The sequence below is a fragment of the Diadema setosum genome, chromosome 16, assembly GCF_964275005.1.
Source record: "Diadema setosum chromosome 16, eeDiaSeto1, whole genome shotgun sequence".
Classification (NCBI taxonomy): Eukaryota; Metazoa; Echinodermata; class Echinoidea; order Diadematoida; family Diadematidae; genus Diadema; species Diadema setosum.
Window position 1 is genome coordinate 12,358,833 of NC_092700.1, and position 144,179 is coordinate 12,503,011.

General features: G+C 38.2%; 2 protein-coding genes across 2 annotated transcripts; both read right to left on the minus strand.

Annotated features, from left to right (window-relative positions):
* Positions 1 to 1,773: 1,773 nt before the first annotated feature.
* On the minus strand, positions 1,774 to 20,443 carry LOC140239910 (lysine-specific histone demethylase 2-like). Its single transcript, XM_072319726.1, has 16 exons — positions 19,898 to 20,443; positions 17,668 to 17,757; positions 16,972 to 17,200; positions 15,912 to 16,101; positions 14,541 to 14,573; positions 13,909 to 14,093; positions 12,894 to 13,070; positions 11,753 to 11,962; positions 10,901 to 11,072; positions 9,913 to 10,040; positions 9,197 to 9,403; positions 7,849 to 7,965; positions 6,993 to 7,118; positions 6,138 to 6,263; positions 3,699 to 3,851; positions 1,774 to 2,934 (listed from the first exon to the last, which is right to left on the minus strand). Exons 1-16 carry the CDS (start codon positions 20,194 to 20,196, stop codon positions 2,851 to 2,853), a joined length of 2,526 nt encoding a protein of 841 aa, XP_072175827.1. The 5' UTR covers positions 20,197 to 20,443; the 3' UTR covers positions 1,774 to 2,850.
* Positions 20,444 to 41,274: 20,831 nt separating this feature from the next.
* On the minus strand, positions 41,275 to 96,566 carry LOC140239547 (zinc finger protein 704-like). Its single transcript, XM_072319381.1, has 8 exons — positions 95,904 to 96,566; positions 91,066 to 91,187; positions 74,508 to 74,660; positions 73,619 to 73,791; positions 56,062 to 56,162; positions 45,862 to 46,222; positions 43,572 to 43,670; positions 41,275 to 42,592 (listed from the first exon to the last, which is right to left on the minus strand). The coding sequence occupies exons 1-8, from the start codon at positions 96,383 to 96,385 to the stop codon at positions 42,407 to 42,409; spliced, it is 1,677 nt and encodes a 558-aa protein (XP_072175482.1). The 5' UTR covers positions 96,386 to 96,566; the 3' UTR covers positions 41,275 to 42,406.
* Positions 96,567 to 144,179: the final 47,613 nt, after the last annotated feature.

Consider the following 144,179-nt stretch of genomic DNA (forward strand, 5'->3'; position numbering starts at 1 on the left):
ATGGAACTTCCATTTCATTTCATCTCTGGTGTAGCAAGTTGTATAAAAACCATACTTTCTCCACATATACCTGAAGGAGAAAAGCAAACGATAAAACACACAGATGCCAGGATTTGATCATAGAGAACTCTGGTGAAAGCTAGCAATATGGACTGTACAAGAGATATGCTTCTGGCTAATAATGACAGTTTACTCATGCACAGAGACCAACAGTCAAGACGAGTGACTCAGTGAAAAGACAGAAAGAAAAAGAAATCATGAGACATATTACTTCAATATTTCCAAGCTGGCTGCAGCATACAAGTAGCTTTTGACTCATGTTGCCTCACAACTGGTGGTACCTTGTCTTCCACAGTATATACATATCTATTCATTCTTATCACACAGGAAAACTCTGTGGAAGCATGATTTGCAGTCCAAGGTGACGCTTACATTTTACCCTGTACATCATAAACTAACATTTTCACATTCAGTTCAATAGATCTGGATAGGAAATAGTTTGACACGTGTCATGTCTGGTCGATTGGTATCACAATGAAGTTGACTATGTAAGGGCATATCTCACTGCAGGAGAAATCGCTGTGGCTGCCAGGACTGGTAAGTTGCTGCAACTTGTGTGACTCAAAAGACAAAAGACAAAAAAAAAAATGGCATATGCTCTCGCCAAGAAGGCGACTCCATGGCAACATCACAGACATCTGCAAATTAGATGATAAATTTATAATCTATTTGTCCAGAAGTGGTGAAGATGTCGCTGCGATGTCTCGGAGACATCGTCTCAATCACAGAGAGGTCTGCGAGATCTCGCAAATAAATTTAGTCTCTGCAACTTGGCTGCAATCAGGAGACATAGCAAAGACATTGCGGAGACGTCTCCACAACCAGCTGGAGACTGGAAAGAGCCAACGAAAAAAACTGAACATGTTCAATTCTCTTGCGACTCCCCAGAGACTCGGCTGCACTCCAGGAGACGTTGTGGAGACGTCATGGAGACGTCATGGAGATGTCTCCATGACCACTCCATGACCAGGGAGACTCAAGTCGCTACTAGGTCGCCAACTAATCTCCAGCCCAATGAGATACACCCACTTTACATGGCACTCGGGGAGTGGAGTGGGGTGCATATCATGTACAGCGGGTGTCAAAAGACAACAAACTCACTCATCTTCATTGTAGAACAGTTGCACCTTTGGCAAGAGTTATCTAACTCCTGTTATGCATCACCAGAGTAACTGATCATATTACATGTAGCATACCTTGCAAATTATTGACTTTGAGAGCGGTGCATTAATTAATTCATGAATTCCTCTGAATGGTTCTTGTCACCATAAATACTCTAACTCATGATTTGAATCATGCTATTAAGGACAATGAAAGCCTAATATATTCCTAACCTAGTCTTGGTTAGATGAATTACTATATACCAGCTGAATTGCATGAATATGTTTGCATATATCACTGCATGTGTGACTGCACTGCAATATTGAAAGAATGACAAACAAGATATTTCATCAGCATTTACTCTGTTCATATATGATACCTGAAATAAAGACTGTTACTAGATCACACCTTCACAGCCATGAATATTGGTAATCAGACAGCCAAGTATAACATCAACACATTTAAAAAAAAATAATAATAATAAATATATATATTTTTTTTTTAACTGAGTGACTTCATATTTAGGGACCAGATTAGCAGGGTACAAGAGAAGATTTTATTTCAAACTTGTCACCCAAGATCCTACCTTGGTCTGTTAAATGCTGCCCTGAAAGCTTAGTTTTAGAAAACATATGATCTCCATAAAAGCTTTCATCAAATCAGATTTACACTTCTCTACACAAGCACCTGACTGGCGGTGCCAAGACACTGCTGTAAATTCAGTATCGCTTGTTAGTTGAAGATGTAGATATCTGTGCTAACATGGAAGCCTCCCTCCCACACTAGCTTATCACATCTGCAAAAATATCATATACTGGGTTCATCATTCTTAATAACTGTATCCCTCTATGGGTCTGATAAAGTTGATTGTTGCACACACTATCTGATGGCCATTTGATCTTCACTGCCAAGCAAAAGTAAGAAGTGAGTTACAAGTTAGTCACCACATCTGCAATATATCATACATTGGGTTCATTTACTGTTATTCATTCTTGATAATTGCATCCCTCTATGAGTCTGATAAGCTTGACTGTTGCACACAGTATTTGATGGCCATGTGATCTTCAATGCCAAGATAGATAGGTAGTAAGAAGATAGGGTCACTGCTTGTACAATGTCTCCACTCATCTGCCATGCTATATGTCTGAACTATTGATGTATCTATAATTCTCTTACTTTTCCTTCTTTCTCCACCTTAATAGCATGCACTCAAGATGTCCCTCCTGTAATGAAGCCCTAAGTACTTCCACTACTCTGTTCTGATATCCTCTAAATGACAGTGACTTGCCCAAGAACACTTTGTACAACTTGCTTCAGTCTTCGCTGTATTCACAGTCCAGTGCAATCTGAGTCAATTCAGCACATTCTTCCTGATGTCCTCAATATGCAGAGACATTGATAAGATCTCTGTGGCACAAGTCCTGGACTCCTGAACACAAGTTTACTGCTGCTCACCTTGTATCAAATCATCAAGAGAGAAGCTATGTCTGACGCTGTGCCAAACTGTTGCCTGCACTTTTTTTGACACAACGACATATGTGACATGGTGAAAACCTTTATGGCACCCCGACTGGTATGCAGGAATCTCTGATTCTCTCTTACATTTTGATGTCCATCTGAAAGCCACCACATTTGGGTTTACCATCACATCTCTGTCACCATGGTCCTTGCCACCACACATCCATGCCATCATAAAGCAATGATCTTGTTGGCTTCCCTAATCCCGCTGAGGTAGGCCCCTGTGACGGTCTGGGGGAAGTTCCTGTTGGTGGCCTGGCGGGTGACATAAGAATAATCACAGCTCAGAATTGTAGAAAGATTGGAAGAGCATTGGAAGCTGTGCTGAAGAAGTAAACAGATAATACTGAAGTGTTTTTTTGTTTTTGTTTTTGTTTTGTTTTTTTTTTTGTTTTTTTGGGGGGGTCTGCAACACATTAATAAGTTTACTTTCACCATGGCAACATGCCATACTACTTATCCAGTTTACTTCTACATTAAGTGTTTGATATGACTTAAGTTTTATTGATTCCTGACTGTTATAAAATCTGAAATAGTCCAAGCAAGAGGAAATTGTGCACTGTACATTACGTGTAATTTTGATCCAACATCTGTAATTAGAATACCCAGTAATAATATGCATTATGCAGTCACTGTAAAACTAGTGTCACATGTTATAGATACAGTAAACATACATGTATAACCACTACATGTTTGAAACAAAAATATTTTGTCATGGCGTAGAGCTTCCAATTTGCCTCTAAGAAGATTTTAAAAGCAAGTTAATTGACTCTGACATACTGAAAAAAAAAGGGCCACCCCTTATATTATTTCATGACCAACTGCATAACCATATCATAGGAAAGGGAAACCAAATCATAACAAGGGAAATTTAACCCATAGAATGACAGCTAATCTGTAGGAGTTAAAGAAAGTCAAGAGTGACAGTCCAGTAAAGAGCAATGACAATTATAAGAAACAGCAGAAGAAGCCCGCAGAGGTCAGCACTGAACTTTGAATTTGAATGGAACAATACTTACCTCTCCAGCAAAGTAGAGTTTCTCATTGACCGAGTCAGCAATGATGTCATAGGTGTCCCCGCTGGCTCCCGCTGCGATGAAGCTGTAGGACATTCGGGCAAACTCATCCTTGTGCCACTGGGTCACAAAGTAACGGGTGGGTTCCGGGACGGTCTGGCCAGGAAACACCACAAGCAAACAAGAATATTAGAAAGGAACGTCAAATAAGACTCAAGCCCCTAGGCACCTATAGAGAAATACTTCCAACCAGCTGACATCCATACATACAGAATCATGGAAACAAAGTTATGGAACTTTCCAAATTTTTTACAAATTTGTGATATCAGTGGCAACAAAATATGCAAATAAGATGGGTGATGATGTCATCACCTAACAAGTCTCCCATTAACAATCTTAATCAGACTACTTGTTCGACTCAAAATAAAAGAGGGTAATCTTGTAACCTCTACTGTTTAACATCCAATCATTGTTGTGTTGAAATAACCACCAATGATGACCTTTATGGAGTTGCAGTTGCTTAGCAATTCTGCCCAGGAGGATGACATTAACATCTTCCCTAAAAGACATATGAGAGAATTGTAATCTGATATATTAGTATGGGTGATTGTGACTACAATCAATATTCTGTCAAAACTCATGAAACTACACTTCAAAATTGCATTTCATGTCTCATTTGGATGACATTCTATTGCTCTGTTTTGTTTTGTTTTGTTTTGTTTTGTTTTGTTTTGTTTTGTTTTACTTTCATTTATTACCAAAACATTATTAGTACACAGCCAGTGAGTGACAGTTCTACATTTGGAGTGTTTTTAATTTGCTGTCTATCTGTGTCACCTTGGACACAGAGTATAATTACACCTTAAGGACATGATCTAATCTAGGGGTGCTTGGCTGAAGTCTACGACAATCATGGCAGCAATCCAAGACAGGTGGAATCTGTGTGTGCACCCAAAGTCACCTGTTCTGGTTTAGACTAAAACAATTTGAGTCCTTGTGCAATGGTCAAATTTCATTCATTCATTTCACACTGCAAAAGGTCAATATATTGATGGGCGAACAGGATTTCTTACTCTGACCCATCTCAGCTGTCAGTAGATCCTCTTGAGCTTTTCCTACCACAGCAATCAACCATTCCCAAGTCATCATTCTAACAGTCAGGTACATGTAACCATGCATTACAAAACCAACAAGTCTCATGCCCTGATTTTACATAAGGACTCAAAATAGGTGAAATGGGTCAACCTAGTTAATCTCTAGATTTTTATACTTGCTGAAAGAGCAATTCAATATAATTCTTAAGTTTGAGACCATGAAAATGTGTGGGAAATTGTGATTTTTGCCATTTTTCTACAATATGTTCTTGTGGAGTTGTGTGATTACTGTAGGTGTTTTAGTGGCCCCTTTCAATTTCCCCGTACACACACTTCACTTTCCTCTTTAATAGCTTTTGAAAGGATGATGCTACTGAAAATTTTGAAAGTTTTGAAAATTAATGAATGAATGTGCTAAAATGAGTGTAAAAGATTTCAGTTTACTCTGATATCTCTTTATTGTGGTCACTATGGAGTTTTACATCCTGATTTTGTCCTATTCACTACACGCGCACAGTGTGGTGAGGATTAAGCATTTGAATGAACCCTAAATTTAAAAGCCTCTTTTTCTCTGTCAACACCTTTCTGGGGTGTGTACTTTCTATCCATTATCTTGATAGCTTAGGAAACTCCATTTCATTTGTAACAGAGTTATACATCATTTCAAAACTTAAAGTCTGCTCTTTCAGAATCTGTCCTGAATGAAAAATCCATGTCAGGCAACTTTTTGGTGATTATGTGATGCAGGGTCGCATATAATAATTGATGCGATGGGACAAAATACAGTCAACCTCACCTATCAATCGTATCAAAGGAAAGGAGAAAATTCTCCAACTAATGTGAATTTCAACTAACACAACAAAATTACAATTTGTCTTCACCTTAGCCAATCATCAAACTTGTGCGAGGTCAACTTGGACAAGGTAGACTGCAGCTTGCAAATGTTTGCATCTTTAAAGCCAATGTTTACCATTGGGAGCAGTGACTAAAAAATGTTTGAATTATCACATTTGATGCATATGTATAGGTCTGTTGTATTACAAAACACCCTACCACACACACACACAAAAAAAAATGCACTAGAGCCACATATATAAGGAGATATCACTAATTTTCTCAATAAACTGTCACGGTGAAGGTTTATTCTAGAAAGTTTTAAACCAAACTATTGTTTACATTTTGCTTATTTAACAATACTTAACATTGATTATGCTGACTAACATTTTTATATAGGGTATCTTAATCCCTAACTTACATTTAATAACTATTTTAAAGCACTAAAGCTGTGTTTTGTTTTTGTTTTTTCATCTGTAAATGTTAGCGAGGGGTTTTAATCCACTTGACTCACCTCCTTTGGGAAGAGTTTCCTCAGACATTCCACACACTTGTCAACCACCTCCTTCTCTGACATCTCCTTGAATTTCTCCACAGCAGTGCCACTCACTATTGTTGTCAGGATGTGTGAGTCGGACTTCTTGTTCTGAAATATCACCACAGTGTGAAACAAACAATTATAATCACTTCTTCTTCTATTTTCCTGCTTTGCAAACAAAGGCATGCTAAAATATATCACTCTATCTGGAAACCTAATGATAACATAATATTACAGGGACTGCTTACCATTGGAGCAGTGATTTTAAAAAGTTCGAGTTATCCCATTTGATGCGTATGTGTAGGTCAGGTGTATCTCAAAACATCATATAAAATTTTTGCAATAAAGCCTGAAATATAGGGAGATATCGCTATATTTCTTAATAAGTCATAACAGTAGATGGCTTAGTCTAAAAACAATTCCATTATTACTACTGTTTACATTTTGTATATTGAACAAACTTAACATTATTGATGAACATTTTTACATTGGTTGTTTCTACCCCGACTCACATTTTAGAACTATTTTGAAGCACTAAAGCTGCATTTTTGTTACATCTGCAAACAATAAATAATGCCTTTAAGCATGACATTCTATGCAGCCTATTTTCTCATTTGAGGTAAATAAAGGCGGACATGGTTTGAAAGCAACAGCAAAATACAGCATGACCTATAAGAGACGGGAGGGGGGGGATGCCTGCAAGTGCTATATGATATTACTCCTACAATTTGTATATGCCTTCTACAAAGAATGAAAACATAGACAGATGGATGGACAAACAGAAAAACAGTCAGGGAAAAAAGATGAGCATCAAAAAAGTTGATTACTCACTCCACTTGACATGTCATAGAAGACTGAGAAGAATCCCCTCTCCTCCGGGTCCAGGGGAATGTGGCCAAAGTAGTCGTTATCCTGCACCATCCTATCCCAAAACCTCTCAGGGAACTGGAGGGCAACCTATGAATCACAGCACACAATCATACACTGTCACTGGACCATGTGGGTTAGTTGCAATGTTCAAGGATATGGTTCTTGTTTAAACACTTGCCAGATTTTGATCAAATTTTCATGGTCACTCATAACATTTTATTCACTGAGAATGAATTACTGTGAACGCCATTGATTTATCTAGTGAATCTAATTTTTTGCCAATTGGGGCTTCCTGACAATTTTGCTAATGGTAAATTTGCGATCATGGAGCACAGTACTACAGAAAAATAGATGTGTACACATAGGTCACACTGAGTTAATATTTTTGCATGTGTGTAAATTCTCAAATAGTACTCAACTCGCAAAATTCCCCCCCCCCAAAAAAAACAAAAAACACAACTTACAAAATATATGACGTATACAGTAATTGATGGTCCTAATACTCCATCATCTATGCATTATTTCCAACAATGAGTATATCTGTGTTCCATGTTCGATGTGATTAAATATGTAAAAGCCCTTCTTCTACATTGTATTTTTTTTTTAAATGAAAGCCCTCCATAAGGATAGATGCCATCTTCAAAATGGTTACACTAAGTTTGGGGCAAAACGATGGTTGTCACCACCAATGAACTGTTGACATTTTGACAAGTCTATCTAACTCATATTTAAATTTTATTCTGACATCAGTGTCAGTAAACTCAAACATCACGAGCTGTGGCATTTGATGATATGAGAAAATTGCCTGAAACCTCACCTTTTCTGTGATGCCAGCACCAAGGCTGTTTATTGCTTCCCTTTTCTCCTCAGGGAGGGTAGGGGTGAAGTGGATGGTGTCTGCCTGGAGCAGTGCAAGGGGTACAGTGACCAAGACCTGCAGTCAAACATGTGTGAGATAGAAACTGTTGTTATGATCCGAGTACCTACAGTGGACTTGGATAACATTTGGGAAACATTTGTGGATTATGTACAATTACTCCAGGTACAGAGGATGGAAATGTAAAACAACGCTGCAGATCTAAACACTCATTTACACTTAACTGATTTCCTCTCTGAAGATATCATTTCTTTTGTGACTATCAAACTGTGTTGGCTTGCACTAAGTGTCAAACCAGATGCAAATTTGGGACAGCTTCTTTCTCAGCAACAGAACAGAGAGGTTTAGGTAAGTGAGGAAAGAAAGTAAAGTATGTGAATGAAAACAAAGAGGACTTTCTCTTATACTGCAAAGAAACTTTCATACAAGTAATGAAGATCTATGTGTATCTTTCTTTGCCACATAGAATTTGTAGTGACAATGAAAGGTAAATTATGATTATATGGATTATTTGGCTTTATGTGTAGTTGCCTCTCTTTAATACATAACTGGAATATCACTGAAAATTGTATTGTAATGTACATCACAATAAAATGCCAAATGTCCAATAATTTGTAAACATATCATTTCATTGTCAGCTACCCTACGGAACCACTATGTGGGAGCATTGTAGCAGCATGAATAAGGCTTGCTGGCTTGTAAACAAGCGCTCTGAAGATTGAAATCATGCTTGGTACAGACATTCTGCAACAAGATACTTTACCAATTTTGCTTGTCTCAACTTACAGTGTAGGTGTATAATAAAGGGTAAGCGATGATGCAGATATGACAATGACATACCCCTTTGGAAGAACAGTTATCTTTTTGATGAAGCTACAGCCAGTGGAGAAGACTATGAGTTTTTAATTAATAAGACATGAACTGAAACTTAGTGTTCAAAAACAGTGAGCTTTAAACTTTGATTGTAAATTCTCCTGTTACCCCCGTCAAGGTTCCTAGCTTTTCAAGAAAACAAAATTCCCTGATTTTTCCCTGATTAAGTAGCAAATTTCCATGATAACTATTTCAACTCACTTCCAATTTCACATTCAAATTTCATCCAGTTTCATCCATGATGTTGTTTTGATATGCAACAAAATCGTATTACTGACTACTTTCGATTTTGGGGGTCAATCAAAACTCCCTGACGATTGGAAAAAGGTAAAACAATTTTCCCTGATTTCCCTGATGGGCTGGAAACCCTGTCCCTGGACCTCATATCTCGCTGAAAATAGCTCACACCACTGACCTTTTCTGCCTTGAAGTCTTTGCCGTTTTTCGTCTTCACAACGACCTTCTGCCCTGAGTAATCGACTGAGGTCACCACCTGCTTTAGTCTCACATCCAGACCCTTGGACAATTCTGACAAGATGGTTCCATAACCCTCCTTGAGGAATGAGTGGTCCCCAGCAAACTGAGCGAATGCTTCATTTTGGTCCCAGTGTAGGGATGACACCTTGGTGATAGAGATTGAAATTGAAATGTTACAGGTAATATTCAGTCTTACATCATATTCAAGGGTTGATCAGATCTTGCTGGATTTAAGCCTAGGTTTGACATAGCAGAGTGTACTACCCCCTCTGTGGTCTATGTTAGGCAATCAAGGGGTTTACTCTTCAGTATACACTTGTATTAATTAATGTGGGAATTCTCAAAGGAGATCAAAAGAGAAAAACTTACTTCTACCAAAAAAAAAACTGGCACCCAATCTCTAAAAGCCACTGATTTCTGTCACAGCTGCAGTATTCCACGTACATGTACAATGTATACTCCGATATGTCTTTTTGACAAAGATACAACCAAACTTGACAAACATGTTTGAGTCAGTCCTGATTTGTGATTAGGTTTCATGCAAATAATATGATACTGTACTTGATAAAGATTTTTATGTTCTTTATAGGTATATTGCAGGGGTGAATAACAAGAAAGACAGCTCATATCGGGGCTGATATCAGACCTACTTACATTAGAGAGACTGCTGCCACAAGCGTACTCAAGATTGCAGACATGAAATTGAAGTAGTTTGTCTTCCTCCTCTGTGAACGTTAGGTTCGTCTCATCCATGAACGTTTGGTGCATGTCCATGATTTTCTCTGAAAATAAAGTCATATGGGGGTCATAAATGACTCAGCATGGCTCTCCCAATGATTCTACCATCGTTAATACATATTATGGCTTAAATGACATCAATGGGATGCATAATTTTACAGACATTGTGAAACATAGTTACTCTAAAGGACAATCAAACAAAACTGTTCAAGTTGAAGGCACTTATGCCAAAACTGTTTTGACACTATTTCTGAAGTTACATCATGATTTGCATAATACAATGGAGAGACGGGTATGGTAGAAAACTGTGCTCAGATTAGAAATGGTGAACTACACATGCAACACACAAGGCCTTCACTTTCTTTATCAAGTTCCAGCATCATCATGGGGTGGAAACAAATATGGATCTTTTGATGGACAAGTGTCTTGCTAGAACCAAAATCTGTCATTTTTATGAATCGCTAATTTTGTTCTTGTAAGACATGGAAGCTGTTCAGCCTAAAGTTTGGTGCATCATTTCCTGTCCTTGTTATACCAAGTACAGAGTAAACATTTCATTTATCTTCCCATCACATAGAAGGGAACTTTTTTTTCCACTACCGTATTAGTCAATGTTTCAGTCAGAGCTCTATTGTGACTTCTGCACCTAAGAGATAATAATCTCATAAAACTATTACTTTAATTCCTAGGGAAGTATAAATACAAAATCAGACGTACCAAATACACTCAAAGTGTACAAAATAATACATGTGTTAATACATACTGTCAAAACATGTACGTGATTCTAGATAAATGCTGTGCTTTACAGAAGTTTGCACTCTGAGAATCTATAGAGAGGACAACAAGAAAATGAGGAATCCTTCACATTACAAGTTAATACTGTTCCATACTATCCAATACTTACTGCCTAGAGGTACATCTGTTTCTGAGTGTTTGTCTTTCCGCCATTCTGCGATGGCATCCAGCATTGCATTGAAGTGGAACTCTACCCGTTTGTCAGTGTGTGTGTCTGTCACAGCGCCCCCTACTGTCAAGAGGTCGCATCGCTCATGCATCTTCCTCATTTTGAAGCCACCCTGGTGGTGATTATGGAGAGAGATACCAGGCGTACGATTAGTCATTTCTTCTACAACACAGGTTAACTAGAACATTCTGAACGATTGTATAGACAACACTCACTCCTACAATTGCCAGCAGTATATTTCACGTGATATTATTGTTCGATGTAAACAAATATTACTTCAAGGACACATTTTTTTTATATCAAAGTCCAAAGTTCTAGTGATGACTGCAATGATAAGAATACACTGGGAGGAAATATGTAAATGATTCAAATGGTTTTACACACACAAGAAAAAAATTCAAATTCACATCCATACATGACAATAAATCTTGTACAAGCATACTTTCCTTCTGATACATAAAAAAAGCATGGTAGTAACATGTATGCTTTATACGATAAAAACACCTATAAACCAAATGTTTCCTAAAAGCTGATTAAATACATCAAATACAGATGATTTTCTCTTCAATTCTTTCCTTTTCTTTTTGATTCTTGATTTCAACAAATACTGACCTTGAGCAAATATCAAGTAAAAGAGCAAATGCAAAAATACCAGCATTATGAATAAAATGCCACATCTGCCATAACTTCCTGCACTTAAACTAAATCAGAGGTGGTTGAATATTACCATTTACATCCTGGCCAAGTTTACAGGGTAGGGAGCAAGGCAGGCTACACACAACTAGGGCTCACCTGTTCACACATCAGGGCAATAGGGTTGTTGATGCACCCATTCACAATCTGGGCACCTTTACCCACACAGGTGCCCAGTGAGTCGTCATCCCAGACGCGGCCCCCAATCCTGTCCCGAGCCTCCAGGACAGTGACATCACAACCCAGATTAGTCAGGTGTCTGGCTGCAGCCAATCCTGCAGCTCCGGCTCCTATCACCAGCAGCTTTCCCTGTGGGGTGTCAGAGATATACAGTAAAACCAGATATTTTTACATGCATGAAACTTTTGGGAATTGTGTTTGCTTAGTGTATTGAATGCAAGTGGCAATTCACGAAAGTTTTATGCTGCGAAAAAGGCTGTCTGCTCCAATTTGTGAAACGTTCGTGCCGCGAATGTTTCTGGTTTTGCAGCACCTAGACTACATATTTGACAAAACTGTATAGACTGCTGAATCTTAGGCATCTACTGCAAGACTTTCCAAGCTCAAGGGAAACTACATGTTATTTTCTGCACAAAGATGCCAATGACAAAAGTGGAAAACAATAGAAAGTTTATGTCAATTTGGACCAGGTGAAGCTTTGGTGATAACTACAGTGGACTCCTGTTATATCGAAGTCCTCAGGACCGGCAGTTTTCTTTCATTTCACTGAAATTTCTTTATAACTGAGCAAATAAACAATAAAAATACATAGAGTGGAAAATGCTGCGGCCTAAATTTTTACTTCGCTGTAACCGGAATTTTGTTATAACCGAACAAATAAACAATAAAAATAAATAGAGTGGATAATGTTGCAGCCTGAATTTTTTACTTCGCTGTAACTAGAATTTCATTATAACCGTGTTCTTTATAACAGGAGTGCACTATATCTCCTTTAATGCATCATAGCAATTGGTGATCTACTGCCCACCAAATTCTTATGTCAGGCATATGAATTTGTTTTCAAAGTGAAAATCATGTAATTGTCTGTGGTCAAGCTATGAGCAGACTGTAAAATCTGAGTAAGAGATAATCAACATGAAGATGTTATGTATTCTTTCATTCATCCAGTGGTTAATTTCTTTCCCAGCATGCAAAATACAATTCAAAAATGCAGAAACATGAACCACTTTGAATGCTTTAATGTATTACCAGCTCTGAGGGAAAAAGACCATAAACTTGCCTTGATGACATCGCGGCAGATTTGGAGTTCCTTTGGCGGGTCTTTGAGGAGCCCTGTGTTGATAAGTCCCTTCCGTGTCAGGAAGGCTACGATTGGTTCCAGGATTTCTGCACATTTGATGCGGACCAGGCCTCGAACGATGAGTCTTTCTGTGCATTTCTGTGCAGTGAGGAATTGCTGATGTGGGCAACACACACACGCACACAGACAAAAGACGCACACAAAAGATTACTCAACATAGATCAGTTACAGCAGACTCTTCATGTAACAATGTAATTTTTCTAGACCAAGGTAATGGTGCCATGCTAGATTCCACGTATTGAAAAGCCGAGAAGTACAAACTGATAGTTGAATAAATAAAATTAAATAAAAGTCACATATGCAATCACGAAGCAAATTTTTTTCAGCTAATTTGCAAGTTTCCTACACTCTGTGTGTGGATTTGTGTTGACTTGACTTGACTTGACATGACCCTGTTTTTTAGTTTTCAGCTGCAAGTGTCCCAGGTTCTGGGGTAGGAAGCAGGTGGCTATAATGTCTAACATCTGCCCTCCATGTGACCATGTCCCATGGGTCAAAATAAGGGTCTGGCCACACATCTTAATGTTGGTCCTGACACATTCAGACCAGGGCCCTGTTTCATAAAGCTGTTTGTAAAGTTACGCATGACTTTACGAATGACTAGAATATGAAGTGCCAATATGTGTGCCCATTTTTTTTTTCTTACATTTTAACTAAGTATGACTATGTGTCAATATTTCATCTACACTGGGGCAAAAATACACTTTCAACAAAAAAACTTGCGTTAACATGTAAGAGTAATCATTATCATCTGCAAATTTCAATTTTAGATGTTTAAATTAACAAAAATTAGGAAACCCACTTGGCTTGCCATATTTAAGTCGTCCATAAAGTTGTGCGCAACTTTACAAACAACTTTATGAAACGGGGCCGAGGTCTTCCTCAGTCTCCCATGTCCTCTGGAGCTGGGAATCAGCTCACAAATTAGACTCACCTTGCAGTTCTGTGCCCAGAGGGCCAGGACTAGATTCCTGAGGGCAAGGTACATCTGCTGCTCCTTCTCAAACTCAGGGAACTCTTCTACCTCCTCATGCTCCATCACGTCGGGACAGATACAGAGTGCCTTTCCCTGCTCGTCTGGCTGGTAGAATGGCTGGAAATAGGGGCTCACTCCAGCAGCTTTTGGACAAAAAGGTAAAAATTCATCCAGTTGACATTACAAGCTGATAATTACACTGTTTATATTTTCTATATATCAGAGTTCAGTTTCTCACACTCATACTTCTCCATCTCTACTGAGACTGTCCTATAAATCACAGCATTGCATTAAACACTACATAATTCCAACAAGAAGATTTCTTGTGTCTATCTCATTTAATATGGACAATACTGAATACCATGAATTTTGTGCATATCGTCGTATTTCAGCAGTTCCTCACACCACCTTCAAGAGAGAGATAGAGAGAACACGAGACAGGGAAAGAGTATGTGAGAGTATGAAAGAGAAAAAGAGAAGGAGAGCAATGAAATTCTGTCACTTCTTTTCACATATAACTTGAGTGGGCAGATTAAGAATCATTTTGTACACAAATTCACAAGAATATGAAGTAAAAATTTTTTACATACCTACAGAGCTCTCTCCATCAGTCATCCATGTACCTGATAGTCAAGGGCACAATCATTGACACAAATATTAAAGGTCCAGTTCACCTTTGGGAGCAGTGATTTTAAAAATGTTGAAGATATCACATTTGATGCATACGTGTAGGTCAGTTGTATCACAAAAGCCTACAACAGAAAAATTTTGCAATAAAGCCTAAAATATTAGGAGATATCACTATTTTAATAAATCATAACTGTAGACGGTTTAGTCTAGGACCATTTTTATTATAACTGTTGTTCTTATTTTGTGTATTTAACAATACTTATCATTGATTATATGGATTCAAATTTTTACAGTGGTTGTTTTTATCTCTAACTCGCATTTTAGAAGTATTTTGAAGCACAAAAGCTGGGTTTTTGTTTCATCTGCAAATGGTAAATTATGCCTTTAAACACTAATATGTAAGTGTCATGATTTTTTTTTTTTTTTGCTTCTTTCAACTTATTTCATATTCATCAGTGAATAGCATACAGTAAGAAAATATTAATATACAAAAACAAAAACAACTAAGTACAAATTAGGTGAAACATTCACCTGAATGTACAAAACTACCAAGATGTGAAAATAAACTTCATTGTCAATTTACGGTGGTACTGGTGACTACAATCTTGCACAGTTGGGAAAATATGTTGGGGTCTACTAAACAGGTATCTTGTTAAAAGTCAATGACCCTACTACAAAATTGGATGCAAGAAAATATGGAGCACAGATTTCTATTTAGATTAAATAATTGAGTAAGAAAAAAAAAAAAAACGATAACAATACTTATGGTACAACATGTACACGACTTAGAGAATCCACATGATGCAACAGTAAGTCAAACATTAATGACACGTGAACACATAACTGGAAACTGGAAATTAAGTAATGATAATTCAGGTGGTGATGGGTGCAATTTTCTTCAATGTTATAGGGTTTTATCAATGCACAACTAAGAATACAGGATAACAGGAAATTTGTTGGACTCAAAAACATGACACACAAGAAGAATTCAGCATACGAGCTGCTGTCCTGTAGGGTTCCCGAACCAGGTCATAAGACTGACCAGGTGCCAATATGAGGAGTACTTCACAAAATGAACCATGAGTAGCAATGTCAACCAATAAAAACAACCCAAAAAAAAAAAAAATCAATATGTGAACTACTGAAAATAAACTAATTACTATGCATTGGAACTAAAAAGTAATCACAATAAAATAATGCAACAATGATAAGCACACACACAAACAACAAAGAAATAATGATAATTTGCACAAGGAAGTTTGGACAAAGACATTAATTTGAGGTCACAAACTGCTCTTTGGGTCACCAAATTCTCTCAGCCCCACACTCACCATCTTTCCTGGAAGCTACAGGGCAGGATGCACTCAGACCTACACCATCAGGGAAGTATGATGTGAGGAAGGGTGCGGCTGGAGAAAACTTGAGGAGTGGAGGCATGACGAGGAGAGAGAGCCACTCGAGGTCAAAGGTCTGCATCACCCGATGGTCCTGGGTCACACTGCAGTGGTTACCCGCTGACCCCTTAGAGACCAATCAGTCAGAAACACAGATAGAAATGAACAACACTGGCATCACCATGGCAACAAGTTATCACACAATCACTCCCTGATTATTGTGACCAAGCATCCAATAGCAAAAGTAGACAATAGCAACAATGGCATCATCTGGTTATAGAATATCATGTATTGTGTACATTCTGGAATCTTATAATGATAAATCATCACCCACTTATTACAAAGGCTACATTTGTGGAATAAAGAGTGTAAAGAATCACAGACCAAACTGAATTCAAAATTTGCCAGATCATACATCTCACATGGTACATTTTCATCATGATATGATAAATATCATGTGGTATTCATCATCAGCATTCTGCAATTCAACATACGAATCTCACTATGGATTGCACACAATGCTTTCAACAGCAATCACAATATCAACATTACACATCACTTCATATTGCCCTAAGTAATTATTATTGTTCTACTTCTCAAATACTAAACAATGGAAAGTCTTAACATACTGATTTATTTTTTCCACGTGGTCTATGAGGATAACTGTAAAACGAGGAATGTTTGTGTGCATCTTATTTCGCAAATTTCGCGAGAGCCAAGATTCATGAAATTAAAATGCATGCTAAAGTTGTTGTCTACGCTACACATTGAATGTTGGAGGCAACTCGCAAAAAATTCATGCCACAAAGAAGGCTGTCGGCTCCAATTCGCAAAAATTTCATGCCACTAAAATATTGTGTTTTACAGTAAATATAAATGAATGCAGTGGAGAACTATCACCACTTCATGTCATAACAATCATTCATTATCATCACAACATTGCATGACCTTTAACCTCTACCATCACCTTTATTGTGATGTCATAATCACAACCAACCTTCTTGTTGTCACCAGGCTGGTATCCACAGACAAAGTTTTTGCAGACTTCAAAAGTCAGTTCCTGGCCCACTGGCAGTTCTCTCCACTTGTCACAGCCTGGCTGTGTGCACTGCACCCAGTAAGGCAGCACACGATCCGCCATGTAGGACTTGAGACTGGGCTCCGTCTTGCCATTACTCCCCCACACTCGCTTCCAGTTAGCAACCAGCTGGTAGCCCTGCCGATGGCTGTAAAGAACAAAAATACAATCATGACTCCTTCGATTAACCTCCCCTTACTAGTTGACAGCTACATGGAGACTATCAATAATATATCAATGAATGTAGGGTCATAGATCAAGAATACAGCCAAAGTTTTACCTGGAGGGCAAAAGTAGCACCAATTCAATTTGAAGTTAGTTTTCAATCTAACTTGCAGCCTCCATTACAAGATTATCAAACAAACCAACAACAACAAAAATACACTACATGTAATACATTTCCACTGACATATTTCACAGAGAACCATCCCAAATCATTACCTTAAAATATCAAAAACATAATCCAAATCTAAATCCTTCACCATGACCTTTGCTTTGTGTCCAACTCTCAAGACTAGTCCTTGATAGTAGTACTGCATGCCTCATTCCTCACTGTGCTACTGGAGGAGGGATGTACAGTGTACATCATAGCGGACCAAGTCAAATGGAGCTTACCTCCTGTAGAAGTAGTCGAAACACTCATTGCAGTGGTGCTCACCGGCTGATAAATGGTACCAACGAGAAGTATGACCATCTCCAGCACATCTTGAGTGGGAGACGGGGTAGTGAATAGTGAGAGTAAGAGAAGATGGGATGGGAACAGATAGGGGAGATGAGAGAGATTTGGGAGGTTGGGGGAGACATCCAGACAGATAAATGGACAGACAGACAAACAGATATAAAATAAAAGAAAGAAATACAAAGAAAATAGATTATTACTTACACTTTGCATTTTAGTGACATAATGCATTAAGATTCCAGTTTGCATTATATTTGAAAACATCAATACTGGTATCTGGATATTACAGTGAATAATACTCTAAGATTTGGCAGGAAGAGCTACTTGGCAACAGTATCTCAGAGTTAGTTACAATGTTTTAATGTTTGTAGTGCTTGCTGCTGGACAGAATTAAAGATCCAAACAGTTCTTGACAAGTTAGCCCCGTTCAGTTCCATGGTCAATAATGACTGACCATATGGTTACAACGTACACCACTAAGGTTGCATGATACATGTTCATGGTGCCAAAATGCCCTTGTGCTACAGTGTACTTTATTCCACTCCACAGACATCAAAGGTACATGTGCTTGTTCTACTAGGATTGTGCCAAATTGCAACAGAAAATGTTGGCTTTCCAAAGCACTTTCCCCCCGAGTACTGATAACTTCTGGAGCTTTCCTCAATAGCATCATACAGATGACAGTGATGAGGTCACATATAGCACAGCTCTTCAAACGTTGTGGCTCCAATATGACATTGTAGACACCTGTCACCCGACTCTGTTATGGTTGGCATGTGGTGACAAATTCAGCCTTACTTGGCAGCTACTCAAGTTTGAGTAAGGTTTTGATCTGTATACATGTATATGGGACTATCCAGCGGCCACACAAAACCACTTTGGTCTCTACAAGGTCTGTGGTTTACACACACACACACACACATTTTTTTTTTTTTTTTGTATAATATGTATAAATGTATTTGACACACACACATGGTGTTCACAACCTATGTACTGTTCTATGTGTTGTTTTTAAGTGGCTCAGTGTGGTCCTTAAAATCAAATTTTACCTTGTAGTTGATAACATGGCCCTACTAAACATTATAAGGAAAATGTAGTGAGATATATTGCACAGCACATTTCAACAAAACTGCTGAGACTTTAATATTTGAAAGAAGCAAATGATGTAGTCACCTCATGACAATTTGACATTGAGGTACGTCACACTATATAAAATCAAACAGTAATACACAAATAGCCAGAAGTATTCTTCATACATGTATGCAGCACTGAGCCTATAACCGTGCAGGTCTTTTCAAACCTTCCAGTGAGGGCTGCTAGTTTTGCAAATGACACTTGTCATGGACATGTTTATTGAGACATCTCTCCACGAAAATACTATGGTAGACAAAGTGTCCAGTCACAGTTTTTCTGTGAAGTAGTTCAGACAAAATGACAAATGTGTATACTCAGAAATACAGTATAAATGCATGTGCTTTTCACTGAGGACTCTGAACGGGGGTCTCTCTCATCCCTCGCTGAGGTGTTTTTTGTTTTTTTGTTTTTGTTTTTTTAAATGCTTGTTTTCATCTGGCATGTCTTCTGGAGGTCCTCTTGAGGTTCTCCTAGATAGGGGGGCTCTAAACGGTGTACAAGTCCTATTTTGCAACATGACTGAATTGAAATTGATGCTTGTTACAGTACTTGTGACAGATTAAAAATTATGAATAATTCACTGTTTGAAAGGAAACCAACCCTCCATCAGTCTAGAAAAATACAACTACACAAAGCAATAAAAACCCTTTGGCATCCATGCAAACAAAATATAAATTGTAATCATAATGAATTCGCAATTTAGTTTTATCTTTTGTGTCTCATTGTTGCAACAAAATGCTTATTGAAGATAAAAATAATCATAATCAATAATGATGAATTGTTTATAAGTGAAATGATATAATAGCGAAAGATAAAAATGTACTTGTAATAAATGCAATATTTTAAGTCTGCCTTCTTTCACGAGCTCAAAAAACAGACTCAGAGTATATACACAAAGTGCATAGCACCATTACAATTAACAGAAGAGAATAGTATACATTGTACACATAAACAAAAACACACTATAAATCACACCTGTATTAGTTTGGACAATAAATGTAAACTGTTGATATGGTACCTAGAGTGACATACTTAGGGGTTGCCTTGGCAAAGCACTGAGGGATCTTTGCTGGACATCGAGCCTTCTCACAGCTCCTGATTGGCTTCTTAGCATCTTTCTCCCCTTTCTTCCCCTCCCCACTGGTCTCCGGGGAGCGTTTTTGGCTTGGACGTTGGGTGGACCTCGGAGCATTTGGGGTGGACTTTGGCGTACTCTGGGGGGTCACGGCTGCCGTCTTTGGCTGCTTTGGAGGCTTTGGCGGGGGGTCATCTTCATCAGCATACTTCGCTGGTTTGCGCTTGATCCTCGTTGACATCACTGGCCGGCTCATCTAACAGACAATTGGAGAGTATTATTGTCGTAACATTTAATTATTGTGATACAACCATGTTCATTTCTATAATAGCTGACATCTTCCTTGAGTAACATATCCTTTAGCGAGCTATAAAATGCTCACAAAGATTCACACTGAAATGTAAATTCTATACTATGTACATTTATGATCTTTCCAGCCAGATCAACACCAATACTCACTGGGAACTTACCATTTTAAAAATGTACTGTTTTGGTGTGTTGGTGGGAGATACAACAATGTAAACTTAGAAAGATAATATATAAACTGAAAAGTGAACACATTGATAGCTGAGATGATAAGTGTCTTCATTCGTGAAATGTTATGATATACACAAGCAGTTACAGATACTACATAGAGGCTCAATTGTTTAAGGAAGAGTAGGTAAGGTGTTATGTTTAGTTCTACTTGGAAAGTGGTCTAATGTTGTTTATGTAAGTTTGTTGGGCAAGAGGTGGTGGTTAGACTGTGGAATGCATGCTGGTATGGGAATGATGAAGAGAGTAAAGGGAAGACCAGACAGGTAGGGTGATGATTATCTAGAATTATTCCATTCTGTAGTTTGTGGATACTATCCCCCCCCCCCCAAAAAAAAAGGGGGGGGGGGAGAGCTACATGTAATTCCTCTTCAATTAAAGCAAGGGCATTAGTTCAGAGTACTGATTTATAACATATACAGTACATGTACCTCTTACAATGTCTATGCAGAGCATGGCAACATACTGGCAGGCAGAATCTTGTCAATGTTGACAGTCAATAATATTGGCCCAATGAATGTGGGAGATGCAATATAAAAATTCTAATTTTAACATGACACTAATGAGCATTATCTGAATACAGTGGTTAGGTCCTATATTTCCTTTCACATGAGATAAGTACACCTGTAAAGACTACACACAGTTCCATACTGCTCAATACTAACTGTGTGAAATCACTTGTTTTTGTAGGTTTCAATTTGGGCAAGGTTTACCACACTCTAAATGGAGAGGGGTGAATTTGACTCAACTCTAAACCTAAACTTAAACTTAAAGGGATGGTACAGTATTGGTGGAGATGAGAATTGAGCTTTTAACTTTTTGCGAGATACCAAGAAAACACTTATGAAATAGTACAGAGCATACCATTTTAAGAGGAATTCAAAGTTTATTTGATGAAAATTGGGTCTGAAATGACTGAAACATCCAAAAACAAAGTAAAACAAAGTGATCGTAATAAAGTGTGGGTCCCACACTTATTAGAATTGCTCTGTTTTGGATATCTCAGCCATTTCAAAAACAATTTTCATCAAATAAACGTTGAATTCCTCATGGCATTACGTACATGCTCAATTCATATCTCATATTTAAAGAGGTTTCTCATTACAATATCTCACCAAAAAATGTTAGAAACCTGAAATTAGGTCTCGACCAAAACTATACGATCCCTCTACAAAACACCTACAGTACTGACATGAAATACAAATGAGGATGCACCATGAAATTATGTTTTTGTACATTGCATAGCATTTGTTAAAAACTCATTTACTCAAGGCCTGTTAGTGCCTTCTGTACGTACTTACTCAAAATGGGAATGGTTACAGTGAAGTCTAAACTGAAAGTAACCACAATATCCCTGAGAGGAACTGAACACCATGCCAGACTGGTCCTAGATGTCCCTTACAAACATCAACATTAAGAAGCATACTGCTCGTATGATTACCCAGAAAAGGAAACTACATATCCACACGTACCATCACCTGAGTGAATGTACATTGTAGTATCAACAAAATGTGACATGGCATGAAAATAGTGTGTGATTTACACTGGAACTTCATCTGTCAGCATGTAGGGCACAATGCCAGTAGGCCTCTTTCTTTTCTGTTTTTTTTTTCTTCTTCTTCTTCTTCTTTTTTTTTTTTTTTTTTTTTGAGAACATGATCAGAATCTTGCTCTAAATGAAAACTTGGTCTATTGAAAAGAAAAATCTGTCAATGCTGAAGTCAATGACCTATAAATCCCTCATTTGTCCTACGCTACAATACTGCTTGGCTTTTTGTGGCTCCTACCACAAAATCTGACAAGTTGAAATTGGATAGAATTCACCACAGGGCTGCTCCCTTCATTATTAGTGACTACTCCACAGAATCCAGTCTCATGTATAGTACACCTTGTCTGACCTTGAATTGGAAATGCTTCAAGATTACACAGTAGGATTAAATTCTAGCTCACTTTCATACACCTGGTACAAGGGTATCTCCTGGTATAAACCAAGCAATCCACAGGTTGTAGCTCCTGCATCCTAAAAGACAAACAGGGCACTGTTTAATGAAGATTAAAAATTGATTATATAGTTGATTTCAACTGTAAGTCTATGGCAGCCTGTGTGGTAAGGAAATTTAGAATCAATTTTATCTTTTGATAAAACGGGGCACAGGTGCAGTGTAGGACCACACACACACACATGCACAGAGTATACTGAAGTATGTAAGCCATGGAATGCAACAAAGAGTGCTACCGTCACTCACTTCATCAAAGGACTTCACTTGTACAACTGAGTATGCTAGAATGGAATCACCTCAGCACTGATATTAGATTTGCTCCCAACATTACTACAATTGAAACTTAATCAGATAAAGTTTATTGTTAAAGAATTTGTCACAAATGCAAGCTTCAAAATTTAAGTGTATTTAATAGCACTCATCCTTGCCATGTACACAACAAGAAGCAGTACTGGTGATTGCTCTTCAGGACCTGTAGAAGATCACATGGGTGTTAGTACTCTTTCCATCCATGCAGAGTACAGTGAGAATCTGGAAGAGACTCCTCATCACAACAGTATCTACAGCTTTGATTGAAACCTTCCAGGTGGCTGATAACTCTACTATCAGATGCATGCAGCATCCTGTTGAAATTGCACTCCTGCAAATCTGAGGCAGTAGTTCAGCCACTTAAAATACTTTCACTCTTCACAGCACATTCTCTACAATGGTATATTTCCATTGTTGGCTCAAAGTTTACATGCATCCCATCCCAGTGTACATGTAGCTTTCAGAGAAGAAACAAAGTACAAAATGGCATTTATGACAGAGAAAGCCTGAAAGGAAGCAGAAGTCATGAAATACAATTTTAACAGCTAGTGTTTATGTACAATTTGTACATGAACAAATGTACATGTGTACAACTGTATGTACAAATTTTGTACTGTATGTCATGTCCTACAACAAATTTGTATTTTCATTTTGAATGCCTTCCATACATGTACAGCTATAAATTCTTTAAACTACAATGATCCCTTTCTCTTTAACTCAACTACAAGTTGTATCTTCATATGTAATGATGGAGTGCTTAAAGATAATTTTGAAATGAGCATATTGTATTTGTAACATCTCTTTCTAATACTTGAAAAAATTTGGAAACAATATACAATTTGTAGGCCTACAGTTGACTGCTTGAGAAACAAACTCAGGTATACACTGTACCTACAATGTAAGGTTTGTACATTGGGTATTTTGGTCATTTTAATTGTGTATCACGAGAGCTTTTTTGCTGAGCACCAGTCTGACACAACTTTCTGATTAAAAGCCCCTGATAGAAAACTGCTTCATCTAATTATAGGCTTCTGCTTTTTCACAAGAGCTACAATGTATCTTGTCCAAATATCTTATCACCAAAAGTTCGAGATTAGAACTGCGAAGTACATTTTTCAGCCAGAGAGTAGTTGCCGGCTGGAACAGATTGCCTCCTAGCGTTGTTGAAGCTTCCTCGATTAATAATTTCAAAGATTTATTAGATAGACATTGGAGGGGGAAAAAATTCAAAACCTCTGCTCCTCAACGCACATAAAGCAACAAAGTTGAAGATAATTAGGAATGTTGAGACCGGAATACTACAGGACCAGTCCTCTACTTCTGTATCAGATGTGATGTGATGTGATGTGATGTCCATATACTGACTGTAACTATCAACAAAATACAATGATGATGATGCATTGTTAAGCCAATAGATATGAATCTGATCTAACCACAGCTGTCAAGCTGAATGTCAACAGTATGTATGATATAATAGAATCTACTGTACACTGTAGTACTGAGTGACAAATACTTGGATGCTAAGTTGATCTCAAGTCAAACCTGTATTTGTCACTGACAAACTGGCTGGGCCATTCGATTTCACTTCAAGCCTTGCAATAGTTGCATACAGTAAATACAGCCTTGTAGACGCTATGGAAACTTTTGTACTTGTAACATATAAATAAGTAATTTATAGAAGTGTCTACAGCAATAGGCCTAACGGTTAATTGTAATTAAAGAGATAAATAGATTCTAACAAGGTTATTCCTACTATACTAACGCCATCGCCTCCAGGTTAATGTTACAGCAAGTTAGTGCAGTGTAGGATTTGTACGAGACGAGAGGGTTTGTGTTAAAATGTGTCACAAAAGACTTGCATGGATCGCCAAGTAAAGCAGTTCACAATTCCATGCCTCATTTCTTTTCATAATTTCATCGAGTAGAATCTACAAGAGGCGTTGAGACTTACGGAAACGTCACTGCACTGCAAATGCATGAATATTTTACAGAGAACGTTAAATTTATTAAGTTCTACTGTTGTCATAACATAAAAAGTAACATCTGGGACTGTACAAAAGACACCGCGATGAAACAAAGACATTGGCAAACGCTTAATGCACCACTAATGGCACCACGACCAGGGTTAAGAGCTTGACACATTCATCGTGATAAAAATCTAAGGTATTCGATTCTGATTTTATCTCCACACTTTCAAGGATAATATGTTCATCTTTTGATAGCAGTTTCTCTTACCTTGACTGATGATCCTCCTCGGAACCAACGCTAGCTTACGTGATGAACGTACGCGCACGTTACGTACCGAACATACGACTAGTGGCTGTTCTTTCGTGGATGGGATGGCTGTGTACAATGTGTGTACGTGCACTTGTTATGCACTGTGTTTTTATGTGTGAAAGGACCGTAATTATTATTTGCGTGTGCAGCTTTGAGAGCGTCCGTCGATTACGGAGCGATGACCAGCAACCCTGATCAACGTCGGGAACAAGGGAAAGAGCAGCGATGGAGAGGTGGACCACGTGTTGCCTCTGCTACGTGCGCGGCTAGCTGTTTGACGCAATTAAATATGTCTGACAAGTAACTTTGAAATTATTTACGTGTTCGTAGTTGTATAAATCGAATACTGAGTATCACATTTTCCCATGAAAATGAGTTTTAAGCTGGGAGACGTAGCTAGGATGATGCAATATTAACATAAATACATGTAGGCCTACATGTGGTGTAATGAAAAATATATAAATTATGAAACACGTCAGTGAAACTTGAACAAGTGGGTAGCATTTTGACGGAAAGATCGGTCTGTATCTGGTCGTCGGGGATATGTTCCGAGGAGACTGTGTCTGGCTTCACGGATCCCCTCCTGTCTCCGGAGGAGAGTGATATTATAACGTCAAAAATAAAAATAAAATAAAATAAAATAAAATAAAAATAGATAACATGAAAAAGTAAAAGACTCTTCCGGACAGACTAATCTTTCTGTCTAGGTAGCACTCTGCTTCTTTTAATGTACTCTCTACGTTTAAGTCAATTTACATTTGACTTTATTGGCAACAACAAAACGTTTCGTAGTCAGCTTGGAGCAATTTACGATGACATTGTCTACAGGCCTGAATTTAATCAAAACGAAACGAAGCGCCAGCAAAAACATACCGCCAGAGGTAATTCTTTGTAACGATCACGACGATAGTGAGCGATCACATATCGATATTATAACAGAATTCTTGGAGAATGTCATATTTGGCAACGGTCACAAAGTTATAAAAACAAAGATTGAAAACGATCGATCAGTCAGTATATAGATATTTAAGTGACTCTCATGCAATTCTATTTCTCACATACGATTCATTCACGATCACCTGATTTTTTTTTTCAAAATTGATTTACTGCAAGTGTATAAAGAATACCTCACACCACCCGTGGATGTAATCTTCATAGCTGGCAAAAAAAAAAAAAAATAAATAAATAAAAAAATAAAAAAAAATAGAAAAACTCTTATCAAGTGTAACACTATAGACAGCTATTAAAGGGTGTGCACAGTTCTGGTCGAGGTGAGGATTTAGCTTTTAACGTTTTGCAAGAAATTCAGAAACCATTCTATGAAATATCAAAGAGCATGCCATTCTAAGGGGTATCAAAAGTTTACTTGATGAAAATCGGTTTTGAAATGGCTGAGATATCCAACAAACAAGGTGAAACAAAGAGATCCTAATAAAGGCGTGGCCTGTAGGCTTTTATTATTATCATTTTTTTTTTTTGATATCTCGGCCATTTGAACACCAATTTTCATCAAATAAACGTTGAATCCTTCTTAAAATTACATGCTCTTTCATATTTCATAGGAGGTTTCTCATTATCTCGTTGAGGAATGTTCAAAACATGAATCCCTACCTCAACCAGTATTGTACAGCCCCTTTAAAGGGAGATAATCTCGGGTGTTTCGTCAAGAGATCATTTCTGAGGGTGATTCTTACTGATACTTGCTAATTCATCATTGTCATCAGGCATTGTCAGTATCATTCATTATTAAGCCTTATTGTCGTTATCATCACTGTCGTCATCATCAGTTTTCTTACCTTCATTTATTAGCAAAAACTGTTCTGAAGAAAATGCAAAAATCTGCTTTTGAGCAAAGCATCAATACATTCTATAGGAGAGTGAATATAAGAAGAGGAAAATACAAGTATGAGAAATTAGTTACAATATTCTCTGCATTTTTTTTTAAAACCCTCCCGGCTTTTTCAGATGTTTTGCAGATAATATACCAAGGGAACATTTTTAACGATGTACAGTATGAATACCAATTTGATTTGTTCGTTTTTTTATATTCTTTGGATGGAAGTGAATAAACAGTATGGGGGAAATGCTTGATCAGATAGGTGAGGTTTATCATGATTATATTTGAAGAGAAAGCAGTCTCTCCTAAGGGTTCTTGGGTGTTGATGCATTAGTTTGAAACCACAAATTGCTCGTACAGAGCGTCATTAAATCATGTATCGAAACTTGTTAAACACAAAAATTATACAAAAAATAGAAAGACACAAGACAAAGGAGCTATGTTGATCATCATTGGTTGATTGTTGCCAGAGATGTACACGAAACCAGGAAGCTACAGCACCAAACACAGACGAAAATGATACAAGCGAGAGAGAGAGAGAGGGAGAGGGAGAGGGAGGGAGAGGAAGTCACCTGGGCAGGCAGACTACGCAGGCAAGTATCGATGTGCTGCCATCTGCGTCGAAATTTAACCAATGCTACCCTAGCTGCAGATCTCAGTTTCCCCACAGAGATCAATGGTTTCACCAAGTGTAAGGAGCTTCAAACACCAAACAATGTGTTTACTAAAGTTCATATAATCCCAGATTGGTGTCTTCTTAATAACAACGTAGACATCGAAACCCTCGCTTACATCGAAAGTGAAACGCAATATCGAGCCGTTTAATCATTCGTCGTCTTTGTTCACGGGCGTGATGAGTTCAGCGTGAGGCATTTCGTCGCTGTTGAGATTTCTGTTTTGTAGTGCCGTGCGCTTTGATCATTATTTTTTTTTCCCCCTAATTAGGGCCTACCGGTTATTGTGCATGTTGGCGTTTCCGAATAATTCCTTCAGAAATTGATTACGATAATCACATTTATCATGTTTGTTCATAGATAATCTCCAGTGCCTTTGTAAGACATGTTATTCAGGTTTATCTATTATTATGCAATTCTGTTTTCCAGAAGCTAATTCTTTAAGTATGCTGAAGAAGTAATTTTTTTTTCTAACTTGTTAGAGACGCTCTCCAAAAACGAATATTGCGATTATATTAAACATGGAAGCTCTTCTTCTTTGCTAAACAAAGTAAAACTATTCCACGTGATGTGCATACCTTATGTCGCAACCTTGCTGGGGAAAAAAAAACAGACTATAGAGCTAATAGCAAACTGCTTTGATTTTTTTTTAAACATTAGGCCTAGTTGTTAACTAAATAAACTCAACTCAGTTTATAAAAGAAACAAGAGCACCCCGAGAGAGCTTACCTCCGCCAAGCAGCCGTGATTAAAATATTGCCATGAGTCGTAAGCAGATACAGGGACATCTACACAATACATTTGGTGAAAGTGTAAATCTGATCACCCATTGTTGAGTTATGTTATGTTCTTTATGATCCCATGAAATTTGACCTTTGACCTTGACCTCATGTTAACCGTTTTTTTTTTTTTCTTTTACTGTATGATAAACACAGTCTGCAAATTTTGTGAAAATCCGATCCTCCGTTCGTAAGTTCACCTTTCCGGGCAAGCCTTATGAGTGCGACTTGCGATGAACACTTTTTACTACCCGGAGGTCCCTGGAGATAACCCACACCATGACAGTACCTAGCAGGTATCTCACCCGTAGTTACCCGGAGTTGCAAGTCCTATTCACCCGCAGCCAAATTTAGGCCCTGTCACATCATTTTCGGGCAAGCTAGGCGGGCTTGCGTGTGGGGATTTTCCAGCACCCAAGACAATTTTTGCAGGCGGACAAGGATTTGGGCGAGCTCCGCATGCGTCTTACCTGCTGGACTCGGGCTATACTTATGTTTTACTTCCGTGTGACCTGCATGCGTATCAGGCGCATGGGTGGCGAGTGAGGGCTGACAACTCGGTGAAGGAATCCCTCTGAAGGAATGGCAGAAGTAGAAGTCCCACAGAATGTCATTATCTTGGCCGCATACGGGGATTGCGAAGTAAAAGTCTATAGGTTACAGATGCGAAGTTTGTACCTGCGTGGTGCTGCGCTTTAAGGCCGTGTCACACCATTCCGGGCAAGCTACGCGGGCTTGTGGCGAGGAGGTAGTTTCCAGAGCACGTAGAAGATTTTCAGCGGGCGAACAAGAATGTTTGCAATTTTCATTCATGCCTTGTCATACCGTACGGGGGAACTTCTGCGGCTTGACTTGCAGGGAAACAAATTTACTCCCCGGAGCTCTCCGCAGTTGGTCCGCACCTGACAGTATCTAGCGCGTAGTTGCCCGGAGGTGCTCACGCAAGTCCGATTTAACCGCAGCCAAGTTTTGAGCATGACCAAAACTTTTTCCGGGTGAGTCGCGGGAATGCCCGTAGAGGTCCACGCAGAACGCCAGTATAGGAGACCCTTAGCGGCAGTACTTCCCAGGCAATTCCCACGCAGGTACTTCGCAGTCCCGTATGCAGCCAAGATGATGAAATTCTGTGAGATTTCAGCCATTCCATTAGAGGAATTCCTTCACTGAGTTGTCAGCCCCCACGCGACTGGTACAAAGGTCACACAGTATACTCGCAAGTAAAACGCATCCAGCAAGTAAGACACATGCGCTGACTCGCACAAATCCTTTTCCGCCCTCAGGAATGTCCGGTATGCTAGAAAATCCCTACACGTAACCATGGTAACAAGCCCGAGTAGCTTGCCCGGAAAGGTGTGACAGGGCCTAAACACGGTTGCGGGTAAAAAAATATGCGTGCGCACCTCCGGGCGACTACTTTTGAGATACATGCTAGGTACTGTCATGTGCGGATCATCTACGGGGACCTCCGGGTAGTCAAAGGCTGGTGTGACACGGCCTTTACGGGCCTCTACCGGCGTTACTGGACCTCTGCGGGCAATCCCCGCGACTCACCCGGAAAAAGTTTTGGTCATGCTCAAAACTTGGCTGCGGGTAAATCGGACTAGCGTGCGCGCACCTCCGGACAACAGTTTCTACTACGGACAAGATAAGCGTTGGGTACTGTCAGGTGCGGACCAACTGCTGGGAGGTCCGGGTATGTATAGCAAAAATTTTCCCCAGCAAGTTAACCCGCAAGGCGTCCCCAGACACGGTGTGACAAGGCCTTGAGCATGCTCAAAACTCGTTCCGGGTGAGTCGCGGGGTTTGCCCGCAGAGGTACAAGCAGAACACCAGTAGGAGGCCCTTAGCGGCAGCACCTCGCATGCAACTCCCACGCAGGTACTTCGCAGCTGTATCGCAGGTACTTTGCAGTCCCCGTATTTCGCTCGTAGTTGACGGATCGGTTTCAAAGCTCTCAGGCAGGTCACACGGAATACACGTAAGTAGCAGGTAAATAGCACGCTTCTAGCAGTAAGACGCAAGTACGGAACTTGATCCTTGTCGGCCCGCAGAAAATTCTTCCAGCGTGCTGGAAAATCCCTACTCGCAACAAGCCCGCGTAAATTACCCGGAAAAGTGTGAGAGGGCCTTGAGCTTTTTTTATGTTCTTTATGTCCCCTATGACATTTGACCTTTGACCTTGTGATCCAAAACTTTTATCGTTTCTTTCTTACCTCATTATGAATATACTTTGGATGTTAAGTGGAAAATTGTTCATCCGTTCCTAAGTATCTTGTAAACAAACAGACGGACAGACATACGAACCGAAAACATATCCTCCGCCGGCCATATAGGTTTCACCTACTGCTGGCGGAGGTCAGTCTTATATTAATTCATCCAGTTCTGCTTGTAGAAGTGAAAATTGTCACGCATGTAATTTTTCGCACTCGGCCGTTTAAGATGAGTTTTCCGGCCACGTTTTTAATTCTGCGGGATCAAAATATGAAAAGGAATTAAACGATATCAGTCATGACAAGCAAAATATTCGAGTGCTTTCAGTTTCGCGCTAGTTTCATGTCGCGCGAAATACGCAAACATTTCCACTTTACGGAGTACTCGGTCATGTCGGTCATAATATTGTAGCCTCCGCAGGGTTTCCTCTGGTCTACCAGAGAGCCCTACCATTATCATTAGGCATTGCCATATCTACACACGTATACATCTCCGTCAGGTGGGACACAGACAATAATGATAAACAGTGATTATAGTCGGCCCATTTCAGCGGGACATGGATAACAATAATGCCGATAATGACATCAATAATTTGACAAATTATAGCAGTTGACAATGATGAATATCAGAGTAATTGTTCTTAATAGGTAACACACAGAATGAAATCGAGAGTCCTTTATTTAAGTATTCAATTGCCGTCACAACGTAAACCTATAGTCAGCACTACGTATACCTGCGTACATGTAATTTGATAATTTTCAGTTTCGCCACTGGTTCACTTAATCATTTGCCAATACAGCAGATCACACAGAAACGGCGCTACAAAAACAAGGAGAAGTATAATAGTGGAGACAGAAAAGAGGAAAAGGAGAGAAGAGTGAGTGAGACGGGTAAGGAAGGAGGCCAGAAGGGGAAAAAAGAGGAAGAGAACAGTAACGAAATAGGCAGAGACAAGATAAAGAACAAAAAAACAAAATGAAAAGAGGAAGAAAGAGGAGAAAAAGAAAATGGTGGAAAAGAAGCTAAAAGCAAGAAAACAGGAAGATACAAATAGTGGGACATTGATTCAACGCGCAAGACTATTGTCAGTACTGTCAACAGACCACCTTTGTTCATCCATCGGCAAAACCCTTCCATCGTGCTTCTATTTGCACTTCATTCTTGTTTCACTTTTGGTTTATATTTTTTTTTCTTTCCAATATGTACAGCCGCATCATGATTTCTACAGCTCTGGGATCATACCTTCATTTTATAAGTTGGAGTGAATGATGATCATATCAACTTTCATCAGTACTGATGACGAATTGCGTCGAAAGCCTTCTATACAGTAACTACTACAGTAGAATGTATATTTACTTACCCTGATTTTAGTTTTGATGTCAATGAAAATCAAAAAGAAACAGTAATAGTGTAAGCATAGTCTAGTCTCCAGTCCCACTTGTCGAGACAATTCAACGTTTTTTTTTTGTGTGTGTGTGTGTGTGTGTTTTTTTGTTTTTATTGTTTTTTGTTTTTTGTTTTATTTTAATTTAATGAAAAATACACATTCCCTCGACAGAATTGTTACTGACATAGGCCTATGTCAGTGGCAATAGTCTTCCCTCTGGCATGCAGAAGTGATGTAAGTCGAGTGCTCTTTCATTATACTACAAAAGTGAGAATATGTGTTGAATTGTCTTTACAATTACATTTCCTTTATCGTTCTCTACTCTCTAAAAAAATCGAGTGAAAAATATTCACTCTTGAAGAAGTGAATACAAAAAAGAGTGAATTTAGAGTGAAATTGGAGTGAATTTTTAGTGAAAATGTTCATTTTCACTCATTTTGGAGTGACCTCAGGGATCATTCGAAGATTTTGGAGTGATCCCTGAGGTCACTCTAAAACGAGTGAAAATGGACATTATCACTCAAAATTCACTCCAATTTCACTCTAAATTCACTCTTTTTTGTATTCACTCCTTCAAGAGTGAATATTTTCACTCGATTTTTTTAGAGAGTAACAAGCTATATGTGAAGTGTTATTGATGCTTTATAGTCATGTGATTGTTATATTTTTGTGACACAGTGCCCCCAAGAAAAACAGCATACAACTATTGACGAGGTGACCCCGTTTGAATGAGACAACATAAATGAATAGATGAATACATAAAGAAAGAAAGAACATGTAACATCACAGACTATAGTAGTCTTCTCATCCAGTGATGGCTGCACAAAAACTTTATAATTCATAACTTTCGAACAATTGTCCGATTCTCTTCAATCTTTCATTGTCTTCTACAAATTTTGCTGCATTCACTCATGGCAATCCACAAGTATATTCAGGTTTCATTTCCCTTCAATCATGAATGAGTAAGTGTTAAGCAAAATAATTTAGCAGAGGTATATTCCTACACTTATTTAACTAACTTCTGTGTGAAAATGAGTGAGCTGTTGAGCCATGCATGAGTGAGTACACAAATGATCACTTTTTTAAAGTCCCTAAAAGTCGTGGGGAGGGTCTATGAAACATTCTGCTGTTGTTTATTCACCATTATTTAACCCCTTTGGCCATAGTTAGCAGCAGGCTTACACTTGAATAGCATTTCTTCCTCCATCTTTACAGTGTGCTTGCCAAACCACAACATAACGACTCGCTCTTATGATAACTATGTTCACACAATATGTGCTGTAACAAAATGGTAACAATATCATACTGTGTGGGTCTGCACAGATGCCGTTTTCTATGCACATCACATTTTCACTTGGCAGCCGGGGGGGGGGGGGGGGGGGGGGGGGGGGGGTGTAAACCCCATAACTGAACCCCACCCAACCCCCATAGTTCCATCATTGTTCATATTCAACATTCACCAACCAGCAAGCAAAACATACAAAGATGCTAAATACAGCATTTGTTGCTGTTTGTGAATAGCTTGACAATGTATAAGTTTGCATTCATTGATACTTCCCCCCCCCCCCCCTGTCCTTGATAAGGTTGCCAAGTTTCCAGGGATATATTACTTTTTATACCAGGGAGTCATATAGCACTGTTGGTAGTGTTCTGCGTTCATTTTTTTCTATCTGCGAACATCACATGCCTGGTTAGTACCAGGGAGGTGGGACCCACCTCCCTGCTAGTACCACACCGAGTCCCCTCTTTTTAGTCTACTAGTAAAATGTCTATAATTATGTTTGGCTGTCTTTTCTCTCTTGCCTATGTCAATAGTTGCTTTAAAGCAAGGAAATAAGGAGAGATACTCTTTACAAGTTTATCTACACAGGAAGTTATCATAACCAAAAAGTTGCTTTTTTCAGACATGTCAGAGAGGTATACTATGCAGTAATATGATCACAACTTTTAATGGAACTGCACAATTCTTTGGCAACTGGAGTCATTTATTCATATTATGGTGTTTTTAAATTCTGCTGGATCAGTGTTTGTAATGCAGTAAAGATTCATTAATACATGTTTTTGAGCTGGCAATATACCACCATGTCAGTAACTCTTCCTACCGCTCAATAAACTCTAAATATCAAACATCAAGGACAGTAAACTCTACATCAGCCACATCTAAGTAGAAGGCAATAGAATAGGATTACTATAAATTGACCTCAGAATATGTCGTGCAAAATAGTTAGATAAAATTCGCTGGACCCTGTTCCATCCAAGTTTGCATAGTGTATGTCATACTGCTGTAAACTGCCTTCAAAATTGCTACCAAGAGCTAATGAAGTATTTCCCCCAGTGAATAAATGTTTTCTGCTTGAAAAATCTAAGTAGACTTTCATAATGGTGTTGATTTCTTCCATGAGTGTTATCTCTTGCTTCATGCACAGTTTTACGGTCCTATTTACAAGTAGTACCTTCAGAGTAGCCACGTCATCCCCCTTCATCTTTTTATGACTAAAGAGGAATTTGATGAATAAAAATAATAATAATGAATTACCATGTGTTGTGTTCCACCAAAACTGATTCGCATCAGGAACTATTAGATCATATTCATGTTGACGCGGTGACTGTCATCAATTCTGTCTTATGTTCTGCATGATAGGAAACACTTGTGAAGTTGTTTTAATCTTGGAGCTCATATTATTAAAACCATCATGGGCCCTGTTGCAGAAAAGTTGAGATCAAATATAAGTCAAAAAATCTCAAACATCTGTAGTTGAATATTCATTACTGATTGGCTGACGTCTTACTTAAAGGGATGGTACAGTATTGGTGGAGATGAGAATTTGGCTTTTAACTTTTTGCGAGATACGAAGAAAACGTAATATGATATAGTACAGAGCATACCATTTTAAGAGGAATTCAAAGTTTTGATGAAAATCGGGTTTGGAATGATTGAAACATCCAAAAACAAAGTAAAACAAAGTGATAGTAATAAAGTGTGGGTCCCACACTTTATTAGAATCTCTCTTTTTGGGATATCTCAGCCATTTCAAAACCAATTTTCATCAACTAAATGGTAAATTCCTCATAAAATTACATGCTTCTTCATATTTCATAATCTCATTATCTCATCAAAAAATGTTAGAAACCTGAAATTAGGTCTCAACCAAAACTGTACAATCCCTTTAAGTTTGGTTGAATTTTTTTTTTATTAAATGCAACAGGGCCGTGTCTTCAGTGTCAATAAGTCCTTGTCAGTTACCACTTCTAAGCCTACAATCATCACCACATCTTCTCAACAAACCATCTCCATCACATGCCATCACAAGCCACAACAATGTAGCACCACCAGCTTACAACCATTCATGCAACCATTTCTATGATGACACTCCTATCAACTTGTATCATCAAAACAAAATAAAGTATCAATTCTCATCATTCCTGTAACATTACATCAAATAAAATAAAGAGAGTTATCATAAAAATTGTACTTGTTCTGTACTAGTAACAAGGAAGTCATTTGCACGCCAAATAAAGAAACTTCAAATGTAGGTGTGGGTTTTTTTTTTTTTTTCATTTTTATTGACAAGATTATTGACTTCAAAAGTCAGGTTTTACTTTTTACAATGAATATAAACATACAAGTATAGACAATTTCAAAGATACATCTCAACAAATTTCGTACAAGATCTAGTAGAGTGAAAAGGAAAGGTGTTGTACAAAAACTCATTGAGAACACATGTCAACATAAAACCCATGTGATCTTCGTTTCACTCCATACTTTCCATGTCAAATGCAATACCATCTTTACAATAAAGAATGAAGATTTACATTGTGTATAACACTATACATATCTCAGAAGAATTCATCAGTAGAGTACAGCACAGGTCTGAGCCTGAAGTTGCCATGAATACATCCAACACAAACTCCTCTTCGATTTATCATTATTATTTTTTTTTTTTGCACTGTCTCCTAAATTTTCTCACGTTTGAGAAACAACTATATCTGCCTTCCTGTGAATAACTGAAAGCAAATCTTTTCTAGTACACTCTTTTCAGTGTCCATACCTCTTACATTGATGTCAGAGATTGTGGAAGATCTTCACCAAGATGCTTTCACCATCAAGAGAGTCAAACACTACTGGGTGCATATTATGAGGCAGGGATGTGAAGAGTGTTCTGCATCTTAATCCTGTCTTACAGTACTTATACTTGTAAAAGAAAACAGCGTGCATCTACAGCTGGACAAAAGAAGGTGTACTACTTTAACTTACTACAACTTAAAGTGACAATATTCTTCTGTTAACTGTGCATCACTGAACAGATAATGGCATTTGTATAGGTAATTAAAATTCCAATGCAACTCACTCTAGTTTTTGAGATCTTTTATTTAAGCAGAAAAAGAAAAAAAAATGGATCTGCACTGTACACACTGAGAAGGGGACAATATTTTGTGTCACTGCCTGTCACCTTCAAATATACACCAGTCAATATCAAAAGAATCTGCTTTTACTAGTGCATAATATAATAAACCTGACTCTCCACTAAACCACATTCAAATTAAAGACAGAAATGAAAAAGTGCTTGCTTTCCATTGGGGCAGAGTCTTAACAATTCATTGAGCAGAGTGCATAAACATGCAGCTGTGAATACATTTATAGCTAGTGGCAATCAATTCTGCTAGCATGCTTCGAAAGAAAAAAAAAAATGAAAACTCCAGGAGATACTTAATTTGAAAAAAAAAAAATGACCTTAAAAAATGGTTATATAAATGGGATAAAAAATGCTCTTTTAAAAGCCAGCTGGCAGACATATTGGAATGTTCTTATATTTTCAAAACTGAAATGTTTCTGCATTTGACTAAGTCTACGGTAAATAAAAAAAGGAGATGAATGTAATTAAAAGAATTGTTACTTGAAGACAGGATATTAACTATTTGTAGCATACAGGTCAGCCATAGGGGCAGGGGAAAGCCCCTATGCAAACATATCTATATGGGAAACAACAACACATTTAAATCATTATGTTCATCAACAAGAGAGCTTCATGTGTTAAAACACCAAGGTACTCTAAACAAAGGGTTCGCACATCCCTGCTGTGAATTAAACAGCCAAACTATTAGGTGTGAACACAGTGTCCTGTGGAGCTATCCGAGTGATTTACTACACAAGTGATATATCGTCTGTTCATATCAAAACCATCAGGTTAGATACCTCGTTAACATGGAACATTGATTTGAAGGGGACACTGAAGCAATCAAATGTTGTTCAATTAAAAAAAAATGCAATAAAAACAATGCAGTGAAGAAGCAGTAGAGATGAAAACAAACCCTGGTAACTTGTGTCTGGAAAACAAATCCACAGAGAAAAGATACACCTTGCCTTTTTAAGCAATACAAAAGTTTCACTTGGGAAGTAATTGCACCATTAAAGAAGAGCAGTATTGTCATCAAAATGCACGAAAAGTCAATTTCATTAATTATTTACAATACACACAAACACAGAGGCCTGCATGGTCTCTGTGAATAATAGCCTTGTACTTGTGACTAAAAATGTCCTGCACATTTATGAAGGAGAGATGCCCACAAAGAATTGAGGATGAACATATCATACAGTCTCAAACCTATACACAGAATTTCTCAATCTGACAATTTTTCCTAGCATGACTGACATACTTGTGAGTTTAATGGTATCTATGTAAAGAAATAACCAAAAACAATCCCAAGTTGAACTGAGATATGACTTGATGTCACCCTTTAAACCTGTTGAAGACTACTGGTAGTCCCAAGTATACTTGGGCGAGTGTCTATAGGAAATGTGTGTTATAGCAACATGAGCTCATCCTCAACAAGTTAATATGCCTGCTGGACACTACATCAGCTGAACAGAGTCCCTCACATCTGCAGTTGAACACACGCCAACTCCCTGACATTTGCCGGCATAACAACGATGATGACATTTTGAAAACAAGCACCTCGGTTTTTTTGTTTTTGTTCTGTTTTTTTTTTTTCCCCCTTCCTGTGTGGCTGCATACAGCTCATATGCATGTGATGTTTCTTTCACAAGAAGAGGTTTGCCCGATTCGCAGAGGAAATCAGATTTCACGAGCAGGTTGGGCGCAAGCCAACATGCGTCACTATGTGGGAAATGAGGGAGGAGAGGAAAACACTAACCAAGATTTCAGAGTCGACTGAAATCAATTAAGAACTCATGAAATTAGGCACATCCTGGATTGGCCGTTTCTTAGAAGGCAGCAGTTCTCACCTATCTGTTTGTATTGGAGGGGTCCTTCCTTTGTTCAAGCTGGCCTTGGGAGTTTGAGACCAGAAGAATTGAGAGGAATATTAGTTACAGATGACAGAGGCTGAGATCATCATGGCTTCATCAACCTCAAAAACCGCAAAGATTTCTACCCCCTTTTTTCAGCGAGCAGAGAAAGTAGGACTCACTCCAGTGTGTTTGTAAACACAGCTGGTGCAAAACTAAGATATGCTTGAGTAATTACGCACTAACAATGACCTTCAACTTTTGATTACACAAAGTGAAGAGAGAGATAAAGGGGTGCAGAAGTTGAAATGAACAGGAACCCAGGATCTCTACCTCAAACTGACACATTTCTCAGCCTCAATTTTATTTATTTTTGTTGTTCTTGTTCTCCATGGATATCACATGGGTTTAAATGAGAGCCGAAACAGAGAATGAGAATGAGCTGCTTGAGCTAGACTGCAACACACAATGATACAATGATTACAGTGCCAGGTTTATAATTTCATTTCTCATTCAAGTGTATGCCTTAATCTGGTGCAAATAAGTGTACCTTGTCAACCTGCCAGTGGCGAGGTTGGCAATGAACAAAAGCCTTCTTCTCCATTACATCTACACAGCTGCTCTATATAATGTTGCTTTGGGTATCTTCCATTCAACCATAAGCTGGACATGTTTGGCGATGATTAGAGATTAAAACTATTAGGTTTGTTTGGACTGCATGTTGGCACAGTATGCACAACTTAGATACTGCATGAGCTGGGGAAAATCACTATGTACAAGCAAGACTCAACTGCAAAGGTGAATAATATCAATATGAATCTGCACAGAACATTTTCATTGGCTTGAAACTGATATGTGTTCTGAAGTCAAAATGTTGCAAAACGGAAAAAGAAACGACATTCTCAAGATTCTGAGCTGGTTTCATTTCAGCTAGCCAACTTCCAAGGCTTCATTCCCTGTGTTTCATTTCTACTGCAGTTTCAAACCCATTCTGTTACCTGCTCTTTAAATCAACTCGATAAAACTCTCCAAAATCTCCCCCCCCCCCCCCCAAAGGATGGATACTGCAATGCCACACAGTTTCAAGCAGCTATTGGCAAGGTGGTCTTCCTCCAAAATGAGGTCAAGTTACAGGCTTCTGCACTGCTCTTTGGAAAGATCTTGCTTTTTCTAAAAGACACCCATCCACTCTCGACTGACTCACAGGATCAGAAACTTATAATCCAATCATAGAGTACTTAGATCCCCCTGTTCTGTGTATTGCTAAACATGTTCCTTGGGGAACAACAAACATCAGGGGCCCATATGATACAGAGGTGAACAACCATATAAGCTGCAATAATTTCAGTTACCATGGAAACAGCTAGAAAGCACTAGTGGTTGCTGTGATAACTGCAATTATTGCAGTGTAATATAATCACAGACATCGTAATTCAAAATGAGCCTGACAGCAATTGGAACATGTTCCTTCCCCCTGAATGCACCATCCCCCTGTGCGCACCTCATTTTTAGCATGCTGGCCATCTCTTTTCTCGCTTCAAAAACAAGTTTTAGTGATTCAGCACAGCAGCTTTGACAGCTTAGCTGTGGCACACTTCATTAAATATCAAACACCTCGACTGTCAAAAGGGCACATGACCCTTATGTGAGGCCAGCAGCAGCAATACAGGTGTGACATCCTTTGTGCGTAGAGTTTCAGCCACCCATACCTCTATCCCTCGTAACAGCCTGTCACACACACTTCTCACATAAAGTATGCCAAATACTAACACCACATGTCACCCACTGAAGAGCCAGCATTCTAACCACCGACTTGAGAAACATCCACAAATTATGTAATCATCTCCGAGATATCATACTTAAAGAGGCTATCTACAGGCAGTATGTATAACAAAAGATTCACCAACTCCCATACTCCTGACCACACTTTCGACGCTCGATGATGTCTATCGCTTGCATAGGGCGAAAACCACCCTTTATCCACTACAGCTGTAGGTGAGAGAGAGAGAGAGAGAGAGATATGGTACCAGTCTTGCTGATATATCACAATGAAACTTGTCTTCTCTCACCTTGCACAGTAACCTTTACACATCAACCAGCTGAATGTTTCCTGAGGAATGCATTACCTCTCTGCATTCCACATTCCACTTCTTTGTACAACATGTATACTATGTACATGTCTTCTAACATTATGAAAGCCACATTCGTTTTCCAATGAAATGGGTTTCTTTGAGATTTGTTTTTACAATGCTGGCATAAAATATGTCTCCGCTTTGCAGTCTGAGTTCATTGAAAATGACACCGAAAGTTTCAAAAAATTCCTGAGTGTTTTCTTTTAATCTTCTGTGTGCCCCCCAAAAAATGGTTATATGCAATACAAAGTAAAACATTCAAACTAGAAATCAGAAGTCCAAAAAGAAATACCTAGTACAGTCAAGCATTACCACACATCCCTGACAGCCAGTACATACATCATGTCAACACATGTGGTTTCTGCTTCACATATCATTACCGATCATACTGAGATACAATCAGCCAACGATGAGTGATATTCAGTGTAATGTTCACAGACAAAAGTTCATTTTTTTCCCCCTCTCCTCACAATGTTTGTACTCTGACCACTCCCACACATCAGAAACCACACGATTCATATGTGAGCGGCCATCTTTGTTTGAATTCCTCTTATAGAGTCACAGTCTACTGTGCACTCTCTCTGTATCCAAAACATCTGTCCCTTCATGTCCACCAGGCACGTTGAGCTGACCCGGCATTCTCTACTGGGCAGTGTTTCTCCGACACTCGACCGTTTCTGTGCCACATGACACATTGACTCTCCAGCTTCATTTTCTAATGATGGAACAACATGAGACTGCTGATAAGTGGCTAAGTTTAAGGCACTAGCTATGATTGCTAAAATCCATCATATTTTGTGGTAGCAAAGTTCTGGAAAATTGTTTTTAAAAAAATTAATAAATTAAAAAAAAAAAATTGGAAATAGTACATGCTACACATCAAATAGAGTTTACATTATATCCGGTTTCTTTTTTTTTCTCTCTCTCTCTTTTTTTTTTTTTTGCTATCAAGAAAGTTTAACAAATACAACAAGAACACTCGAAACTCGATACTCTTTAGAAAGTACATGATCATACATGAAGGATAAGAAACCAAAATTAGCACAGAAGACTTCTGAAAACAAATTCAAGCTTTTCATTTTCAATGGAACTTGTCTACTAAATCCAATCGTGCGATGTCAACATGTAGAGGAGTAGTAAAGCAAGTGTAATCCTTGAATTGCTTGTGACAAAATGCAAAGCATAGCATATTTTCTGCGGATATGCTTGGAAAAGCAGGATTTTATCAAGATTTGCACGAAGTATTTGCAAAAGTGAGCCAGGATTCAAACAAATGTCACTTTTCCGGCATAGCAAAGAAAAGATGAGTATAACCTTTAATCCAGCTGTACAATTACATGTTCAATCTATTTGAGTAATTTTACATAATAAAAATAGTACTACCTATACACATGCACTGTCTTAAAAAGAAAAAAGAAAAAAAAAGTTAAGTTGTTTCACCAAGCTGAAAATGCATTGCCTTTATGTTGCATTGACTGATGACATTTAGTTCTTTCTACACAGAGAATGAACCAAAATGAAAGAAAGAATAACAAGATGATATAAGGTGTCTCACACAACAGACCTCAATAGGGATTTGCTAGTAGTTGTTACCTTGTGAATTCTATATGCTCTTACGCAGCTTACATTACACAATATACAAACTGGCCAGCATAAAGGTCCAGAAATTTGAGCTTTAGTACAGATATAATATCAAGATCTTTCATTTTCCACCGATATGCAATAAAGCATCATTCTAGCAGTGCTTGACAATTAAAGTATCTAATTCTTTCTCGATCTCAACTGAAACCTTACAAACAAAAAAAAAACTTCCATGTTGCAAGTAAGTCCATGTTTTGCTTCATAACATGACATTTGTATAACATGATGCAAGGTTCAATATATATATACGATTTATATATATATATCTATTTATATTTTTCTTATTTACACGTCATGTGGAAGCAAGAAAACCAGTCAGTGAGCAAGAAGAGTGAAGAAGAGTGTATGAGACACACACACACAGATCTGATGACAGACAACAAACTATCATCTGTTGAAGGCTGTGTATCCATTCTGTGTATGGGAGCGGCGAGTACTTTACGTGAACCTCACACACGCCTTTTTCCACCTACACTGAGTGCACCACATGTCTTTGTTGTCCATTCCGTACACCTTTCTGCACTTCTTGCCTTCAGAGCGGATCTTCGGTTGCCCGGCAGCACCGTGGTGAACCGATTTGTGGTGTGCTGTGCTGTTCTTCTGGCGAATTCCGTTATGTGATGCCTACAATGGTGGAATATAGGCAACAACAAAAAAAGGAGAAGAAAAATTTAACTGTTATTCACAGAAAAGATCTCTCATCAAAATTTCTTCTCCCCCAATAATGCAAATGCACAATCAAGTTTTCATACCACCGTTGTTTTTGAAAGTGGGTTATTTGCTTGAACCCTAGCCACTGGCAAATACGAAGGTGACTTAACTCCCATGACATTCAGGATTTGTTGGCTGAGTTATCTTTCAAAGGATCAGTCCTACAAATGATCTTTCACTTTCCCCTTCTCCTTTGAGGGATAAGTTTGCTTCCACTGACATGTGTCTAAACAAAACTTCTATCATGACTTAGACCTGTAAGGCATCCACAAACTCTACCAGAACAATGTACAGAGGGGCAGAGTCACTCTTGCACTTGCAAAAGCTCAGCTGGTGCTCTGTTAGAATCATGAGCCCATGACTAAAAGTCCATAGTCTAAGCAAAGTCAGACATAGCTACCAGTATCTCTTCTGTACAGCCTCTGAAAAACCAGGGGCAATCACTAGAGTACTACTAGACATGGGGTGCTATGTAGTACACCACAGGGCAATAACAATAACTGCGACATATCCCTGGGTGATGAACTTATAAAATGTTTCCTTGCGAGAGCAAAAGGTCTAACCCATTCAGGACAAGCTGATTGGTTATAACACATTTTTCCCACAGACACCTGCCCTAGGATACAGTGGACTCCCATTATAATGAAGTCCTCGGGACAAGCAGTTTTCTTTCATTATATCTAAATTTCGTTACAACCGAACAAATAAACAATAAAAATACATAGACTTGGTAATGTTGCAGCCTGAATTTTTACTTCGTTGTAACCAGTATTTTGTTATAGCCGTATGCGTTATAACGGGAGTGCACTGTACTTGGGACTGTCTTCAGGTTCACAGAATAGGAGTAAAGTGTAGAGATGACTAGATAGAAGCTGATGGTAGTATGACTCACCTGGGATGTGTGTGTTGAGGTAGACGGAAAGCTGAAAGAGGTGGACACATGAGACCAGGAGTACTGGCTGCTGCTTGGGATAGTCACTGGAGATGCCACCTGGGATAGACAGAAGGATGAATGGATGAAGAGACAGACAGACAGACAGATAGATAGATAGATAGATAGATAGATAGATAGACAGACAGACAGACAGACAGACAGACAGACAGACAGACAGATAGACAGATAGATAGATAGATAAATAGATAGATAGATAGATAGATAGATAGATAGATAGATAGATAGATAGATAGATAGATAGATAGATAGAGATAAATTGATAGACAGGTAGATATACAGGGAAAGAATTGGAATATATGATGGTGGGGAGTGTGAGATAGATGATAGAGAAAGAAAATGACAGCAAGTGGGAGACAAGTAGAGATACAAAGAATTAGGAAGATTAATACACTTCTAAATTCACCACATGCAAGGTATCACATTTCTTACCACATCCTCTTTACTTGTAGCAACCCTACACCTATGCTATGATTGTGTTCAATTGAAGAAAGAAAACCTAAGAGTTGGAGATGACTTGTCTCCTTACCCAGGTTCTGTTGAAATATGCTGCAAACAATCTGTGGCCAAGTCACTATTACAGTTCCTAGAGAGGAAACTCGTTACTGTAATACCACCACCACTTCTACTCTTAAACCTGTCAAACTTTCCACAGCTACGTTTGCAGTTAGAGTACAAATCAGGGTGAACTCATAACTTTGATCTTTCTTTCTTCTTTTTTTTTTTTTACTTTGATCGTTCTCTTGAAAGAAGCTGCACTCCAGCATGTTCGAACATATGTCACTGTTGACTTTTATAGCTTGCCATCAATTGCCAAGTTATGGCAGGCTATAATGCAAGACTAAACAAAGTTTTCAACTCCAAGTTCTGTTGAAGAGGGGCACAGCTGTGGCTTCAAAGCATTTGTTGCTAATTTCTAATTTTACATAAACATGCTTCACTATAATATTCTTTTTTTCTTCTTGTATGCCTACTAAAACATCGTAGTCGTGTTCATTCTAGTCACAAACGATGCAAGCTACATACTGTAAGAATGGATTTACCACTGCCACTTGTACAGAATGGGGTCTAGGATGTGGAGGCTAGACAAAAACTTGGCTCACATAACAAACAGGCTCAAATACTCTGGGATATGCCTCTGCTTCCGTGACAAACTTTCCAGCAGGAAGCCAGAAGCAACCTACTTGGCAGCCTACAATGTTAGTCAGAGACAGAAACTTCTTTGGCATATGATAAGACCAAAGTCTATCCGGTCAAGCATATTCCCAGAAAAAAAGCCCAGAAAAATTTACAAAGATGACTATTCTACATCCCTTACGTAAACTGGCAAATGAGGAAGAAATTGTAGATGACATAAGCACACCCACTTGTTTTGAAATGCAATATATCATAGCACTGGTGTGTTCTATTGGGGGACTGACTTTGATTAGTCACCCTGCTGTGTGTTAGTCACAGATTGTATTTGAACTTTTCTCAAAAAGTAGGACACTTGTACCCTTTAGCTTGCCATCAGCCAAGACCTGCAGATTACTTTCAGCTTATTAGTCGAAGCTATGGTCCAGGTCCTCCACCTGTTAGTGTTAGTTACTTTACTTGAAGTATATGTTCTCCTTGGAACTTACCAAAAGGGGTATAAATGTTTCTGTTTATGCATTACAATAGAGTCATTACAGGACATGATTACTGGAATTTTCAAGTAATGTAGACAGTCGTTAAACCAATCAATTAACCCCCAAGAAACTGTAAAGCTCTAAAAAAGGAAGGGAGAATTATACCACCCTGTTTTTCTCCATGGTAATACTTAATTGACGTATATAAAGCACATTTCTATTACAGATAAATAAAAAAAGCAAAGCAAGATACTGTAATGGTCTCTTTGTCTCCTTGGCAAACCTTACAAGAAAACAAAAAAGAAATAATGACCTTTGCATGTTATGTCTAAATGTAGCTCCATATTATGTTTTGATTTATGTTGCCTGGGCTAGAACGACTTCAGTTATGCTTTGTCTCAATAGGAGGTTCATATTCTGAACATCTTTTTCCCGTTGCTATCAAACACAGCCAGTTGCATCAACAGCCTCATGTGATACGAGATGTGAATGTGACATCTTATTTTTAGTCTCGCATTTCTTGAAGAGATGCGGTAAATCTGATATCCCCCTCTGACCCCTGGTATCTGCCAAACAACAGCGTGAGGGGGCGGGAGGTTCAGATATTTTCAGATAGTTACCATGGTGATTGCCTGGTTTGGCACAGAGCCGACCGTGAGCGGAGACTCCACGCCAGACGTGACGCTGCTGGTGTCGCTGGATCCAGACAGATTCCTACCCCTCGCCCGGCTCTTGTGCGGTGTCGTCGACGAGACAGGTAACGATGAGGAAGTTGGTGGTTCAACCTCCATGTGTCTCTCCCCTGCCAGGCCATCAGGATGGGGGTGGGGCAGGCGACTGTGGTCAAAGTTGAAGTACGTTGGGGGTGGAGATGACGTGAACATGTTGGCCAGAGTGTCTGAGACAGACTCTACAGTCGTGTCGATTTCGGTGTAATAGAATTCCTCCTCATGATCACTGTACTCCTCTCCCTCTTTCTTCCTGGAGTGACATCAAGACAAAATAGTGGAGAAATCATCAACTTTTATGGCTCACATCACTGTCATAAAATGGTGTTTGGCAAAATCACAATAACCTTGCAACACAATGACCTTTCAACATACTGTATATCAAAGCCCGTCCCTGAAGAGCATAAAAACAAAGCTTGAGTTTAATGGGACACCCAAATATCAGATGAAGAAAGAATAATGAACACAGTAATACTTTCCATAATCCTAAATAAAGAGATATTTCAGTCTGCACGGTCTTTTTACGAAGTTGCTGTAAAATGCTGACAGGCTGATGGAACCTGCACGTACCAAGACTTCAGCACAAGATAAGATGCAACAGCTCCTTGGAAAATCCTATGTGATAACACCACACATCTTTGATAAAAATGGTCTGGTTCCACAATATCAATAATGGTAATAATAATAATTAAAGTACTTGTAATATCCTTTGCCACTGTCTCAGTGCTCAGAGGGCATAAGAAATATTTCAATCATGTTAATATCCTTGCAGCTGTGTGTTGTCATTTTAATTTCACCTTCACTGAATGTGTCACGACCCTCATGACAAAGAGTCAATGCAACAGGTTAAATTATTTGAACTGAATGCTGAAATCCGTTGCCTTGGCATTCTGCTGAGCTGATGAGATCACAGAGACTGTAATCTTTTCCGAACCTCAGCATCGCTAGGCAGAGTGATTACCGGTATAACTTTTTTTTTCTCTATCTTGAATTGAAAGCTATCATAATCAGGCTTGCATCTGGCAGATGGTTCCATAACACTCTCACATAAGAACAAGTAATTACACAGTATAATCACCTCCTACACTCTTCAAATTCTGAAAAGCGGCATTGTGCACGTAGGATGTAAATTGACCTCTCATTATGTCGCGGGAGTCCTGCGGTGTTACACACCAGTGAGCGAAGCAGAGATACAAATCCTGAATGCGGTTTTCTGACCCACACGCAGAGATAAAAGGAGACTAGGGAGAAAAATCCCTTTGATGAGATGAATGATAAAAGAGAGCTGATAAATTAGCCTGGGTCAAGGCCATACTTGTTTTGTAGCTGCCTAGGGTTGAGGCACTGCATAGGCCTTTAGGCTGATGTGGAGGGAGGGGGAGGGGAGGCAACATTCACTTTATGGTGTAAGAAAACATTTACAGTCTGAGAAACAGGACAGGAGTGTAGCAGGTTGTGATGAAAACAAACTGCTTGAAGTTCACTCAGTTCTACTCTGTTTTCATAATTGTTATGTCTAGATAGCATGAAGTTGTGATGCAATCCCATTCAACCTATCCATAATACCAGTACTTGAATATCAAGCAGTTGAAATCACAGCAGTATGACCCAAGCCTGTTTGGATTCATTCCGACTACAAAAATTAACAATCCTCTACCTTTCTCATGAAGGGAACAAAAAACAAAGATCAAATTAGATAAAGCAATATCATCTCACGCTAAAGGAGAAAATGCTGTCAGTTTGCATATTTCAATGTTTTCTTTACTTAAATTCTTTGTTTACCAACATCTAGGATATATGAAAGAACCCAGCAGAATCAATCTTCTTTAGCACCAAACCCCATCTACGTGATGCATCAAAATTAATTATAATACAGGACACTGCAAAGTTCATATTTTTGTAAATAATCGTTCAGATTACCATACCTTGATGAGAAGTTAAGAAATGTTCTCTTACTGAGAGAATAAACAGTCCTGTTATGACAAGAAATGCTATGCTATTGACAGAGGGATGTGAGTGACTGAAGAGAGACTCTGAAGTGTAGGTCAATATGGCGTATACATTTCATGCTCCGACAAGCGCTTTAACGAACAAAGTTTACCAGTTAAACCCAACAGTGTAATTGAAGTAAGCAGGAACACATGCAGTCCAAATTGGCCCTCACAACTCTAACATATGGCCACTTCCCCTGGATCTTTCAGTCTCGCTAAACAGAGCAACTACGACAAAAACAACAACAGTCAGGCAGTGTAGAGAGAGAGCCCGGGAGTGAGTTCAACGGCCTGCCTTGTAAACACAACCAGGGAATGCAATTCACCACTACTCCAGCCCCGGGACAACAAATCCCCACAAAGATGGTCTATACGTTCCAGACCCATTTTTCTTGCTCACTTTTTCTCATCACATTTAATATGCTGCTGCTTTCAGGAAGGACTGGACAGTAATCTGAGGGCATGCCACTTAATTTTATAATCATTAACCCAATTAGCAAGAATGACTATACACTATCATTAAAAGCTTTGCAATTCAGTTTGACAAATGGTACTCACTTGGAATAGAGCTCTATTATACCCCTATGCGTCGTACTGTGCGACACTGGCAGTAAGAAGCAAGTATTGGTCTCCTAACAAAGACTAACTACGTACAATTCCAGCAAATACATCTTCTAACTCACTGCTGGGATATTTATAGAGAAACAGTAGAGCAGTAACTTCATCTGCGCTGACCCTATTAACATGTTAGACCCCGTTTACACCAACCGAAAGGCCGGTTGATGTAAACGCACAAAAGTCGAAATGCGGTACCAAATGGGGTACCAAATTGCAGTACCAAATGGCATCTCGGGCCGGCCTCGGGCTGGCCTTTCATTGGTGTAAACGCAAGCAGACCCTAATGTGCGACCTGCCCTCTCAGCTAGCTGTAGAAATCGCGCCGACGTCATGCACCGGTTTGGTTTCATCAAAGATTGTACACTATGTACGATCTTTGGTTTCATTTTGCATTCACTTCCGTTGTGTCATTTTGTGCAACTGGGACTGGTGACCTGCGTAGAAAACCGGCTGATGTCTCAATAATTTTTTAGATTATTTCCTTCTTGACAGGTATAGATCTTTACATCTGATTTGTTTACCCTTATTTTTCCGATTAAAATTCTGTAATCAAATATCGGAGTAATGTTGTCTATTAACAGAATACAGTAACCGTTTCGTTTACAACAGTCCCAGTCCATTAGAGCGCCACAACGACGAAAATTAAACGCGCGGGAGGGGATTTCTCTCCAAGGCCGCTGCAGTGTAAATGCACGAAAATGCAAGTCTGAGGACCGCAAAGCGGGCCGGCCCGAGGCCGGCTCATTACTGTAAACGGGGTCATAGAGAGATCTTGTCTATTTACCTGAAAGTATTATCAAATACGCAATGCACAAATAACCCTAATTCATCATCATAAAATGTCAAAAAACCTTACCGAAAAGACAGATCCCGCTAGATATGATGGCATAGGCAAGTGCTAAATTTACATGAATCATGTACCAGCAGTTTTAACATCTCAGTTTGCTTTTGGAAAATTGGAAAATTTTGTTTCCTCTACCCCTTACATGGTTGCAGTGGATACAATACAGAAATACGAAGCAAGCGATAGTGCACTCTGAAATCATATGGAGAGGAGTGGACAATGTTTCTTGGTGAACCTTCAAAAACCACACCGCCATCGTGAGATATGCTCCCTGTCAATATGATGAGAAATCCACTCTCAGTTATGATTTTCATCCATTACTCCTCGGGTCAGCCGACTACCAAGCGGAGATTCCATCCAAGAGAGTTTCCGCTAGTAAAAAGACCATCCATCCTTCCATCCTTGAACCACAACCAATATTGCCTGATGAATTTTCCAATCTCTCTGGTCAATGGCCTTCAAATTCATTACCAGTGTGTATCGATGGAACAGCAAACAGAGATGTCCGACATCAAAACAGACATGGCTGACAATAATTCCACCAGAGCTCATCTCAATATCACACTGGGCTAGAATGGCCACTACTTCTTCAGGGCAAGCTGCTACTGGTGGAAAGTTCCATCCAACAAAGATAATGCATCTTTGTTTTTGTATATATATCTCTCTCTACTTTTTGTATAACGTACACTAATTACGAGAGATGAGAATAGAGGTTAATCTTCATAGAAACATACAGCAAGAGACCTGGTATTCCTCCTTTTTTCATGTGACATAAAACATTCTGAAATTTTGAAAAATGTTACTTAAAAAGGGGTCACATATGGAAATTTTACTCAGTAAGACAATGAAAAAAAAATAATGAAAATTCATATCATTCTACCTTGTTTTTGGTCATTTTACACAAGCTATTGTCAAGCAGTCCAGTGATGGTCATTGGTAACACATTTTTGTCTGCACTATACGCAATGAATGCCAGTGATATTTTACAAAAATATCATGCAGCAAATAAGGCCACTGGCTCCAATTCGAGAAAATTTCATGCCATGAAAAATTTCATGCTTTACAGTATAGAGGAAGTTGTGTGGGCAATGCTCCTATCAGAATGACAAAGCATAACCCTTTGCAGTCCTTTTCTTTTAAAAAAAGAAGTTTTTCATCCTGCTCAGTGACATGAGAATGAACATGCAGAGGAAGTATAACACTGCTTGTGCACAGCATTTGTTTCTGCGGTAGTGAATACACAAGTTTACATACTGGGGGCAGTGCAAATCTGTCATCAATATTCTATTTGCATTTTCTCATCAATAATAATCTTCAATGCCTCTTCCTTGCAAAGTGTTGTTATCCGAAAGCATGCAGCTAAAATTACGTCAACTGAAATACAAGAAATGCACACTGTGTAACAACAACAGGTGTATTTTGCAATGAAAGAATTTGGGAAGATTTTCCTTGTACACAACAAACCATGCTTCCTAATTTTAAGGCATTTGGCATGATATCCTTAACCCGTTGAGGACGAGTCCCGAGTATACTCGGGCAGGTGTCTATGGGAAATGCGTGTTGTAGCAAAATCAGACCGTCCTCAACGGGTTAATAATGAGCAAGTGCTCAAGCTAATCAGAATGCAGAAGTTGCTAATTATTATGTACAGTGCGCCTGCAGAAAGACGCTCTGAACTAATCACTGTATTGTGAGGCAAAAACATGTGATGGTGATTGTGTGTGTTGTACATATGACGTAATTGCAAAGCACTGCTGCAGAGCTCGGAATGACTTAGTGCTAGATTTTGACCACTAAAATGCCTCAGGTGAATTGATATTCAAGGTCTATGCAATGTCATACTGCCAGCTCCACTCGCTGCTAATCATGTTTACATATTTCCTTGGATTACTGTAGTACCAGCTGGCCTGCCTAAAAACTAATCCTCCTGTTATTTCGTTTCAACTCAGTTAGATCTCTCATCTCTTTGTAGCAAAACTACTCACAGCATTAGGGGCTGACTCTAATTCTCAATGATTCTTTTCATTACCAAGAGACCTAGCCCCATAGAAAAATGAAAAATATGAGAAATATGCTATGATAATCAATAAACAATTATTAGGGTCCTACATTGATGACTATCAACAGGTGCTGCAATGCTGCCTTGCATCTATAAATCAAATGAACTTTTAATACTTCAGGTAATATACAGCTTTCATTCAGACATTATTTCCACGGAGTAAATAAATTATACTCCTGTTGTAGAATCATTTTCACGGAGTAAATAAATTATACTCCTGTTGTACACGTAGAATCATTTTCACGGTGACTTTGTGCATGGCTGCTGAGGGCTATATAAACTGACAGTGGTAAATAAATGGTTTTGGGAAACTTGCCAGCTTATCTACTACTATCATCTACTACTATGAAAGTTTCTGAGTGCTATCAAGCAGCACCTCAAAAACAGCTAGAAAAATCATACATCAGAGTGCAGTTTGTCTATGTATTCATACTGGCAATCTTCCTTATAGAAAACTCTCATCTAATCTACCTAGATAACTGTAGTACAACAAACTCCTGCTGCACATGTAAATGAGACATCACTTGGTAGGGTCTACAATTGAAGTTTCCAGCTAACAGGTCAGATTGTTGATACTGCGCTTAGCTTAGTTGTCATACTCATAGGAAAGAATGGGCCATCTCATAAATCATCACTGGATATAACATTTTCCCTTCCAACTTTGCTGTGGTGATATCTTGCTAGTAAAACAGTTTACCTGCACTATTCCACACATATGCAATGAGACTTTTAGAGCTCAATGCATAATGAAGATGGATGCTCTGGCAATGTATGTTTGCAGCGAAGACATCCGGGAAATATTACATCTTACACCAAACCCAATTAAATACTTCCCTTTGAAATAATTTATACATTTTTGTACATCTACACTGTAACTTAATACAGATTATCACTAAATACGCTTCTGCAATGCCATTTACTTTGAAGCAAGAAATATTTGTGGCATGAAGTTTTCGCAAATTAGAGCTGATGACCTTTTTCGCGGCATGAAATTTTCGTGAATTACCACGGGCATTCAATGCATAATGTAGACAAGAACTTTTGCGCACATTTTACTTTTGCAAATCTTGGCTTTCACAAAATTTACAAAATCAAAATGCATGCAAAAACTTCTGGTTTTAATGTAAGCTTATACTGTAAAAGTGGATATTTTCGCGCGACTAATTTTTCGCGCTATGCCGGGTCAGAAGAGTTTCGTGTGTTTTTAATTCCACGGAATCAAGACATCATGCACAGGAACGTATGGCAAGCAAAAATATTCGTGTGTTTTTATTTTCACGCTAGTTTCTGGTTGCGCGAAATGCGCGAAAATTTCAACACCGCGAAAATTTCCACTTTAACAGTAATCATTCTTTGCTTCCAAAATCAAAACTGGGTCTGAGACATCAAGACTACTCTAATGCAAGCCAGTGGGTAGAAGGCAAATTATTAGGTATGCTGATAACTGTGCTTGCCACAGACCTGGGACAAATTATGCCTGCGTTAATGCAGGCTAGCAGCGTAAGTTCATTGACACCATATAGGCTAATACAGAGTTTCCTTTTGGGAGGAGAGCTCAGCAGGAGGAGGGGCCACCAAGATCTAGAAGAGAAGGCCTAAAAAAAGATGTGGTACAACAGGAAATCGACAGGGAAAGAAACGGTACATGAGGCAGATAACTAGATAGCTGCTGAGAGAGAGAGAGGGAGAAATATATTTCTGGAATGACATTCATGAGACTCGGGGTGTACAGCAGATCCATGAGGAGCCCTCTGAAGAAATATCAAATAACACAAAAGGGAAAAGAAAGATCACTGTCATAGAAACGAGTAGGCTTACAAACTGAGGTAAACAACACTTATTCTGTACTCTGTGTCTTTTCTTTGTCCCAAATACCCCCAATAACAAAGGAATCAAACTAAATATTCCTGACTTGGAGAAATAATCTACATTTAAGCACTTAATTTACAATAGCTTATCGCAATGCCAAGAGACTTACTTGGGTACCCTGGAAAGCATTAGTCAGCCCTAAATGTGACATCCCCGCCTGGATACATATTGCAATTATGTTATTAGCTGCTACCCTGATCAGATACTATAGGATAGGGAAATTGTGATGATGTGGTTGCCATGGAGATGACCTAATCCTGGGACTAAAAATGGGCAGCAGCACTGTGCATTTCAGAGTACAAAGAGTGCTCGCCAATTCAATCAGCGGGGAATCAAAATTAATGCTTTCCAATCTAACGTCTCCTCAATTTACCGACATGATTTCATAAAAATATTATTTCATTTAAAGGTCTCTGTGCTCATCAAGGAAAGCTTTTTCACCCAATCAGCAGCTTACTATCTTTGTCTCAGTGCATACAAACTAAAAGCTTTTTATGGTATGGGGCCACTTATGACTTGTTAAAGGAAATTTGAGACATTTGTCAGTAATTCATGATGCAGGACAAATGGCAGTAAAATTCACATCTCTTTGTTTACCAGGTTATTTCTCTGTCCTTGAATGATTTATTACCACCTAAAATGCACCATACACTCTATATCTGGTAAATGCTGGTTGATGATTGTCTTAAAGGCTAACAGCAAACAAAAAAAGATAATGTATGTGAATTGATACCTTTCATGGTACTTTGTTCTCAGTTTTGACAAAGGGTGGAAAGGGGGCAAGTATCTTGTATTGAAACCAGAATTTACGCCACACAGACATGTTAGATTTAATAGTCAATATAATGCTAACTCCAACTTCTAAATACTGGAAGTGAGAGAAATATATAAAATGTCTGTTTTGAGAGAATTCCTACTTCATATCATGTCACGAAGTAAAAATTGGTCAGCCCTTTTAAATAAGCTCACATAGAACACATGAAAACAACAAACACAATAAAAGAATATCTCCCACTGCTGATGAAAGACACTCATTGTGCCCAAACAAATTAACAACTGAAACTAAAACAAAAAACTGTGTCATCCATTCTTAAGATGGAAGAAGCGGGTTGGTGGGTAAATAATTGCAACAATTTACAGGTTGTGAAAAGCTTGCAAACACATAACCACACTCAGTACAAAGTTCCCAGTAGGTTGTTTGAGAGTCATTCTGAATATTTGTTGTGTAATCATAAAGAAAAACAGACATACATGTCAGCCTGACTTTTCTATAGAAGAATTGTAAAATCTATATGATACAATCAGGCTTTATTTGTCTAAGGCTGCGTTTATCTAACTTGAGAGAGAGAATCACATTTCACAACGTGTTTGGAGCGGTGTTTGCAAACATGATTTGAAACACGATTCTTGGGGAGCTGCGTTAATCTAACCATCATACAATCACGAATCGAGTGGTGTCACTGCACAGCTGAGTTTGACCCGGGAAGTAAAAGTCAACTGCATACCACCAAACATGCCTCCTCAGTCACACACAAATAATGGGTAGAGAGCACAACCGGAAACAGCCGGGACCTTGAGATATAAACGAGTTTCAAAATGGCATTGCGTTTATCTACTCACAGAACGGCGATCATGGTCTCAAACATGTTTCAAAATGCCCTTTGAAAGGCCTTTCAAAATGACGTTTCTAAATGCGTTTGAAAACATGGTTGCATTTATCTAACCCCTGAAAATGCCTCAAACGCGTTTAGGATCGTGATTCTGCCTCAGAATTTTTTTTTTTAGATAAGAGTTATACATCTGCTGTAATACCCAGCGTTCTGACACACATAAACATGTTATGTAATTTCAGCATTCTCCTGTATTTACAACTTTGGCTAAAAGGGAAGGGAGAGGGGATGTGCCTTGTCTAATGCACTGTCGATATGATTGACTGTCTATAATTTCATTATTTGCTATCATTACCTCTTGCTACAGGCACTGTTCTCAAAAGTTAATCTTTGTTGTCCTGACATGCAGACATTACTCTCAACCATTTGAAATGAAATGGTAGAATCACTCAGACCTGGGTCTCATACCTCCTTGGTCCCGTTTCATAAAACTTGTTATCAGTTACAACTGAAGTGACAACATTTCTATGACAAATTTGGTCTCAGCCAATCAGATGCAAGGATTTTGGTAGCTTATAACAACTATCACAACTTGTCACTGATAACAAGCTTTATGAAACGGGCCCCAATTTTGTCTTTGTTGACAATCAAACCATCAAAGCATAACACTGCTGGTCTCATGACTATGTTAAAACCTGTATCACAAATGACTAGTACAAGGACTTTTTTTCAAAATGTACAGCGAGGGAAGAATCTGTTCATATTTACTAGTCCTCACTTATTATTTTTCCATGAGAAAGAGCATTTAAATCACGTACCATTTTTGATACTTACAACCCGTAACAGCAACATCCCAAATCATATCATTGCCAAACCTTGAATGTTTACACTTCTTACTTTCTCTAGTTTTTCTACTCACAACTGATTCTAAAATTCTACCATGAACAGACAAATTCTGATTTTATATTCATATCAATTATTCCATTTTATCTCGAAGCATATTACACTAATCTTTAATCATCAAGTTTGTTCTTTTAACTAGCCTTCCTCCCTTTATTTCCACCATTTACCCTGGGTTTGACAGTTAGAGGGTGGCCATACCTGAGATGAATTGTTCTGATGTGTCGTTCAATCCCCTGAACAGTGGACAGTGTCTTCCCACAACGCTGCCATGTACACTTGTAGGACGTCTTCACTGAAGGCTGGATAAGGGAGAGAACACAATATGAAATGTAACCACATTGGTGTTTGACATTTTTTTTTTAGTGACATCTAAAAAAAAAAAAGAAAAATCAAATAAAAAAATCCACAAAGAATTGGCATCACTGCAGAGATTACTGCTGTGAAATTTGATCAATTGAGGTGAGACTACAAGAAGCAGACGTTACATTCACATTCTGGACATGTATTCCCTGCTTCTATCAATTCAAGTGCTCCTACAGAAAATTCTGCATGATGACAATAAGAAAAAGAAAGAACATTCAGGGTGATGGATACTATAGGTCAGACATGAAAACTGAGAAATAACTTGATTATTGACTATCATGCAAGGCCGAAAGAGAAATCACACAGTATTCCCCATCGCCTTTTGCTGAAAAGAAAAGAAAAGAGTTGATGGACTCAAACCATCATTAAAAGACAAATCAAACTATAAAACTAGCAGGAAAAAAATTACCCCACCCCCCAATTTCCATTCTCTCCAGTTCTCCCTCCCAATGAATGTCCCCCAAGGGAGACTCAACAATGATGGAGATAATATTTTGATATATTTTTTTCTCACACTTTGCCAGCCAATGTTTGTCATTAATCACGTCTGGGGGCATTCTAGCATGGTAATATGCTCTATGCAGCTGAGCATGACGCTGAAACAACATACAGCCGAGCTCATGAATATCTTCACACAAAGTGAGTTGAAACAGGAGAATGTCTCGCGTATACACTTTCAGCATTTGGTGCGTCATGGTGATGTGCATTTCCAGTGTCATTTTCAAATGCGCATATGATTTAAATGAAGAAAATATCTCCATTATCCTGTTATCTATCTTTCTTCAATCAGAAAGAAACTGCTGCTGGTTCTTTTCATTTCCTTGTCTATCATTCTTCTCTCATAAATGTGTAGGACAAACAGTCAATTAAACTCGTGCTTCCTATAAAACCCCAAATATGAGTTTACAGATGAAGAGAAGACAAAGAACTTTGAGGAAATAAAAACTGGTACCCATCATGATGTCAAATAGCCACTGACAAAATCAAAGCCAAATCACTTGCTCATTCTTAATGTGGAGACTGCCTTGATGGCTCATCATCCAATTCCCTTGGGGCCTATGATGACATCAGCTGTGTTTATCATAATAACGAGTTCGCTTCCCCCACGCTTTCACTTTCGATCCCCCTCCTTGTCGGCTCGTGTCTGCTCAGTGAATACACAGTGTGTTTAGCCCTTTCAAAACCAATTGCAAGTGTCAACTACAACAAAAAGCTAGCACCACTTGATAACATAGGGCTGGTTCAATATACAGTATGTGGTTATTTCCTCATTAGTAAAAAAAAAAATGCTGTGATGCACATTTCTATGCCTCAGAACTGCATTATGTATAATCTCCATCAGCCAATGCATTCTACCAGCCCTATCAACCTGACATAATGAACTATAATGAACAGAATGGTTCATAAACTCTCTCCATAGCGACGGGAATATATTTGTGTACAACGGCTATGCCATTTTAGGCTGCATGGTAGTCCCTCCAAGGGGTTGTAATAAATCTGACTTCAATTATATTTAATGGACATTCTCCTGACTAACTGAAATTCTGCTTTAGGTTTGCCCATCATACGGTATCCCAACCAAACTACATTTCAACTGGTATTGACACAAATTTTAGATGAATTATATCTTGTTGATTGGCCCTTCAGGTAATATAAAAATATTCATAAATCTTCAAAGTAGATTAGTAAACCTGCCTAAAGCTATCTAGATAAAGATGAATGTTTTTGCATAATGATTACAACATAGAAGAAATATGTGCATGTACATGTAGATACAATCATGACCACAGCTCTGTTTGACATGGCTGGGTTGAGTCAAGAATCTACAGCATGCTCTGCGCTCTTAGGATTCTCACCCTGAGGGGTCTGCAATAATCATAGCTCTAAGTTTCCTTTTCTTCTTCTCCTCTTCTCTTTCTATCTATTTATCTATCTACCGACCACTCCCCCATGTTATCCACTGTCCCCTGGCACCCTGCCCAGATAGCTAAAGCTTTACCTCATAGCTCATCTATCCCACATGATATGACATGAATGCTTCCTATGTACACCCATGCCTCAATTTTCATGGGAGGGAACGTGCTAGTCTTCTCTCCCAGACCCTATTCAGAGACTCTCACTGAAGTATTAAATGCATAATTATTGCAAGAATATCATTATTAACCCATTGAGGACGAGTCCCAATTACACACGGGCAGGTGTCTATGGGAAATACGTGTTGTAGCAAAATCAGTCCATTCTCAATGAGTTAAAACCTTTCATGACGTACTATTGCAGGAATATTCAAACCTCTCATGACTAGTAATGTGTCAAAATTCATTATATACAGATCATTAAAAAAAAGGAGCATACAAGTGAAAATTCTTGTAGAATGAATAATATCTCTGCCTGAAGTCAATGGATGTCATGTACACATACCACACAGAAGAGCTATTTGCCTGATGTAATTTACTTGTTTTCTCCATCCAACAGATATTTCTACAAAATAAGAATCATTTCAATTGCTCATGATGATATATAGGGCCTACCTGGAGAGCCAGCCTTAAATACAATGTACTATCCAACAATGGAAGGGAGGCAAGGTCACATTGCTTGCCATTAGTGAAGGTCAATTTCACACAAGTTGCAGCAGAATGTGTTTTTGATCCCAACATACAAATTGTGCAACAAAGAGATATTAGATAGCCTATACTGAGAGAATGTCATTAGATAGCCTATATATATGAGGGATGTCACTCAACTTATCATTCATAATCACTTCAACATAAAATGTGCTTCAAGGCTTCAGGCCACAAGCTACAGCAAAACAAGTTTATGATACACAAGAATCAGTATAAACACATCCAACTCAAGCTACATAATTTCAGAGTCCTTCTCTATCAAGCATCAGGAAACCCTCAAAGCAGGAGGTGTGCAATTTCACTATAGGAAAATATAATGGTACTTCACCTTCATAGAATAAAGAAAACCTAAGCATATGTGTCAAGTACTATTTTGCATTTAAGAGAAATTATGCTGAGCTTCTGCAGTTTTATCACTTTGTTTATGTCACTTTTTATGCAGGATGATAATAAAAAAGAAACATGTTAACTTCAATAAACTCCAGCTTATATACAAAAGCTGCTTCTAGCGACTTCCCTTGGAATGAAATGCAATATCCCCAGGTTTGCAGGTATGATAAGACAGACACATAGAAACAACAACAAAACACAGTGTGAACATCTGTACTATTTTTTATCCCATTATGATATAAAAATGTGGAGAGATAATAGGGAAACATGAGAGTGATATGCCCGTACTTGTGCCGTATCTGATTGCCTTAATGCTGAAGGACTCTTCTGTGCTGTCCACATTTCTTTCTTGTGGGTAAAGACATGATGAACAGAAGCAGTACTGCTGAATGACAATTCAAGATTTGTGACTACCATGCCCTCATGAAGTCAGGGTTCTTTTTTAATGAATAAAATGCTCCTCAAATGCTGGGGCATAATATAGAATACAATATAAACCAAATCATACCCATTTCATATAACAATTCATGGATATCTTGATGCCATAGCCATGGATAAATGATCCATGAAAATGAGAGATTTACAAAAACATTTGGAGTTCAAGCCATTTGCACTGATGTCTCATACATTTGTCTTACCTGTACAAAATAACAGAATAATCATTAAATTGATGATTTTTCTTAGAAAGGACTTTACGAATTACAATGTATATCCAAAGAAATAATAGACAGTACTACACGAATACAGCGAAGTAAATACCAGTGAATGGTAATATTTTGAGCAAAATCAAGTACACCTGGAACATGCATCCTTAATATGAAACTGAAGAGCAAACATACGGAACAGAGCCAGGAATAAAAGTAAATTCGGAAAACTACAAGAGTGATACGGTAGGACTGACTGAATGTTGTCACTCAGCCAGCATGGTATTCAATAGGCAACTCAAAAAGGTAACCTACGGTTTTATAACGTAGCTCACCTCTTTGCCATTACATAGGCCTACATCAGTTGATACAAAATTGATTTTCAGCCTTTCTTACAAACACTCATCACAATTTGACTTGAGATGGATAACAAGATATTCCGTTTTGCCACAGTGGTCATTTAACTAGTACCAGTTGGTGTACACAGAGACAATGCAAAAAGCTTCACTTGATTATTCCATTACTGAAAGTGTTTTCTCTCAACTTGCTTTGCAAGCTGAAACTGGCTGAGCTCATCACAAAACTGCCATTCATTTGCCATACTATTCACTCCATAGACGGCTGTCAAGAGAGCTATTGTCTTCATTAATTAGCTGCGACGCGGTGAGAAAAGCCTGGGCTACGACCTGCTACAGTATTGAGAACATGAAATTACATGATCCCATCCAGCGTCAAAGTAAACGTGAAATGCACGAATGACTGAAAAGATACAAAGGCGATTCCTATTTAATTGATTCAAGTTCAAAGTCCGCCGCCAAAGGGGGAAAAAAAAAATGGTTTATTATCCATGCAGCACAAAGCACCCACCCAGTACTAGTATACTTCGTTGCAAGGCAATTTATATTAGTCTCTGAACCAGACCCTTTATGTGCAAAGACTAGTGAAATCTCCAAGTCTGGGCATCAGATCAACTTCAAACATATTCACCACATACTTCTAGTTCATCAAAAACCTGGCAAAGAATGATCTGCAAGAACCAACATCTCTACAACATTTGTTTCAACGGAAGCCATGAAGATGTCTGTGGGTTTCAGTTTAAAACATGACTATACTAATTGATAAAGTAAGACTACAGCTGGTTCTAGAGAGAATGTCAGTAAACATGGATTTCAAGCAGTCCAAATCCATCATTCAAAGGAGACAATTGGACTTTTCATAGACAGCTTCTAAAATTAGGTGAGATGCCGCTCCATGGAAGGACAAGTAACGCTGGGTCACTGAAGCATGTTGAAAAGACTTCATTCCCGTTCTGAATGGAAACAGCAGAAAGGCAAAGTTTGTCTCGGAACAAAAATAGCCGCATCCAGGGAAGTGCAGCACAAAATCATTGTACACCATTTGGAGCCTTGTTCCGTAAATTGCCACACATATTGCATCCTCATTTGCAGTGGGTGGGTGAGACAGTAAGGGAAGAGACCACAAATTTATGCGCACTATCTCACTGATTGCAAAAATGAAGATAAATTCACTAAATATCAAAATCAGATCCATGGAAGATGCTGCTGCACGTATTCCTACACACTGTCCCTTTGTTCTTTCTGCCATTTACCACAAGTCTGATGAACACAAATAAAACAAAACAGAAACCCTGGACAGTTTCAGTTTAGTAAACCCAGGCCAGTATAGTCTTTCATACTAACAAGTTTGTAACTTCATAGCAACAACTATTTCTAGTCAATTCATAGTGTGCAGACATAGTACCATACCTTGCCCAACAGAACATGTAGTTTCTGATATACAAACCAAGTCACTTACTCACACTATCAAATATCACAAATGATACATCCTTGGAGAGTGAGAAGGCTTAAATAAGACGACAATGACTTCATCATAAAATGATGCATGAGAAGTACTTGAATATCACAAGTCACCCAGGTATGACATGGCTGAAATGACTCTCAGTCATATGAGAAATACATATAGTCTCTATCGGACTTCCTCCAAATAAACTAAATCTAGAACACTGTGTATTATCACAATGCTGTAGACAAACACAAACTCAAAACATGTAAGTAAAGCTGATAGGTAGTGTGCAAATGAGGTCAGCATCATGCGACAATAACATCCTTAAAGCCCAGAGGTTGAAATGTTCAATATTTGACAACAAAAAGTCAGCTTTATCATGATCACTACTCTATTTCACTCTATGCAATGAAATAAAATTTCTGTTCTTACACTAATGAATTTATTCACATAAAGAAAGTTACGTTTTTAAAGCAAATGTCTTTGTTTGGTAAGTCAGTGCCCACTAAATCTCATAGTATGTGCCACTACAGCAGGTCAAGGTGGACATGTGGATGCCATCACTCATAAAATCATCATAACAGTTGATTTGATTCCTCACCTGAAACAACATTCCATTTTTATGCTTACAAGAAGCTGATTTGAAATGCAACAATGACCCCGAATGACGCAGACTGAGGCATATTTCCCTCTGCTCTGACCAAAATATACTACAGCTGAAAAGTAAGACATTCTCTGAAAAGAAAGAATTGCTAGAAAATGGGCGAAAACACATTTGGCTGGCTGCGCAGATGCAAAAAGTATTGGTTGAGATTTGGCCCTGATTTTGGAGCATGCACAATTGCTTTCAGTTCATGAGAGAAGTTACACACCCCTGTTTGCACACTGCACATATCATGCAGATTAATTCTGATTTGATGGTTGAGCACAATGCTATCAAAGGGTCTATACTTAGGGCTGAGTGAGCAATAGGAGAGAGCGAGAGAAAGGAAAATAAAGTAGGTTGCTTGGTTTACCCCGGCCTGCTGTTATGGCTATACAAGCTTCATGTTGATCAGACAGAAAAGGACAGATACATTGTCATTATGCCAAGCCCCTCCCCGGAACCTGTGTTACCGTTGGGTCGGTATTCATTCTGTCTAAACCAATCACTTACATGTAAAACACTGCCATAAAAAAGGAGGCAAATGACTGAATGTGACATCCCAGAATCAGTAAACTATCTGTCTCCTACAATCCCTGGAGTGCAATATTGTTTTGACTTGATAATCTCTGGGTTTTAAACCAAGCTTGGTTTCTTCCGAAAAGAGAAGATTAGTTAACCCAGATTTGGTCAATTTGCCACTTGTTTCTTTTTGCCTTCAAAAGCAGCACAAATAAGGCCTTTTTTCCCTGGCAAAATTTTGCTTAACCCCAGCCCCACTTTCACCCCCATGAATTTCACAGGTTAACTTTACAGGGATGATATAGTTTTGGTTGAGAAGGGGCTTCACACTTCCAACTTGTTTGTGAGATAATGAGAAACTTCTTGCAAAATATGGAAGAACACTAAATTCTAAGAGGAATTCCAAGCTTATTTAATGAAAACTGGTTTTGAAATGGATGAGATATCCCAAAAACAAAGTAAAACAAAGCGATTCTAATAAAAGTTGGGTCCCACCAATTATTCAGATCAGAATAATAGAAGAACTTTTTCAATGGAAATGAATATCTACTGAACTGATAATACGCAATTAATCTCTCTCTCCAATCTTTAGAATCTATCACTACATTTAAGTCTGTCATCCCAAACAATGCTGTTTACTTCGTCCTTCCTTTTATATATTAATACTGCCTTGGACACTCCTCATTGCATCTTTTTCCCTGATGTACAACAACTAAAATACATGGGGTACATGAAGGTGGATACAGTATAGAGGTGGAGATGGGGAAAGGTGTGTGTTATAGCTCTCTTTATGACTTCAAACTTGACACTGTCAGAAAGGCAGAGTGATATCATGTAGGCTGGAAAAGTAGACCATGTGAAAAGTCTTGTGTCTAAATAGCAGGCAGAGACATCTGCCAAGCTTGGCAGCAGTTAGCTGTAAGTAGAACTACATTCACAGTTTGCTCTCTTAAGCCTGGGCATTCAGATATAAATCACTTATCACTGTCACATGCTTCCCCTCAAAACATGTGACATAAACAAGAAATAAAATCTGCAAACGGATGGACATTCAACTGCTAAAGAGCTCCAAATGATGTTTGGATATTCTCTTTCAAGGATATCAAGTTAACACCCATTGCATAGAGTTATGGTAAAAAGTACACACATACATTGGCGGTGACCCCGAGATCAACACAATAGATAGAATAAGGAGAATAAAACAGGCTGACACACATGGCAAGCCAAATCAAAACATTACAAAAAGTCTACACGCGAACGGTGACAAACAGATAATGAGCTATGACGTAGATCCGTCATTTGCATACCACCTATCACAGTGCGTTGAGCGTTAAAGAATAATACATATTCATGATGCAATTCATGCCGCAAATGCTACGTTGAGCTAATGTAGTAATGAAATCTAAATAGTAATAAAGACACGCGCACCTATTGTCACATCACGAATTTGCATACGCGCTAAGTCACGATCACGCGTTGACCCGATGCGACCTCGTAAGGCCAATGACATTTAGCCAATCAACGTAGCGTATTCAAGTGAGAAGCACGCAATTGCTTTAGTGTATAAACATATTGGTGGGTTATTCACTCGGGGCTAAACTGACATGGTTTATGAATATTGAAAAGGTACCGCCGGCAAAGTTTCACGAAATTCCTCCAAACTCAGTATGAATACACGGGAGTATTTGCTGCAACTTACTAGGCAGGTGCATTGTACAAATACAACAGGTATGGCAGTAAAATAACCCTCCCAAAATGGCCTTCAGGGCTCACAGTTGGCACACCGCGCCGTCAATGTAAAATTGCGTGTTGTCGTAGAGCTGATTGCGTTTGAGTGAAAAATGACACCTAATTTTCAACTCGAAAGGTACCGATGTAAAATTTTCACAAAACTCTACAAATGAGGTATGAAGAGCAAGCTTGAAATCTAGATTTTCATAAAAACCAGGTGCATTTATAAAGCAAAAACACATATTCTGGGAGGTATGAGTTCATAAAGTCGAGAATCCGTGTAAATGTCCTATACCTGATTGTGCACTCTGCGCAGTGCATTTAAAAACGCTCGTTTCCTATGGAGGATGTCACCGCACTTTTTGTAATGACTGCTTTATCGACCATTAAAACTTAACTTATTGCCAAAACACAGTTTAGATAAACTCCAGGTCTATTGAGCAGAAAACTCAGTTTTTTGGTGATAAACTTACTTCAACAAGGAAAAAAAAATAATATAAAAAAGATTAGTGTGATTATCTTAGTTTTTCACATGATAAACTTCATTCATTGACTGATAAACTTATTTTTATCACCTTTATGGAACATTTGGCTTGCCATAGGGTAAGCAAAATGTTCCATAAATTGAACTATGAGGTTTTTCAAGAGAAACCGTGTTTATGAAGCAAAAAAGTTTATCAATAAACTGTATCAAGTGAAAAACAATTATTCTGAAAATTTAGCGTAACAACAACAACAAAACCTTATGTGATATTATGTTAAAACTCAGTTTATCACATTTATGAAACATTTGGCTTGCCATAGACATGAACAGTGAACTTCCTCCACATGCCAACTAAAGACAATCAGCATCACAATCATCACAATTTTTTAGTTCACAATTTCTGATAAATTTTCACATATCGCCATTAAATCACTTTACATGTGAACAGTGCATCTGTGCACTACAGGTGTACAGCTGGGTACATTTTCCCCGAGCCTACAAAACATACTCACATACTATGATGGTCCTTTGTTTGAACACCAGGGCCATATTTACCGTGCTATTGATCACAGTCTACCAACAAGTTTGGTTAAAGCTCACAGTCAACCATTCCTTCAATTCACTCTGTTCTGTTACAAGCCATACAATGTTCTCCCCGATCCTTTGAATATACATGTGATTTCATGTTTTTCTCTTCCACCTATTGTCAGCAAGAACTAGACTGGATTATCTTAGTAAACTGTACATATATCCCTCCTGAGGAATAACCATGTGCTGTTGAAATTATATATACCTACCCTGCCCTGCCCTGCCCTGCCCTGCCCTGCCCTGCCCTGCCCTGAGTGGTGGATTTTGGTTACACTTGGTCTTGGCTTCACCTTTTATTGGTTTGGTTGCCTTCCTAAAGAAAGGCATACATTAGTTCAATATTTGACACTGATGATAGATAAACAAAGGACTTGCAAGTCAACACCACTGAAGATTTGCAACAATGGTGCTTGCCGTCACATCTTCTTGTACACTGTATATCTATTTCCAGCTCAGAGCATATGTTTTTTTTTTCATACCAATTTCCTTTCTACAAGTTGTCATAGTAATAAATTCATATTAAGTGATGACTGCATACCAGTAAATGAGATAAAAGAGAGAGAATTGATTGCAAAGCATGAGGTGATTGGTAATGAACACACTTCAATTTTCACTCAATACAGCAAATAATTTGTGAAGTTGAAGATCTTTTTTTTTACCACATTGCAGCTGCATGACAGAAGCAGTGTATGAACAGAAAGATAAAACTAAAGCCATAAAAGAGACAAATATTTTACAATGGACAGGACGATCTGCTCATCCCTGCAAAGGAATGGAATAGGCCTATTTTATAGAACTCTTCTCTATTTTAACAAAACAATAACAGAGCTCAAGGCCTCCTTCATTCTGCTTTTATCTTCTGGCAAAAGAGGAACTCCTAAAAAGCTCTTTCATTTCATGCTCCACAACCAGACCGTGGGGACCTATCTTTTCTTTGTTGAATCCTCTCCTGTGACAGGACTTGTCAGATTGTAGACCAGGGCTAGTAATCACATGCCAATAGATTTCTCACACATACAAAACAAAAACAGAGCCATTTCTGACAGATACCAGTTCCCCAAAAGTAAACCCCAATCTATTTTGAGATGAATAATTCAGACACACTATGATGATGCTTTAGTGAAGGGAAAGAGTGAGAAAGATGAGAGAAAAAAAAAAAAAGATTTCAAAATAATATATGACAAAGCCTTCTGGTATTGGGAGTGAGGCTAAACATGCCTCTCATAGCTTGCTCGAAACAAAATCTGGTGCCTGATCTCATAACCCTGCCATTTTAGATTTACGATAGAAGAATGCGCCAATTCCCCCATGTCCTGCCCAACCAGCCATGTGTGCTGCGTACACCACTACGGTCCCTGGATATAGGTGACTAGGCTCTATGCCCAGTTGTTTTGCTGAGCTTGATCGACCATGTGTACACCCTTGCCAACCGGCTGGCTGGCACAAACTGCAAGAGCACTCCCGTTGTTTTGCAGGACATGGAGATGGTTTTCACAGCTTGCAGCTCAGAGTCATGATTGAAACATCCACATAAAGGGTTGAATGATATGTGCAAGCCTGCTTTAAAGAGCAGTTTCATTAATATTGTCAGATCTCAGTCAGACTCTTTTTTTCCCCCATTCAATTGTTAGTCCCTCTCTACATGCACTCCCCATTGAAGGTATATGTCTGTGCAAATCATCTATCTGATTGCCAATTCACTTGGCAAAACGAACCAAATGTACATGTATAATATTCTACATCTATCTGCCAGCATCATTGCCATCACCAGATGAAATATAATTGAGAGAGTAGGATCTAGTCTCAATCAAGCATGTCAGAGAGATTTGGAAGATTGTTTACATGTGTTTGAATCCTTAATTTCCTAATTATTGTTCTGACAGAACTCAAATGGTAAAGGAGTACTGTTTCATGGTCATAATTTCAACTCTAGCTCTCTTCAGGGAAAAAACAAAACAACACAAAAATAAACGACACAGTATAGATCATCAACACAGATATGTTAATGAATTTATGCAACCACTCATTAATGATTAAACCAATATCATGGAGAAAATCTTTGAAGAAAACAAAACCTAAATGAAAATTTGACAGAAAATTAATGGAAAAGACCCTGCTCATCTGCTTTTTCCATTATTGAACAAATATCCCAATTCAAATTCCAGTTTGTAGCTACATGGGTCATATAATACACATCAAACAAAGCCCATATGGTTGGATATCTAAATCTACTCCCTCGTCCCCCCCCCCCCATTTCAAGCATGCATCTATGAGCCCATATCATGTACGCATACACATGAGAGTATATATATATACACACACACACACACACACACACACTGCACAAGGGTAGTCGCCGAAAAACCAGCAGCAACATCAAACACACCCATATCACCACAAACACAAACACACACACACACACCCACACACACACACACACACACACAATACCACCACACTCCAGTGTATAGATTTATAAACACAATCCTCGGTCCCTGGGAAGTAATAGTCTGATCAGGACAAAGCGTCCAGGCTCACACCACCAATTCTGAAACATCTGTACTTCAGCAAGCCTGGAAGGGCAGCTCTGCATGCAACATACATAGTAGCATTTGCTGCTCTACTGCCAATGATCGCACTACCGAAGAGATACAGAAATAATTTATCTGGAATATATCATTAAGCAAAGTGGGCAAAGTATTGGCTCTCCTCAAAATGCTTCATTTTCTCTGTTTTAAATTTGCCTACATTTCATACAACCCTTTCAAAAGTATGTTTCTCTTTCACATCAGGCTGGTGAAAATCAAATCCATGTGCCAAGGTCAACTCTTCTATTGAGCTGGGGTTAGGTTTCTCTGGTTCCTTGTGGACACATAGTAGCCTTGGAACTCTTGATTTCATTCCCTTTATCTTTACATATTGGTTTATTACAGTCAGAGTAGATGTTGGCTGACTTTCCAAACAATACAAGACATACACAGACAAAATGGTTATCATAAGAACTGCAGTGACTGTGTTGATGTGATACCAGAATGTGTCCATTACATCACATTACATTTCAGTATTCAGACAGTACTTAATGAACTATGAGAACTGAAAATGCATACATGTATTGCAATCTACAGTTATTGAAATGTCCCAGCATTACTAAATGGAAAGGGGGTCTGTATATTGTCAGACTACACCAGGCATAAAGGGAAAAGGGAAATTGTGGGCATTGCAGGGGTGTGGCAAACTGGCAGGCATTTCTTGCCTGTGATTGGCCAACCAGCCTAAACCTGCTTGTTTGCATGGTGCCTCCTAGCCCCACAAAGACCACCAGCAAGATTATACCCAGGAAACAAAATAGTCTTTCTTCTTCAGACCCGAAGTTCAGTTTTGGTACTACTATTGCATGTTGCTCCTGGGAAAAAAAAAAGAAGAAAATTAAGTAAAAATCATCATATCTCCATTGGCAGTGGAGCAAAATAGGATTATGGATTCATTGATTTAACCCACACTAACAGCCAGCTTTTCCTTAGCAGCAACCAAGCCTTGGCTTAAGTGTAAAAATATTTACTCAACATTTTTGAGGAGACTGGAAACTATGCAGAGAAAACATGACAGGCCTAGCAGAAATCTTGGAAAAAGTTCTTCATCTACAATTAAAGTAATAAAGCCAGCTTGCCATATTGAATGCAAGATATAGTTACAACAGACTGTAAGGTCTGCAAAATTAAGGCTATACAATCACCCACCCCTCCCCCCACAAACATACTGTAAAAACCCCAGGGTCTTTTGGCAAGCCAACCTACCGGTTCCCCCGGCATCCTGTGCACTGTGGAAGTCACGTGGTGCACAGCGGCGGCACAAAATCCATCCCACAAAAAGACCCGGCAAAAGTTAGCAACTCACTGGTAACAATACATGCTTTCCTTAATGGTAGGAATTATCTGTTACTTATTGTGTGGATGCCCCATTTCTTCCAAGCACAATTTCTATTGCAAATTCCAGCAAGTTTCATGTCCTTGTGGACTGGTGGAGGTTGGGTATAAACACAAGCACACAGCAACATTTTTGCTATCAAAAACATGTAGCTAATCAATAAAAGGCTGGTTATTAAATAGAATACACCTTATACCTCTTTATTCAGCAAGGGAACAGGGTTCTATTATCCAGTACATACAGCTGTTAAAGGGAGAATGCATAGCACCTGTGTGGGGATATCCTACAGCCTACAGGGTGTATCATACTTTCACAAAATCAGGAGTGATCAAAACTCTGGTGAAAATGAAGGCCTATGAGTAAATAGGAGAAAACCATTACGCCTTTTGAAGGACAGAGTTATCCCCCACACGTTGCAAACTTTAAAATCTTGACATATTACAGTCACATTAAAGGTCATAATGACATGTGAGATAAACCTCTGGAGCAGAGGCAGTAGGAATAAAAAGATGCAAGGCAGCCAAGAGATCAAATCACATGTTGTGAGGAAGTTTCTGATGCCATTAACTTCTGATAGAAGTACAAGTATTAGCATACTGAACCCCTAAAGACAGTGAAAGGGAAGACCAGTTTGTGCTAAGTCATTAAACACATAAATTTCCCATGCCTCCAAAACAGATATGGTATAAATTACTGCTAATATTGCACATTTGTCTCATCAGGTTATCAATGACTGTGAGAAGAGTAATGCATTCCAGAGCTTTCATCCTTTACATCAGATTTTTAAGGTGATATTTGAGAGGGGGAAAAAAAAAAACTTTTCAACTTCATCTAGAGTCGAGAGTCACTTGATACTCCCTGCAGTGAAGATTTGAAGTTCAGAAATAGCTCTCCACCCCACGTCTCTCTCCACCCCTGTCGCCTGACCCCTGACCCCTGAAAGAAAACAGCGCCCTACAATTCTCCAGTGCTAAACTTGTTGCAGCCTAACCAGCCCTGACAGAAAGTGGAGGGAGGTCGGGCAGAGTTACATTACAAGCTTGGCACAGGACGGACTAAGAAATGGGGAAAATTACAATTCTTGTCCATTACAGCCAAAAAAACAAAAACAAAATGCACTTGCTATTTGGCTCTGGAAGGCGAGGGAAATAAAGATCAAGGAATGTTAAGTCAAAATTATTCTTATTTGGAAACAGAGAACGGTCCATGGTGACAAAAATACCACTATTACATTCATACAGGTATATACATTTAAAAAAGAACAACAAAAAATTATGCCACTGTGTCACTGACCATGCAAGTTTGTTTGTTGTTGTTTTTTCAGATACACGGTTTCAGGGTCTTGGTGATTGTAAGCCATTTTCTTTTATCATAATGCTATAGTTGCAGTTGTGCCTTTAGGAACAGGCCCTACCTTTTTGTTAGAACTCTTATAATCAGAGCCTAGAATACAGAGCCTATATTTTGTGCTTTCAATCAATCCTAGTGGCTATATTTCAGAAATAATTCAGTAATTCATTAATCATATGAATAAGTGGCATGGGAAAGTGTCGTCATACCATGACAAAATCCTTCCAGAGGAAAACAATTAGGCCTGTTGCACTTTGTTTTCAATACTCAGCATTACAGACATATAGGCCCGAATTCACGAAGGTGGTACAATTAAAACCATGGTTTAAACATGGACAATTTGTATGGAGCGCCAAGTGTCGCATGTCCTATTTCATTACGAAATCATCGAAATGATCATTTCGTAACAAAATGACAACATTTTGTTGATGAAATGATCATTTCATTAATGAATAAGCATTTCATTGACGAACTGACCGATTTTGTAACGAAATAGGCCATGCTAAAAATTGTCCATGGTTTCATTTGTACCATCTTCATGAATTTGGGCCATAGAGAAAATGTCCCTGTACATGTCAAGATGTTTTTTGGTTCCATGACACTTGCTCCTGCGACAATTGCTCCCACAAAATATTCACACGCCAAGTCACAGATAAATTTAGCCACAAACATAACCCTAATCCTAATCCTTACATCAAAGAAAAACAAAAACCATATCACAACCATAACCCTAACCCTAATTCCTTGGAGAAAATAAGACTGGAGCAATTGTGCAGGAGCAAATGCAGTATCATATTTTTTCTTTTCTTTTCTTTTCTTTTTTATACTTTCAATAGTCATGTCTAAAGAGCTTGGAGGGCACCCAACAGTGCACTATTGTTAACAATTTGCTCACAACAAACAGAATCAACCGCAGACAGCATGGATGTAATGACTCGTCCAACATACTTTGATCTTTGGGCATCACCTATGATAACAAAAAATGGAACAGTCCGAGGACACTGAATAATGTACTGCACAGGAAATATGACATCTTCTTGCCTCTACTACTCTAGTTATTTATGATAATTTTTGCCCAGGCAACTGTGCAACCAACTGAGTAGCACCTGCAAGCCAATACAAGCGTTTCAACAAAATAATCTGAACTTATCCTGTGAAGAGCTCTGCATGTATACAGAATGTTTGACTGAAACTAAGTGTCATCACATGATATCAGTGAAGGCATCAAACCTATATTTCATTCTATTAGGGACACATGAACTTGGCAAAATAATTTGTCTTTAAACCTGTGAGGGTCATCATGTCCTTCCTACTACCAATATAGTTTCCAATTACGCCTCCAACAGTATTGACAGTTACGCAAGGAGTAAGACTTTCACTTTGGACATACTTCTGATCATGGCCATGTGGTCTCTAGGAAATCCATGACACATCTATGCCCAGGGTACCTCAAACGTCACCACTCACTTCTGAAGACTCACTTTGTGGTGGCTCCCGTTTGTTTACCTTGGCCGAAACAGAAGGGAACATAAATGCTACTGACCCTATTCAAGGTTCTGGCAAAGGTGCACTACCGTTATAGGCACTGTGCTCACTGTAGCATGTTTCCATTCACGTCCAAAGTGAGATGGGGGAATGAGGGGAGGGAACAATCCAAACAACTGCCCCGGAAAACCGCAGTTCTAATGACAAGCTTTGTACAATCATGAAGCTAGTAGCTCCATGGTACAATGGAGCTAGCTGCAAGAAGGGCTGTTTGTTGTTTTTTTCCTTTCTTTCTTTTTCTTTACAGAGGAAGAGAAGATTTGATATAACCAGAAAGGAAACATGGCAAGAAGGCATGGGAGACGACAGAAGTGGTAATGACCGCAAGGAGATGGGTGAACATCCAGCAGACAGCACCCGACACTGTTTCTGCTGAAACATTCATCTCCGAGCATCTGCCTTTGAGTTGTCACAAGTTCTTTGCCCCTCAATATTTACTCATCAGCCAGGAAACCGCATGATGGATGGCTGTGTTTATTTCTCTTCAGCTCAATCCCTCCTCTCCTACCCATTGTTTGTCTGTCTTTTTTGCTTTTCAGCTTTTTTTTAAAGGGGGGTAAGGACTCTGCTTCCGGACAGCCAGAAAATAAGACTGAACAAGTGGAAATTACATTTGATTTACAATTTGAATTTCCATCTCCACAGTTCATTCAACTGAGTGATGTTTAAATGCACTTCATTTCCTTAATCTGAGGGATGCTACTTATATTGAAACTCAACCTGAGAGTTTGGTTTGCGGCTTTTTCATCAAGCGATAGGGTAATAACCCAACATTCAGGGGATGGCACGATATATATATATATATATACTTTGCCTGTACTCTTTTGTTAATGTCATGTTTTTGGTTCCAAATAGCAAGAGGTAGAGAGAGCTGTACGTTAGAAGCAAAATTTAGAGATCTTGTGATTTTGTGCATGTGGCTTTCAGCTACACTGCATTTGTAAAAACAGCAAACTTTTTTTTTTTAAATAAAGTAGAATGATGATGTGTACAATTTTTCATTTTGTACAAATTAAGTTTTTATTGGATTTACATACATACAACTTTGATATTACAGCCACAAACAGAAATGTCACTTCTTTGACTCTGTCAGTAATTCAGCATGCAAACCTTCACTACTGCTTTGCCAGTTAGGAATGTCTCTCACCTTAAATTTCTTGGTCGGACTGCACGGTGCAACTTCCTCTAGAGAGAACGGCAGGCTGCCACCGCTGATGTCGATTCCCTCATCGACAGAGGAGCTGAAGAGCACGGAGGACGTAACCGATCCCTGAGCAGTGTGCAGGTTGGGATTGGGGTGGGGCGAGTTCTCCATGTCACCTGACAGCAGAAAACAGACGTAAGGTGATAACAAAGACCTTACAGCAGCCAACTACCATTCTCTCATCACGGTATAATAGATGTATCTCTCAAATGAACTTGAAAATTTTACCATTCATTTTCCTGCGTAAATGAATCAATCTGTGAAAGTCTATAGAAGTTTTCACATCCCCTTGAACACATGAGAACAGGACTTCATGAATTCATGAGCTTTACAGAGATACAGCAATAAACATACACTTTTTTGTCTTAGTTTTTTCCAAAGCAGACTGCTTTCACAAAAAATGTTCAACCTATAAAACCCTTTCCTTGCTACTGAACAAAGGACATCCACTCCAGCAAAGGTTACTAACAGATTCTGTTCATGAATGGGCAGTTGCACACATGCCATTTTCTTTTAACAAATAACGGTATCGCACATGATAACCCTGGTTACTGCAAAAGGGTTGAAGAGATACCAGCTATACAGAATAGTCACATACTGTAAAACCAGAAACACTCATGGCATTAAACTTGCTATTTAAACTGGAGCTGATTGCCTTTCTCGCAGCAAGAAATTGTCGCAAATTTCCACTGGTATTCAATATTTTGTTTTTTTTTAAATGATTTTGCGAACCTTTGCTCCTAATGAAATAGATTTGCATAAATATTGTGCATGCAAAAATTAATGGTTGTACAGCATGCATTTCTGTAACAGCTTAAGAAGACCAACTTACTGCTGGAGGAAGCTGGACTGGGCGTGTTTCTTGATGCAATATCCCACGTGAAATGTTGCAGGGTGGAAGGGGATGGGCTGGGGGACACATTACCATAACCTGAGCTGAGGGAGCTTGCAGGACTCATAGGACCAAGACTAATCACACTGTCACCTGCAAGAGAAAGATATGAAAAATGGAACAATTTCAATTCACTGTTTTAGAATATTCAGTAGGCTTTATGAGTACTGGAAACTTTCATTATCACTACTGTTTATCAGCAGATCCATTACAGGCAAGACAAACACATTGAATTATGACTGGATGTAATAATGCAGTGCACCAAAACAATAAAGGCATCACACTGACATCAAAATGCAATGCACTGGAATTACAATGCATCACATCACATTTCAAGGTAGGTGGAATTTGGTTTCTTTTCTTGATGTGGAGATCTAAATACAGAGGATCAAACCAATCACAAAGACAGCAATTTTACTCACAAAGAGAACACGAGAGTCAATGCTCATCATCTTCATGTTAATAAGAATAAACTGAAGAAGGGCATGACATCATCACACACTTCGCTACTCCCTCCCCTCCCCTCCCCCAGTAATTATCACTCTCTCCTCCATGCCATCACAAGTGCCTTTGTGCACAGCCTCGTTTCTTTGTTCCACAATTCTCTTGGAACAGAACCACCGTCTGACCATCAAGGGGTTAATCTGTCCCAGATTCACAGAGCTGACACCATTTGCCCCTCATCCCTCCCCTCCATTCTCTCTTCCTATCTCTCTTTCTTCTGTTTATACCATGATAAAGAAAAGAAGATGTCTGCCATGTGGGTCCAATGATTCATTCATCTCTTGCCAGGACCCTGGACATCATCAAGAAGCCTATTTGTGTCTTGGCTTGACCAGACCTATGGTCACTCCACATCCATGCATCAAAAAGTGAGGCCTGTTGAGCGCCTACAGATGACCACAAGCTCAAATTACATCGCCCCTTGGTGCAGTTTGACAGAGATTTGTCACGCAACTGACCGGTGACCAGTGTTCCTTTCTCTCTTTCTACCAACCAACCATCCCACAATTTTCCCCAAGCACGTTTTTGTCCAAGTGAGGAAATCAAACATCTTTTTTTAGGTCATCTCAATTCTGTTATTACATCTCAGACACAATTCTCCTCTTCTATAACAGCCATCCTTCCTAATATCATTTGATTTCTTTCACTTCTTCATATCCCCCTCTGGTCACTCTAAAATATCTCTCCCTCTCTCCCTTGTCACTATTATAATATTTCTCTCTTTTAAACTCATGCTTCTCCATCCAAGGAAAGAAAATTTCTATACCAGGGTACTTCAATTTACATCATAACTATCAGTCCTTACATTGCCTATCCTTCTTCACCCCCATCAATAAAACTTGAGATAAAATTTACGATTGAAATCACATCCAAACTATGACAGCAAGGACAAATGAATAATCAGAGCAGGGAGGTGGAAATTTTTCACCTCCTTTGATCAGAGGTAGCAGTCAAAGATTTAGCATCCACCAATTTGTGGAGAAGAATTCTTTTATACAACTTACAAGCTGAAGTTCAGTATTGATGGTCAACCGTGCCATTCACACAGACCAAATAGTGGGATGTTAATTGCAATCCAAATGCGAAGTTTTTGGGGGTTTTTTTTGCGCCTGTTCAGATGGACAGAAATATCTCGCTAATTTCCATTTCCAATCAAAATAATTTGTTGATGAAACGTGCCATAAATCTACCAAAAATGGTGACCCTAGCCCTTGTGTTTGTGCACTGTTGTGATGTGTGTTTCACATCATGGGATAAAGGAAATCTTGAGATCCTTTACTCCAGCATTCGACACACTCGCCACGGTGCAAATTATTCACTTTCTCAAATTATGGTGATATTTCTGAAATAAATACAAGATTTCTTGGCATTCAGATCACATTGCTGATAGCACTTTCAGCAAGATTCTTATGACCACACTAGCCAAAATCTTCAGATTTGGATCGTAATGCAAATCTCGAGATTTGCATCTCACTTTGAATTTGCATCAGTGTGAATTCCACTGACATGTCCAGAGTGAGAATTGTAGGCATGGTAAACTGACCATTGGAATGAGTAGCCAGGCAACCACAGAAAGGTCAAGGCTAAGAAGGGGGGGGGGGGTTCGAGGATTCTTTATTTAGTGTTTTGCCAACTCCTTCAGATGCTTTCCACTGGAGTCTGAAACTGCACAAATCTGCTGCTTCTCTCTAGATGTACACAAGATATGGTTTACAGTCACCATCTTGGTTTCCAAATTTAGGAGCAGGTGGCATCATACTGACAGGAGCTAGTGGTTCATTTTTTTAACTAACAGTTCAAAATTTAGGCCTACTTGAACACAACAGTATTATGAAAACAATATCAGTAGAATTGGTTTGGAGAAAGCTACTTCCAATAGCAAAATACATCTTGATGTTGTGAATTATTACATTATTACACAGGCCTATATTCTAACCTGACTTTGTGTTTAATTGAAAACTTTTGAAACAAAAACTTCAAAGTATAAATAACATATTAGGGAAGGATAATTCGGAGGGCATGTGTACATCTGTGTGGTATTAAATGATATGTGTTGATTTTAACATTTATGCCTACTTTCTACCACAAATCAGCTCTCTGCAGATGTTCATTCAAATGTGCTTAATTTGGAGCATCATACAGGCTTAATCATGCTGTCCAGGTGTTAAGGGGAATGAAACAGAAATAGTAATCACTCAAGCCTTCATGGGTAAGGAAAACAGGCAAAAGGCTTTAAAAAGCCATGCTAATTCAATGATCATATTCAATTATGCAATAGCCCGCATGTTGTAGAGGAGCTAAAAAACAAAACAAAACAAAACAAAACGCACAAAGAAAACGAAATTTGATGCAATCTCACCCCTATAGGTGTTCAGGGAAATACAGAAACCGGCATGAAGGAGCTTTTCTGTGGGTAACCACATGGAGAACGATATTGATTTCTCAATCTGAGCAGAACCACAGCCTCACTATCCACTCAAACCTCCTGGGATAGTCTGCTTACACAGACCTGTTGATGTGCTTCTCACAAATACATTCAAGTTCAGTTTCAAATTGATAAGACAGAAGCACACAGGCACTGGCCAATACACATACATGTACCTTGACTTGACAGAAAGCAGAGTTCTCAAGTCTTCTGAAATCTGCAACAAAAAAAGTCGCCATGAGCTGTAACCTACAATGAGGATACCATGTCTCATTACTGGTTCACCTCCCTGCTGCAAAGTATCATGGGGGATTTTCTACCACTGAGAATGTTTTCAGCTGTGACAACAGTGAAACAAATGTACCCCTCCCGGACTATGGCAGAATGGAATTAATCCCCTCCGTGCCTGGAACTTAATGTGTACAACGTTATCAAGTTTTCTATGCTAATCAGCACTCAAAGCACTCAAAGCACACAAAGGGTTAATATAAAGCACACATTCACAGAGAATACCTTTCTTATGCAGTCTAGAGAAAGACTGTACTTAAATTTTTATTCATTTATTTTTTTTTTTTTTTGGGGGGGGGGAGGGCTATTTGAAGCATTGCTGGGAGATTCTTTGTTAATTTGCATCTCCTCTAATTATTTCCGATTGAGCTATACTAGAAAGTTTGGGTTTGGGTTTTTTCCTGCAGTTAGGCCTGCTTTTCTATAAAATTTGCTCAGTGCAAACACAACTATTCATGCAAAGAGGTACCAACTTTGGCAATTTAGATAGGCCAAATTCCTGTTTAGATTTTATCATTAAATATATATTATCATATATTATTAATAGTACCCTAATAGAAGCCAGTCCCCACACAAGACCACTGCCTATGACCATATTTGACCTCTAACAGCTTCTCTGCACTATACTCTTCACCTACTGCAATCAACTTCCCAAGGTAGCTACAGTTTTCTATCAAGGCCAAACTACTGCACATAAGAAGTGCCCATATCATTATCAATTCCCTTTTGCCTTTTTCTGACCTCAATAACTGATGTGCCTCATAAAGAGCTCTAGTCTTCATATCCCAGCTGTTTCTCTTGTTGGATGGCATTTTGGAGCACCCATGTGTGTGTACCCGAGTACGTATTCTGATTGCCATCCATTGTTGACAAAGCCTGAAATCTTGCTGAAAACTGCATTTATGATAGACTACCAACATAACTTTGTGAACGTTGCATAAGATATTGTGCAGATCTTCCCTGTTAATTAAGTTTTAAGCAGTTAAATCCATCACGTTGATTCAGTATATGGTAAACTGCTGAGTTAAATTTGCAAATATTCCAAACAAGAGGTATGTACACAAGGCAAGAAAGTTGCTTGAATGAAGTCAGTCAAATCATGATTTGATGTCAGCAGACAAGCATTTAGAAGGATTAAGGGACTGCGAGTCAGGTGACAAGGAATGTTGCAATCCAGTCACATGGTGTGGTGTTTACATTCATTTCCAGATTTATTTGACTGAGTAGATAATTACACATTGGTATGTTTCTTGCTTCTTTGAAGTAAGATTCCCAGTCTCAAAGCAGCATACTGATATATTTTTGACGTAATTTGGAAGATTATGAATGGAATTTCTTTTGTCAACCATAATGAAGAATTGTGTTGCCTGTTGACTTGATACAGAAGTTTCTCTGATTCTTACTATAATGGCTTGATTTTCCTAAAGGTGGTAAAAAATAATTTCATGTCTTTAACATGGAAGAGTTATATGATCTGAATTAGGTTCTCTTCTATGGAATCACACCACAAGATGTTTCATAATAATGCCATTATCATAACTGAAGTTATAATCATGCCTGCATTTTATTCTCTCTCAGGCTTCCAAGGACAGATTAATTCCAAATCTGTTATAAAAAGCATTAGAGGCAGGATAATTGTCACCAAGCAAACCTGCGGCTGATAGAGATCTCTTGGAAAAAGAAGGTGGGGGGACAAAGAGGAGAAAACCGAATCGATTGGTAAGGAGCTAAATGGAGCTGGATACGAAGAAAGGAACCCCGTGGTAATGAGATGAATGCTTTTGTATTGCTAATCAATGGTTAACCCAACAATAAATAATCAAAGGAGCTTTCTGACCTCAATGGCTATGAATAAGACAACCTCTGGATCTCACTCTGCTGGACGACCTTTCTTCATGACTGACTATCTGGGCTCATTCACACCGATACTGAACGTACACAAACAGGGTTCCTCACCGCTGGCAAAACGCACCCTACATGTAGTCATGTGACCAGCATGAGGATTTTACTCATGTATTGATCACTAGAAGTGCTTTCTGAGAAATTCTGGCCCTGCAAGTCTTCAAAATAACCTCACCATCACAGCCTTCTCTCATATTTACAACAGGCTCTTTACTGACCGCAAGAAGCACTAGATCCTTGCTTTAATAAAGGAGTTTTCCTTGAAAATGCACTTTTGTTCTGCTTGGGTGACAACCTTCACTTTTAAAGCTGCACTCTGAACAGTATGTTTACTAACAAATGTTGTAAGTCTGTGCTGCACATACGATGGCACACTAAGAAATGCTATATAAGCTGTTCAACTCAGTTTACAGTTCATTCAACACCCTAATGAAAAGACACATATTGGTCTAAACCTTACATTGGTACATAGACCTATACTATATACTGTAAAGTATGAAAAACTCATTTCATACTCCTACAAGAGAACTTTGTAGTAGTAGTGGTACATGTAGCAGCAGTAGCAATCAAGTTGTAGTAGTAGCTGTAGCAACTGTTGATGGTGATTGTGATGAATTAATAACATATCATCAGTAATCAAAGTAACATGATAAAACTCCTCATAAAATAGGACCAATCCCTTTATCAAAAATTGCCCGTCTGTGGCAAGCTCACACTCACAGTTTGAGTTGTACCATTAATGCTCAACCCATGTGATGTCTCGTGACCCCTGATGCGAGCGTCCTACATTTGCGCATTAGTCACATGACCATGGTACCGAGTGGCTATGCACTGCATCGTACATCACAAACGAGACAAAGTCAGAATATCGGTGCATGCTTCTTGATATAAAGCCACAGCTGTGCCCTACGGCTATGAACAATGATACCCAAATATTTCATCTAGCTTTAATGCATTATACATATATCTCTCACTTTGATCTTACAAACTCACACACATGGCAGACGCATACACACACAAACAATGTAATAAACTCACACATCCTTTCCACATATGTGGACCCACCCATTAAAAATATACGAGATATAAGCAATTCTTATTTCTTTAGTGCCACAAACTCCGAAAAGCCTCTCTTGCTCCCACATGTTACAGCATGTCAACACAGTTATGTCCACTCAAACCTCCATAACTGCCAGTCATAAAACAATGAACATTTCACCTCATGGCTATTGCATATCACTTTGTTCAGTTTAGAATGCAGTGTGCTTCATTGTACGTGGTCGAAGTTCTGAATGCTGTTAGTAAAATGTTATATCGCTTCAATGAAGACAATTCCTGGGCGAGGAAAAACAATCATTTACAAAGCAAGCTCTGTCATGCGCGAGGATGATAACCCAGACGGCCCACCACAAACTGACCTCTTGATTAGTTGACAGGTCAATCAATCGGACTGTTTGTTCATCAACAGCACGCTGATGGCATCAGCCATTAGCATTCCAACATGATCTGTGCGTGCCTAAATGTCTATATGCCCAGTACGTGCATACATGCATGTGTGTGTGCATCTTTTGAGCGCAATATGGACTGCTGCAGCAAGTGGCAGCTTACTTCACATCAATTAACACTGACATTACAAACTTTTGGTCACAATGTACCACTGGTTAACAAGTAGAAATTCTTACTAAGTAACATCACTGCAGTTTATCCATAAGAAGACTGTAGGCCTACATTGATTATGCAGGAAATTATATCATGGTACTCCTACAAAGAAAGGAATCTGTGAGAGAAGAATATATTAACATATATTCTGTTTTCCATAATTATAACTTTGTTTCCATATGACTGCAAATGTACAAGTTTATGTACCTTGACTTGGTGGAGAAAAAAAGGGACTAGGTATCAGCATGGACCTAGGTCCATGCAGGGAGGTGGTCCATGGTATCTGGACACACAGAACTGAAAATTTTGTTCCACTTTTTCTCCTGATATGCTTACATTCTGATAGCCCTAAATTGGATTTAACCCAATTCCATTACAGATTTGGAAGGTCAGCCCAAGGCTGACCCTTCAGACTAGACCCCCCCCCCCCCTTTCAAAAGAGGGGGAGGGGGAAGAAAAAGAAAACCAAGAAAACACTATTGGGAAGGGCAGGAGATGAAGAAATATTCAGTTCAGCAACTAATAGAAAAAAAATAAGAAAGGAATGAAACTGAAGACACACTTCAGCCAACAGGTTATACCAACCTGAAGAACAAGTTGAACTCACACAAAGTCAATAGCTAGTTGAGAGGTATTAGCCTTACATTCAGACACTTGGTGTAAACAGACTTTTCTGTCTTTCTTTGCTCTGTGGTTTTTGCACGCTCTGTAACAATGTAAGACATCTCATTGGGCACCTTCTTGGGATAAAAAATGAAGGCGTCAAGGGTTGCACTGACATGAGTAGCTTTCTTGTCAACTTTTAATCACTTTGTTGTATATTACTTCATTTTTTTTTTCTGGGACTAAGTAACAAGTCGCAGACATCTCCACATTTCTCCCACTTTTCAGTCAAGATAGATAGAATTAAGCATTAAGAGTGCTGGTAAAAAGTCTTCACTTCAAACATTCCTGCACTGCAGCAGCTAAGTCTATGGGCCTATATCCCTTCAAAATGTAAAAATGCCTGAAGCAGTTTTTAACATTTTGCTAAAGGCTATCAAAAGAAAATGATTGGGTCGTTCCTGAGGGAATTGCCTCCACACTTCACTTGGAACATGGATACATTTGTGATAAAACAAACCACACAGGATGTTGGTATAAGCAGCACAAACTTGACTTTATGAGAGCCCTACGATGCTGCAATGATAGCTCTGAGACTCTGTGTGGGGAAAATAGGCCTAACATGTGGGCTGGAGTCATGAGCTTCCTGAACGATGTAGAAAGGCTGGTGTCAAATGCTAAAACAGGCAGAAACATCTGCATAAAAGGGCAAAAGTGAGAAGAAACTTGGCAATGACTGGCAAGAGACAACAAGCCCACGATGCAATCACACCTTTGCCCAGGACGAAGCCTTCACTGCTGTATCACTTTCCTGCAGCTTGTCTGGCTGCCGTATCATAGAACTCCACCAGCCAAGAGGAAAACGGAAAGGGAATGAACAGATGGGACAGGCATGGCAACATGGCATTCTATGCCAACAGCACTGTACACCAAGCACACTATCAGGGACACAACTTTATCATTACGGCCCCACTCAGGTTCAAGTACATTTCTTGCACTTTCAGTACAGCACTATATCGTTTAGTATAAAGACTAATTTGCACGGATATAGTTCATTCTAAAAATAACTTGTCCCCACAATTAGACAATTAGAAATTTAATAATGTGACTAAAATTGTTCTGTACCAAAATTTCTACAAATTCTCACAGGTATGACTGGTGAGTGCAATGTCTTCTCTGTAAACTCACTTCATATAATCCATTTCCAAAGTACAAAATTACTCTTCCAGGACACACCATGGATCGGTTCTTCGAAGCAATGTTTGTTTGGTAGTTTGTCAGTTTTTTATTTATTTATTTTTTTAATTTTGATCAAATACTTACACCAAGGCAGTGGATAGTCTATTCTCATTCAAGGCTTAGCCTCATACAGGTACTACATGTATGAGTTAAAAGAACAAACATACACACACACACACACACTTGGGTTAGAATTGAGGGTCTGTAACTGAGACTGGGGTTTACTGTAGTGCAAACAATTCTTGACCAGACTATCAAGCTGAACTTGGTAAGTCGCTTTACTACTGGACAGTTTACAATGCTGACCTCTTCCTGCTTCCTTGAAGGTGACCCCATAAAAGGAATAAGCCACAAAAAGATGTCAACCCACAAACTTGCCTGCCAGTAAACAGAGAACATTCTGGGTCAGATGCAAACAGCTGATCCTGACCTTGCGAAATCCTTGTAGAAAGCAGTGAACAACACCGGCAAATTTTGGCTCTCACAACCGAGGTATATGCCTGCATGTGTAGAGCTTCAATACTCAGTCATCACAGCCAACTTGTTAAGACATGAAGTTAAACATCACCCAAATCCCTTGAATCAAGCAAGACAACTTTAACTTTGTACAGTTTTGTAGCTGTTTTGCTATTTATGCACCAGTTTTACTGATACTTTATACAATTTTGCAATTTCACCTGACAGAATTGTAAGACCTTTGTCACTGCTGGACAGTTTCAGTGACAGCTAACAGGGGAATTAATCTGAAAACCACTTGACTTTATAAAGTAAATATGCACAGATAAATTCTGCAAGCATTTACATTTCTGGTTTCCTGGTGTCTGGCACCGCATAGATCTAGATAGCTTTAGCTGCCCGAGGGTGTGTTCAGCAAATCATCATTTCACAATATTGTTTCCCATGATCTGTTTTCAAGAAGCAGCATCCTTAGAAAAAGAATATAAACATACATGTATGGTGGTATGTTCATCACCTTTGTTATACTCACAATTAGAAGAGATGACAAACACAATAAAAGGGTCAATAGCCTGCTCTCAAAATAAATGCATAGGGCAGAGATGACACAAATTGCTTTTTTTCACACAAGGCCTTCTCATTAACTGACACTGATTATAATGACAGATCTGCATTATAGTCCGATCGAGAGTTATTGATTTCCCTGTCCAAGGGTTTTTATGGATTTCCTGAGGATGGGCTTTACTGCTGGTCAAGACGTGTTTGAGGTCAATACTTGCAAGGCCAAAGACTGTTTGAATGGTCTCTGTATGACCAGAAGACAATCTCTCAGATTCAAAATGTCTGAATGTGAAAAGTACTTCTTTTGTTGTGTTTTGTTTTTCAGTGTTTTTTTTTTTTTTTTTGGGGGGGGGGGAGGGGGTACCAAAAAAAAAAGGTTTGCCAACTTGCCTTGTCAAGTATAATACCCCTTGATTTTTGCAGTCAAAATTCATTGTTTATTTGTGAATAAAATGAGTCAGGAGTGTGACTCTATCTGGAATAACATTTTCAATGAGTTATACATCATGACATAGAAAAAGATCATTTCATAATGCCTGATCTCTAGATAATAATTCTTCTGAAGGGAGACTGCATTATAGCTTTCCTGCCTCAATACATGTACTGTACATTGTACATTAAATGATCTTGTGAGGGCTAGAATCTGACATCTGATACCAATCTGTAGCTTTAGATGAACTTTGGTTTGCCAACTTTGAATATTGAGAGAGTTGATATAAAAGAGGATGTCTATCACATCCAAAAAAAAAAAAAAATAAAAAAAAAAAAAAAAAAATATATATATATATATATATAATATATATACATATATATAGGCTTACTGCTTGCATCACATTGCATGCCTATGAACACATACCTGGAGTATATAAAACTGGGAAATTAGAGGCCCTTCATGCTATACAGTGTATTCAATGAACAAGAAAGCCACAAAAGGACTTACTTTCCCTGCTTTCAGTTTAAATCAGTCATTGGACCATCAAGTCTTTGTCTTTTCAAAGTAGACACTCAGTGACAGCTTCATGGACTTTGTACTGCTTCGATTTGTCATTTCTGTGGTAGCCATACAACTATACAGAGGAACACATTTTCAGACAATCTACTTCAGCATATACTGCCCTCTTTTGTTGCAAGGTTCTCTCTGGGAAAACATGTTTACTGTCTACATATGTAATTTACATGTATACTGCTAGCACACAATGATAATATATTTGGGGGATTGTAAACACACACACACACACACACACACACAAATACAATGACCACATCCTTGGTAATTGAACAGATATAAATGGTTGATTTTAATCCTGGACCTACAGACAACTGGAAGTTCTTCCACTGGCATGTTTTTGTTTTGTTTTGTTTCTTTTTCTGTGGTTGAATGTAATTGACAGGTTGTTACTCTCTTTGTTGTTGTTTTCGTATTTTTGCTCAACATGTAAAGAACTGTGCGAGTCAAAATCTTATGGAGGGTACATTGTATAGGAGAGATATCAAACCACATATTAACTGTTACTCAATCAGTGACTGATGTTTCCAGATTTCAGTTTCCATGATCAATTGGGTTCACACGACAACAAAGACAACAACAAAAAAAAAAAAGGCTGTAGTGGTTTTGTGATGCCATGTGCAGACAGTCACGTTCCTTCTATTGTTCAGGGCCGAGATAAGCCAGATTACATATTGATTGCACCCTCTGAGCAAGTTTGCATGCACAAGGTTCCATGTACAAATGCTTGCCACTAATTAGTGAATGTATGGTAGGGACACCTCTACTGATGGCACTGCTGAGAAAAGTTAAATGAAAAAGATCTATTAAGGTTTGCTAAATAAAAGTCTTTAAAGCATTACTTCAGTGGGGAGGAATTGTACAAAGTAAGGCTCTTTGTTCATAGATACTGCCACAAAACTAGAAAAGGGATGCATTTCTTTTAACAACTGCTCTATTCACAAGCACTTTCAAGTTACCTGTGTATTCATACATTTCTATGGTTTTATAGATGTACACAAGTACATACACATGCATAACAGCGTACTTCAGTACAGTACCATGTACATGTACAAAATCAATAATGTGGCAAACTCAAATTTCAAAAGAAACTGTCAATAACAACATGTAGCTCTTAAGCCTACCAACACTGCTATATCTTTAAAAAAAAAAAAAAAAAAAAAAAAAAACATGATAATGTCATTCATAAAATACTAAAATTCACATACACTCTAAATTTAGAATCTCTAGCAAAAAAAAAAAAAAAAAAAAAGTCCATGACCCAGTAGGTGTGGGAGAGAAGGGCGCCCCACTGAATCAATCTGCGGTTCATTTGAAAACTATGACTAAAGCAAGACTGCTGGAATAGAATTGCTCTTTAGCAAATAATCCATGTGCATCGAGGTGTTCTCTCTTCGGTAACTTTCAACTCAAGTCAAGATTGGCTGAGTGTGTACAGCTACAAAACTATGGAGATCAGTGATAAAGTTGTACATAATATGCTGCCGGATTTCCAAATATATCCGAGTTGGGCCAGCTTCCCATTGCATGATCTCCCCATGCCATCATTTGAACATCACGTCTTTGATACGAACTGCAAGACAAGCCCACGCCATGAACAAGTTACATACAGTTTTTCTGTGATAAGGCAGCTGTTGTTTACCTCTCCCCTCACCTGTATCCCCCCCCCCCCCACCATATCAGTATGTCATGGCATCAGTCTTAGGGTAGGGAAGGTCCAGTTGTTTCAATGGTTTAGACTCTTTGATTGGTGCATGTATCAAATTGTCCCATGGCCAAGATTACTGATCCATGGGTGAAATATAAAAAATTAAAACTACCACAGCCTGGACGCGAGGCTAGTCTCTCTCCCTCTGTACTGATTGATTCCTATTTGCATACAATCATCCAGCTAGAGCCAAGCGGTTCATCAGCTTTCAGTTCTTTTCTAGCACTAGGTATCGCTACCTGAACCCTTGCTCGCTTGACACAGGCGGTCAAGTTGAAACAGATTTGTCTGTCTGGATAGGCTAGTTCACAGTTCCAGTTGCCTTGAATGACCTGGCGCATTAAACTTTAGAGTCATGGATGGTTTATAATCAATGCATATCTCAGCTATCAAAACCAATAAAGCTATTCCAAATAGCCTCTATCTAGTGTTGAGGATAAAATGCATGTCTGCAGTGCTGCATGAGTCATGAGAAGAGTATGTATGTTTTATCAAGGTTACACTCGGTTCATCAGAGAGAGAAAAATAAAGTACAGCAGATTTTTTTTTTTCTGTTTATGACTCTTACTATCCTTATGTGCTTTCAAGTTTAAAAACTGTTTTGAAACAGACAAATTTCAATCATTACTTGTGACATACAATGTATGATCAGAACTCACATGTAGGGAATGCAACCATATCTTTTTGGATTAGATTTAAAGCATTCTAACACAGGATTCTTCAATGTAGAGAATCAACCAGCCAAATGTTTATCACCTGACAGGCTAAAACCACACATTAATAAAGAAGACGAAAAAAAAGGAAAACACTCATAATCAGAGATATATTTAGGTGATCCGAGTATCCTCTCGGATCACCTTCTGTATCTGTACTGATTCTTTATTCTTCTTTCTTTGTTTCTTTCTTTATTTCTCCTCAAAAGTTGTGCAGAGGTTAGCTCAGAAAGTGCATTGCCTCTCAATGTCAAACTTATACCATATATGTGTCATGTCGCAAAGACGACAGCGCAAGTAAAATCAGAGTGCTTAGTCGACCGTGACGTCACTATGACGTCATTATATGAAAACACATTTTCATGCATATCCCATTAATGGAATGGAATATTTCAATGAAATTTACGTCACATATATTTCAAGTCAAGCGGATTCTACTCATATTCTCAAAATTCATTTTTATTTCAAAACGCGCGCGTACGCGCGCGTTCAAAAATTTGTATGCTCAAATCGAGCTCAATTTTTTTTTGCACACGTTTCAGACCATTTGGAGCATTTTTGGAAAAATTGAAAAAATCGGACGGACGCGTACGCGCGCGCACATATTCGCACGCGCAGCTAATATGAAACGGAAATTTTCCATTTTTTCACCCGGATCGGATGTCCAAAATGTCAAGGATTATTTCAACCAAGTTTCAAGTAGATCCGACTAAGTATGACGTCATACGGGCCCGTTAAATTCAAAATTCCGCGCGTGCGTCAATGGGGATACACAGTGCAACTATGCCAAAAAACCGCCAATTTTAAATCCGATTTTACTCGTCAGGATGGACGGTGACCCCCCATTTTCTTGACACATTCTGAAAGCTGATGAGTTGTACATGTCATTTCATGGGTTGGCTATGCTGACAAAATGATTAAAAGATATCAAATTTCTTAATAAAGTAAAAAAAGTAAATTTTCAAAATGACGTCATCAAATTTCAAGTTTACTCGAGCGTATCTCACTTATCCTTTGCCAATTTTCACCCAAATTTCAATATGTTGTAGCTTATGAAATGTTCTTTCATAAATGTTAAACATTATTTTGATTAGATAACGGCATCACCTCGTAAAAATGGATTGAAAGTAACCTTGTCAAATTTGACCAGTTTACGTGTAATCTCTATGGGAGTGCAGTTTTTATGGAAATGAAAATGGACATTCCTATCTTTATCGAGCACTAGCTCACTTATACTTCGGTGAATTCCTCCAAGATTTTGATATGTTGTAGCTGAGACTTTGGGCTATCGTTATTGTGCCCTTCGTTTTTCATACGATGTCGGGATTACGTCAAAAAACTTACTTGAAATTAAAGTTTATCTTCGATGTATTGAAATATTTCTTTCTTTTTGCAACTTTATGTGCAATAACTCAAGAAAAACATACCCTATCACCACCATATTTTGCACATGTTTAGTTCATGTCACGAACATTATTTCATAAAATAACAACTACTTGATCAGACGCCATCTTGGGTATGTAAATTAGGGTCAAAGGTCATAGATGTTTCATCCTGTATCTTGATGAATATATGTCCTATCTTTCCCATATTTTGCACACGTAAAGACAATGTTACAGGGATCATTTCATAAAATAACCACTTTTTGCTCAGATGCCATCTTGTCTGTGCAAAGTGGGGTCAAAGGTCATATGTACTTCTTTTTCTATCTTCGCTATGACGTGTTATGTCTATGGGAGGGAATTTTTTAGATGTGAAAATTGACATGACTCTCTTTATCGAGCACTATCTTACTTATGCTTCGGTGAAATTCTCTCAGATTTTAATATGTTGTAGCTGAGACTTTGCACTATCAGGACTCGATTCATTGATTTAAAAAAGAAATCGGATCACCTTAATTTGTCAGTGATGACAAATTACAATCTCTAGTTTTGTCTGAAACTGTGCTGCTTTAACAGGACTTCTCAGTGTAGAACCGACCTCTTACAGTAATCTTTTGAAGTGCTTCCCTCAGCATGGGATCCCGTAATTCCTGTCAAGTTCTGGCAGCAGGTGGCCCATTTTTCAAATCAAAGTTCATTGCCCAATTCAACAAATCCTTTGCTTATTTGTCACCCAGTGCAGGACACACTACTTGAGCACTGACTGGCCAAGCAGTATTTGCTTACTGTCAGAGCAGAGTTATCATGCACTCTGCTCCTTACCAACACATATGAAGAAAACAAATGAAGAGAGCAAATATTTGTGCTTGAAGGAAGCAAGAGACTTAAAGGGACTGATGACATCAGCAAGTCTCAAAGTTATGAGCAAGAATATTGTGGATTTTCAACTGCCAGGCAACACATGCCTCAGATTTCAGAGTACACGTTGTAGAAGCTAGGGCTTGATTGCCTGTGACTGTGACTTCAAGCTGATAATTATGACAACATGCTGCAGTGTTCAACATTTGTTCACCCCATGAAAACAGTCCCTGTCCACTACAATTTGCCAAGTTATTGTCCCAGTTTCTCAACAGTTTCTCAACAGCTCTTCTGATGTTTTTTGAGGTGCACTTAAATAATGTCATGGGGCTCTTAAAAGTTTAATACCAGAACTTCAGCCTTGACCTAAAGCTGTCAAGGCTCAGTGCTATCTTCATTGTGATACTGATAGCACTTGAATGGGGAAACCACGCACTTCCTGGCAAGCTTTTGTGTCATGTGTGCTTGATTTAAACAAACAGAGACCAGGAAAATGAAGACGTCTTGTGTACCAACCAATATGTGAGGGAGTAGTGTGTTGTTTTTCAGCAGGTACAATGCATATATGCACTCGTGTCTTGGTCACGTGTTGGTGATTTTTTAAGGCAGACAAGAATCATTTATAGTATCTGCTCACTTTCATCATGCCAGATGAAATGTTTCAAAGTGAATTTTTGAAATCATTGGAGAGGATTGCAATCAACAATATAAACCTAAATTTTGCCACACAAGCCTCGTGTGTGTGTGGTATGTTTTTGAAAATTTAGGATGCAAAATATTCTCTATTAGGTTCACATTATCAATTATTAAGTTTTGTGTGAATTACTTTGTGTTCCCTTCATACACGCACTTCCACTCAAAGTTCATTGTCAAGATTCGATCACCAGGTAAGGCATCTCAAGATGTTCAGCATCACATTTACAGTCCAGAGGAACACCCGATACAGAAAATGTGTCAAGAACATGTCCCTTTCATTTGTAGTGTTTATATTTCTCATCTCAAATCGTCATTATATAGCCTTTCATGTTTCAGCCATGATCACAACTCCTGCCATCATTATTCACTAGAATCATTATAAGAGAACTAGGGTCTAAAATACAGACTATCACACCCAACTCATCCTGAAGTTCATGGTCTCCAAGTTCTCCCCATTCACCAATTACCATCATCAGCATCATCATTCCTCCTACTCACCCGATGGATTTCTCTCTCGGTGGACTAGGGGACTTCCTGTTCCACACAGACTGGTCAACACCATGGCTGCCATGACATCATCCATCGGTGGCTCCATCTCTTGCACCTTCTGTGATTTGGCACTGTGAACAGGAAAGAAGATGATCAGCCACTTAGTAGTTATGTCTTGTCTGATCCACCCTGTAACTGACCTTTCCTAGCTCTCTCTCACACACACACATATATATATATATATATATATATATATATATATATATATATATATACACACACAGAGACAAATGTACAAAGCATTGAGATGTGTCTATCAATTTAAAGTTACATTTGTACAGGGTACCATATTTTGTGGGTAAACTCAGCCCCAATGCGATCCTATTACAAGGAGACAAGTTTTACCAGGTTAGGCATAGTTTAGCCACAAATATGGTAGGCCCCCAAATCTTCAGATTCTTTTTTTTTTTTTTTTTTAATGTATCAGGGCAATTACCCCCCCCCCCCCCCAAAAAAAAAAAAAAATACTGAAATACTGAAATACTGGTTAGTGTTTTATAAATACTGGTTTTTATCAATAATACACAGCCCAGTCGCTGGAAGTAGCAACAGTGAGCACAGCGTATTCAGCGTCTAGTCGGGCTAGTTAGTGGAAAGGGGAAGGGTCTGGGGTAATTGCTTAGGGGGTATTATAATAATTGCCCCAGACAAAAAAAAAAAAAAAAAAAAAAAACTCTATTCTCAAGATCTGTGGAATTGTTGAAACACAGGTAGGGTCCTACTTCTCACTTCTAAGTAACACTGCCATACATAATAATTATACTGCAGTAATATTCTCTGTTTCAGGATTCCACCAGTGCTCCATATGATAATCATTTAGAAGCCACAAACAGGGTTAGTATCAGTGTCTCTACAATTTACAAAGTGGCATTCATGTCAACGCAATCTACACAGTAGGCCTATACACCGTAAATTCTCCTCAACTCAGTTAACGCAATGAGCCGAGGGCGCGATTCTGATATCAAACCTTAAACATCTGCTATATGGATACCAATCAATATCTACATTGTAGCATTCATTCTTCCTTTTCTTATCTGTTTTTCGTCATGACGGGGCTTCGCCAGAGATCGCGAATGAACGGAAGACGATCTGTACACTGATCTGCGGGAGCGGGCGGCGTGACTGAATTGTTTACTAAGTATATATAGGCCCTACTTCGGAATCAACAGAACTGCGCGACCGACATCATAGATAAGAAAATTGCGTGCTTTCTGCCCAGATCAAATAGCGCACGTAAGTCACGAAGAGACCGCCTTGTTGTTGCGACTTGAGCTACGAGTCGGCGGCTGCTCGCTGCGTAATCGCGCTATGAAATCAATGCGTGCGCAATAGCAAGCGCTTCGTCATACAAATTCTCACAAAGGTAAACAAAGACCACGTGGTGGGGAAAAATACACGTAGACCATTGGGGCGCAGTCACCTCATCGATTCGACTCATAAACAACCCACAGAATGGAACGAGTTTTTCTTGTGGGGGTGTACTAGTATATGTGTATAATGTGGTTGTATGTGTGATTTCGATCTCGAGACAGTGAGTTTCCCATTAGTCATCACGCACACACAAAATTCAAAATATTTGTATTCAAAATACGTTTTCACTTTCTACTTGGAGAGAGAGAGAGAGAGAGAGAGAGAGAAAAAATCATTGTTTCTGTATAGCTAAATCTCGATATCCTATACGGCCAGTGTATACATTCATACATGTAGCCTACATCACGAGCAAATCACGACGACTTGTTTCTTTTTCAAGATGCTTTCTCAGTTTGTCTGCAATGCAAAGGTGCGATGAAATAAGATTGTTAAATATTCGTTGTCAGGTCAGGACCAATTATATTTATCACCGTAATGTAAGGCAATACAGTTGACGGTGATCGTAAACAGTTTAAGATATGTCATCCCTTTTGCATGTAAATTTTTGAAATTTTGGTGAGAACACTTAGGTATTGAAGAAAACACTATTTGGAAATCTCCTGTAAATTTTGAACTCAAGAGGGTCTTTATTTGTTGAGTTAAATTGACCGCTAAGATTCGAATAATCATTTCGTACTACGAAAAAATTACAAATCTAAACTACTAGTCTAGTTTTAGTATTTTACAGACCTGTGTGATGCACTTATGTAGTTCATGTAAGTGGTGTGTTATTTGCCATAGATAAGTAAAAGAAGCTAGTGAATTCTTCCTTTCTGACAGCTTTAACATGCATATCTTTTGTTCGAAGTATAAGTATCATATTACAACCACAAGAGGATTACTTAATGCAGCTGTGCCTCGTACACAGAATGCGTTACGGTGAGCATTTGGGGTTAAATATCACAGAAATGTTATAGCTTTACAAGTCTTGTCATTCTGGTGGAATATATCATGTTCTGTACTATTTGGGAAGGAATGCAAAAGGGATGACCCATCTCATCGTACTGCCGTTGGTAATTAGCAATTATCACTCATAGATTAATCTAATTCTTTTAACACATCACAAGGGAGATCTTTAATAAAAGCGAAACGTGGTTTTATACCAAATGATAATGTCAATCAATAATCCATTGTCAGGTCTGATCAAGACAAGTTAATTTGGGCTGCCAACTTGGATCGACTTTTATGTTTAAAGCTATTCATGGGCAAATCACTGCATTCGGTTTTGTTTTGTTTTTTTAATGTATCACATCCTATCCGCTTCGCTATCTACTTGTAAAGGCCAGGAGCAAGAAAACGGCCTTGCCCTTGTGTATTTCAAAGCAAAATACACCTCTATAGCATGACCGACTTGCGCCGAGATTAGCACACACACACACACACACACACACACACACACACACACACACAAACGGAGCGAATTGGCGATTATTTATAATGTGTGTGTGTGAGGAACATTCCTAAAGGAACTTTGCCGCTTGGCTCGAAGCCAGCCGATTAATCAAACTGCGACATCTCCAGATTCGGCAAACCCTTTTCATTTCGACTAGCTCCTTTGCCTCATTGCAAACACCCCAAAATCCGCTCCTGGCCATATTAACGAGACGAAACAACATCAATAGCAAAATGGTTCCAAGCGAATAACGTTTCACAAACATAAAATGGTGAAATTCTAATCCCATTAAGACATTCATCTCGAATTTCAGTAGGCATTTCACTGCAGGTCGAGAGTGAAAATCTCAAAGCGAATTTGATGTGCGCATTTTGCCGGCCGGCCGGCCGGTGATTTCCAACAAGCAGATTTCGCAATCGTCTTCGTTTGTTATTGTCGGACCCAGTAGCCTACGCCGAACACAGAGGGCTGATGAACAAACAATGCCCGTTTGCTGGCTACTTTGTCCATTTCCTTACTTTGGAATGAGGTTAGTGATGACACAGTCAATTTTTTATTTCTATACGATAATGAAGCTGTCAAGTTCTCCGACAAGAAACGTCTTGTCGGAGACAAAACGTCGAAACATTTCGACTCTATAGGAAGTTCACGACTGCTTTGAAAGAAATACGCTCAAAATACCATTGACATTAATTTGCACGTTTTAACCAACGGCTGGTCTATTGCAGTTTTAAGACGTTGATAATAACATCTAAATCTGTGTTTCCACATCCCTAATACATTGTGTGCTAGTGTAAACTACGCAGAAGGCTAAAAAAAAAAATTGGAGCTACAACAGCTTCATGATAAAACCATAAAACAACCCTGAACAATCATACAAAATGATACTGTACTATTACGTTCGCTTGCTTGAAACCAAGGCCAAGCTAATGTTAGGAAGTCCAGAAGATCAGGACTTGACATGGACGTGTGCTGTTGTCATCGGCCAGGAAACGGCCAGTTGCTTGCCAAACTCACCCTGTCTGCGCTTTCTTTTTCATTTCCCTGCCTTCCTTCATTCATTCAACCATGCATTTAAATGTTTACTTTCTCCTTAAACCACTGCACTTTCACGCAGTCAGGCATGCCCGAAGATAACATGCACATAAATGTACTTAGTATTCCGTAACTCCTCCTCTGCCTTCTCTACCTCTCCCTTCCTTTCTTGTCAATATAGTTTACGATCTATGAATGAGGGGGCCCCGCGACAGGGAGTACAGACTTTAATATGTTTATCTTTTGCGGTGCACCAGTAGCACGCTTCTTGGATTCAGCGCTTCGGTTATGGTTAAAATATGAATGGCATGGCCTCAGTAATCTGAACAGCAGGTGAACTGCATGATTCAAATAGACATACAATTCCCTGAAAAGATGAAGTTATACTACAAAATCATGTAAATTTTATTACAAACTATAAAAATGCGTTGCAGCACAGATGTTGAACAACATGTAAATTCAAAGTTGTTGTATTGAAGTGATGACCCTTCTCATTTCAGGTTCGTTTGTTTACGACGGCAAACTTTACATGGATTGAACTGAACAAACAATATAAACGACGCTCACACACAAGTAAATTTACGCAGCTTTAGAAGTACAATGTTGTATTGACAGGAATCTTGACTGTTAATTTATAGGAAATTTTCACTCTCGAGTCTATATGCAATAACTAAATACAAAGCCGCATTTCCGCATACTCTTAAACGGAGACTGGCACACAGTAAACTTTTATCTCACAGATTTCATAGATGTAAGTTTTACCCTCCTATTATTAGATCTATATCGACATTGCATTGCCTGGCAGCTATACTTGCTTCGAGCAAATTTGAATGTGAAATATTTCATCATCACCCTGTTCTGACGAAAAGGGGGTAAATTAAATATCATCAACTTTAAATTTAAAGTTCACGTAAATTTATACATTTATTCCAAAAATAAATGAAATTACCTTGGAACTTCAATGTTTGTGGAAACGGGTCTTTTCTTAGCTTCTGAAGACATGTCGGCGAGCTTGCTGAAGTCGGTTCCTTGCTCCATACTCCTGGGCAACTTTCTGCTTTCCAGGAGCCGGACATCCTCGATTTTGTGCTTGACAATGGTCTCAGACACGTCTAGGGTTTTGAGCAGAACTTCATTTGTCTGCTTCAGATGCTTCTGTACGATGGCCCGGACTTCTCGGCCATTCACCGTGACGAAGACCGGCTGGTTGAATTTCAGGTGTGTCGACGACATGGAGCGAAATCCCGGCCCAATGATGTTGTCTGAAGTGCAGTTGTGAATGCCGTCTTCGAAGGCGACCTCGACCAGAGTTTCGCCTGCCCGGGGAGACTTCATGTTTCGAATTATTCCGGGATAGTAATGTCCGTCCGGTCTCATGGCACCAACACGAGTACCGATAATGGAACGCTTTGAATTTCGCTTCGCGTGCATCTTCTTCCAAAATTAAACTTTACACCGTTAACAAACTGTGTTTTAAAATGTAATTAGCAGCTATCCCACTGACATGGACGTCGAAAATACCCGTCTTTCTCTCCAACTACATGCATTCAAGTCTCCGGTGCTCTTCCAACGCGAACTTATTTCTTTACTAACACAGCGAAAAGCATGGCCTGTCTCAAAACATGCGGTAATATGTTTTGATCCTCAATGAGGCAGTGGGCGTGGTCTTGTACGCTTGGTTAGTAAATCATGCCGCGGAGATAATACTCCTGTTCCGATTGGTTGATGATGACGCACCCCTCATTTGATTGGTTGAGGTTTTTGATTGGCAAATCTCGCACTCACGGTCTCGCCAGGGTATTTGTTTACAATGAGTCTCTGCCATGCAAGCCCTTCTCTTTCTCCCCTCTCTCTCTCTCTCTCTCCCTATCCATTCTGTGAGCGACAGTGTGTACAGTATGATAGCTTATCCACGGCCACCATGCGTGGATATTTACATTCATTGGATGGCTATATTGCTGAGCTGGAGTCCTGTTGTACTTATAATACACTATCTGTCTTCTTCGCAAGCATAACCATTTGTTCTTTCACCGTATTCCTCTTATTACTTACATCTGGGTTAATACGTGTCAGTAGTTATGTAGTAACTAGTTTCTCAGGATGGGATATTGTGAAAGCATTCTGCTGATCAACCAAATCCAATCCCCGATCCAATTGTTTCTTCTGCAATCTGATGCCAAAAGATAGACACATCCAATCCAAATCCATACGGTAAATTGCTTTAGGCAGAACATGCAGAAGATCTTCGTAAATCTAAAGGCCCCGCAGCGAATTAAATCAAAACAAAAAACAAAAAACAAAACATGACAACAAAGAGCGCACGTGCTGGGTGCGTCGCAAAATGTACACTGTTTACAAGGTTTGGCCCATCATAATAATATCATGTTGATCATGGATGATTGAATGTACCTGCGAGTGATTATTTCGAATGTGTCGATACATATTTCTGTTTTGCTACGTGTGGATAAATGACATTCGTAAGCCGCAACAGTAGCTTCCAGTTGTTGGGATGGGTCACTTGGTATATCTGGGTATGGAAGGAAACCCCATCCCAATGCCTACACGGGACTGCGGTAAGTGGCACGTGTCTTTCGTGCATGAGGTGCGTGCAGCAAGCGACGAACACGTCCGATGTCGTAGTGTATTGAGCCTATAGATAATGATAAATAGCCTATTATCCAGGCTTTGTGTATCTGCAAATCATTTTATGCTGTGTTTTCTTCTTTTGTGTTGGAATGTGAATGCTTTATTATAGTCACTTTGTACGTCAGACCAGTGTCTATCACGCTGAACATGACATCGGGTTGAGGAACTCGTAGAGGGTGACTGACAAACATTTTGCACATTGGTCAACTTCGTATGATGTACCAGCTCAACACCAGGGACATTACACCTCACATCTGTTGATATCTGCAACAATGAAAAAGTGATTTACAGCATTTCAGTGAATTAACGATCTTATAGTGAGAATGCATTTCTCCTTCAATATTTCTTGCTGTTAGTATTCTAAACTAAGGTGAGAAATAGTTGGGACTCTGCAATAAATTTGTTGTGTGGCATGAAAACCTGCACTACATCTTTAGAGTGAGATTGATGCATGTAAGTAAAGATTATTATTGACCCCATGTGTATTAAAGCGCACAGGGCGAAAGTGAAGGGAATTGAAACTCTTGTCATTTTTTGTAGTCCTCGAGGTAGTTAACATGTTCTTTCGCATGGTATCATATGAACACAGTGTAAGATGGGCAGGATAAGGTACAAGAGAGCAAGAAGCTGGGGAACATGTTGCGGGGACATAAATCAGATACTCCTTTTGCCACGAACGATTGTTATGATCCCACTTGCGCGTGACACATGCCTAAGCTGGAGGAGTTTTGTCTCTCGATTTGGTATTTACGAGGTCAGCGCGCTGTTCCGCTGGAGGTTAGTTCCACCTGAACCGATTCCCCCCTCTGAAAACCGGCTAGTACGCCGGTCTTCGCCCGTTGCCAAGCCCTTTTCTGCGCGTAAGAGTAACACGAGCGCAGAGAAGGGAGCGAGCGACCACATGGCGGGGGAACGCGGGAATACCAGAGGGCGGAGAGGCGAAGGAAATAATCTCCACAAACTCCATAAAGGGAAAAAGATCGTGCTGCACCAGGCCAGTGTTATTATGGTTCGGTTTATTATTTGGGATCGTGCCAAAAACTCTCAACGAACGGCCATTTCGGTGTATTTTTCCTCTTTCTATCCTCGCCTCTCCCTCTAGGCTCTAGTCTATCAATGTATACCTGTTGCGACCCTTTCTCCCATTCTTCTTTTTCATGAGCTTCTTTCTCGTTTTTCATTATTTTGTGTGCATGGGGAGGGGGGGGGGTGAAGCGTGGAGAGGGTGCGTTGCTAAACGGTAAAAAAAAAAACAGTGCGAAAACCTACGAAATGAGTTACGAATGCTATTTTTTTTGTGTTCAAGTGTAAATCGATCCCCTGCTTTTCTTCGTTACGATGAACTTGCAATGTATAAACCTATTTGTTGTGTTTTGTCATCCTCAAAAAAAATCTCTTTACCTTTAACTTTAATGATAAGTAAAATCTGATCTCTCAACCATGAAAATGACTTCGATGTAGCGCTAGGATAAATACGTTTATAAATTGAGACTAGCAGGTATGAGGTGATCGCAGAAGAGACGTAAATAAAAGCACGCCGGGTGTTACGTAATGCTTCCCGGGAAACCGACGCAAGCTCTGCTGTCGAGCATTGCAGATATCGAGTAGTGAAAACCCACCATATCGTTTTCATGAATGGAGATGGCTTTCGGATATGTGTACAGGTTATTCGTCGAAAGCAATTGATTTATCGCCTGAATCCAAAAACTGAACACGTTACGTGACGTCATCTGAGTGGCCATCCGTAAACCCTAACAAAACAAAAAGTGTCATTCGGATGGTGAAACCACAGAACTCGTGTGAAACCCTCTCACCGCAAGAAGGGAAAACATATGCCTTTCTTACACTATTTAGTATGATACTATGACTGAATTGTACCTTTCCTGCAATAAAGCGTGTTTTGTTTTGTTTTTTAATGCAAAAGGGTCTACGAGCAGTGACAAACCTGTGCTTTTGTTTCTCGAAATGGAGGGGGTACAAATATCTATCAGCAGTGAATATTGTACATTATTTGTAAATTTTCAGTTTAGCGCGAACTCTTATTCACAAGAAGGGATGTGTAAATTACATCACACACACAAGGAATCTCACCATGTAGCTACAACACACTGATACCACGAATAGACTGCATGTAATATCGCTGGGCCGGGCGAGCCATGTGTCGCAAACACTAGATCTATAACATGGAAGGGGAGAAAATCCCCGCCATGGGTGTGAACTTTAAATTCCCCGACTGGGCACGATTTTATGATTTCATCATCCATGCAGAGCGTGCCGGTATAAGAGTGATGCAAACACAAGGGGCTAGCTATATTGGTGTCACGATCTCAGCCAAGTACAACCAGAACTACATGGCGTGACGTAGCTCCAAGGTGATATATCGCGTTTGTCAATCACGTGACGATAATGTAGTTCAGGTATAAGAGGTTGTGGTCACTGGATGACAGATGTTTCTATAGATTTTTCTAGTAACGACATCGGTATAGCTTTTCACTCGTTTGACCCCCCCCCCCCCTCCCCATTGCGATGCCGTTTGTTCGAAACGTTCAAAATAATGAAACGGAATTGAAACAAGTAACTGTTCCCTTCTTGCTACCGCATGCCTGCAGTAACATGACTCTATGATATTGATAATAAGGTCTTTATAGTTAGCTTACTTTGTCATCATCGAATTACAAAGTTCATAGCTGAATGCTTTCATTTTGTGCTGACATGTAAAGGATTGTCACACCCACAGGTATTTGCACATACGTGTCATGTGACGAATAAAAACCAAGGATTTTTTGACGATGATGTCATACCAAACGAAGGAGGGGATTCCCACGTATCCGAACGGCTCGGACATCAACCAAAGGACACAAACCAGTGAAATTACAATACGTAGAGTTGTGCCACGTCGTGTTACAGTTGGCGTTCATGTATATGTTCCTTATGTTCCTTCATGTTTATTTTGCCTTCGCTTGCTGTGTTACTATTCTGCCCACAATAATTGTCATACAATCAATTGTATAATGGCATGTTTATACGTTGGTACAAACAAGTTTTTTCTTTTTAGAACAGCCAAGCTGTGGAAATCCTGCTGTCGATCGCCATCATAATGATTTTGTGAACAAATACAATAATGACTCATATGCCAGTTTCCAAATAGTTTTCGAAATGATTGTTTTGACACTACAGTCGATCCTGGCCTGACATTACGATGTAGATGTCGCAACAAACCTGTCCTACAGTATATTATTGTTATGTCCCTTACTCCGTCTTGTGTTCTCTCAATACAATGACCTCTTGGCATTTCTAAGATGTCTCCCCGATCCCCCACGAATCCAGACTAGGAATTCCTACAAAATCCCCCCTCCCGTCCTGACAACAGAACATAATATAGGCGTAACAGGTTGGCCGGTAGACTAATGCCTATATAGATGAAAAGAGAAGCTAGCTATAGGCCCTATAGTGGTGAGTCAAATTACCGTTTAGTATTATCCAAAGTGTTCATGTATTATTACAGACCGCGGCTGTGGGGTCATCCCACGAGTCCGACACCCACGAGTAACACAGCCCACTAGTTCGACATTACAACACGGTCTCGGTCTCACCATGGACCTACAACGAAGGTCCATGGTCTCACGGACCTTGTTCAGTGTCGAATTCACGGGCTGTTTGACTCGTGGGCTGTATAACTTGTTGACTCACAGGCTGTATGCTCCATGGGTGTCAAACTCGGGACGTACACCCGTTGCTTTTGGGGACCAAGGAGCTCATGCACGGGACTGCCACTGCAGCAGGCAACCATGCAGCAAATACACCCATTTTAGGCTATACCAACCACTGCATGCCAGCTTTTCAACTTATTCCATGGCATATAACTGCAATAAACAGACTGATTGTCATACATTACAAAAACAACAACAACTTTTCTTAAACCAAAATCTATCTAACCTTTTTAAGGGGCGGCTGTCCCTACAAAAATGCACGCACTTAAAACAATGATCCAAGACAAGATTTAAATAAAAACATGGTATTTTTGGCACCGTATTAAAAAAAAAAATGCATCGAAACAATAAGAACTGATATTTCCTGGTTTTGCGCCCGTAGCGTAAATCAAAAAAAAAAAAAAAAAAAAAAAAAAAACCTAGAAACTAACGTGGATTCATATTCATAACAACGTCTTGTGTTCAGGCGTTCCCGTCTGAAAGAGAGAGAGAGAGAGAGAAGAAAAGAGATCTAGTCATTATGGCGTTGGTTTGAAGAAGTCTGCATTCAGTCGAGGAACGTTCACTTGTAGTCGACATAATTATCAATATGGATATAAAATAGCGTATTACTATTATGTGGCGAGTGTCGTGTGGCTCTATCTGAATGATTAAGTAGGATTAATGATCAGCGTGGAATTATTTGTTATTTCTTTCCTATTTGATGAAATACCAATCCCCTCATGACCTATAGGAACGACAACATCGAGCATTTGCTATATGAATTGAATCATGCCTCAATGGCAAAACTCTGTCCGCATTACATTATATTTTCGCCATTAAAAAAGTCGTATAAAAAGTTGCCATTGCTGTAGAAAAATATTCAAAATCCTCATTATAAACTTTAATATCATAGGGACAACAGTATCAGTATAGGGAAATTTTACTCACACAATATACTCTCAGATTCCATATGTAATACAAAAACACAGAAGTGGTATTAAAGCTGGTAATGCGCACAAAAGTGATGACGACAGATACTAATATTTTCGCATCATGCAATACTTGATTTATCTCATTGCAACTGATTTGCACTGACAACTAGCCCTTCATCGACGCAAATAGGCCTACTCATGTGCACCGATTATTCAGTGTTTTTAGTAATACACGTAGTCGTGCATGATAAAAGTTTTTCCAATGAATGGCTGGTACTCAGAACACTGAACAATCTGTGTTTATTTACGTTGGTGAAGGGCAACTTATAAATCAGTTGCAATAAGAACAACTAAAAAATCACTATCATTAAAATAGATTCATCTGTCTCGCTGTTTGGTAAAACGCAATCATGTCTAAATATTGCTGATGCACGCATGCGAATGTCGAACATGAAAAACACTGGCTCTTTTTGATAATCAGTGTATTGACACTCAGCTATTGGGTGCATTAATGATCAGAGCGATGTAAATTATTACGCATAATTTGAGGCCCTGTGCATTAAAGACGTTATAATTTACTATCGACGTGAATCTGCACTACGATGACTAACTTCTTTCTGCCTGTAATTGGGAATCACAAGAGGGTCATTATTCTGTACCGGGAAACATGAGTTAACTACCCACACTGACTATAGTATTATTAATGTGCAATATCTTTCAAGTGAACATGAAATGGCGTGGAAGTGTTGATCAATCTCGTTGGTTTTGACCAGGGAGGTTCTAAAGTACCTCCTTGATTAATTTTGATGGAGTAAAATAACCCTTCTTTATAATTATGTTAATTTGCAAAATTACGCGTGGAAACTAGAAAAGTTTTGATTTAGTCTGTCATGGCACCTCCCTAGTTAGTTTGACACTGGGTATTTTCACAGTGTCACAAAATTCCCGTGATTAGCTTCTAGAACAGCTGGCCTCATTTCATTAACCTTAGGTTGCTGGCAGGACTAGGAAAACTAATGTGTGTATTTTTACACCTACACGTTGTGGTTGACAGTTATTCTATTGCACAATCGGAGCGGTGTCGCAATGCAGGACACTGTACTGATATCATAATTCTGTTGCACTGTGACCACCCAGCATGCTGATGCATGCCACTATTGCAATCCAGAAGTGGATAGCATAATATGTTTTGGGTCACCTGGACTACTGGAACGTGAAATATGCATTCAACATGAGGAGCAGTTTGTTTACTCAGCACCTTGGCATGTGTGATAATTATGAAACTGTGAATCAAATGCGGGAGTATGCCCTACACAATCACCATTGAGCGCGCGAGATGTTGATAGTCCTTTGCGCAAGTTTGTATAGAGAGCATGATGTTGGTTTCATGATGTTGGTTTCAGTATCTGGTTGGCTACTCCTTGACCTCCTTTGTTATGGTTTTTGGTTTACTCAGTAGGAATTCAGTTCTTATTTCAATCCTTGTTGCCTCGTGCTTCTGTGTCACGCGTTACAACTTCCTCACTATAACGAATGGGAACTTCGATGTACACCGCATGTATAGACTATGACTTGTGTCATCACGCTTGATTCTGTTTAATAGAGTTTCTCGTTTTTGTATTTTTCTTGCACGAAAGAACAAACTGTGTTTGTCCTGAGAAATTTGCAATGTAATATAATTCTAAGTATTTGGGGTATGTTCAGAACAAAATAAAGCTGGTCGATATTTCTTTTGAGGTTTTAACTTTGAGTAAGATGACGAGGAGGATACATTAGGGCGTAATACTATTCCTTCATCTGACTACTTCCATGGAATACGAATCTCTTCTTGCGATACACCCTCTGGAACACCTTGTCTCAATGCCGTTGAACAACATGTACGTATCTAACTGACATATTTGAAGCAGTTTGCTGATGGACTTATCAGACCGTGATCATCTTATGAACGGAGTGCGTGTTCTATATGAGAATCTGATGCCAAAGAAGCTATCAAACCTCAGACCATTCATTGATATCCTTCTGGCTGGCTCAATGTCGTCATAAATCAAACGCTGTTGTATGTCTTATTAATGGTACGTTATCTTAGCTGTTGTGTAGTTTTGATTAAAGCCGAGTGTTCTACTGATGGTCGTAAGAAGCGCATCATTAAGGAACTCTATATTCCGAGCTACATAGCGCAATCTATCAAACTCTGAATGACCCCCATGATGACTGAGCATTCGAGCTATGTACACAGATGTTTGTCCCTTCATGTCCTTACAAGATGGATTTCCAGCGTTGCCAAATCAAAAAGGTGCGGTGACCCCTTACCTTCTGTTACTGAGGAGCTCAGCCTTTCTTTGCCCTCTGTTAAAGGCATTGTCAGCAAGCATCACTGAAGATGACATTGTATATGTTGCGTGAAAGCAAGTAAAGTTGTAATTTTGAAGTGGAGAAGGCATTTTGCATCAAGAGAAGCACTGAAGAATATATTTCTGATCAATTTTACACGACAAAGCGAAACAGAGGGAAAGAAGAAACAGTATTCCTCTAAAAGTACTTTGAAGATATTCGTATAAATGAACGGCTTTCATGGTGTTGTCATATTATAACCTTACACATGGGTAGCTGTTCTGATTTATTATAATACCTATGAGAGTAGTCGGAATCCAACATGTGTGTGTTCAGTTCTGTGCGTCATGATTAAATAACTTATACACATACGATGAAGAAGCTGAAGAAGGGAATATTTCGGCCACAACCAATGGATCCAACATCAATAACAATACATTCTTAACGACAGTGAGGCAAAGGCTGATGAAAACAACATAGGGTTCTATTTGTAATAAATTGTACATATATTTACGATACAGGTTGTACTACAAGACATTAAGTAATAAGGATTTTTTTTTCGTATGCATTTTGTATCAGAACATTAGCTCCTCGTAAGTGATTTTAAAATGATTCGTGTATGGGATGAGGACTTGAAGAGATCAGGAGAGGAGGAAGATTAAATCGAAAGTACTGACTCATAAACTTATATCCGAGTATATAACATGTATGTTGTTTTAAGACCTAAAGTACTGTGATAAATTTGGAGTCAGGTTAGGCGTTCAAGAAGAAAACTTCTGCCATCTTCACTTTCTTTGTCAGTCCTGCGATGGTAGCGTAAACTCAAAGCTGTTTTAAGTTTTGGTATCGAAGGGCAAAGCATAATATTCATTGATCTATTTAGAGTATTTTCTGTGATGACAAGGGCCAAGATTATTGCTTCGATGAACGCTCAGTTGCATATTTTATAATCAAAAGTGACAAGTCTTCGTGCGAGCATTCTTTATACCAACTCCCTGCTTTAATTATCAATACTCCGTGTCGACATCTCATGGTGCACGGAGATGATAGGGAGGTCATTAATCCGTTCATCAACCTGCGAAGTTTGCCGTATATATATATATATATATATATATAATATATATTTAACGATTCATCTTTACAGTTGCGAAATCTCTTATCTCCATAAATCTATCGTTCGATCAATCAAGGCATAATCACAATCCGTACTCTTCTTTCTCATCGATATGCTTTTATCAGATAGGCCTATTCAGTGTAAGGATATAACCATGTTCATTAATGGCTATCAATGTAATCATTTTTCACAGTGCTTAAACTTGGTAAATTGGTACTATCTGTTTACCACTGAAATTCATACAACCTCACTGTCAAGTAATTTCAAAGAAGCACACGATGCCAGCGAGTCTTCTAACAAACCGACAATCGCTCTATCGACGATAAACTATAAAGGAGCAAGAAGCTGTATATATAAAGTACGCCGACATAGTAATCAATGACGATACATCCGGAGGTTGCAATGGCTGCTTCTCACACCTCTGGTCTACAAGCTCTTTAAAAACAAACAAACAAACAAAACGGCAGCAACAACGAAACGCAGTTAAAATGGTGTGGAAAATATCAGTATTTTTTATAGAGCAACCACCTATTGACGGCGAGCGCTGCCACCTAATAGCGCATTTACATGAGTGACCATGAAATCGTTCGACTGAGTTTTGTTAGGAAAAACATGTATAGCTCTACTTTCATTCAGAGGTAAATCCGATGAAAATCAAACCATGTATTATCAGCATGTAGAGTTTGTTGACCTGCCCCCTTCGCATGTTTTCTTCTGTCTCGTTTTCATGACAGTGTACAGACTAGTCCTGACTTTTTACTTAACGGAAACACAATCTCCGCTTTATTTAGAGGGAAAACAAACCTCAAGTTTCGAAAATACGATGAAATCAACACTCGCAAGTCGTCCATAGACACTTTATTTCCTTTTCGTGTTATAGTCTATTCCTCACAAGACATTGTAAAACAAGATGATAAGATAACGGCTTAATCTTATCAAGGTACACGATAACTGGTCAATATTTACATTCGACATGTCCGATGGATGAAAATGGAAAAAAAAAAACCGTTCATAAGTATCTCGATTATTTCAGTTCAATTTCATGACGGAAATAGACAAACTTGGCTTTTCTAACAAGCAAGTGGGACTAAGACAACATAGGAACAGATTATTGCAGTGTCATCAGGCAATCGTAGCGTCTTTGTGTCAACTAATACCTCACTAGCTAATCCTGCTAAAAGTTAGAGAAATCGATTCGTATTTACTACTCTGTATAAAGGGCTATTGAAATATCAGCCTCAACTGTGATTGATGTTAGATGAAGCTCTACTGATTCTGTCAGGAAAATGAACTCCGGTCGTGATATATTGGTTAAAAAACTACTAGGTTGTCATTAGACGTTCTTAGCAAGAGGCATAACGAGGTGTATAACGAAGGGCGCGAGTGAGGTACGTGGACCAAAATTGATGGCGCCTCTTAAGGCGCCAAGCCGAACTGCTTACAACCCCGTGCTAGTATTCACAGATATTTTTCACGTTGGTTCCCGCTGTTTTTGCAGCACAACACTCAATGTTTTGTGGGGTTTTTTTTTACATTTGTGCCTTGGCAGCTGTTTTTCCAGTCATTGGAATGGTATTTTTTTTTTTTTGTAGTGCACATGTTTCACCCTGGTCAGGACACGCAGTTTGTAAACAACGCTTTGTCTCTATAGTAAGAGTGCAGTTTTACAATGCTCGTGGTAATATTTGCCACATGATGGAACATTCCAGCGCGGTGACAGGTGTTGTACATAATTGCGATGCACGTGCAAGAATAATTAATTTCATCATAGTGAACGTGTATAGGTGTTTCGTGGGACACAGGCTGCATGTACTTTCTCGGAGGAAAAAAAAAACACGTGATAATTTATCTCGATAACAATCATCATAACTTGTATGCCTTTACCATAATAAGGTGTAATAGGACTAATCAATGTGTGATGACGTAATGAAACCGAGGGCTGAACTGAACTTGTCGAGACTCGTCTACTTGTTGATTGATGTGGCGGCATTGTTTGCCTAGATCACTTTACCATGAAGCAACAGGTCCATGACTTTACATACAGTTTGCGGAGACCCACAGAATAACAATAAACACACACCCACACACGCATGATACACTTACATACACACACACAATGATATAAATAACCGAAAGAGCGAGTCTGTGCTCGTATAAAGTGGATAATTACACAAGTGGGTGCTTCCCTTTCCATTATGGCAAGTTGTCTCTTGTCTCTTCCCCGCCTCCCTACTTCTTGTTAGCAGAGTTGACATTGGTTGCAACAGGGAGGTTCCCACCTCCCTGGTTGCAACCAGGGAGGTGAACGTCTCACCTCCTTGTCGCAACTTGCTGAGGTTAAAATTACGGGTGCTGTTCGTTATTCCGAAGGTTCGTTAATCCGAAACACGCAAATTCCCTATACCTAGAGGTTCGTTAATCCGAAAATGAAAAAGGGTTCGTTAATCCGAACATTTGTGGCGTTATTCCGAAGGTTCGTTATTCCGAAGATTCGTTAATCCGAAAATGAAATTCGGAACAACGAACCTTCGGAATAACAAATCTTCGGACTAAAGAGCCTTCGGAATAACGAACCTTCGGAATGACGAACTGTAACCAAAATTACAGGCATTCAGCAATATATGCGTCGTAGGAGTCTATATGATAAGTGCTAGTACAGGTTGATGACGTATAATTCGTTTCGAATCATTTCACCCGGGAATTACTGGGGGACTACAAGTTGCGAATAGCTAATTTGATGTAGGACCTACATAATTTACAAACTGATCACACTGATGTTATTGTGGTTGTTGTTGTTGTGGTGGTGGTGGTGGTTGTAATGTGTCCTTGAGTTTGTCATGCATTATTACACGAGCATGATTTCATTTCATCTCACTGAAATAAGGCCTATAGATAGGCCCAGAAGTTTAGCGCATGGATAACTGGATATAGGCACATTTTAAACTATATGGGTAACAGTCCTAAATTCAGAAGCTTTCTGACCTCATGAAGTTTTATAGGCCTAATGATTATGAATATCTAAATACGTTTCACATTCACACCTTCATGGAATGGAATATAACGCCGTTTAATGCAAACCAAATTACGTATTTCTTATTGTCATAAGAAATCAAATCAAACCAAATCAAAACCAATCATTCTATAGGGAAATGGATTATAAAACAAGAACACAACCTACATGTACAGTGTCCATGAATGAGGGCTTTTTGCTGAACTATCAAGTCTTGGTTGAAACGCGTGACAGAATGGTGACAATAACCATTAGATATACTCCACGGTGAACTTTACACGATCCCATAAGGATACACTTCAGAAATGAAATGCATGCGAAATGGCTATGTAATAAATTCGATATATTTTCAGTTATAATGGAAAAAAATAACTTCAAAATGGTTAAGATTCTTCTCTGCAACTGGAAACGGCCGTGACCTTGTGCTGAACGATGGCTGTCAACAAACAGCAATTGCAAGAATGTTATTTTCATTACATGGTTGAGATGCTTATATTGCGTAATACCATATTAATTGTTTTCAGGCGTTCCTTTGACCTTTTGCTACATCAGTGACTATTCTACACCTCACACAGCAGTAAGTGTGTTTACCATGAATGCCTCATGTCACCTGCTTCAGCAGCCGTCTGTCACATTTTCTTCATTCTCAGCACACACACAGAAGTTTACTTCTACCCGTACAGATCGGATAAAGCAGGTTGTCGAATTACTTGGATTATACTTAGCCGTTCCTGTCCTGCAAGATATACTTTGTCATGTCAAAGTTAGAGAGGAATGGCTGCGTGTGTAAATCGTTAGGCCACCTATTATAGTGATAGTATACATGAATTGATATAGTCATAGCCCTAACATGAGAACCAAGAAAAGAATGTACATTATGAAGTACAAAATTTGATTTAGATAGGAGGTTTGTTTTCGAGTGCCCAATTGTGAATCGGAAAATGCAGTCATGCCAATGAAACGTCAGATTTCGATCCTCTTCTAAGTTTTGATATTTTCTTCCATAAATTGATATGTTTATTGGTGTTTAATTATCGCCTTTAAATGAAAGATATTTGAAGTGTCTCGAATTTCTTCATCTATCCCTATCATCACATGCCTCGGCCATGTGACAGTGCAGAATGACCACAATGCTATACCTTCATAGTACATGTATAACGCAACAAAGCGAGTTGTACGACGAGCCAAATGCGACTTTCTTGTCTTGATAAGATATGAGCTGCGCTGTCTTCAATTTGAACTGGGCTGCTGATGAGCATCCACTGACGAGGTAACATTTCCGTGTCCCCGATACCTGTAAATAAATCCCATTATTCCAAGAAAATAGTTCCCTAAATTCCTTTTGAGCATGTTTCCTGGAATTACCGGTGGAATGTCCCTAAATGTAACTGGTGCCTGCAATACGTTTCGTGCAAATGATCTGTAACATGACGGTGACCAACTCGTCCACCCCGTTCCCCCCAAAATATATGATTTATATACAATACATCTGGCATATATTTTTTGTGGAGACGGATGGGTGAGGGGTGGTGATAGGAGAGAGGAGGAGGAGGAAAAGGAAGAAGAAGAGGAGGAGGAAGAGAAGAGGGAAAACGAGTCGTGTGCATACTAGCCCACTTATACCTTTTCACCACATGAAAGCTGACAGCCTTCATTTATGAAATGATGCTTATCATACATAAAACAGGGCTCGGCACTAACGGTGGCCTGGTGGCCCGGGGCCACCAAAAACGCATGTCGGGCCACCAAAAATTCGGAAATGAAGATTTTGGTGGCCCGATCGGGTCACCAAAAAAAGTCGGATGTTTGCCTTTACTTTTGGAAATGAACAGCGGTAACAATCGGCTCCGTAAGATGCTAAAATAAATTCCAGATGTTTGTTTTTGATTTTGGAAATGAATTTAGACATGGATACCTGTATCACTTCAGTAATGCTTAATTTTACTTTTCTATGTTTAGTAGGACCGATTTAGTTTTTCTTATGTTTATCATGATTTTTTTTTTTCGGGCCACCAGATTTTACTTTCTGGCCACCAAAAAAATAAAAATCAATGATTTTGGTGGCCCTATCGGGCCACCAAAAATAGAAGTTATGGTGGAGCCCTGCATAAAATAATCATGCATGTTTACAACATTATACAATGCACCTGATTTTCAAATTCAGTTACTTCTTTGAGGAAGATGATTGGTTTGTTGTGTATCTGACAATTTCTCATTATAATTGTCAGGTGCATGACAAACGGAATAACATCTCATCATCTATTTTCTTTCTTTCTTTCTTTCTTTCATCTCATAATCTATTTAAGAATATTTTGAGCTATAATACTGGCAAGATTCAAATACAATACTTATTGCTTTTAAAACTGGAAAAATGTTTTTAATTTTGGGTCAAACCTTTCATTAGTGACTTGCATATTATGTCAGGCAATCAGTGAATGACCGAAATTCCGTTGTCCCCTTGATATGATTTGTGCATTGGGTCAAAATCAAGGTGATAATGTCAAACCAGCAATGCAAACGAATTAATCGAGTGCGTCGTGAATTTTTGATCCGTCACAATGTCCATTGCAGATTTCTGTGCTAATTGAAGAAGTTACACCAGTTAATGAGTTATGCGGTTCAACAACGTGGTAACGGTCGATGGGCCTTTATGATTCGGTATTGAGGTATTGGTTGATTATCTTTGGCAATATCCCACATTATTACTCAAGAAAATATACTACTGAGTATCTTGTATTAAACACGCCCACACTGTTATGTGCAGCAGTGATATGTTACCACGTTATATCCAATGTTTACTAGTTTTAATGGATTTACTTTGAATTCATTTTCACTTTCACAAAAGCAAAGAAACAAACATCAACTGAATTACAATGATTATTACTATATCTGTCTTTTAAATGATGTAAAAAGATATTTGAAACGTATACATTAATAACAACATAGGCCTACGTATAGACTATAACATCACTTCGTCCAATCAATATCAGTGTGGAAGATATAAACAGCCCAGAGAACGTGAAACTTTCATGAACACGTGGATTTCTGGTTTCAGACCAAAACCAGTACGTGTATCGTCAGTGGTAGACGATGACTTCTCTCCATTCATCGCTTTGTGTACACAGAGAGTAAAATCGGGGGACGCTCAACAAAGAGAACGTGCACAACAGAATGTATTGAAGGACGATTTATTCCCGAGATGAATTTTTACTTCTTCTCCTTCTTCTTCTTCTTCTTCTTCTTCTTCTTCTTCTTCTACTCCTCCTTTTAATAAAGTCAAAATATCAGAACAGTTTGCATCAATTTTTGCTTTCATGTGAAACTATGACATTGCCTAATTTACTTAGTTCGTTAAGTTACTTCTGCGCCGTACAGATCAGATTAATCTTGTGAAGAAAATTATGAAAGTTGTGACATTCTAATACGGGTAAAATGCCAATGATCCCATTTATTTGTAAAATTATATACATTCATTCATTTAACCGATGTTTTCCCGATATTCGAAGGTCATAACTCTCATAAAAACAATCTGATCTGTTTGTTTGTGTGTTTCTTGTATTACCTGTTCCATGCAGTGTTGGCCATGCAACCATGAGTTGAGTTGAGTTAATTAACAACATACATGTGAATATGATAACATGATAACATGAAATTCCATAGGGTAAGATACAATAACATGAATTTTTTTTTTAATGAGAATACAATGATTTTGTACAAGGTTCTTTCTTACAGCTATGCAAGCATATATTTTACATACTAATATTTATCTTACATAAGAATACATGTGGTATAATAGATTTAGTTTCGTTGTGATACATTTATCACTAAAAAGGCAAAGAGTATGAAGAAGTATATGTAATGTAGACATACGCATAGACGAAGGTTCTGAAAAAAAAAATAGAAAAACAGAAGATAATGTTGTTAAAGGGGGAACCAAAAGTTAGCACAAGTGCTAGTCGAAAATGGTTCTCCCATTATAGCTATACATGTATATTTAAGCTGCTTATTGCAAGGTCTACTCTTTTAAAGTAACTGTACTATAAAGATACATTAAACTAAACACTGAATATTCTTTTCATCACTAAACTTCATTTAACAAGTGATTTATTTAGGTTTCTTCGAAATGAAGATCTTGTTCTTTCCTCTTGAACATTTTTGGGCAAACTATTCCAAAACTTTGACCCGACAAAAGATATAGAAAATGTATCATGTGTCGTTTTACATTTCGGGAGTCTAAGCATGGAATGATCTTTGCCTCCAGTCCTGTATACTAACTGTGAGTGTGCATGTGTTAAAGAGAGTGCGTTGTGGGGGGGGGGGGGGTGAGTTGAAGGGAGGGGTATATACAGTAGTTAAAATGCATTTCCATGCACCCCATGCTTACAACCATTCTCTTCGTGCGGAAGGTGGACAATGAATCAAGTTTGATGAATCACTACGGAGGAAAGACACTGTCCCCTATAAAAAGTGCCTTGAAAACGAAGTAAGTGTGTTTCCCCTATATATGACTTCACAAGGTTGGGGACAATACGGTGACCCTCAGGCCTTAAAAGCTCTCCTTGTTGGAGAGTCCCAGTGGATTCTCCAGGTGTCCTTCTCAACACTATACAGTAAATCCGACATGAAATGTTTACATCAGGTACATAGAGAATGGTTTCTTGTTTCATTGGCCTTGGTTTGTTTCTGCAGGATTACTGAAGACAAACCCTTGTTCTTGAATTATGTTTGTGAATGAAAAACATCGATCAGCATATAGTGCCCCGGCCGGGACACAAATCTTCACCTGTATACCCCCCACATCAGTTATTTTGTTTCCTAACCCTTCTGTGTCAATGAGTCAATTAATGTGCACAAATTTCACACATATCTCCATGGACAAGTAATCAATGTGGCATGCAGAGGATTAACTCTGGAAGTTTTATATCAAACATCCTAACATATCCTACAGATACCGCATGCCCCCCCCCCCCCCCTAAAAAAAAATACAACTGGACCCTCCGCAACGATAACTTGAAAATAGTGAATCAATCCAAATACAGTTTCAGGGTATAATTTATTATCCACATCTTACAGGAAACCCCATCCGATTTGCTTTAGTGGTCAAAGAGAAATAAGGACTATTGTAGAACATGTCAGGAATCCTTTCCTCCACGTTCTGTCCATTAAACTTGAAAGAATCAGACCCATGACATGCTTTACAACGATTCACATTTCTCTGCGTGACCACTTAAAAATTGAATGGGGCTTTCTGCAAAATATAGCTAAGATGTTATTGTTTTAAGATCCTGAAATAGCATTCAGACAATTTAATCATAATAGAAGTTACCAATGCAAAAATCCGTGTGTGTTTTTTTGTGTGTGTTTTTTTTTTTTTTTTTTTTTTGAGGGGGGTGGGGATATAAAACATCATGATAGACATCGATGATATACATATTGATCCACGTTTGATACAGTCGAATAGCTGAAAAGGGGTATAGAGTGATAATGTAATACACCATTGATAATAGTGGGTAGGCCTAGAATGTTTATGGAACGGTTAGAAACTAATGCATTCCGATTGTGATGGCCGGGTGTGTAGAAGTTACCCAATAGCAGGTGTGCAAACTATAAGGTACCCGCTAATGACTGTCCAACATTGAAGCGAGTAAGGTGACATTTTAGCCATTATGGGGTGTGGGTTGCATGCAAATGACGCGGTGTTGCACGGGGAGATGTGTATGGGGTGCCTCATCAATACGTAATTCAAGAGATGGACGTAATTAATGTCGATGGTTCAGCCAGTCTTGATTAGAATCTGAAATCACTCCGCGTCAATCGCAATGATGCAAATGAAGACGAATTAAAAAGAGGCGGGAAGTGTTTTGGCATTAGGAAGGATAATTCGCCTAAACCGATTCTCAGCACAAGAAGAGGTACGTGAGAGATTGTCTCGGTACTAATTATGCACATTTTTTTTTTCTTTCATTGATAACAATTTCAACAAGTGAGTCACAAAATTATTGCCATGGCTAAAGTCGGCTGTGACGTTGCAAGCAAGTGTGAGTCATAGGACTTAAAGTAGAACATGACGTAATTCTGAGTCGGTCGGGACGGGCCAGACAAAGAAAAGAATGGAATTAATCATTCGCCAGAGGACCCAGGTCAGCTCTATGAGATGGATGAGAGTTTGCTTCCCTGACATGTCACCGCTCCTTTGTTTCAAAGGAACTTGCCAATTTGAGGTGCATAGAGATTAAGAATTCTTGCTTTCTCTCTACACACGTTTAGAGTAGAAGCTGATGGCGGTACACCCGTCATCACCCTATTACCTTCAATAGTCAGTCATTTTCAGAGAGAAAGAAAGTCAACCAATCGTCTCTCATAAGATGACGTCATGCTTTTCATTCCCCCTCAAATCGTTATAGACGAGTAAATTTTCAAACCATACAACAACAATAAAATACAGTCAAATGCTAATTACTAGGGTCCGCGATTAATCAATAATTCAGTTCAATTTAATGTTTATGTTCATGATGTAATTCAAGATTTACTATGTGTTATATTTTGTTGAAAAAGAAGAATGAAAATAAATGAATTGAATTGAACTGAACTGAATTGAATTAACTGGGCTTTTATTTTCATCCGAAAGAAAAGTAATACAAAAACAAAGTATTAATAAATCAAAAATTATGTTCTTAATTTGTGAACAATTCAGATCATACCTTGACTGACCTTTCTCTTCTTCGGTTTTATCTCTTATAATAAGCTTGGAAGAGATACTTAGTGTAAAATTCGGAGTTAAACCTTAAAAATACGATTACTTACTCTGCTGCTTACATCTTAAATCCATTTTATTTTCCCAAAACATTCTCTGTTGTCTTTCAAAACTACTTCCTTACCTTTATTCAAGGCCAATTAATAAAAAAAAATAAAAATCAGACCGATGTGGCATTGATATACTGTTTCTCAAAGCTGTCCATCGAAGACATTCGTTTATCAACAGCTTTCTGTTTTATTGTTCAATCGCAGTGCTTTCCATTCTATACGAGAGGTAAACGATTATTCTACGTACGTTATGATGAAGTGTCAATCATGAGTTTCTTTTCCTTTCCTTGGGATGTCAAGCGTGATTTAGTATCTGTGCCAGTTGATATCGACGGACTTTTTGTCATTGTTATAATCCTTTTGCTTACGAGTTCCATCAAATCTATTTTGATTTTAGCACGTGATGATTATTTCAGATAGTAATGTGCTGTAATAATGTAAGATCTTTTTCAAAGCACCTCTGATTTAAGAGAGCAGCGAAGTGAAAGTTCTCATTCTATTTCTTTGAGTAAGGTCGCAATGAGTAAGATGCGTTGTTTTGATCTGGCACGAGAAATATTTATTGATACAAGTATTGTTTATACTTTATTTCGATAATTAACACGTGTATATCTTGGATATCATAGACAATCTGTACTCATCCATGTGACAGAATAGAGAAGTAATATTCTTGGTGAATATTATTTCATCAGATTTATCTGTATTCAGGTATTGCATAATAATGTTGTGTGTTTGTTTGTATAAATATTGTATTGCTGTTTTGTCACCATAATATTTTCCTGGCACACATTACTGTATGAATAGTGTTTGTGCCGTAACATTTATCACATTTTAAGTTTGTATGTCCTCTTATACTTTAAAACAAGTAATTTTGCATATAACTTGCATCAGTTGTAAAATGCTCTGTTAATGAATACAGTCTTGACATAGTTAGGATATTAGTATAGTTTTTCGAGTGATCCACGTTACATTAAATCACTCTTTACCCTCGGAATATCTACTTTTTTAAATTGAATTGAATTGAATTGAATTGAATTGAATTGAATTGAATTGAATCGAACTGAACTGAAATGAATTGAATTAAAATGCATATCTCCCCTTCTCTATCCTTTATGTCTTGTGATGTCAGCTTGTGTCCAGGCAATGCTCAAAATACTAATCGCTCAGCTTTGATGATCATAATTATATGAGATTCGCCTTATATGAATTCACTTGCCATCCTCTTGAAGGGGCGTGGCCGATATTCTAATGTTTTCTGTATCTATGTCTATGATTATACATCTATTTTCTGAGTTTACTTTATTCTGCTGGGACTTTATAATAAGCCAATGCGTTCATTGTAACGTGAGCTTTTGTGAATCACGCAATGCGAGCTCCCACGTGATGAGATTATCAATTTGCTGCAATATGTATTTCAGTCAGGTCAGTTTGGATCCAGTGCAGTGGTCCATGGGGTCATTGAATGAGGTTTCTGCATCCCGTACTGTCTTCCAGTGACAGATTTCTGTCTCATAAAGGCTGTATATGGATCATCGCTGGAAAGATCGTTCAGTCATATGCATTCTTAATTGCCTGCCTCACTTGACAAAAACTCTACGTGTTCTGTACTCATGTCACAGCCCGGAAAAAAAAAAATCTTCCTAGAATGGTAATCAAGGGAAACTTCAAGGAGAGGTTGTGGGAAGTATTAACCTATTCTCAATGAGGTCAGGTCCGTACAGAACCATTTGATAATCATAGGACCGGCTACATTTCCCAAACGAAACGGGAAACACTCGCCAAGTGCGCCGTGTATACTTCAAGAGCTTACCGAGAGGACGAATATTTTTTGTTGGTGCTGGAAGAAGAGACCAGAGTCTGACCAGAGATCTCGTCTCCTTGCCTTCTCGGCCCCGAGATGTCGAGAAAACGAGATCTCACAACTCGTTTTCTCAGGTCCGAAAAGGTCGGGAAGGCCATGGCTACGGTTTCAAAAAGCTTCTCTCCTTGAGGTAAACAAAGCGAGTTTTGAGAAGTCGCTACTTGCCCTTGTCCTCAAGGCGTGAGTGAAGAATTCCAAGTGGCCTTATTGTTGCATGTTCTAGCTTAGTGTATAGGCCTATGCATATACAGCTAACTTAGATAATACCCCTACACTGGGTTAAAGTTGTTTTTAAGTTCTTCTTGATGTCAAAGTTTATATTCGAAATTTGTTGCTATTATCTTATCACCTCATGAATGTATGTGATTTACACACAATCCAACCATTTGCCCTTCACAATCTTCGCTTTCATATACATCGTTGACCTGTTACTCAATTGAGTGCTTCAAAACGCTCTTTCTGTGTTACAAGGATAATACGGCAACAGTTGTTTATTTGTTGACTTGCTTACGGGGTCAAAATGGGATTCATTATAGGGACCTTTTTTTCGACCGGCAAGTCTACATAATATTACCCCCCCCCCTTTTTTTTCTGTTTCTGTCTCCCTTGCGGGTATTCCATTAATCAGGGCGAATGCGTCATACAGTGACCTAACACTCTATGCCCCTCATCGTATTTCTTATAAGGGTCAATATAATAAAGTGCTCATCATTGTCTATCCTAGACTCATACAGAGAAAAACACGGAACATGCACCCCTAGCCCATCTCCTTGTTCACCTTCACAATATAGTCACTCCTAGAGAGGAATTGCATCCCAGAAATGAATAAATTTAAAAAAGAAAGAGGAGAAAAATCGCTACAGAACGTTGCAAAATTACAAAAGTCGGACAAGAAATAAGGAAGATATAAAAAGTAAATAAGGAAGATATAAAAAGTAATTATTTAGATAATATTTGCTGTATATAATTACTCATTTTGGTACCCATGGCAGACTGCCAAATACTGTTGTAGGTTTTTTTTTACCCATTAATTCTTCCCGCATATTCCAGACATTGTATATTTTTTTAGTTCTGTATACGGTGACTCTAGTTTCAAGTAAATAATTTAGATGCTTCACTCTTTATCACATACACTCAAGATGAATGCACACGCACGCACGCTCAGCGCACATGCACACACAGACACCTGCACTTGCACTCAAACCTCTTCCCACAACCCTTCAATTTCTACTCATACCCCCACACCGACAATGATCCCTCATGGTATGATCTTTGATGATCAAAGTTTGAATGACTCCGAAAGTACTTATTACACAACTGCCGAGTTTAATGCACTCATAAAACAAAATAAATTTCAATCATTTTTGGATTTGTTTAGTCTTCTTCACATCAATGCCAGAAGTTTAAATAAGAATTTTGATTCCATAGAATCATTTCTTTCCTCTTTACAAAATTTTCAATTTAGTATAATTGGCATATCAGAAACTTGGCTTAATACAAATTCACCACCAATGTTTAATTTAGAGCATTATCGAATGTATCGTTCTGATCGTTACTTAGGCAAGGGAGGTGGGGTTGCTTTCTACATTAGAAATAACATTGATATAAAAGTCAGGCATGACTTACATATTGAGGGTACGGAAGATATTTTTGTTGAAATTGTGAACAGTAAAGCAAAAAATATAATAATAGGTAATATATATAGGTCCCCAAGAAATAACATTGATTGTTTTTTAGAAAGTTTTGATCAAATTCTGAGTATTATTTCTCAGGAAAAGAAAGACACTTTTATAATGGGAGATTTTAATATTGATCTTTTAAATAATTCTGATAATCATACAATGCAGTTGCTAAGTTTATTGGCAACTTTCTCATTTCAAACACATATCAACAACCCAACAAGAATTTCTAGTACATCAAAAACTCTTATTGATAATATATTTTCAAATGTAATAAACACAGAATTTACAAATGGTATATTTTATTATGATATATCCGATCATTTACCTGTTTTTACCATCAACAATAGTTCTTTGCAAACAAAACAATATTTTGAAAATAAAAAATCTCAAATGTATTATAAGGAAACAGAAAGTAATATAAATTCTTTGATATTTGACTTAGCGCAGGAAGAATGGGGCGATGTATTTGATGAAAGCAATGCTGATACTGCTTATGAAAAATTTATCAGCAGATTATTATATTATTATCAGAAAAATATTCCTTTGGTTAAACGGAAACCTTTAAAGAAAAATAGACAACCCTGGATTACCAAAGGTATTATGCGGTCTATATCAACCCGTAATAAGTTATATAAGCAAGCAATAAAGAATCAAAGTAATAACTCATTTATGAAATACCGGAAATATAGAAATCAATTAACATCAGTAATAAGATTGTCCCGAAAATTGTATTATTCAACTAATATAGAAAAAAATAAGGATAATCTTTTTTCATTGTGGAAAACTGTCAATGCTCTTATGGGAAAGACGGTAAAAGAAACTACCAACTCTATCATCATTGACAATGAGGAAATTACTGACTTTACCACAATTGCCAATTCATTTAATGATTATTTTATAAATATTGGTCCTAGTTTAGCATCTAATATGAATTCATGTAATACACATTTTACTGACTATTTACCCAATCCTTGTGAAAACTCCTTCTTTCTCACGCCTACCAATGATCATGAAATAATCAATATTGTTCAGAATCTGAAAACAACTAAATCGAGTGGGCATGATGGTCTTAGTGTTCATTTATTGAAACAAATAATTTTTTACATTGCAAGCCCCCTAACTCACGTATTTAATATGTCTCTTTCAACAGGCATTTTTCCGAACTCATTCAAACTTGCAAAAGTTATTCCCATTCATAAAAAAGATGACTTTAAATTAATGAGTAATTATAGACCAATTTCATTATTACCAAGTATATCCAAAGTTCTTGAAAAAAATGTGTATAAAAGGTTATATCAGTTTTTACAAACCAATAATTTATTGATACCCAATCAATTTGGATTTAGAAGTGGATATTCTACTGACTATGCAATTGCTCACATGTGTGATAAAATGATTGAAGCTTTTGCTGATAAAAAGCATATTATAGGTATATACATGGATTTGTCGAAAGCATTCGACACCATCGACCATGAAGTATTGATACATAAACTTAATACGTATGGAATACGAGGTCACGCTCTGCTCTGGTTTATAAATTATTTGCAAAACCGTCAACAGTATGTTAGTTTTCAGTCTTATGAATCACACAAACTTGATATTAAATGTGGGGTACCTCAAGGCTCCATTTTAGGGCCTCTGTTGTTTAACATTTATATAAATGATATTATAGGTTCTTCTCCATCTTTGAATTTTATACTTTTTGCTGATGATACATCCATTATTACATCAGATTATGATATAGGGACACTTGTTAATCGTTTGAACACTGAATTATTGAATATATTGAATTGGTTTAAATCAAACAAGTTATCTTTGAATGTTAATAAGACAAATTTTGTTCATTTTAGAAAACCCTACTCACAGGATCTTAATGTCAACATATCAATTGATGGGTTTTCTCTTTGCGAGAAACAGGTTATTAGATTTTTAGGCATTACAATCGATTCTCATTTGACATGGAACGAACATATATCCTGTTTACAAAGGACCCTATCAAGAAATATTGGTGTACTCTGGAAGTTGAAAGATCTCTTATCAGAACGATCCCTGATTATTTCATATAATTCTTTAATCTTGCCTCACATATTGTATTCAAATATTGTATGGGGAAATTGTAGTATTACTAAACTGAATTCATTGTATTTACTCCAAAAGCGTGCTATTCGTATTATTACTAATTCCACATATTTATCTCATACAGATCCTTTATTTCATCGTTTGCATACTTTAAAGCTTCAGGACATCCACATCTTACAAACAGGTATATTTATGTACAAGTATGCAACAAATCAACTTCCCTCTTTATTTCATAATATTTTTCACTTAAATTCGAATATACACACATATCCAACTCGCCGTTCGACAGATTTTCACCTTGTAAACCCCAAAACTGTTTTAGCTCAGAAATCAATTAGACATTACGGTCCCGATGTCTGGAATAACCTACCTGATCAATTAAAGCAGCGTACTTCACTGTTTTCCTTTAAAGCTCATTTTAAAAAGTATTTATTATTGAAATATGTTTCCAGTTAGTAGTCTTTGATCAATGTATTTTTTCTTTTTTTTTTGAAGTCTCAGTCAGCCCTGATCCATGCAAAGTGTTTGTTTTTTTTTTCATTCCCTCCCGTTCCTTTCTTTGATAATGATATTGCATACATTCATTAAAGCGTATACCTTACCCCCAAAATAGGCATGCTACAGCCTTTATTCTCTCTTGCACTGTCACCTGCACACACGACGCACTATCACTCGCACACACCTACACTTTTATTGTCTACTATACCATGCAGCAGTCAATGGTGCTGCGTGCTGTTTTTTTTCTTTTCTTGTTCTAAAGCGCCAAGTCACTATTTTTCTTTTCTGTTTTTTTTTTCTGTAGCAAAATGTGTTTTGTGTATTAAGATTAAGAGTTTTATGAGTACATATATAATTGGTGTTGTATTACATTGGTATCACATATTCAGATAGGGCCTCATCCACGTCAAGCTCTGCTTATGATGACGGTCCCCTGTATTGATTTCTCCTTTGTTAATAGATACAGTATGCCTTAATATGTTATTTTGATTCATAATTATGCCACTTCAGACTGAATGTTGTTACGCAAATGATTTTTCTTTGTATTGATTTGTATGTATCTGTATCATTTTGTTTTCATTTGCAATTGTATTCGGAGAAAGAAAATGCAGAAATAAACCAAACAAACAAACAAACAAATATGACATTTTGAAATTTCACATTTCTTCGGAAATCATTTCTTGATAAGTCTTTATGAATATTCAAATGAGCTAGTTGATAATGTCATGCCCTCACAATTTTTCATGTATGTTACAAATGAAATTCGGAGAATTTTCATTTTTAGTTAATACAGGTAAATGCATATGACCATACCAAAGTATATCAGAGTTAACATTTTTTTGGGGTGGTTTTAGGTTATAAGTTTTATATTTATACATTTGTAATATGATATTTTTGTCATTTCTGTATGTGAAATGAATAAGATATTGTTAGAGCATGACATCATCAACTTGCTGATTTGAATATTCATGACGACTGGTCAAGAAGTGTTTTCCGAAAACTTTTGAAATTTTAAAATGTCATAACTTGCTTATTTCTTGCTAATTTCTCGGGGAATATTGTTCTTTTTTATGAAATTGATCCAATTTTGGAGTGGATTTCTTCTTTAAATATGTCTGTCTGCCCCTAGCTCTTCTCCCACCTTCTTCTCTTTGTTTTCTCTCCGAAAAAAAAAAATATATATATTTACTTATCATTTATATTGTCGTGGTGATATCTTATACAGTTCAACTGCATGGAGGTTTCTTTAGCGATGATGTCATCGCCTCATAATCTTGTGTGCATTTCACAAATATCACTGCTTTGTTAAAAAAAAACGACAAAAAGATAAAAAATAAACATGTTGAACACTAAAATTCCATCACTTTCTTACTTTTTGGCTATATTTTGATGAAACGTTGATGAATACGTTTCCCATGCCAGCTTGAACAGTGGTTTGAAGTGCGCTTTGAGTTGTCCATACTCCTAATGGAAATGCCTCATAACACTTTCGTTCCAGCTCGATTTGGGACTGGGGCTCTCCGTCCTATACCCACGCCTTTTCTCTACACCTCTCTTCAGTCGTGTTTTTAGTTCATTGCTTTTATCAAACACTATAATTCCCCATCGAACAAACATCCCCCTGTTATCATGATCCCCATTTGCACATACATCCTTCCATTTTCATTAAACTTCCCAGGTCGATGGCATTTTGCGTACGGAACGTTAGATCCTACCGCCATTCGATTTGGGAAGGACAAAGGAGACTGCTCGCTGTACTTTTCTTTTTATGAACATTTAGATAGATAACCCACTTCATCATCAGCGCCCGACAAATGACGGTCTGTGTTGTGCATGACCTCACAAAGAAGTGAGGTGAAATGTATTTTTCCTCTCTCTCTTTCTCGCTCTCTTTTTTTTTTTTAATTAATAGGACGTATTGGAACATGGTGTTAATTATCAGCGATGAGCGAATTAGTTTTATTAGCACTCTCTCTGATCTCTCACAGATGCATGTTTCATGTTGTTCCTGAGCATTCGGCAGTCGGGAACAAACAGCGGATCGACGCCCGCAAATCACCTCCTGATTGCAAGCTACTCATTACGAGTCATTTGCGAAGTATGTGCGATGGAGTCTGCTCTCAAACGGGATGAGTTTTCATCATAATGATAATCACAACAATATCATCATGGTGTAATGATATCAAACTATACAAAATATGACATGGTTTAAGGGAAAAAATGAAATACACTCTCTATAGGGCACCATTGACCTATCATTGTGGGTTTTCTTTGTCCAAAGCCTAGAACAAGTTCTGGATCATTAGACAAAATGACTTGCCAAAATTAGGTTATGCATGCTTTAAAGCCTAAATCAAATGTCAAAATCGAAAAGAATGCATACACGTAGTGACAGCAGACTTGGATGTGCTTGTATTCGTTAGTGTGAAAAAGGTCTATTTAATGTAAAACACACACACACAGAGTGACATTGTAATTTAGGTAAGATTTAAGATAGTGAACGATCGAGACTTTGAATTAGACGGATAATTCTTTGCATACTGGAGCGAACACAGTCAACACAAGCGCAGTTACATTTTCTAATCAGAATTGATTGCAATTTTTTGTTTTTTACTTGGAAAATCAGTAATGGATGTCTCTAATTCACCCTGTATAGCTGCGCATCGATTTGGGTTATTTTTCTTTAGCAATCACGTGGTTGGGAATGATAACATAATATGCTCTATCACATCGCATGCCTGTTGAAATGAACTTCATATCCTTAGGGAGGAGGTTTGAATTAAAAAAAAAAAAATCAAACCTCGCAGAGAGCGATTCAACAGGTAGGAGAAACACTCTGGAGGAGAAGCCTGCGAAGTACTTTCGTTTAATTTGTGAAACTGAGACAAACCCTCCTATAATATTTCAAATAATAGTCATTTCTACTCTGCACTGAACATTAAAATGCTAGAAATAGAATAACAGTACTCTCAATATGTCTATAGCAAGAAAAGAAAAGAAACTAGAGATTGTAATTTGTCATCACTGACAAATTAAGGTGATCCGATTTTTTTTTAATCAATGATTCGAGTCCTGATCGCAGTAGGCATGACCATACAAGTTTCATCTGTGTTTAGAGACATTGGCCGTGTGATGTTTGCATTCTCATTTAGCAAAGGGAGTCATATCTGCCATGTTAGGTACCAAATTCTGTATACACTATAAGGAAGACACAGCAACAAGCACATATGACCTTTGTCCCACCTTTGCACTCCCAAGATTGCATCTGATGAAATAGTGGTTATTTTGTGAAATGATTCTCGCGATATCGTCTGTACGTGTGGAAAATATGGGAAAGATAGGACAGGTATTCACCAAGATACAAGATGAAACATTTATGACCTTTGACCCTAATTTACATACCCAAGATGGTGTCCGATCTAGTAGTTGTTATTTTATGAAATAATGTACGTGACATGAACTAAACATGTGCAAAATATGGGGGTGATAGGGCGTGTTTTTCTTGAGTTATTGCAAAGAAAGTTGCAGAAAGAAGAAATATCTCAATACATAGAAGATAAGCTTTAATTTCAAGCAAGTTTTTTATCGTAATCTCGACATCGTATGAAGAAACGAAGGTCAACTGAACGATAGCGCAAAGTCTCAGCTACCACACATTAAAATCTGGGAGAAATTCACCGAAGGGTAAGTGAGCTAGTGCTCGATAAAGACAATCACGTCAATTTTCACATTTAAAAAAATTCCCTCCCGTAGAGATAACACGTCATAACGAAGATACAAAAAGAAGTACATATGACCTTTGACCTCAATTTGCACAGACAAGATGGCATCTGAGTAAAAAGTAGTTATCTTGTGAAATGATCCTTGTAACATGGTCTTTGCGTGTGCAAAATATGGGAAAGATAGGACATGTATTCACTAAGATACAGGATGAAACACTTATGACCTTTGACCCTAATTTACATACCCAAGATGGTGCCCGATCAAGTAGTTGTTATTTTATGAAATGATTTACGTGACATGAACTAAACATGTGCAAAATATGGAAGTGATAAAGGCCGTTTTTCTTGAGTTATTGCAAAGAAAGTTGCAGAAAGAAAGAAATATCTCAATACATCGAAGATAAGCCTGAATTTCAGCCAAAATTTTTGACGTGATCCCGACATCGTATGAAAAAACAAAGGGCACACTTACGGTAGCGTAAAGTCTCAGCTACAACATATTAAAATCTGGGAGAAATTTACCGAAGGGTAAGTGAGCTAGTGCTCGATAAAGATAGTCATGTCAATTTTCATTTCCAGAAAAACTGCACTCCCATAGAGATAACACGTAAACTGGTCAAATTTGACAAGATTACTTTCAATCCATTTTTACGAGGTGATACCGTCATCCAATCAAAATGTTGTAATTTTATGTTTAAAAGAACATTAAATAAGCTACATCATACTGAAATCTGGGTGAAAATTGACAAAGGACTAGTGAGATGCGCTCGAATAAACTTGAAATTTGATGACGTCATTTTGAAAATTTACTTTTTTTACTTTATTAAGAAATTTGATATCTTTTAATCATTTTGTCAGTATTGCCACCCCATGAAATGACATGTACAACTCATCAGCTTTCAAAATATGTACAGAAAATGGGGGGTCACCGTCCATCCTGACGAGTAAAATCAGATTTAAAATTGGCAGTTTTTTGGCATAGTTGCACTGTATATCGCCATTGACGCGCGCGCGGAATTTCAACTTTGACAGGCCCGTATGACGTCATATTGAGTCGGATTGACTTGAAACTTGGTATAAATATTCCTTTACATTTCAGACATCGGATCAAAGTGAAAAAACTGGAAATTTCAATTGCATATGAGCTGTGCGTGCGTATATGCGCGCGCGCGTACGCGTCCGTCCAATTTTTTTAATTTTTTAGAAAATGTTCCAAATGGTCTGAAACGTGCGCAAAAAAAATTTGAGCTCGATTGGAGCATACAAATATTTCAACGCGCGCGTACGCGCACGTTTTAAGAGAAAATTGAATTTTGAGAACATGAGTAGAATGCGCATAATTTGAAATATATGTGACGTAAATTTCATTGAAAAATTCTATTCCATTAATGAGATATGATTGAGAATGTGTTTTCATATAATGACGTCATAGTGACGTCACGGTCAACTGATCACAATGATGCATTAGATTTGTTGTCTTTAGGACATGATGCATATATGGTATAATTTTGAAATTGATAGGCAGAGGACTTTCTGAGCTAACCTCTGCACAACTTTTGGGGAGAAATAAAGAAATAAAGAAGAAGAACTAGAGATTGTAATTTGTCATCACTGACAAATTAAGGTGATCCGATTTTTTTTTTTTAATCAATGATTCAAATCCTGATCGCAATAGGCATGACCATGCAGGTTTCATTTGTGTTCAGAGACATTGGCCGTGTGATGTTTGGATTCTCATTTAGAAAAGGGAGTCATATCTACCATCTTTGGTACCAAATCTGTATACACTATAACGAAGATACAGCAACAAGTACATATGACCTTTGACCCCACTTTGCACAACCTAGATGGCATCTGAGCAAAAAGTGGTTATTTTGTGAAATGATTCTTGTAACATGATCTTTCCGTGTACAAAATATGGAAAAGATAAGACATGTATTCACCAAGAGACAGGATGAAACATTTGTGACCTTTGACCCTAATTTACATACCCAAGATGGAGTCTGATCAAGTAGTTGTTATTTTATGAAATAATGTACGTGACATGAACTAAACATGTGTAAAATATGGGGTGATAGGGGCTGTTTTTCTTGAGTTATTGCAAAGAAAGTTGCAGAAACATAGAAATATCTCAATACATCGAAGATAAGCTTTAATTTCAACCAAGTATTATAACATGATCCCGACATCATATGAAAAAAAAAAACAAAGAGCACGTAACGATAGCGCAAAGTCTCAGTTACAACATGTTAAGATCTTAGAAAAATTCACCGAAGGGTAAGTGAGCTAGTGCTCGACAAAGACAATCATGTCAATTTTCACATCTAGAAAAATTCCCTCCCATAGAGATAACACGTCATAACGAAGAAACAGAAAGAAGTACATATGACCTTTTGACCCCACTTTGCACAGACAAGATGGCATCTGAGCAAAGAGTGGTTATTTTGTGAAATGATTCTTGTAACATGATCTTTCCGTGTGCAAAATATGGGAAAGATAGGACATGCATTCACCAAGATACAGGATAAAACATTTATGACCTTTGACCCTAATTTACATACCCAAGATGGCGTCTGATCAAGTAGTTGTTATTTTATCAAATAATGTACGTGACATGAACTAAACATGGGCAAAATATGGGGGTGATAGGATATGTTTTTCTTGAGTTATTGCACGGAAAGTTGCAGAAAGAAAGAAATATTTCAATACATCGAAAATAAGCTTTAATTTCAACCAAGTTTTTTTACGTGATGCAGACATCGTATGAAAAAGCAAAGGGCACACTTACGATAGCACAAAGTCTCAGCTACAACATATTAAAATCTTAGAGAAATTCACCAAAGCATATGTGAGCTAGTGCTCGATAAAGGTAGTCATGTCAATTTTCATTTCCAGAAAAATTGCACTCCCATAGAGATAACACGGAAACTGGTCAAATTTGACAAGATTACATTCAATCCATTTTTACGAGGTGATGCCGTCATCTAATCAAAATATTGTTATTACATTAATGAAAGAGCATTTAATAAGCTACAACATACTGAAATCTGGATGGAAATTGACAAAGGATTAGTGAGATATGCTCGAATAAACTTGAAATTTGATGACGTCATTTTGAAAATTTACTTTTTTTACTTTATTAAGAAATTTCATATCTTTTAATCATTTTGCCAGCATTGCCACCCCATGAAATGACATGTACAACTCATCAGCTTTCAAAATATGTAAAGAAAATGGGGGGTCACCGTCCATCCTGACGAGTAAAATCGGATTTAAAATTGGCGGTTTTTTGGCATAGTTGCACTGTATATCGCCATTGACGCGCGCGCGGAATTTCAACTTTGACGGGCCCGTATGACGTCATATTGAGTCGGATTGACTTGAAACTTGGTATAAATATTTCTTGACATTTCAGACATCCGATCAAAGTGAAAAAACTTGAAATTTCAATTGCAAATGAGCTGTGCGTGCGTATATGCGCGCGCGCGTACGCGTCCGTCCGATTTTTTCAATTTTTCAAAAAATGCTCCAAATGAACTGAAACGTGTGCAAAAAAATTTTGAGCTCGATTGGAGCATACAAATATTTCAACGCGCGCGTACGCGCACGTTTTAAGAGAATATATGAATTTTGAGAACATGAGTAAAATGCGCATAACTTGAAACATATGTGACGTAAATTTCATTGAAAAATTCTGTTCCATTAATGAGATATGATTGAGAATGTGTTTTCATATAATGACGTCATAGTGACGTCACGGTCGATTGATCACAATGATACATTAGATTTGTCGTCTTTGGGACATGATACATACATGGTATAATTTTGAAATTGATAGGCAGCGGACTTTCTGAGCTAACCTCTGCACAACTTTTGGGGAGAAATAAAGAAATAAAGAAGAAGAAAGAATCCGTACAGATACAGAAGGTGATCCGAGAGGATACTCGGATCACCTAATAAAGAATCAGTACAGATACAGAAGGTGATCCGAGAGGATACTCGGATCACCTAATCAAGGCACTTCGCATACCAGCTAACATGAAAGAGCCGCCGGTAGCCCGGCGTGTTTTACAAGGACCCTGGTCGGCGTGCTACATGCTCGGCAAAACGTATGCCTCACCACGTCAAACCACGGGTCGTGTCATCAAACAATCATCACGTAGAGCGAATTGTTGCTCGCGGTTGACCGAATATGCAGCAATTACTTTGTGGCGTAGGCATTACTAATTTATATCAGGGCACCAGTCCTCTCTCCCCCTCTTCCTCTCACTCTCACTCTCGGTGTTGTTGTTGTTGTTGTTTTTGTTTGGAAAAAATATAATTATGTATATGTACGTTTTATATTATTTCATTCATCTTCATTACTATCATTGTAACTATGCTCACACACACACACACACAAAAAAAAAAAATCTCTTTTTGAACGCCAATCTGACCGAAAGCTTATGATCACAACACACACACGCACAAAACACACAGCATATATATATATATATATATATATATATATATACATATATATATATATATATATATATATATGAACATATGTATAATTGTGTGAGTATCTTTATTGCTACAAATACATATGCACAACATCATTTGAACATGATCGATTTATCATGATTATAGATGTACTTATTTTTATGTGTGTGATACAAAATTATGCACACGTACAGTCACTTGATTCATTTTTGTTTTCTCCTCTTTACAAAATACATGTCAAGATATTTCAAAAAATTGTAAAAATGGTACACAAGCGAAGACAACAGTGGTTCCAAGGTGATTGTATGAAAATAATATTGTGAACTGATCATAGGCGTGAAACTGAATGAAGCAATAGGGTCTACATTGCATTATATTATAACAATATACAATTTATGTGTGTGTATGTGTGCGTGTGTGTGTGTGTGTGTACACGGGAGAAAAAAAAACTCGATCTCTTCAAAGTTAGAATGGATTGCACAATGTTCATTCATCAATAATTAGGACGATTAGTTAATTGTCTTGGGGCAAAATTCATTTTGGGGTTACGCCATTTCCTGACCCACTTTATCTGACACACTCTTTCTGACACACTTTTTTTGCCATTCACTTTGTACACGGGGCAGTTTTCATGAGACGCCGTCTGTTATTGGCTACTGTGCTAATGAATATTCAAGACTATGGTATGGCTTGTCGAACGTCGCGCTCAAGGCCGGCCAATAAGAGGCGGCCAGGAGCTGGTGAGCTGGAGGCGCGCGGCAATTTCTAACCTCATCCACGTGTAGGCCTTGCTACTACGTGGGCTTCACGTACGGGCCTCTGTGTACTAGTAATCTTCGTGCCTGCCTAGTAAGTCGGCAGTGAACTTGGGCGCGATCTTCCCTACGGCGCGATCTACACGCGAAGGGTATTCATGCTCCCAACCCCCCCCCCCCCCCCGAGAGCGATATTTTTTTTCCCAGGATGGGAAAGGCATTTATTTGTCTTGGTGACTTGGATAGAGAATAACTATCAAGTCTTTCACTTTATTACTCTCTATAAGCCTGACGGAATAAACTGTTACAAACTTATTATACTTCACAAATTAATGGCAAAAAATGGAAACAAGATGGTGAGCAAAACCCAGCATAGGATTTGAACCACCGTCCATCTTTTCAGCGCTGATAGCTCCATGATCAGAGCACTAACATATCGTGCCACAGGGAAGAGCTGCTGCCGGAATTGGTGGTCATTGGGCTTTTAAAGTATGCAAACACAATTTGTCTCCTTATAGTCTTAGTTTCAGACGTTTTTTGTCAGTAGACTGCCATAGACTTTACACACACTAGTGACTTTCCCATCCTGGGAAAAAAAATATTGCCCCCCGCGATAGCTCTGGAACATTCCATTCAATGACGGGGGTTTTATTTTGCAATGTTATCAAATAACTCTCATGTAAGCAAATTCTTGCCATAGCTAATCTATTTTAGAATAAAATCGTAATCCATCTATGATTAGATAACCTAATTCAAATTGGCAGAGACATAGAAAAATATTTGTTTTACAATCGTGATACGTTCAACTACTCATCTGTGCTGAAATCCGCATGTCTGCTCCACACATGTTATCGCTATCGCTCAAACTTCGATCGCGGTGCCGGTGGCTTGTGTGTGTTTACAACATGTGTGCATATGGAGGAAGCATGGGGCTGAAAAAACAGTACCACGTGGTGAGGTAAAAAACAAATCGGACGTAAGAAGTCGTACATTCGAGAGCTAAACAGACAAATAGCGAAAACAAAGTCCACTGAAAAGGTCTTGACACTGTAATGTATGTTCCAAATTCAAGTCTGGCTTAGTTTCGAGAGAATTTTTAGGTGATCCGAGTATCCTCTCGGATCACCTTCTGTATCTGTACGGATTCTTTGTTCTTCTTCTTTATTTCTGGACAAAAGTTGTGTATCTACGTACTCAGAAAGTACTCAGAGTATCAACTTCAAACTCATACCATATATGTATCATGTCCCAAAGACGACAAATTTTATAAAATCATAGTGATCAGTCGACCGTGACGTCACTATGACGTCATTATATGAAAACACATTTTCACTCCTATCTCATTAATGGAATGGAATTTTTCAATGAAATTTACGTCACATATAGTTCAAGTCAAGCGCATTCTACTCATATAATCAAAATTCATATTTTCTCTTAAAACGTGCGCGTACGCGCGCGTTGAAATATTTGTATGCTCAAATCGAGCTCAAATTTTTTTTGCACACGTTTCAGACCAATCGGAGCATTTTTTGAAAAATTGAAAAAATTGGACGGACGCGTACGCGCGCGCACATATACGCACGCACAGCTCATATGCAATAGAAATTTCCCATTTTTTCACATTTATCGGATGCCTATAATGTCAAGGAATATTTCTACCAAGTTTCAAGTCAATCCGACTCAATATGACGTCACACGGGCCCGTCAAAGTTGAAATTCCGCGCGCGCGTCAATGGTGATATACAGTGCAACAATGCAAAAAAACCGCCAATTTTGAATCCGATTTTACTCGTCAGGATGGACGGTGACCCCCCATTTTTTTTACATATTCTGAAAGCTGATGAGTTGTACATGTCATTTCATGGGTTGGCGATGCTGGAAAAATGATGAAAAGATATCAAATATCTTAATAAAATAAAAAAAGTAAATTTTCAAAATGACGTCATCGAATTTTAAGTTCACTCAAGCATATCTCACTTATTCTTTTGTTGATTTTCATCCAAATTTTAATATGTTGTAGCTTATTAAATGGTCTTTCAGTCATATAATAACAACATTTTGATTGGATGACGGCATCACCTCGTAAAAAGGGATTGAAAGTAACATTGTCAAATTTGACCAGGTTACGTGTTATCTCTATGGGAGTGCAGTTTTTCTGGAAATGAAAACTGACATGACTATCTTTATCGAGCACTAGCTCACTTATGCTTCGGTGAATTTCTCCCATATTTTAGTATGTTGTAGCTGAGACTTTGGGCTATCGTAAGTGTGCCCTTCGTTGTTTCATACGGAGTCGGCATCACGTCAAAAAACTTGGTTGAAACTAAAGCTTATCTTCGATGTATTGAAATATTTCTTCCTTTCTGCAACTTCCTTTGCAATAACTCAAGAAAAACATACCCTATCACCACCATATTTTGCACATGTTTAGTTCATGTCACGTACATTATTTCACAAAATGACAACTACTTGATCAGACACCATCTTGGGTATGTATATTAGGGTCAAAGGTCATAGATGTTTTATCCTGTATCTTGGTGAATACATGTCCTATCTTTCCCATATTTTGCACACGTAAAGACCATGTTACAAGAATCATTTCACAAAATAACCATTTTTGGCTTAGAGGTCATCTTGTCTGTGCAAAGTGGGGTCAAAGGTCATATGTACTTCTTCCTGTATCTCCGTTATGACGTGTTATCTTTATGGGAGGTAAATTTTTCTAGATGTGAAAATTGACCTGATTGTCTTTATCGACGACTAGCTCACTTACCCTTCGGTGAATTTCTCCCAGATTTTAGTATGTTGTAGCCAATTTAATACTCTTTAAGTTTTGTTCAATCAAAGTTTTAATCGGATGATGTCTTCACCTCGTGAAAATGGATATAATGTAACCTTGTCAAATTTAACCAGTTTACGTGTTATCTCTATGGGAGGGAATTTTTCTGGAAATGAAAATTGACATGACGGTCTTTATCGAGCACTAGCTCACTTACTCTTCGGTGAATTTCTCCCAGATTTTAGTATGTTGTAGCTGAGACTTTGAGCTGTCGTCGAGTTCTCTCTATTTTTTCATACGACGCCGAGATTATGTCAAAAAACTTGGTTGAAATCAAACTTATCTTCGATGTATTGAGATATTTCTTTCTTTCTGCAACTTTCTCTGCAATAACTCAAGAAAAACACCCCCTATCATCCCCATATTTTGCACATGTTTAGTTCATGTCACGTACATTATTTCATAAAATAACAACTACTTGATCAGACGTCATCTTGGGTATGTAAATTAGGGTCAAAGGTCATAAATGTATCATCTTGTATCTTGGTGAATACATGTCTTATCTTTTCCATATTTTGCACACGTAAAGACCATGTTACAAGGATCATTTCACAAAATAACCACTTTTTGCTCAGATGCCATCTTGGCTGTGCAAAGTGGGGTCAAAGGTCATATGTACTTCATTTTGCATCTTCGTTATAGTGTATACGGAATTTGGTACCAAAGATGGCAGACCTGACTCCCTTTTCTAAATGAGAATCCAAACATCACACGGCCAATGTTCCTAAACACAGATGAAACCTGTATGGTCATGCCTATATTGGGATCAGAACTCAAATTATTGATTTTCGAAAAGATCGGATCACCTAATTTGTCAGTGTTGACAAATTCCAAGTCTAGTCTACACTTGTAAAGGTTTTCTTTGCAAGAGATCAGGAGTGAGATCGGTGAAGTAGCTAAACATGTACTCTATGTGACTGTTGGTGACTGTTGCATGCATGCTTGCACGTGGCTGGGAGAGTGCGGCAAGAACGCTAGGAATGCACCACCAGCACGTACGGTGGGCTGCAAATTCTTGGGGCAAAATTAGACTTCATTGTTCAGCCCGTCTAGTATTTATATATTCATAATAATTCTAATTCTTCATGAAATCACGATAAAAATTCTTCATATTTATATTCATAATACATTTAAGAAGCGTAATATGAAATATTTTGACCTTTTTTTTGAAATCCAAAGAAAAAAAAATGTTTTGAATAAAAAATTGATAATAAATAATAGTTCTTGACTCAAGTCTAAACTTCGTGCGTCTTCTTCCAGTTACCCCGCAGTTGCCCATGGATACGACGCATAAATAATCAGCTGTTTGCTGAGTCATTCCTACCCTACTGCCTCTGTTCAAATTGAGAGCGATTGTGATTTTATCGGTGGCATTTATAGTTTCATGACCTAATCCAATAAAACTAGACAAATTTAAACATCAAATGTTGTGACAGTTTTTGTCAGAATTTCCTATCAATATCACTTGTTGCCAAGATAGTTTTGAGATTTCACTAGCTTCATTATCGAAAGCTGTTCTGAGGCTGTTGGACATTTGAAAGAACTGCTTTGTAAGAAATCACCTTTTATTTATGATCTATTTTCACACACAAGAATTTTGATGACTTACATAATCTTTTAAAACTATTCTAATGTCATAATATTTCATGATGGTATGTGTTCTGTCTTTACATGGCAAGATGGGATTTTTTTTTCTTCCGTCCAGGGTCAAAGAAGGAAGTGACAGGAAGGAAACCAACACGATAGGAAGGAAATGAAAAGGATAGAATGAAACACCTGCTCAGCGGGCTCTTTTTTATTGATTTTTACAATGGTGAATGCAGTACATCAGAATTTAAGTAAATTTACAGTTCTAAATAATTTATCATTTGAAAAATGAGCAAAGAAAATGGGATATAATCGAGTTCTTAAAATGAAAACTAAATTAGCATCGCCATTTAGATCTAATATTTACTAAAGAATAGCCCTGAGGCAACCTTATTGTCAAGCTTTTGGTTGAGTTTCTTTAGAGAAACGAATTTTTGGAGCACTAACCCAAGTGAACAACCAAAAGGTTAAAAAAAAAACTGATTAAATGCAGGTCTCTAGGTCTAGACCACTCCTGTGCATGAGCGAGCAACAGCCCCCGTGGACAGTGTCACTCTCGTCCTTGGCCTAGGCTAGGCTACTCGTGTCGTTCTCGCCATCATCAATGATCAACGTCATGGTCACACGAAATAAATTGCATCATCAAAAGGGTTCGTATATCATCACCAGAATCATTATGATCATCATCACTATCATCTCAACCACAGCAAAACCCTGAATATCATTCCCACCATAGTCACTCCCAGCTCACAAAAACACATCAGCATACAGACATCGCAGACTTTGTAGCTAACTACGTTAGACTTTAGATCAATGTTAGTTGTAGCCCGACCAGACGCTGTTAATACGCTACGCGAATACAGCGTCTGACCAACGAGCGGGCACCTACAAAGTGGGGAACCACAACACAACTACAAAACTTATGAAAATTTATACGTTCTTTATAAACAATGTACACGTTACCAAACGTTACTCACCTTAAGTGCATGCTTGTATTACAGAAGGTTCGTAAGTCCATTGAGAGCCCTCGTGATAAGTCCGTGGAACCAAAAAATGATACTTTCTGGCGGATTCCCTAACACCGTCAGGGTTCATCGTTGCAGAATTCAAAATGGCGCCTTGATCTCTGCGGAAATCTTTTGCGTGCGTGCGATGCGCTGCTTGAGTGTTGGTGTAGCAGCACGGTCGACAGCGCGACCTTTTGAAAGGGCATTCAGATCATGTGACCTCCCGGATATTGGAAATGGCCTGGCGTGAAAGACGATGTACCGTTCGTGAACCGTTCACACATGCTGCATATAACCATCATTTTAGGTAAGTTATCAAATCTAAATTTCAATATTCATAGCATAGATATGAAGTCTCATTATCATTTTGTTCGTCAGATGAGTTTGAAGTGACAAAAAAATGATCTAAAGTATCAAAATTCAATCCGATCGCATGCTATCGTTGGACCCTCTTCGTGTTTGGAGCTTCGTTGGTACAGCCCTGTCGCGCTACGTATGTACAGCGGCGACTGGGCTGTGTATAGTTATGTTAGTTGTACACAAAATGAAACGGAGGTGGAAAACTAGTAATGAATACACGGAGATCATCAACGATGGCATTTTACCGTAGAAAAAATACACTGAACATCTTGCACCGCAAGAAAAAAAAAATTGAGGTAAAAAACTACGTTGAGGAAAACTAGGGTGAAAACTCGCTGCTTGGAAGACGAACGATGAAGACACTGTACGGTAAAAATGCACACGGAAACAAACGAGTGGGTACCATGAATGTTCTCGCACACACGTTGATAATCTACATCGTGTTCAATCAAAAAACTCAACAAACACTCGAACAAAAACTCACCTCTAAATTGTTGCAAACGAGATAATCACTTCAAAAAATGGGGGAAAACACTTGTGGTAGTACGATTGTACTCTAAGAATAACAGAGATAAGATGATACGAAAGCAAAAGAGAGAAAAAGAGAGAGAAATGGACAGGAAACCTGCAGAAGTTATGCCACACTCACTGGCACTAAAACGCAATTCAACACACACACGCACACTGGTAATCAGATATCGTCATGGATCCCCTTGAGGAGATCGATATCACGCGTAAGTCAATAGCTAAAAGCCAATCACAGACACAGAATCAGACCGAGTGACTCATTATGAAAAAATTATCGCAAGGCTGATGAATATTCATTAGCACAGTTGCCAATAACAGAGGCCGTCTCATGAAAACTGCCCCGTGTACAAAATGAATGGCAAAAAAAAAAAAAAAAGTGTGTCAGAAAGAGTGTGTCAGATGAAGTGGGTCAGGAAATGGCGTAACCCTTCATTTTGTACATGCTCCCGCATTTAGTATTCAGGTATATTTTCATTTGATATTCTGATATATGTCCATTTGAATATGTGAATATAGATGAAAAATAACATGTTTAAACTGAATAAGTGAATCTGAATTACTATTACACTGAAATGTATTGACCTGATGTGATATCAGTGCAAATTCAAAGTCGAGTCGTATCCGCTTTTTATTAATCACTGGAGGTCTTTTCCATCGTCAAACCGCTGCTACAAATCCGTAAAAGATTATGACAAGTGTCATTCACTTGAACGACATGACGCTTAGCACGCAGACAGGGCAAATTCCGATGAACCATGGGAAATGACATTTCCGACACACATGGTGACCACACAATGTCTGCCTTGAGAAACATCCTTCTGTCAAACAAGGACATGATAACTATAATCTCTCTCATCAAGCTTAATGATCATAGCTATATCGTTTTATATTTGTATATGTTTACATAAGAGAGACAGAGATATTGTCTCTGGCACTTATTATATACAATCATCTAGAAGTCAATGATGTCAGATTGGTGTACCAAGAGACCAATGATTGAATTTCTTGTCGACATGTGTATGTATATCGCAATATATCTTTACAACATTCAATCATCTTTTCATCCCTTTGAAGTAGTCAAAAGATAATATTATTCTATAAGACATACAATGGATAAGATCCAATAAATATGACTCGAATATGATGTATCGTATCTATCAAAATGTCTGTAATATTTATGTCGCATGATATTTTGATCATCGGATCAATAGTAGAAAAAAAAACACATTTTTATTTTATGAAAGATAGAGTGCAGGTCAAAGTTCATAGAACAAGATATATTGCTTGTGAAGACCTATGAGGCAGACTCAAAAAAAAAAAAAAATTGTGCCATTTAAATACCGTTATACGATATAATGATATGAACAATGACATTGCAGTGCGACGGCAATAACAACGTCCTACAATAACCATGATAACGCATAGAATGCGTCTACTGCAGGAAAGCCCAGGCTCTCTGATATCGTACATTGTGTTATTATTCTTGGCACAATTCGGTTTCACGAGTGACGTCCTTGCCGTTTATTTCTCTAATCTACATGTTGACATTTAACTCCATAACACATTTATTTCAAGGCATCAACGTTGCTAGAACGTCGCAGGCAAAGCAGGCATCAACAATAATATTTTGCCGGCCGGCGAAATTGCATACTTAATACGGTGAAGAAGAAGAAGAGAAGAGAAGAGAGCGAGAGAGAGAGAGAGGGGGGGGGGGGGCGTTATGTTGAGTCAATGTCGAATCCCAGTCTACGTGCAGCGTCGCATGTGCACGGGAAGCAGAGCATTCATTGAATAGGGAAGGAAAAAAATACGGGAGAGAGAAAAAATGAAGATTACATGCTTATCACGTGACCACAAGACTGTAGCTCGAGCGTGGTAATGCTTACACGTAAATAGTCTGAAACACCCGATAAACCAGATCAATTCGGTTTGCGGTAATGGGAAATCCACTCCTCAAAATGACTCTGGTGTGGCAATCAGAGCTGGGTTGGGTTTTTTTTTTTTTTTTTTTTTTTTTTGATTTAGATATTTGTTTGTTTTTCCCTCGTTAGATTACTGCCCAAAGAAACAATGCTAATACTGAATCATTTTTAAATGGTTGGTTTTCTTGATTATGCTGTTAATATTTTATCCACAGCGCAAAAGATAAAAGTAATGACATTCAAAACTAACCAATTATTAATTCATATCCTTATTCTCATATATGAGATGTCATTTTCAACTGATCTCAATATAATTTGAATAAATATTGTTCGTCATAATGTGCATAAATATACGCGCACATCTAATTCATTATGTACATAAAATTATGTGTGAACAGTTTCAGGTAACTCCTGTATTCTCGAATGGAATAACGAACAATTACGATTACATATCATTTACACTTATCATACTTACATCCCCGCCTCCCCCCACCCCCTTCTCTCTCTCTCTCTCTCTCTGTATGTCTATCAAGGAAGTTTAGGCCTCTTTCATACAGCAATATTGCAATCTTTATAGGACATAATCTCTTTTCACCATGTGTTTCTCTTCATTGGTGTGAAACATCATGTAATCTCTGGAAGTAAGAAGTTTTTACAAATTATTTTCGAGATATAAAATAGAAATAAACAACCAGTTTCTCAAACCTCTGCTCCTCCATATTATGCCGATAATAAATTGACATAAATCATCGACATTTAGTGTTATAAGTGTTATAAGTTATTTTTTAGTGTTATAAGTTATTTAGTGTTATATTGAGGCCTCCATCCATTTCAAGCTTAATCGCTTATGATGGTGGTCTCCTGCATTCATTGATCTCTGTTGTTTACTGAAAAAATACTGCATATCTTATTTTATGTTACTGTATATCTACATTGCTCAATGCAATCACCTATGTGTATCTATTTACTGTTATCGATTTATTTCACTGCACTTGTTATTCTTTGTTCTTTGTACTTTTTGAAGTTTGTATTCAAATTGCATCTGAATGAATGCAGAAATAAAAACAAACAAACAAACAAACAAACAAAATAAGTAGTAAAAGTAATAGCTTTGAGTTGTGAACTGTTTGTTAAAGATTCCCCTCAAAATTACCATTCACTATTAGCATAATGATCTTGCGCAGTTCAGTGATTTCTTTTCTTTGTTCAAGTAAAGATGAAATTGACAGTGAGCATGATTATGACAGTTTGGAAATATGAATCATCCGCATGAAGTACGATTCATTTTTTTTTTTTAAATCATCATGACTGTAAACATACAATTACGTTCTCCAGCGTATAAGCGTTAAAAAGCTTTAAAAGGCATGCAAGACATAAGCGTTTGGAATATTTTTCTTTCTAATTCATGTTGATGTCATCTTGCAAAGATCGTTCGCGCTACTTAAAATAGCTAAATTGGTCATGCTGTATACTGAGGTACCTAGGCGATCTGTTCTTTACTTTGCAAGTGATAAAGGAAGGTGAAGTAAAATAGAGGCAGAAAATTATCATAACTGTAATACGGTGTAATAATGTCAGAGGTAAAAATGTCAGAGGTAAAAATGTCAGAGGTAAAAATGTCAGAAGTAAAAATGTCAGAGGTAAAAATGTCAGAGGTAAAAATGTCAGAGGTAAAAATGTCAGCGGTAAAAATGTCAGAAGTGAAAATGTCAGAGGTAAAAATGTCAGAGGTAAAAATGTCAGAGGTAAAAATGTCAGAGGTAAAATGTCAGAGGTAAAAATGTCAGAGGTAAAATGTCAGAGGTTAAAATGTCAGAATTAAAATGTCAGAGGTAAAAATGTCAAAGATAAAAATGTCAGAGATAAAAAATGTCAGAAGTAAAAATGTCAGTCGTCTATAGTAACATACATTGTACCCGTTTTTTCTCCAGCTTATTGAGAACTGCTGATCCGCTTTGTTTTTCACCTCCCTGACACGGAGTTTGGCTTCCAGTTTCCAGCTTGATGACAGGGATAGCTACCCACTGGGCGATTTGTTACCGATTGCCGATATTACCGGTAATATCACACCAAAGACCAAAGACTAAGACCAAATATTGCCAATATCATGTAAAAATGTCAGAAGTAAAAATATCAGAAGAAAAATGTCAGAGGCAAAGATGTCATAAACCCATAAATGAAAAAAAAAAATCTAGCATGTGTATTATGTAAGTAATTTGAATCTTATCTGTCTAATTGTTGGACTAGTGCCAGATCAGGACAATTTTGTTTTGTTTTGTTTTGTTTCTGGAACCGCTTTAGTGAAAAGTGAGGGGTTTGCAGAAAGGGATCGAGCCTCTGATACATTATTTGTAGTATTTTGAAATGCTAGGCAAGATAAAAATAGGTCAATAGTTGCTGATTTCATGAGGATCACTTTTTTGATAACAAGGGTGACTTCTGCAATTTTGCCATCCTTTACATGACACGTGCAATAAAACCTTTCTGCGTATTTTCTCGCGCATGTACTTTTTTCGTTTTAATGCCAATAATAACGCACATCATTTAGGTCACGTAATGCACTCTTATCTCATAATAACCCGATGGATATGTTTCGGATATACCAGAAAGAAGCCAGGTAAGGCGATACGCATTCTACCTGGAAGTGAGGAAAACGAGGGAAATATTTTGTACATGTACGTCCTGGTCGTGAAGGAATGCAGTTTTCATTCTGGAAAAAAAAAATTGGACATGTTCCATTTGCAATAGTTTAGAGATGTTGGGGTGTAGGTGGGAGGTTTGGTCCTTTCCATTAAAACACAGAGGGTATCCGCGATTTAAAAAAAAAAAAAAAAAAAATTGCAGGAAAGTGTAGGGAAGACCGGGGAGAATTGGGGCATTTTTGCATCATCATGAAAGATTCCTTGTAACTTTTACAAAATCTTGTCAAGCTAGGTCATGATCATAATTATATATACTATAGAAGTTTATAGTATAGAGTATTTAGTGATACCCCTATATATTATTAGACATTTCTTGTAATTAATGACTTGTTAAATCTTTAATTTCGGGAGAAATGGGACACCCCAGGGAGAAATGGGACCACCATGCATGCACAAAAGAATCCGTAAAATTATACCATATCAGTATAGACTGGTGATAAAACAAACACCTTTTGATTAAGATATAAGACAAAAACGGAATAATTTTTGAACAGAAGGCTTTCTTATAAGAGACGTATTGCTATAGAATAATAAATTTTTGAAGATGCCTGTATATTATTTACGACAAAAAATGGTATGGAAATGGTAGGTTTGTAAACTGATATTTGGGACAAAAGTTACGCCAACTCCGAATACTATATGCAGGAAAAAATCTTAAGTGCGCAATATAAGGATTTTCTAAGGTTTTTCTATTTCAAAGCAATAAAATTTGTATTACACAAGTAGGATTTATATGTGCAGTGGGAAGGAAAAATCTAACACTGTCCTCATACTGAATTTCTCCCAGCGGTAACATAAACAATAAAAAAAAGCCTGTCAATTCTTCAAACCTGCATGTCTGTTATCAAGCAATTTTATTTTCAGAAGTTTGCACACTTATTAAGTTACCAATTAACATAGTATAGGCCCTACCAGATCTATGTAGTAAGTTTGATATTTTACTGACAAGAAAGTAAGAAACAATGAAAAAGTAACAAAAAGGGGATATAAAACATTTTTTTTCAACTTACCTGTAGAGCTGCATAGTGTCTAATATGTCTATTTTGAGGTGTACCGAGGCTCATCTTTTTACTGATATAATTAGATTGTTGATTGGCTTGATTGATTTTTCTAGTTACAAGAGTGTCCCATATTTCTTCCAGTGTCCCATTTCTCCCGGTCTCCCCTGTACTTTTTAATGAGAAGGCACGGAAAGCGCTTTTTGCGAGAAGGGTGTCAGAAACATTGAAAAAGAATTCTCTGGCACTTTTACCTCTTCCTCTTACATTTCTACGTCTAAATTTTGACCAATTACCATTTTTAATCTCTGGCATTTTGACCACTGACATTTCGACCACTGACAACTTTACCTCTGATATTTTTACCTCTGACATTTTTACCTCTGACATTATTACTTCTGACATTTTTACCTCTGACATTATTACCTCTGACATTTTTATCTCTGACATTTTTACTTCGGACATATTTACCTCTGATATTTTTGCCTCTGACATTTTTGCCTCTGACATTTTTACCTCTGACATTTTTACCTCTGACATTTTTACTTCTGACATTTTTGCCTCTGACATTTTTATCTCTGACATTTTTACCTGGCACCCTGTAGTATAGGGGGACCTATAGCACTAAGAACCTATGGGAGCTGGAGATAAAAAAAAAAAAAAACTAGACTTGGAATTTGTCAAGACTGACAAATTAGGTGATCCGATTTTTTTTTAAATCAATGATTGGAGTCCTGATCGCAATAGACATGACCATATACGTTTCATCTGTGTTTAGAGACATTGGCCGTGTGATGTTTGGATTCTCATTTAGAAAAGAGAGTCAGGTCTGCCATCTTTGGTACCAAATTCTGTATACACTATAACGAAGATACAGAATGAAGTATTTTGACCATTGACCCAACTTTGCACAGCCAAGATGGCATCTGAGCAAAAAGTGGTTATTTTGTGAAATGATTCTTGTAACATGGTCTTTACGTGTGCAAAATATGGGAAAGATAGGACATGTATTCACCAAGATACAGGTTGAAACATTTATGACCTTTGACCCTAATTTACATACCCAAGATGGTGTCTGATCAAGTAGTTGTTATTTTATGAAATAATGTACGTGACATGAACTAAACATGTGCAAAATATGGGGATGAAAGGGGCTGTTTTTCTCGAGTTATTGCAAAGAAAGTTGCAGAAAGAAAGAAATATCTCAATACATCGAAGATAAGTTTGATTTCAACCAAGTTTTTTGACGTGATCTCGGCGTCGTATGAAAAATTGGAGAGAACAGTGACGATAGCCCATAGTCTCAGCTACAACATATTAAAATCTGGGAGAAATTCACCGAAGAGTAAGTGAACTCGTGCTCGATAAAGACCGCCATGTCAAATTTCATTTCCAGAAAAATTCCCTCCCATAGAGATAACACGTAAACTGGTTAAATTTGACAAGGTTACATTATATCCATTTTCACGAGGTGAAGACATCATCCGATTAAATCTTTGATGGAATAGAACTTAAAGAGTATTAAATTGGCTACAACATACTAAAATCTGGAAGAAATTCACCGAAGGGTAAGTGAGCTAGTCGTAGATAAAGACAATCATGTTAATTTTCACATCTAGAAAAATTCCCTCCCATAGAGATAACACGTCATAATGAAGATAAAGAAAGAAG

Bases quoted from the DNA above. Each gene is read 5' to 3' on its own strand.
- LOC140239910 (XM_072319726.1), bottom strand. From the start codon at position 20,196: ATGAGCCGGCCAGTGATGTCAACGAGGATCAAGCGCAAACCAGCGAAG. The intron at 14,574-15,911 runs GTGAGTGTGGGG...CTTGACTATCAG, and splicing joins TGTAGCTTCCAGGAAAGATG to GTACATGGATGACTGATGGA. The intron at 6,264-6,992 runs GTGAGTAATCAA...TTTCAGAACAAG, and splicing joins TCTATGACATGTCAAGTGGA to AAGTCCGACTCACACATCCT.
- LOC140239547 (XM_072319381.1), bottom strand. From the start codon at position 96,385: ATGCACGCGAAGCGAAATTCAAAGCGTTCCATTATCGGTACTCGTGTT. The intron at 74,661-91,065 runs GTGAGTAGGAGG...TTTCTCTTGCAG, and splicing joins CCGAGAGAGAAATCCATCGG to GTGACAGTGTGATTAGTCTT. The intron at 42,593-43,571 runs GTGAGTCATACT...CCACCATTGTAG, and splicing joins CCTCAACACACACATCCCAG to GCATCACATAACGGAATTCG.